The sequence below is a fragment of the Molothrus aeneus genome, chromosome 11 (genome assembly GCF_037042795.1).
Source record: "Molothrus aeneus isolate 106 chromosome 11, BPBGC_Maene_1.0, whole genome shotgun sequence".
NCBI classification, from domain to species: Eukaryota; Metazoa; Chordata; class Aves; order Passeriformes; family Icteridae; genus Molothrus; species Molothrus aeneus.
This window is the reverse complement of record NC_089656.1, coordinates 19,358,104-19,497,393: the sequence shown is the minus strand read 5'-3', so window position 1 is coordinate 19,497,393 and position 139,290 is coordinate 19,358,104. Positions and strand designations below refer to the sequence as shown.

At 52.1% G+C, this 139,290-nt stretch overlaps 4 protein-coding genes across 8 annotated transcripts in view; 3 read left to right on the top strand and 1 right to left on the bottom strand.

Annotated features, from left to right (window-relative positions):
* The window catches only part of CA5A (carbonic anhydrase 5A), a 13,475-nt gene extending 8,527 nt beyond the window's left edge, over positions 1–4,948 (top strand). Inside the window, exon 7 of the mRNA XM_066557590.1 lies at positions 916–4,948. Coding sequence (XP_066413687.1) covers positions 916–1,050 — 135 coding nt within the window. The 3' untranslated portion in view covers positions 1,051–4,948. The remainder of the gene's footprint in view (positions 1–915) is intronic.
* Positions 4,949–9,139: 4,191 nt separating this feature from the next.
* Positions 9,140–40,830, top strand: SLC7A5 (solute carrier family 7 member 5). Its single transcript, XM_066557737.1, has 10 exons — positions 9,140–9,770; positions 20,303–20,428; positions 27,852–27,957; positions 28,334–28,378; positions 29,815–29,938; positions 31,057–31,160; positions 31,798–31,894; positions 32,317–32,466; positions 33,292–33,469; positions 34,647–40,830. The coding sequence occupies exons 1-10, from the start codon at positions 9,188–9,190 to the stop codon at positions 34,700–34,702; spliced, it is 1,569 nt and encodes a 522-aa protein (XP_066413834.1). The 5' UTR covers positions 9,140–9,187; the 3' UTR covers positions 34,703–40,830.
* Positions 40,831–56,611: 15,781 nt separating this feature from the next.
* KLHDC4 (kelch domain containing 4) lies at positions 56,612–82,232 on the top strand. 4 transcript variants are annotated; one of them, XM_066557242.1, is made up of 12 exons: positions 56,612–57,008; positions 57,966–58,057; positions 58,855–58,933; positions 59,784–59,882; positions 61,981–62,117; positions 67,263–67,355; positions 67,702–67,861; positions 72,232–72,313; positions 74,131–74,339; positions 75,421–75,835; positions 76,258–76,380; positions 81,032–82,232. In XM_066557242.1, exons 1-12 carry the CDS (start codon positions 56,910–56,912, stop codon positions 81,133–81,135), a joined length of 1,692 nt encoding a protein of 563 aa, XP_066413339.1. In that variant the 5' UTR covers positions 56,612–56,909; the 3' UTR covers positions 81,136–82,232. The 4 variants fall into 4 exon arrangements, with proteins under 4 accessions (XP_066413339.1, XP_066413338.1, XP_066413340.1 ...); XM_066557241.1 differs by lacking the exon at positions 81,032–82,232 and adding an exon at positions 76,646–77,199; XM_066557243.1 differs by lacking the exons at positions 59,784–59,882; positions 81,032–82,232 and adding an exon at positions 76,646–77,199.
* Positions 80,335–128,332, bottom strand: JPH3 (junctophilin 3). Of its 2 annotated transcripts, XM_066557239.1 has the most exons (5): positions 127,925–128,332; positions 112,953–113,730; positions 97,436–97,560; positions 91,937–92,856; positions 80,335–82,349 (listed from the first exon to the last, which is right to left on the bottom strand). In XM_066557239.1, exons 1-5 carry the CDS (start codon positions 128,304–128,306, stop codon positions 82,269–82,271), a joined length of 2,286 nt encoding a protein of 761 aa, XP_066413336.1. In that variant the 5' UTR covers positions 128,307–128,332; the 3' UTR covers positions 80,335–82,268. The 2 variants fall into 2 exon arrangements, with proteins under 2 accessions (XP_066413336.1, XP_066413337.1); XM_066557240.1 differs by lacking the exons at positions 80,335–82,349; positions 91,937–92,856; positions 97,436–97,560; positions 112,953–113,730 and adding an exon at positions 126,515–126,744.
* Between the last annotated feature and the right edge of the window lie 10,958 nt (positions 128,333–139,290).

Genomic DNA, 139,290 nt, shown 5'->3' with positions numbered 1-139,290 from the left:
GGAAGAAGGGAGGATTTTGTGAGCTGGAAATTGTTAACAGAGAACTGCAGGCAGAGTGTGGCATTCCTTTAAATTGAAATTGTTCTCAGTTTTTTCTTTTTTTGGCTCTTTACTCTCATAGCAGTGATTTACCATTGGAATGTCCTTGTGAGCATTAGAACCTGATCTGCTGCTTTATTTTAACCCCAGTTACAAACCAGTGAGAGGAGAATAACTTGGGCATTGTTGGGGTTCCCTCTTTTCTGGGTGCCAGGGAGGCTGCAAATGGAGATTGGATGAAGTATTTTAGTGGCAATAGCTCTCTCAGGTGTGCCACACTTGGGCTTTGATTTCCCTAAGGGTAGCAGGTGACTGATAACCCTTCCATGCTGGCGTGGATACCAGCAGCTGTGGCTGCTAAAACCCCTCAGAACACAAACCTGGTGCCACATTTGGGATTTGATTTCCCTAAGGGTAGCAGGTGACTGATAACCCTTCCATGCTGGTGTGGATACCAGCAGCTGTGGCTGCTAAAACCCCTCCGAACACAAACCTAGCGCTACCTTTGGTGCCACATTTGGGATTTGATTTCCCTAAGGGTAGCAGATGACTGATAAACCTTCCATGCTGCTGTAGATAAGGTGACAATGTTTATCAGCAGATGTGGCTGCTAAAACCCCTCAGAACACAAACCTGGTGCCACATTTGGGATTTGATTTCCCTAAGGGTAGCAGGTGACTGATAATTCCATGCTGCTGTAGATAAGGTGACAATGTTTATCAGCAGATGTGGCTGCTAAAACCCCTCCGAACACAAACCTAGCGCTACCTTTGATTTCACTCCCCTCTCTGAGAATGAACTCTTGTCCTTTGCCACGAATTCCCCCTGTGGGGGGGTTCCTGGGAGGTGACAGGAGTGGCCCTTTGTGCTTCCCAGCTGGAGGCCTTCAGGACGCTGCTGTTCACGTCGCACGGGGAGGAGGAGAGGAGGATGGTGGACAACTTCCGCCCGCTGCAGCCGCTGATGGACCGCACCGTGCGCTCGTCCTTCCGCCCCCAGCTCGGCCCCTAGCTGCCCCAGCACTGCCCTTGCTGTCCATGCCCTTCCTTGGCTGGCCCCAGGAAAGCTCTGGGGTTTTTAGTTTTGATTTTTTTTTTTTAAGAAGTGAGTGATATTTTAACCCTTAACTTGTTCCGAGGCAGCGGTCAAGAAGGAATTATTAAGACAGATAAAGATAAGGACAGGAGAGCTCCTCCCCTGCTCCTTCTCTGGATTGTTCTGTGTTTCTCCAAATGCTCTTTCAGTGCCTTGCATGAATTAGTAATCCTGGGTGAAAATTCTTAAGAAAGAAGAAGTGGGAAGCAAAGAAAAGTATCAGGCCTGATCAGGTCCTTTTAGGGAATTGTTTGATGTTTGGGAAGAGAGCTGGAAGGGAACTAGCTTGTCTCAGAGACATTTTACCTTCTTCCTTTTTCCTTGGATGAGAGGAGAAGGGCAAAGATGACTTCCAGGATCTCTTTCCATTCTGTTGGCTGCACATTCCGTGTTTGATGTGGGTGCCACAGAATGCCCACTGCAAGGACACCAGGAGCCAGAGGACTTTTTCTAAAACCTTTTAACAAGTGTAGAAGCTTTGGCAGCTTTTGTTTTCCCCTGTTAATAATCTATCAGGAGAAGGGAGGAGAGGAGAATTCACCAGTGTCTCAAGACTGGCAAGAACAGCAAATTAGGTGAAAATGTTCAATTGATCCCAGGAAACTGATCACATCAACAGAAGGCAAGATTAGATAAGGCTGAACCTCCCTTGGGATTAGGGGGGCAAAAACCCAAACCAATTCCTAAAACCAGTGCTAGGAGAGGGTGGACAAAACTGAGAAAGGGCTTTTATTTCAGTAACTCAGGGAGCACCAGTGCTCTCTTCAGTTTTGCCTTAAGATGTATTTTCCTATAAAAACACTTAGCCAGCTTCAGGACCATTGGGGACCAGTTTGTTTTTATGGCACCTTATGGGAACAAGGTCCAGTGGGGGTTGGAATTGATTTGTGGACCAAGCAGAGCTGCTGTGAGAGCTGCCAGCTCCCAGCCCTTGCCAGGAGCTGTGATCCAACAGCCCCAGGGATCACTGACCTCTCACATCCTACTGAGCCTAATCTTCTCTCAGGCCTGTATGCTCTCCTGTATTTAGCAGATCAAATTCCTGCACCAGATTTCTGATGAGGAGCAGCTCTGTCTGTGTCATCTCCATGGGTTGTTTTTCAGGAATCTTTTCAGGAATCTTTCCTCCCTCTGTTTGATTCCTGGTGGGATTCAGTGAAGCCACAACCTGGCTTGGCAATGCTAAATCCAGACCTTTCAAATTGGTACTTTGGTTTTTTTAAAGTCCAAGTATTCAGTTTCAAAGCACCTTAACACTTTTCAGTGTGAGCCTGATGTTTTTAAGGGTTTGAGATCACGTTTTGAAGCAGTTGAGTGCCCAGATCCTGCCTTTCCTTCCTCAACAGCTCTACCTCAGGCTGCTGTTCTGGTGCTACAGTTGTGCCTTTGTCCCTGCAATGTGGCCACTTCAACTGAGTGACTCTGGGTGCTGGAAGGAAGGGAATCTCCCTCTCTCCCAGTGCAGGGTATTTTTCCTGTTGGGAATTCAGTGGAGCTCTTTGGTTTCACCAGTTCCCCCAAGCCCTCCCTGTCTGGGGAACATTTCCATCTTGGTTGTGCCATCTCCCTTTGGATGGGGCTGGGATTATCCTGGGATAGTGGAAGGTGTCCCTGCCATGGCAGGGCTGGCACTGGATGAGCTTTCAGGTCCTTTCCCACCCAAACCATTCCATGATTTTCTGATTCCATGATCTCAGTTGAACTCTGCAGGCTTTGCCATCATCACTCAGATTTTCAGCTACAAAACCACATCAGTGATGATTTTGCTGGAGAATGATACATTCCAAAACAAAGCTGGAAGGAACATCTACAGTCCAGGGAACAGGAAAAAAATAATTATTTTACTTTTTGCCTGAATATATAATAATTATGATCCAGTCATTAAGTCTGAGATATTTATTCAGTGCTGTTCTTGCAGACACTTTCTGAGGAGGAACCTGGAGAAAGATGGCAGCAGCTCAGATATTTTCTACTCATTAATAGAAAAAATTGTAATACAAAGACATCTTAATGTTGCCTTCTATTTAAAACAGAGCTGCCTCAGCAGCACTGGGCTGTGGGTGCATCAATCTCCTTCTCATTTATGAATGGATCTTTTAAAAAGCTTTTCTAAATGCTCAGTTTTAAATTGCTCTTGTCATTTCCACTGAGGTTTTGGATTTCTCTGATCCACTGAGAAGAGTCACCAGTTGATCCAGCTTTCCCAACAAACCCAAAACCCAGCTTATTTTAGGGAACTGCCAGGGTCTAAGTGTTCAACTCCAGCTGCTCTGGAGCAGCCTCACAGCCACTGAGCTCTCCATGCTTTGCTCCTTTCAATCAGATTTTCCTCCTGGATGTGTAAATCCCTTTTGAACCCCCCTGCATTCATCAGAGGGGATGTGGGATATTCCCTTCCCTGTGATCCAGTTCAAGTTCTCAGAGAGATTTATTTCAAGTTCTCACAGAGATTTGCTTTGTTCAAGTATTGCCATGGAAGCTTTGTTAGAGAATAGTGAATTACCCAGTGATGCAGTTAAGCTGTGTCCATATCTCCATCAAATCACACTTATTTTTACTGACATAAAATAAAGAAATTCCAATTATAGCACTGATCACTTCAAATATCTGAAAACAGGGTTAATGTAGATTAAAAAAAAAACTGTACTGTGCTACAAAAAGAAATTTTACAGGGTTTTACATTTATTTTGCTGTTTCTTGAGTCCTGCATTTATGTGTAGTGTTTCAGCATCTCCTTAAGGCAGGCAGGAGCTCAGCTGCAGGGCAGATTGTTGGAATTAATCTGGAAATGAACACACTGAGGTTTGTTTGTTTGTTTGTTTGTTTGTTTCCAGTTCTAACTTTCCTGTTACAATGACTTTATTGACCTTGTGAATGTAAACTTTAGGAAAATAATTGTGTTTAAATCAAGAGATGGGATAGAATTCCTGTGCCTTATTCTCTCATCCAGTTCTGTGTGGAAAAATTATTTGATTGTTGGGTTAGAGCTGATTTTGCACAATTAAGTTAAAAAGGAATTTTTGGGCTCTTTTGGGTGGCACAATACAAAAGGGTCAAAGCACACATTTGTATTTTCCTTGCATAAGAGTCACTTTATTAGTGAATACTGCCCTGGGAGGCATTCCTGGGGCAGCAAGTCCCAGCAGTTAAAGACTGGCACAGGAATAATTGTGGGACAGCTCCCTGCAAAGGGAGGAGGAGGAGGAGGTGTGGAGGTCTGTGCTGGTCTGATTCCAGCTGCCTTTCGGGATTCCTCTGAACTGCTGCTCTCACCTTGGCCTGGCTGACTTCACACTGGGGACACCTTCCTCTGGTGTTGGGGTGTTTGGTCCCTGTTCCTGCATTCCAGAACTTTCACTCTCCAGGCATTCCTGCCCACTTTTGTGCTGCCTTTTCTGGCAGGGATGACAGGAGGGTATCCCCTGCCTTTGGAAGCTCCAGAATTGGAGTTTGCTTTGATCTCCAGAGGGTTTTAGAGGACTGGAATTCTGCTTTGGATGAAGGGTCCCCTCATGCCTTAATTTGGGATGTTTTAACTTGTATTTCCTGGTACATCTTGGCTTTTTTTTTTTTGTTTGTTTTGTGCATCTCATTTCTGTGGCCTTTATGATGTTGTGTATTTAATGTGTGTTACCTGCCTGACCATAACTGAAATCACTGTCTGCAGACAGCACCTGGAACAGGGAATGCTTTTTGTTTTCCTGGGGTCCAGGCCCTTCCCCAGAGTTTTTCCCTGATGTACAGAACCCTTCAGCTGCTGCATTTTACACTGTTACATTAGAGTGCAACTACAATAAAGGAACAGAGAAACCCATGCCTGTATCTCGTTGTGTAATTAAGCTTTTCAAGTTAAAAAAAAAAAAAAAAAAGAAAAATCAAATTTCCTGTCAAAAAAAGATGAGAATTGCTCTTTGGGAATGCCCCAGTTCATTAGGAGCAGAGTCTGATCAGCTGGCAGATGTTCTGTGATACTTCCAAGCCCTGAAAGGCTCTGCTGAGCTGTGTTAGAGTGAAAGCACAAAGAGCTCTCTGTGCTGCTGGAGGGTGTCCCATGATTGATCACAGCCAGGCAGATGCCTCAGGCCATCTCCAGCAGCATTCCAGGACCTTTCCTGAGCTCCTTCACTGGACACTGCCCATTCAGCTGGTCCTGTCAGCTGAGCTCCTTCCTCTGTCATAACACTGAGCCTCGAGCTGGGTGCTGTGACTCAGCTGCTGCTTGTGCCTACAGCAATGCTGTCAAATAAGCCAAAAAAACCCTTTAAGTCGATTAAATTACTGATACCGATTAGAAGTTGATCTAAGAGAGTGGGTTTGGATGGAATATTGGGAAGGAATCACAACTGTGAGGGTGGGAGGCCCTCACTCAGGGTGCCCAGAGCAGCTGGGGCTGCCCCTGCATCCCTGGCAGTGCCCAAGGCTGGGTTGGAGAGGGCTGGGAGCCCCTGGGACAGTGGGAGGTGTCAGGGTTGGAACTGGATGAGCTTTAATGTCCCTTCATCCCAAAGTATCCCACGATTCCGTGAACTTTGGGTGAAATAAGTGTTAATTTCTGTCTCACAGCTGAGCCACGCCTGGAGTCCAGCTCTCACCCAGACAGGTTTTGTTTAGCTGGATTAATCCAAAGAAGTTTCTCTTGATAAGAACAACAGGAGCTTCCATTCCTGGTTAAGGAATCCCCCTAAAATAATTGTAGGTAATGTTTCTAGAAGGTTCCCCAAGTGTGCTGGTGGGTGGGCAGCCCATTTTCTTGTGGAGTGGCCTGGGTTAGGAGTGAGGCCAGCTCAGCTCTTGTGACCATTTAATGGTTCTAGAAGTGCCACCCCTTCCATTTACCCAGGAAAAGCAGCTCTGAGCTCTTTATCAGCACAGCTGAGGTGTTTGCTGAAGAAATGGGGGATTGATGCCAGCAGGATCAAGGCAGCTTTTCCAAATAACTGCTTCAAAACATCCCCATCCCTCCTGACAAATGGCCCATTTGCTCCTGCTCCTGCTCCTTGTTTGTGCTTCTGACAAATCATTCCTTCCCTCCTCCTTTTTGATGTGCCAAGCTCTGAGTGTTAGCACATGGAGAGCTGATTGGATAATCAAATAGTCTTCAAAGATCCTGCGGAAGAACTCGGGGCCCTGAGGAGAGGTAATGCTCAGGGCCGGCTGATAACAGCACCTGCCATTGGCAGCTGCTTTGAAGATGTCGGCTCTGGGAACACACCCCGGTGCCAGGCTGGTCTTTTCTCAGGAATACAAATGGAAAAACAGTTGCAGAATGAACTCCCATGCAATAACTTGCAATAATTTGTACGAGAGATAAGCACGAGGTTGGCTTGGAACAGGGCAGTTCAGTGTTTGCTGTCTGAAGCCTGGCATTTCAGTCCTCAGCTCTGAGTCCAGGAAGAAACTCCCCTTTGGAAGAATTAGAACAGGATAACTGTGTCCCATTCTTGTGGGAGCTCATGGAAATGTCTCTGTGGGCTCATATCAGGTGTAAAATGCCCATGGTGGGATTCTTGGGGCCAGCAATTGGACTTGATCCCTGTGGGTCCCTTCCAGCTCAGGAGATCCTGGTTCCAGGTCATCATTGGCCTTGAGGAGCTTGGCCTGGAGCACTGGAGAAGTAAATCCCTTGAGAAATGATTTTATTCCCCCAAAATATAAGTGAGTATTCATCTGAAAACACCTGAAGCAAATACTTAATTTCAATCTCAGTCCTGTCTGCTGCATCCTGTGTACCAAGGCTGACACAGGGATAATCCCATTTGTTGTAAGTATCTGATTCTTTTCCTGATTTCATGGGCCTGGGAGAAATCATGAAATGCAGCAACAAAAATGGCCTGTCATGGTAAACTAGTAAAGTAAAAAAAGGCTTTGGGGGTTATAGAAAACCCGTGATAAATGTTTTGTTGTTTATTTTTAATTAATTGTCAGAGTCTTTTCAGTCTCTTCAGGGTCCCATTTCTCCTTGAAAACTGGAGGAACGTGCTTCGTGCCAAGGTAATTTCTGGTTTTGCTCCCTTCCAGAATTTGGATGTTTACCTAAAGTCAGCAGCAGATTTTTGAGCCCCTGAGCAGCCACTAGATGTCAGGTTTGGATTAGTGCTCTGAGGACTGGGCTGGTTGGGATTCTGGAATGGCTGGAAGTGGTCATGATGGAAATGAAATGGAACTGAAATGTGCCCTTTCCCCCCAGAATGTCCACCTCACGTTTCCCTGGAGTTCTCTTGGAGAAAACCCTCCAGGCCACCTCCTGCGTGTCTGAACCGTGCACAGAGGGAACTCCAGGAGCTTGAACCAGTCTCGGGTTTGGAGCTCAAGCACCACTCCCCGTGTGACAGCACTGCCTGGGAAGCAGCTCCTCACAGGTACCACCCTCAGAGGGAATGTTTGCAATCAGAGCTTCCAGGCTGGAGCCTCTGAGCTTCTCTCCTCCCAAGAGGGCAAGAGGGAATCTGAATTTGCTGAGGGATTGGCTCCTTGGGCATTACTGTAGTACCCAAGTGATTCTCCTTGGATGCAGAACCTCTGCCTTCAGTGAGGCACACGTTGCCTTTTTTCCCTGCACGACTGCCAGATGGGTGAATTATTTTATATTTTCGTTTCACAAACAAGCATTTTGGTGGCTTTTCCATCTGTCAGATTTGAGATTGGTGACTCGTTAATGTTTCAGAGAAGCCTTTTTGGCTGCCAGGAGGGGCTGATTCCCGCAGCGCCTCTGCAGAGGTGCAGGTGATGCAGCACCGGGGCCTTGCCCTGTGCTTGTGCACTGGGATGGAAAAGCATGGCAGGATGGGGCTGGGAGAGGCAGGATATACATACATACATGTCTGTACATGGTACATACATGGCTGTATATCATACAGACATGTGGGTATATCATACATATCTGTGTATCATACACATATGTATGTATATCCTGTGTTTCCTACATACATGCATGTGTATCCTGTATATTTTACATATGTGTCTGTATATCCTGTATATCATATATACACATCTGTATATCCTGTATATCATACATACACATCTGTATATCCTGTATATCATAAATACACATCTGTATATCCTGTATACATGTCTGTATATCCTGTATACCATACATACATGTCTGTATATCCTGTATACCATACATACATGTCTGTGTATCCTGTATACCATACATACATGTCTGTATCTCCTGTATATCATACATACACGTCTGTATATCCTGTATACATGTCTGTATCTCCTGTATATCATACATACACATCTGTATATCCTGTATACATGTCTGTATCTCCTGTATATCATACATACACGTCTGTATATCCTGTATACATGTCTGTATATCCTGTATATCATACATACACATCTGTATATCCTGTATACATGTCTGTATATCCTGTATACCATACATACATGTCTGTATCTCCTGTATATCATACATACACATCTGTATATCCTGTGTATCATAAATACACATCTGTATATCCTGTATACATGTCTGTATATCCCGTATATCATACATACACGTCTGTATAGCCTGTATACATGTCTGTATCTCCTGTATACCATACATACACGTCTGTATCTCCTGTATATCATACATACACATCTGTATATCCTGTATACATGTCTGTATATCCTGTATACCATACATACATGTCTGTATCTCCTGTATCTCACGCATACATGTCTGTATACATGTATACATGCAAAGGGACCCGCTCTCCTCTACAGGAGCTCCTTTACAGAGCACACCGAAGGCCCAGCGCCCATGCCGGGCGGAGAAGCGCCGCTAACACCTCTCCCCTGCGGGCACCGAGTGCCACCCGGGCCGAACCGCGGGCTGGCCTTTGCCTCCCTCTGTCCCTTCTGGGGCCCGGGCTGAGAGCGACGCGGGCCCGAGCGGGCACCCCGGGGGCGCTGCAGCATCCCCCGGCGTTCCTGCCCTCCTCCTGCCGCTCTCCTCCTCCTCCTCCTCCCCCCGGCACGCAGCCCGGCCCACCGCCGCCGGAACAAAAGGGGCGGCCGAAGGTGGCGGCGTGGCCGCGCCCGCTGCTCCCGCCGCTCCGCCACCATGTCCGCCAGCGGCGGCAGCTCCCCCGGCAATGCCGTGAAGAAGCGGAGCCCGGCCGGCTCGGCCGCCTCGCTGCCGCAGGAGGAGGAGAAGCAGGCGATGGAGAAGATGCTGGAAGGGGCGCAGGAAAACGGCTGCGCCCGCTCGCCATCGCCCTGCGGCTCGGCGGAGGGGGTGACCCTGAAGCGGAACATCACCCTGCTCAACGGCGTGGCCATCATCGTGGGCACCATCATCGGCTCCGGCATCTTCGTCACCCCCACGGGCGTGCTGCGGGAGGCCGGCTCGCCGGGGCTCTCGCTCGTGGTCTGGGCCGTGTGCGGCGCCTTCTCCATCGTGGGCGCGCTGTGCTACGCCGAGCTCGGCACCACCATCACCAAGTCCGGCGGGGACTACGCCTACATGCTGGAGGTGTACGGCTCCCTGCCCGCCTTCCTCAAGCTCTGGATAGAGCTGCTCATCATCCGGCCCTCCTCGCAGTACATCGTGGCTCTGGTGTTCGCCACCTACCTGCTCAAGCCCATCTTCCCCACTTGCCCCGTGCCCGACGAGGCCGCCAAGCTGGTGGCCTGTCTGTGTGTCTGTAAGTACCAGCGAGTGGCGTTCGGGTGCCAGGCAGGAGGGGCAGGTGGGGTTTAGGGAAGGAATTCCTCCCCGGGAAGGTGGGCAGGCCCTGGCACATGGTGCTCAGAGAAGCTGTGGCTGCCCCCGGATCACTGAGGTGACCGGGCTGGAGCATCCTGGTCTGGTGGAAGGTGTCCCTGCCCATGGGACAGGATGACCATTAAATTCCCTTCCCATCCAAACCATTCCGTGATTCAGTGACCCTCCGCAGGTCCCCGCTGTTCCTACTCCACGTGGTTCCTCACTCTCCATCACCTTCCCCTAAAGATCTGCACCATCTCTCCTGTGCTACGCTGGTTACATCCTGGGTTTTTGGGGTTTTTTTGGCTACTTTGAATAGCCACAGCAGAAAATGTGTCTCCACCCGTAAAAAATTCAGCAGAAAATTCCTCAAATGGCAGCTGTGGGCTAGTGAGGCTCTCTGATTCCCGAGCAGCGTGTGATCAATGCAGCATGCGTTTTTCCTGGGAGCTGGAATGGGATTTCTTGTGCTTTCCCACAGGACCATGCAGGGTAAAGCCCCCTTGTCCCCGGGCTCTGCAGGGCCCTGTGGGCGTTGGTGTGCGGATTTGGGTGAGGATAACAATTATCTGTCACCAGCAACTGGTGCTGAACTCGCCCCTGAGCTGCTTTCAGCACCAGATGTGAGAGGAGGTGTTTCCCGCCCGTGTGTGCGCTGATAGCGCGCTCAAAACCTGTTTTTGTGGGGTTTCTTTTGCCAGCAAACATTGTCTGGCTGTCTGTCCGTCTGTCTGTCTCTGGGGCGATGCCTTGCAGGGATGTTCGGTCACGGTGGGGTGAAGTCAGGAGCAGTGGTGCCAGCCTGGGCACACAGAGCCCTGCCCGGGCACTCAGATCTCTCCCAATGCACTTTTTGTCACCTCTCTGCTCTTTTGGGATCTGCAGTTTTGCCACTCAAATCATTTTTTCTGTTCCTCTGCTGACTGCAAAGTCACCCCATCCAAATTCCCAAACCTTTAAATACAGGACCATGCCCTGCCTCTTCCCTCCTCATTTCCCATTCAGTCTGTTCTGCTCCACTGGAATTTAATCTCTTTCTAGAGATGTTTATTGGGAGAAGATTCAGTTTTTGTGAGGGCTTTATAAATCGTTTCTTCACTGTACAAATTCACAGCCAGGTGATCTCTACATTTTTGCATTTTAAACGATGAGAGGGAAGCTGCTCGTTGGTGCTGCCCTTTTCTAGAATTGTGTGAGATTCCTTCCCCCCCCCCCGAGGATCTCAGGCATCCCAAAGCTGCAGCACATGGTCGTTATGGGAAGATAGATTGTCTGGAAATGTCTCAGAGCCAGCCTGACCCGGGCTGTGGGAGGTAAATGATATGGTTAATTATAGGATTGATAACAGGCATGGCACTGGGCTGTGCTTTCTTCAGGCAAGACTGAAACTGCTCAGTCCGCAGCTGATTTTTAGGAATATAAAGGTACCTGGGCAGGTATGTGGATTTCCATCCAAATTTTTTACAGTGTGTAGAGTGTTTCTTAGGGAAATGTACTCATTTAACAAAGACAGCTGTAAACTGGTCAGGGAATAGTGCTTCTGATGGGTGTGCTGCCTTTTGGAAATCTGATTTTCGAGCTTTGCTGCTGGTCTGCGCTGTGGGTTCCTCAGGAGAGGGGCAGGAATGCACGTGCTACTTGTGCTCCTTGCTGAAAAACCAAGGAATTAGGATATAATTTAAGGTTTTCTTGCTGCCTTATGGCAAAGTTTTGCCGTGCGAGCACAGATGGAGCTGGCAAAGCCTTTGGGGACATGTTTCTAACCAAAAGTGACTTTTCATCTTCAGGATCATTCCCAAAAGGGGTCTCTGTTCCCATTCTATTGCTCAAAGCCCAGGGCAGGGTTAAACAGACCTGTCCACGTTGGGATCTGTTCACTGGTGAGGATTTGCAGCACCAAACTCCTTGGAGCCAGCTCTCATTCCTGTTTATGCTCCTCCAAGAAAAGTCTCCAGCCTTCCTTTGGTAACAATTAGGATTTGCCTGGGGCAGAATTTGTTCTTGAACCTCTATCCTGAACTGCCAAGGGAAAGGTTTGGAGTTCTCCAAATCTGCATCATCCCCATGTGTTTCTCCTTTAAGCTCTGCTCCCCCTTGCACTGCTGGCTCTTGGTTTGTTTATGCTTTGGGTTAAGTTTGGGGTTGTCTCCTTTGCTCCAAGAGGTTTGTTCATCCTGCAGCGCCTTCAGCAGGGCAGCTTTTGGGAACTTTGATTTTTGGAACTTTGATTTTTGGAACTTTGAGCTTTGGAATCAGCTTTTCATCTCCCTGGTGCCAAAACCACACCGTGACCCAGGAACAATAAACGAAATAAATCTGCTCCAGGGGCTCAGGCAGCCACACAACACTTGTGGGGACTCACAAACAGCTTTGTTCAAACAGAAACTGCACAGAGAGACTTCTTTAGTCTTTTCAAAAGCTCTAGAGTCGAAAAAAAAATGACCTATTTGTGCATAGGCTGTAGCACATACATGAATGAGTTACTCAAAATGGGGGAGAGCAGCTTGGGAAGCAGCAGAGGAATTTGGGACCTGGGGCTGGGGTACAGTAGCCAAAATCCAGCCTTGCAGAACAGTCCCAGCTCTATTCCTTGCAGGGTTTGTATCTCCACACGAAATGCACTTGGCTGCACAGTTTGTAGTAAGAGGAGGAATAACTAAAGTTATTTGTTTCCACTTTGCTGCTGCTGAAGGGTTGAATAAATCATGTGTTGTTCAGAATTTGCCACCGTGAACTTCAGAGAGTGAATTAATGCATTAAGAGAATCTAAATCACAGGCTTGAGTGAAAGGAAAAAAATGGTTGGAAGAGAGAGTTTTGTTCCCCTGGAAGGTGCTGAGGAAAACAAGGTGGGTGGTAAGGAGAATTTCCCTACAAGCAGGTATTTTCTGCCCTGGAGGTTGTAATCTACACACAGTTGGTATGCAGGGCTTCTTTCATGGGCACCGGGAGTGCCTGTGGTGTTTGCCACAAATAAAAGCTGGGAATCCACTCCAGGGAAATCTTCCTGGAGCAGGAGGGGTCAGGCTGTTCATCTTTAGCCTCATTTCATGTTCCCCAAATTTGGCTGAAGACTTTGCAGGCTGCAGGTTACTTGGGTGATTCAGAAACTTGAGCATCTCTTTTAGCTGGGAGATTGGATGGTTGACACTTTAAAACTCATAACACAAAATCCATCCACGTTTGGTGTACAAAAATTGGAAGTTCAGGAAACAGAGTTTGTGCATTTGTGTGCAAACCCAGGAATAATTTGAATTCTCTCACTTCTGAGCTCATCTAAACCAGTTTTACCTCTTCTGTAGTGGGTGGGGGGACAGTTATTAGGTGCTGAATTTGCATCCCTGATGATCTGCATTACAATGTCAATATTGGACACGGCAAAGAATTAAACCTTGGATCCTGTGCTCTGTCTCAGCTGTGAGGGGCTCAGGTTTTCTTTCCATCCTGCTGCCACTTGTGTGAACGCTTCAAGTTAATAAATCCTAACAAAAATCAGTAAAAATCACCAGTACACGCTGTGTTTTCCAGAGAGGGCTCAGGGATGGAAGGTGTTAAACTGATTTATTAAAGATGCTGTGGCTGTTCCTCATTTCCCACTGTTGATTTGCAGATTTCCTGCTTGCACAGAGGCACCTGCCCAGGTCTGGTGCAGTAAATTCATTCCCTGTGCATCAGGGAGACAGGAATGAAGCTGCTGCCAGCCCTGAGCTGGATCTTGGTGTTCCACAAGTGCCTGAGCTGTTCATCCCACACATCCTCACACCCTGAGAGCCACATACAGCTTCTAGAATTCCCTGATTTCCTGACAAGAAAATCTGCTCCACAGTGGAAAACTGGGATTGGACTCGATAACTCATCCTTGTGAATACTTTCCAGCTCAGGATATTCTGTTGTTTTAATTTTGTTCTTGCTCCTCAGTGTTAGATCAGCAGTTTGACAGTTTGCTTCTGAATTCGTGTCTCACTTGTTAATTAGATATGGAAATCTGGCACTAATTATGCCAGCACAGCAATATCAAAGCCAGGGAATTTTAATCTTCCTCAGAATTTATCTAAACTTCCCTCCCTGCTTCTGAGCTCTGCTGTTGGGCATTCCCCCTGCAGGGCTGGGATTCCAGGGAATGCTGATAAACTCCTCATTTGTCTCTTCTGTTTAGAGCAGCCAGAGAGTGGAAGGATGAGCAGGAGGCAGGTCTGAGAGCCCTTGTCCTGTGGAAGTGCTGACACTCCTGAGAGAAGGAGTCCAAGCAAGGGTGGCTGCCAAGCTGTCCAGGAGGGAATATCCAGTGTCAGCATTGCACCCAGAAGTCCCAGATCCTGTGGGAAGCAGGAATGTCTTTATTTGACATCAAGGTTTTGCTGCCAGGCTCAGCTCTTTTACAGGTGTGTGGATTTTCACCTCATCAGGAATTAACTGCCAACACCAAACACACCCAGGGCCTGTCTGCCTGAGATGGGTTCCTTCTGCAGCATTGCTGCTTTTCATTAATCAGCCAGGACAAGCTGGGTGTGAAGCTTTGAAGATTTCTTTTCCCTCCTCCAGAAAGGTGGATTAAGGGACTAAAGCTCCATCAGCAAATTGCCCTTGGTGGAGTGGAGTGGAAGGAAAGGGTCTGTGGAGCCCCTGCTGGATGGCAGAGGCTGCAGGGCTGAGGTTGCTTTTTTAATCTGTGTTTAATTAGAGCAGCATTAATGGAAACAGGCTCTGACACTCACAGGGCTCTCCAGAAATCAGTGAGAGCTTGGAGGGCTCTTGAAACACACAGGGAGCAGCCACTGCAATTCCAGCTCCCCTCTCCTGGCTCTCACAACAATTACCCCAATAAATGTTACTGTGTTTGAATCATTTATGGTATCACTGAGATCATTCTGAGTCTTTCTGCTCTGGCATGAACAAATTGGGAAGGTTTTTGTGGAAAACCCCTCCAGGGTCAGCCTCATTTAAAGCAGCATCATTTGTTTTAAGTATTCCAAGAGTTCCATAGTCCCAGGGCCAGATGTGGCCACAGATCCAGTACAAGGGATGGGAAATTCAGGTTTTCCAGTCAGGATGCAGAGCTGGATTCTGTGCACACAAAACAGTGGCAGGTGCTGCTCCCTGTTGGGAAGATGCTTCTGTGAGGTGAGCATGGAGGTAGTTTGGGATGGTTAATTTGATGGGAATGGGAGAAATAGGGAGAAAAGATATAGAAAAGCTCTTTCTCCTTGTATTTTGTTTGTTTTCCTGAGGTAAAATGTCCTGTTGGTGGAATTGCTGTGTCATGTCCTTTGGAAACCTTGGCAGTAAATCACAGCCTTCTTCCTAAGGAGCCAAAATAGCAGCTCCTGCCTCTAGATAGGAGCCACCTCTCCCAACACTCAGGAATTCTTTGGAGTTTTCCTGTGTCCTACTCTTATTATGGGATAGGGGTGTTGACCTGGTCAGGCTGCCTGGGGTTGTTTGTTGGGACATCCAGAGTTCCTGGCCTCAGTGTGGGTTTGGAGATGATCCCTTTTTTAAACCCCCTGGTAGGGCAAGTTTGCCTTCTCCTTGTTGATGTGTCCATTCCCTGATTGCTGTTTTGGAAAGAGGAATAAAAAGGGAACTGGGAAGCATTGCCAGGGATGTTGATTATTATAAGGACATTTTAATATGGACACATTGACTCTGAGGCCAGGAGCTTTCCAACAGCCTCATGTGCCCCCAGGCCTTTCCCCTTCCAGGACTGACTGCCCTGGGTGTTAAGTTTCTCCAGGGATTTGTCCTTGCAGAAATATCTGCAAAGTTTTTCCCTCTGCTTTTTCCCTTCCCCACCTTGCAGGGCACAAAAGTCTTCAGTCAATACCTGCCAAGTTGAAATATCCTGAATCATTTTCTGCTTGTGACCTTGCCTGTCCCATGTTGGCATGTGCAGTTGGAAAGAGTCACCACAGATTTTTGGGAGACACGGTAACATCCCAGCCGCTGGAATATAAAATTGGTGGGGTGTTTTTGCCTTGGTGGATTGATTTTCCCATGGGTTTCATCCACTCTGCTCAGTAGAACTTAATTTTTGCTTTGTCCTGTGTGGATTAACTGTGATCTGCACTTCATGTGGAGGGAGAGGAGCAGCCTTTGCTGTGGGATGGGGTAAGGAATGTTCTGGGAGTAATTGTGAGGGAAAGTCAACATCACCCAGTGGCAGATGGTAAATGGGAGCATCATCTTACAGTGGCAGGGGCCAGGCACTCTGGAAATGTGGCTTACAGACAGAGTCATGCATGACAGAGCAGTTCACAGGCCTTGTTTTCCTGGCAGGGAAGCTGATGGAAGGGATTTCTCTTCATTGTCCCTTCAATTTCCCTTTATTTTCCACAACTTCCCAACCTGCTCTGTGTTATCACTGGGTCCTGTGATACCACAAACAGGACTCCCATGGGAATTAAGAGCAAGTTAAAGAGTTTAGTCCCTTAAAGGCAGCTACTTCCACACATTTACCCATGTTCCAGAGGTGTAGGTGGAATCTCACTGCCAGTGCCACAGGTTGGGCCCAGGAGGTGAAATTAGGGACAAAAGGGCCATTGTGCAAGTGTGTGTGACCCCACAGGCAGCTGTGCCAGTACCTTGGGAATTCATTCCTGTGCTCATTCCAGAGATTTCACCTGCAAAGCTGCTGAGGAAGATCTTGGGCTGAGCAAGCTCTGACACCCCCAGGCAGTTCCCTGTGGGAATTGGATCCTTGTCCCTGTCCCTTGTCCTGGGAGAGCTGCAGCTGTGCCTGTGGACAGCAGTGCTGCCAAGGCTCTTGCATCAGAAGTGGCAGCCCAGGTTCAGCTGTGTCTGCTCCATTCCCACTGTTTGCTCTGGGCACAGCCTCACTCTCCCCATCCTGCCTTTCCCCAGACACAGGAGCTGTGGTTCCATGGATGTGTTCTAGGAGGGATTGATCCATTTATCTGTCTGCAGTTTTTCCTGTTGTCCTCTAGGAGTTGTGTCTGGGAGAGAGCTTGGGAGGCAACTTCAGAGGCAAACAGCCATAAAATGAGAATTGTGGGTAAAGTCCTGGGTCTGGTGTCACATTAATCAGTTTGTCCTTGTTCCTATCAGGAGTGGGGAATTCCCTGGCTGTGCAGGTGAGTGCCAGTGGAGCAGGTTCAGTGAGGTGCCTGAAGCCAGCAGGGACTGCAGGACAGAGGAAATACTGAAGCCAGACCTGCTGGTGTATTTAGAAACTCAGATTTCCCTCTGTGGTTTGAGTTGCCTTGGAATGAGGCTGGGCTGGAGCAGTCCCTGGAGGGTGAAGGGATGAACAGCACCTGGAGAGCAAAAACCAGGATCTCTCCTACCAGAGTCATGAGTAATTAATCACCTGAGCTAGATTAGGTGTAGGGGAAACTTTTGTTATTGTGAGGGTGGGGAGACCCTGGCACGGGTGCCCAGAGCAGCTGTGGCTGCCCCTGGATCCCTGGCAGTGCCCAAGGCCAGGCTGGAATGGACTTGGAGCCACCTGGGACAGTGGAAATTGTCCCTGCCCGTGGGATTGGAACAAGAGGAGCTTTAATGTTCCTCCCAACCCAAACCAGTCTGGGATTCTCTGAAAAGTCACCCCCTGTCCATCTGCCATCCCTTCAGCTTTCTAACACTTATTATCCCAATTATGTAAAGCTTTGGAGAGGGGCTGCTGGCTCAGCCAGGCTGTGGCACATCAGGTCAGGCTGAAATCCTCGTTCCTCGAATGATTTCCCAGCACAGCCCTGATGGGTCACTCCAAAGCTCTGCCCTGCTGCTGGCTGACAGGGGCTGGAGCCTTAGGAAAACACTGCAGGAATTAGGGCAGCACAGCCTGCTCTCTGTGTCAGTGCCCTGGTTTGTGGTGGAGCTGTGCAGCTTTGCTGTGTTTTTCCTGGAGTGATTCAGCCGAGGTGAGGGAGCGTTGCCAGGAGGATCCCACAGCCCCTGCCTGCCAGGGCAGCATCTGGGATCAAAGCAATCAAACTTGCTGCCCTAAGAAATCCCAGCCTCCTGAGAAGCTCAGCAGCCACTGGAATTTGTCCTGGAGTTTTATGGAAAAGCTTTCATCCTGTTTGTTGTCTGTTGGATTCTTCCTGATGGGTGAGACTGGGGGATTCAGTGGAGAAACTCTACTGTGCTCCTTTAGGAAAGACAAATATTATTGTAAAGGAGGAAAAGCAAAGCTGAGGAAATGTGACTGGCAGGGCTCTGACTGATGACCACAGCAGAAACTTCCAGCCCTGTTTACTCTATGATCCCAAACTGGTTTCTCTTTTTTTAGGGAGTCTGTTTATCTGGCACCAACGGGGCTTTGGGGCTGAACATGTGTAGGGTTTCCTACACACTTGGAAACTTTTGCCAATCATTTTCACCACCACCCTCCAGGGGACTCTGTACAGAGCCAGAGCAGGGCAAACAGCCCCTAAAAATCAGTGTTGAAGTGGGGGTGAAGCATTTATTGCCACAGACACACAATGCCTAAATGGGGCAGGGACTGTCACTGTCACACCTCTCAGGGCTGTCCTCACCACGACAGCAGCAGCAGCAGTGTGGTCCTAGATGGGTGAGCTCATCCTCTAAATATCCCTCAGTAAACAAGGGCAGATTTATTTTTAGCATAATCACTGGTCAAAGGGAATCCTGCTCCAGAGCCTGCTGCCCTGAGGACTCACTGGAGGTGCTTTCACTGCCTGGGTTGGGAGTTTTGCTGGGAGACATTCCCTGTGTTTCCTTGTCCCCTGTAGCACTCGAAGGTCACTTGGTTAAGCTGTGTGTCCTCCTTGCTGCTGTCTGGCCGTGTCCCTTTGCCCTGTCCCCAGAGGCAGATGTGTCCCAGTGTCCCTCTGTGGGGACAGAGCTGTGACCCCACAGGACAGGGCTGCTCCAGGGGCTGGGAACTGTCCAGACCCGTCCCTGTCCTGTATCTCCTGGAGGGGCCTGGCACAGGGACAGTGGCGTGGCACATCTGTCACCACAGTCACTCACCCCTGCTCCTGGCCAGAGCCCAGCTCGTGCTGTCCTGTGTCCCCAGCATGGCTCTGCTTCCCCAGCAACAGCTCAGGGTCATTTCAGCCTCAGCCACACTCCCAAAGGGGCTCCAAGGGCACGGGACAAAAATCCATCTCCAGTCCCTGTTTGCTGCTGGCTGTCACCTCTGTGGGATGGCTTGGATCCCGTGCTTTCCTTCCTGACACACACAGCTCTCACTTCACCACACTTGAGCTGCTCCTGTGTTGGAATGGCAGCAGATCCTGGAGCTGGGAGAGTGGGGGAAGGAGCCAGTGATCCTGGAAGCCATTGGATGCTGGGACACTGGCACGGGCTGCCCCTGGATCCCTGGCAGTGCCCAGAGCCAGCTTGAATGGGGCTTGGAGCACCCTGGGGTGGTGGGAGGTGTCCCTGCCCTTGGCAGGGGTGGGAATGGGTCTGTGAGATCCTTCCAAGCCCACCCACTCTGAGATCAGCTCTGGGCTCCAGCTCCAGCTCCCGCCCTCAGGAGAGGGACTGGGATGTTTTGGGAAGCAGCTGCTTGGCTCTGCTCAAGAGCTCCTGTGAAGAGGAGCTGCAGGCTCTGGGAAGGAGCTTTTGCACAGGGGCAGAGGGAGGTTGGAAAGGATCCTGCAGGGAAAAGCCTCCAGCTCCAGGAGGAGGTTTGGGATCTGCTCCTCCCTGAGCTGCTGGTGAGAGCTCAGCCTGGGGCTCGCCTGGGGACAGTGAGGGGTCACTGGGCTGGAGGGAGGGCATCCAGCACGTGGGCACTGCCACCCTCAGTGTGACATTTGCTGTGTCTATAACAAGCAGCAGGCTCTGGGGAGGGAGCAGGGCACCAAAATAGTCAATGATTTGTGAGGGCAGCAGAGCTTTGCTGCAGCAGGTGAAGCTCAGGCTTTGATCAAGGCCTGGTTCAGGCTGTGCCCTGCCTGGCAGGAATGTCACACTGGCAGGAGTGGGATGCAGAGGAGCTGGGGGGGAATGTGGCAAGGAAAGGTTGGAAGTGAACCCCAGTAGTTGCATTAACCACAGGGCAACTTGTGGGCAGCAGGAGCTTCTCAGCAAACAAATACTAAGCCCTCAGGAGTGTTTTCCAGTGGAGCAATCCCATTCCATGTCCCAAGGACCACAGGCATTATTCAAAACACTTATTGCCAACATAAAGGTGCAATTGAGAAGTGTGAGGCTGCAGAGCTCTCAGTGAGTTTCTCTTCTGGGAAGAGGCTCTGGTTGGTTGGTCTAGCAAAAGGAAATCACTGAATGGTTTGGGTTGGAAGGACCTTGGAGAACATCTCATTCCACTGTCCCAGGCTGCTCCAGGTCCCATCCAAGCTGGCCTTGGGCACTGCCAGGGATCCAGGGGCAGCCACAGCTTCTCTGGGCACCCAGGGCCTCCCCACCCTCACAGGGAGGAATTCCTTCCATGTATCCCACCTAAAGATTCCTTGTGATTTTTGGTGCATTTGGCATGTCTCCCTGAGTGCTGACCTTGTCCCTTTTGTCCCCTCAGTGCTGCTGACAGCTGTGAACTGCTACAGTGTCAAAGCTGCCACCCGTGTGCAGGACGCCTTTGCTGCGGCCAAGCTGCTGGCGCTGGCTCTCATCATCATCCTGGGCTTCGTGCAGCTGGCAAAGGGTGAGTGCTGCTCCTTGTCTCCTTTTGGGTACAGCAGGATCAGTGGCAAAGCCCAGGAGTCCAGCCCCAGGTGTTCCAGAGCTTTACAAACCTCCCCGTTCTCTCAACTGCTTGGGGGATGTTCCCAGCTTTGCCAAAGGCTGGGGTTTTGTGCTTTATTTGTGGGATTTTATGTTATCACTGCCAGGCTTGATTTCATGCTCCTGAAACCACTTAAAGTCTTTCCCACTTACACAGAGACAGTGATTTCTCCCTTTGGGAGTGAAAATGTTGGTGCTGCTGCACTGGCAAATCTCTTTGTAACATTTTGCTCTCAGAGAATTATCTGCATGTGCAAACCTCTCCCAGTCATCTTAATCCTTCCACAAACTCCCCCTGCACATTTCCCTTCATCCTGTTCCAGGTGTGCAGTGGCTCAGGCCAGCTCTGGGTCACCCAGGGACACAGAGCCCACGAGGAGCAGAGATTGGAGCTCTCAGCTGGCTCTGGCACCTGGAAAAGGAGACAAAAATGGGAAGATAAAGCAGATTTTCTGGTGCTTCTGCTGCTTTGCTTCATGCACCCATAAAATCCTCTCAGAGCAGGGAGATGGTTTGTTCCAAACCCATTTGAGTTTGTTCCAAACCTGATTAACTCACAGCTAAACCAAAGTGTGGCTTTTTTGTGCAAGTTTTGTGGGAATAAATGTGTCTTGGGGAACAGTTATGTCCTTGTTTGCTGAAAGGGGATAAAATCTCCAGGGAATGGTGTCCCTGCACAGGGGTGAGTCTGTGTCTGCTCGTGGGTCTCTAATTCCTGTCTCAGCTCTGGGAGCCAGTGCTGTCTTTGCAGAATTTCTTGCTTTGTCAGAGGTTTTATTTTCTTCCAGCTCAGTGCAGACACTCAACAGGGACATTGTTTGAGGCTTATCAGAAAACACACCTCCTCCCTCTGCCCAGCTCCCCAGCCTGCTCTGCTGGACCTGAATCTCTCTCAGGAGGAAAAGGATAAATCAGGATAAATCTCTTTGAGCTGGTTAACATTTTACCATGAAGATCTTTACAACTGGGCTTTGTTTGCAGATAGAATCTCAATTTGCATCTTCAGAATGTGCTGTTCTTTTGGCCTTTTTGGGGAGGCTGGGCCACTTTGTGCCCTGCTTCCACAGGTGGAAATCCATGAGATTTCCCTTGGCTTCTGTGTAACCTCGAAGGGATTTCTGCCCTGTTACAATAAAACCCCCTTCCCCTCCTGTGTCCCAGGAGTTGTTTTCCTTCCTTTGAAGTTTCAGGTGGTTGTGGCTGTGCAGACCTTGCAGGGCAGAGAATTCCATGTGATTTATTTTCCTGCTGATCCACCTGGCAAGGAGATCAAAAGCAGTTCCTGGACAGGGACACCTGTAAGCAAAGACTTTTCTCCCTGTCTGAGCAGCCAACCCTCAAACCAGACAGGATCAGAGTGGGATCCTCAGGATCCACAGCAGATCCTGGCTCCCACTTTGTCCCAGGTGCCCATTCCTGCTTGTCCAGAATCCCAGAGCTGGGATTCTGCCTGGCTCCAGCATGGGTTTTGTTAATCTCCTTTGGGAGGTTCCAGGCTCTCTGCTAAGTCCTTAAGAATGTGCAAGCTTCTTTCCTGTCCCTTCCTCAGCTCCCACCTGCAGTTTGCAGCTTGCTCCATTTTCCTTTCAGTTATTCCTTTTCCTTTCAGGTCACTCTGTGCTTTTAGCAGGGATACAGCAAGAAATTGTCTTTTTTCTTCTTTTTTTTTTTTTTAATTCAAAAAAGCACAAAAATTCCCATTTTCAGTGACAATGGGAGAGCACTGACCTGTCCTCCAGCTTTGTCCCACATTTCCACACCCTGTGCTCATTCCAGTGTTGCTCTTTTTGAACAAAGACTCTTCCCACCAGCAGCTGGGTGACCCCATCCAAGCTGGCAGCAGTTTTGGGGTGAGATCTGCACCCAATTTTCGGGGGGATGGGGTTGTGTATCCCCAGGATGTTCTGGACAATGAACTGGTTTTACTGGTTCCTCTCCCACTGCTGGTTTGTGTTCCCAGTATCCATAAAGAGCCCGGAGGAGCAGCACCACATTTTTTGCTCAAATGTGGAAATTTCTGTCATTTCACAGAAGTCTCTCTGCATTAACCTCCCACCTTCAGCCTTTGGCTTTTTCTCTTTTTATCCTCCCCTTGGCTCTTTTCCTGGTTTGCAGAAGAGCAGGGATCTCTCAAGGACAAAGGACTCTGTGGCAATTTTGCCCACAAAAAGAACATTTCCCTGTCAGCAGCTGTTTCCCATCACTCCTTCCCTGCCCTTCCCAAAGGAGGAGGCTGAAGTTGGTTTCCTACTCAGCCTTTCAAGTGCTTGGAGGTTGACTCAGTGGAACTGAGCTGCTTGGGATGAAATTATTTTATTAATCCAAGAGTAAAACTTTTAAAAAACTTTTTGGGGCTGGAAATGTGTGGCTTGAAAAGTCCTGGATTTGGGTATTGATTTGTAAAATCTTGTGTATGGCCCCCAGATTATAGCCTGCAAACAATATAAACAAACAAACAAATAAATAAATAAATAAATAAATTTAAATAAATAACTTATTTAAATAATGTTATTTAAATTATATTATATTTATATTATAATTTATTATCTATAATATATATTATTATAAATAATATAATTATTATATATAATATATTAATATATTATCTATAATATATTGATCTATTATTTATATAATATATCAATAATATATTAATATATATTATTTAAATAATATTATTTAAGTAAGAAATAACTTACTTAAATAATAGAAATAACTTAAAACATAAAGAGGGTTGGAGTTTTTTCGCTCCAGTATTATGAAAACAAGATTTCTTTTGGTTCTCTCATTTTACCAGCTCTCTCAATTTGCTTTCTGTCCAGCTGGGTATATTTTGGCAGTATTCCTCAGCTGGGGAGTGGGATACCTGGGACTGGATCATGGACAAGGTTTGGACAGCAGGGCTGAGGGATATTTTTGCCCTGGATGTGACACAGAAGTCTGTGGTTCTGTCCTCTCCATACCCACACCTTAAAATTTCCCTTAAAACAGACTGAGGTGTGAAATGGTCAAAAAATCTGGGATTCCTCAAGGACACCCTTGTGCTTTTTAGAGTTGAGGAAATTCAGGAAAGGTTTTGATGTTAAAAAACTAGAAATAAACATATCACAGACATGTTTGACATCTATTTTTTCCCTGTGGATGATGCCTCAGGGTTTCTGGAATGTTTCTGTGCCCTCAGGCTGCTGGAGCAGGGATGCAGCTCCAGCCCTTGGTGTGATCTCTCACCAGCAGCTCTGCTTAAAAACCTGGAATTGGGCCTTTGGGACTTAGAGAAATAGAATTTAACACTGATTTTATTGAATTGCTTTTATTGGATTTATTGTCCCTTTATTTATTGTCCCTTTTCTTTATCCTGGCTGGGAAATTCCTGGTCTGTGGTGCCTCCAGGAGCTGTTTGGTGGCAGCAGCATTTTTCTCCCTGCCTCCCTTCCTTGGGCTGTCAGGGATGCAGAGCTGCATCTGCCAGAGCAGCTCGGGGTCAGTTAAGGACAGAGCAGGCAGGTTTAACTCCAGAGCAGAGCTTAGGCTGGGCATGAGATTTGGAGATTTGGGTTTAATTTGGGCTTTTTTTTTTTTTCTTTTTTTGTTTTGTTTGTTTGATTGATTTTTTGGTTTTGTTTTGGGTTTTTTTTTTGTTTGGGCTTTATTTTTCAGTGGGTTTTTGTTTGTTGGTTTGGTTTGGTTTTTTTGCTTTTGTTTTTTGCAGAGTGATGAAATAATTTGGGTGGGAAGGGACCTCAAAGCTCCTCCAGTCCCACCTCTGCCATGGGCAGGAACACTGTCCCCTGTCCCAGGCTGCTCCAAGCCTTGGAGGAAAGGAAGAGACTCAATTTTCCTTCCCTCTCTCTCTCAGTCATGGGATTCTTCACTAAAAAAGGGCAGGGAAAAAATGTGGACTGGGAGCTACCAAAATAACCCCCAGGGAGAAATAGAGGCCAAAGGGGCCTTTTGTAGCAAAAGGGATTTGATAAGTGAAAGCAGCACCCAGATGTCTCAACCCCACAGTGCCAGACGTTTCCTTGCACCTGGAGTACTAAAAATGGCATTTTAAGAGCCAAGTTCTGCTCACTGAAGATCTGAATCTTCCTTCTGGTACTTTCAGAACCCTCCCAGCAGAGTTCAGGATTTCCAGCCACAATATTACCTTTAGAAAGCTTTTTACAAGCCAGTATTGGGGTGAGGGTGGCAGCGCTGGCTGGGGTGCCCAGAGCAGCTGTGGCTGCCCCTGCATCCCTGGCAGTGCCCAAGGCCAGGCTGGACAGGGCTTGGAGCACCCTGGGACAGCGGAACGTGTCCCTGCCATGGGATGGGAGGAATTTTGAGGTCCCTTCAACCCAAAGCAGTCCTGGATTCCGTGGTCAGCCAGGGCTCCTGGCACAAGGCTGGAGCTGTGAGGGAGTCTGGAGCCCCGAGCAGGGGGATGTCCCCACCCAGCCCAGCCTGGCTCCCAGCAGGGATCCTCCAAATGGATAGGAAACATCCTGAGGGCACAGGAGGATGGCAGGGACAGCATTCCTTGCTGCTGCTGTCCCCTGGCATCCCAAATGCCACCGGAGCCTGCCGGTGCTTCTCCAGCACGGAGCTTCGCAGGGAGGCTCCTTCCTCATCCTCCCCTGGCAGCAGGGACAGCTGCCACACCCTGCCCCTGTAAATCACAGCAGCCTCCTGCTGCAGATTAATCACTTCAATCAGATTAATCAGGTGTCAAACGCTTGTTTTCCTGACTCAGTTCCCTGAATTGTCCCTGTTTTTCCTCCTCCTTTGGGGCTCTGGGGACAGACACCCTGTGCTGAGGGCTCCCTCTCCCCATGCTGAGGGCTCCCTCTCCCCATAGCCGAGTTCCCTCTCCTCGCTGTTGGGGCAAGTTGAAAATATTTAATTATCCTGCAATGCTTTGTGCAGGAGAAGATTGCTGTGCTATTAAAACCAGACTAGACATGACCGGGGAGCAAATGAACATTTTTGAAGGAAAGGCCGGGCACAGACACGCAGCGCCTCACGGGCCCTCCCTCAGCCCTCCCGCGGCAGGGCCCCGGCTGACCCGGCACAATTACCGCAGTCCTGGCAGCTGGAGGAGCCGCAAATGGGCTTTGTGTCACAGCTCGTTACCTTAATTTGGTTAATTGTAGAGCAGAGTGCGGTGGAACAGCCGGTTCAAACCAGGCTCGGGCTCTCCGGGGTGCTGGGCATGGGCAGGGCAGTGCCTGGAGCCCGGGATGAGCTGGGGATGCCCCAAGGCCGTGCTTGGCAGCCTCACCTGCACATTTGTAACCTTAATTTCAGCCAGATCAAAAGCCTGGGGTTGGAATTGTCGAGGCTTGAAGGATGGAGTGCCTGGGAGATGGTGCAGCACACCCCGGCTTCACAGGGTGGGGCTGGATCAAAGCTCCAAATTAGGATCAAACCTAAATAATTCCAGGATTTTTTAGCAGGGCTTGTTGCGGGGATGAGGTTTTAAACTGGGAGGTTTAATTAGATGTAAGGAAGAATTCTTTTATGCTGTGGATGGTGAGATACAGGCACTCCTGTGGTTTAATTTAATTGTGTCCTGACATGTTGCTAAATCCATTTGACCCTGGGGCACAGAAATAAGAAATTTAACAACTCACTGGGAGGTTTTGGGGAGCTCCAGCTCTCCAAAGGTGATGTGGGAAGGGCAGTGAGGTGTTGGCTGCCTCAGGAGAAGGAACATTTGGCCTGAGAGGGTTTTGCCTGTGACAGACAAGGAGGATTTTGGAAGAGCTGTGGACAAGAAGTGGAGTGGTGCTTGTTCTGCTCCCAGATGGGAGCATCCTCCTGGGTGGTGAAGGTGATGGTCCATGATCAGGGTGGGAACATGGAGAGCCTGAGACCTTTGAGAAGAGATATCCTGAGGGGTGTTTGAAGTGCTGGAGAGCCTCCTGCTCTCCCAGTCCATCCATGTGCTGTTGCAGTAGCTAATTGCAGGCACTGTGAACAAAATGTGTCTCTTATTCCCATAACAAAAGGCCTGGAAAGAACCAGACTGGTAATTATTCACGAAGGGCAGAAAATGAGGTGGGGAAAGCTGAGCCCAAGGGATGCAGGGGATCACATTCCACCCCTCCTGCTCAGCCCTTTGAGTCACCTGAGCTAAATTGGGATTCTGTGCAGAACCTGCAAGGCAGGAATTGAGGTTAAACTCAGCCTTTTATCAATCTCTGCGTTTCCTGGCTCTCCTCTTGCACTCAGATTTGTTTTTTAAAAGGATTGGTGCATTTTGCTGAGGAGGATCAAATACATCCAGCACATCCCAAGGGAGATTCAGGGAAGACCCTTCTGGTGCAAGGAGCTGCTGGGAAAGAGGTGACTCCAGCAGAGAACAGTTGGGACTGGGATCTGGGCAGGAGGAGCCTTGCACACCTGAGCTTTGTTGGAGCATCCCTGAGCTTTTCCAGCAGCACCTCCTGGGTGCCCAGTGCCAAGGGATGAAGGGTTAAGCTGCAGGCCCTGCTGACTGCCTTGTGATGCAGTTGCTGGGGTGATTAGGAGAGCTCTGTGCCCTAAGAGGAATCACATGGGCTCCCCCTGGGTGCAGAGGTGCCCCTCTGGATCCCACCACAGTTCCCTGCCCTCAGTCTGGGAGTGTGGCTCTGCCATCCCTGTCCCACAGCCAGCCCCTCCATCAAAGACAGGGAACAAAACAACTGCAGAGCATTTGAAAGCAAAATAAATAAACCTGGGGCTGCTCGGGGAGAGCTGGGACCAGAGGCACAATCAAATCTTCTATTTCTGGCGTTTTCTTTCAAAAGCAGATCCACAACAGGAACTTTTGATCATCAGGCCCTAAAGAAGGTGACTTCTGATATCCAAACCCCCAGAACCTGACTTCCCTCAATCAAAGGGATTGCCACAGGCCTCTGCTTTATCAGGTGGCTGGTGGGACTGGAGGAAATCCTGGGTTTCTGGGGGTTTGGGTGGCTGGTGGAAGTGCAGGAAATCCTGGGGCTTTATCGAAGGCCAGCAGCCTGGAGTTGAGAGGACAATGTGACAATCTCTGTTTGCAAAGCATCTTCCAGCAGGAAGGTCCCCAAGGATGTCCCTGGGACATCACCTTGGTGACAGCACGTCGCAGTGTGAGAAAGTTTGGAGGAGTCAGTCCTTGCCTGAGATGAGTTTTTGGGGTCATCATGTGGGGATGAACCCAACTGGAGCGATCCCTGGAAAACGAGGGAAAATGTGCCCCTGCTCAGCATAACCCAGAAAGGAGCAGGGTGATGATGGAAAGAATTCCATCCTAAGAGCAGCTCTTGCCTCCAGGTTTCTCTGGAGGCCTTTGGGGTTCAGAGCCCGTGGCACTGAGCAGGGTTTGTGTCCTGCAGGTGACGTGGAGAACCTGACCCCTGAGAAATCCTTCGAGGGCACCAAGGTGGGCGTTGGGAACATCGTGCTGGCTCTGTACAGCGGCCTCTTTGCCTATGGAGGATGGTAAGGCACAGCCCTCTCTCCCTGCCACACTGAGCTCAATCCCAGCTCCAGTTATTCCAAACTGAAGCTCCTGCAGGGCTCCCTTGTCAGTCCTCTGAGCACTTGCTCTCGATTTGCTGTGAAAAGAGGCCACTTGTAGCCATCCTCATCATGGAATGATTTGGGTTGGGAGGGACCTTCAGGATCATCCAGTGTGCAGGGACACCTCCCACCATCCCAGGTTCCTCCAAGCCCGTCCAGCCTGGCTTTAGACATCAGCCATCCTAAGCTTTCCTACAGGATCAGTGCCTGTGCCCCTCCTGGAATCCCTGTGCAGATGAGTTAAACTGGAGGGGTTGTTTAACCAGAATTAACCTCTGTCCTTTTGAAATTACAGGAATTACTTGAATTTTGTGACAGAAGAGATGATAAATCCCTACAGGTAGGTGTGAGTCCTGGCATGACTTCCCTGGGGAAAAAGCTGCTGTTTTGGGGAAGCCCCTTCCTCGTGTGTTTAACAGAGGAGGAAGCCAAGGTCTTCATCTGGAAAAAGTGAAAACAAGATGAGTTAATGACCTTCCACCTCCCTGGAATCAGGGAAAGGGAACAATGATGCCTGCAGGAGCAGGGCTGTTGTTTTCCCTGCTCTCCCGTGCTGTGTTATCAGCACTGGGAGAAATTTCTGCTTCCTTGGCCTGACACCTCTGTGAGTTATGGGCCAGGAAAGAGCACTCAGGGCTTTATTGCTGCCTTGGTTCAACTCCCACTGAGCATTTGTGCTGCTGTCCATGTGTTTGTGCTGCTCTCCATGTGTTTGTCCCGTGCTCTTCCCATCCTGTTGAGCAAGAGCTGCTTCCTGCTCTGCCCATGCCTCTCGGGGTTATTTGGGGCCCTCAGCAGAGCAGGACAGTGCTGAGAAATCCCTTCTGCTCCTGGGAAGGTGCCTGGGAGCTGCTGGAAGCTGCTGGGAGCTGAGGCTTGGGGGCACTTGTGCAAGAGCCCATCCTGGCTGCCCCTGGGGGTGCCTTGGTCCTGCTGGGAAGCACAGGGCTGGATCCACCCCCTCCCAGAGAAACAGCAGAAGGGGGGCTGCATTTTGCAATTATTTTCATGTCTGCTGGATGCAGTCCTGGTATTTGACTCCGCTCCTGCAGCTTGGAGCTCTGCTGGAGCAATTAGAGTGGCACCAAGCAGGGTTTCCTTTTGCACTTTCCCTTCACAAATGGAATTAAACTGTTGGGAAAGGCATATTTGTACCAACACAGGCTGTTCACAGACCCACTTAGGCTGTGCCTGAACTCCTTTTCTTTGAGTTCCCTCAGTCCAGACAGCTGAGTTTAGATAGAGCCTAAAACTGCCCAGTGCATCCCTGAGATTGCCATCTCCCCCAGGAATCCCCCCAGCACAAGGGAGCTCCATTGCCCAGAGAGAATCCCTGTGCTGGTGCCACTGGGTATTTTTAATTAAAAGTGATCCTGGATTCCTGCTTGCCCAGGCAGCCAGGGCCTCTCCATGCAAAACATCCCTTCTGCCATCATCCTTCCCTCTCCACCTGCAGCCTCCAGGCTGTTCAGGGACCACTCAGTCCTTGAGGCTGGAAAGGCCTTTAAGGCTGTGAACCAGCACCATGTTCACCACTAACCATGGCCTCAAGTGCCACATCCATGTGGTTTTGAGGGATGGGGAGTCCCCCACTCCTTGGGCAGCCTTTCCCTTGTGGATCCCCTGTCCTGTGGGAGCAGTGTGTGCCTGGGACACTGCAGAGCAGAAAAGCCAGGGAACGGAGCGGCTCAGAGCAAGCTCAGGAGGCTGGCAATCCCTGGGATCAGCAGCTCCCTCCTCAGAGCTGCTCCAGGACAATGGATGTTTTTTTCCTAGAAACCTGCCCCTGGCTATCATCATCTCCCTGCCTGTGGTCACGCTGGTGTATGTGCTGACCAACCTGGCTTACTTCACCACGCTGAGCACCGAGCAGATGCTGACGTCTGAGGCCGTGGCCGTGGTAAGATCCCTCTGCTCCAGCCTGACTCATCCTAGGGCAGGTGAAATCAGCCTTGGAATCACTGCACACATCTCCTGCTTCCTTCCAGGCTGCTTAGGGCTGCTTGCAGAAACCCTGATGTTGAGCAGGAGATAAAGAGCAGGGGAGAACAACGCGATCCCCAGGGGATTATCCTGGGCAGCAGTGAGGGTGGCACTCAGTGCTGCTCTTCATTCTGAGCTAGGGAAGGTTGCTGCTGGCCTTGTGACTGCCCATCAGTTACCAGAGCTTGATATTTATGGGGAAAGGTCACTCAGTCAACACTGAACTGGATTGTTCTCTCTCCATATCTTCTTTGAGAGAAAAATAATACTTCTATTAGTTAAAATGCCAGTGTGGTCAGGAACCCTGATGGCTTCAGAAGGGAGCAGACCTTGCAGACTGAGCCTGACTAGGATTGTTCAGGGCTTCAGGGGGAGTCTCCCAGCCCAGGATGAGCTGAGCCCCTCAGGTGACACTGCTCCATCCTTTGGATTTGGACAGAGGCCCTATTCCAGTGCTGCAGGAGATCCTGGAATGGTTTGGGTGGGAAGGGACCTGAAAGCTCTTCCCATCCCACTCCCTGCCATGGGATCCTATCCCACCCACCTTCCACTATCCCAGGTTGTCCAAGCCAGCCCTATGCAGCCTGGCCTGGAACAGCAGAGGCTGGAAATCAATCCTGTATTGTTGGTGCAAACCCACAGTGGAGCAGCACAGGCTCAGCCTGTGACAAAAAACTGCAGGGCCAGGTCCCTGCGTGTCCCCAGGGCTGGCTCCCAGCTCCTGCCTCAGCACTTGGCAGGAGCTGCTGTCTGAGTTTCCTCACAGTTTCCGTTTGTCTCGAACTTTCCGATAGCTGGTGGGTAAATGTCGTGTCCTGCCCCCGAGGGAAGGGCTGGCTGCTGATGTATTTCAGCAATTCCACAATCTGCTTTTTCAGGGAAGGGAAACAGCACATGGGAATATGGGAAACTCCGTCACAGCTTCAGCACTGAGCTGTGGCATTTTTTGGGATTTCTCCAAATACTCTTTGTAGGCAGCTCGGAGTTTTTTGGGACGTTGTGAGTGTGAAATGTCTCTTGTTGTCCCCCATTTAGGATTTTGGGAACTACCACCTCGGTGTCATGTCCTGGATCATCCCTGTCTTTGTGGGGCTCTCGTGCTTTGGGTCTGTCAATGGATCTCTTTTCACTTCTTCCCGGTAGGTTCCTTGCTCAATCCTGTGGGTTTTGTTTACAAGCTGTGCTCAGTTCCTCACCCTTTGGAGTTCTCCTCCAGAGGGTGGCTGTGGGCAGACACAAAGTCTGGAGGGCCTGGGGGCCACGTGGGGAATGCAGGAAGACAAAGTCAGACTTCAAACCAGATTAAATGCAACCTTTCAGTAGTGTCAATCTTGTGTTCCTCAGGCAAAGTCCTGGTGAGGTCAATAAACAGAACCAGACACAGGCTCGGGGCTTGGGGCTGCTGAGAAAGTGCATTTTATGAGAAGCAGAAAGTTGGGAAACTTCAGGGCTGAGAATCCCTCGGGAAGGGGTGAAAGGCTGGGCAGGGGCAGGACTGAGATGGTTCCGGCTCTGACACATCCCTGGGTTTCCTGAGGAGTCACTTAACTGCTGTCCCTGGAGAGCAGGATAGAAATCCATCCTTCCTGCATTCCTTGGCCATGTCCAGCCTCCCTGGTGAGCAGGGCCTGCTGTTCAGGCCTGGTGTTCCACTCCTGCCTCGGGGCCAGCAGGGCTGAGCTCGGGCTGGCCCCACTCACTCGTTGTGTGCTGAGCACAGAGCCCTGCAGGGCTGTGACTGGGCTGTGTCCCCTCTCTCTCTGTGTCCCTTCCCAGGCTGTTCTTCGTGGGATCCCGAGAGGGGCACCTGCCTTCCATCCTGTCTATGATCCACCCCCGGCTGCTCACCCCCGTCCCGTCCCTCGTGTTCACGGTGAGCAGGGCTGGGATCCCACTGGCATGGAGCCACAGCCATTCCTGCATGTGCCCACAGGAGATGGACCCTTCCCATCATATCCTCATTGTCCACGTCTGTCTTGAATTCTTCCCATCCCTGGAAGTGTTCAAGGCCAGGCTGGACAAGGCCTGGAGGAACCTGGGATAGGGGAAGGTGTCCCTGCCCATGGCAGGAGGTTGAAACTAGAGGTCCTTTAAGCTTTGAGGACCTTCCAACCCAAACCATTCCATGATCCTATGAAATGGTTCCAGGCACCAATTGAAAATAGCTTAAATAAGTAAAAAATAGTCAATGTGATCCCTTTCCTGGCAGTATTTCCCCTAAATCCCCCCGTTTAGTGTTGTAACATAGGTGGTTTTGCGTGCTCCCTTTCCTAATGGCCTTTTCCCTGAATTTAGTGTGTCATGACCCTGCTCTATGCCTTCTCCAACAACATCTTCTCAGTCATCAACTTCTTCAGCTTCTTCAACTGGCTGTGTGTGGCCCTGGCCATCATTGGGATGATGTGGCTGCGCTACAAGAAGCCAGAGCTGGAGAGGCCCATCAAGGTGAGAACGGGGTGGGCACTGCCAGGGGACCTCTCCCCTGCTCCTTCCCAGCACCAGGGGAGGCTCAGCTGCTGGTCCTGCATGGAAAAGGGGCTGGGACTGCAGGGAAATGTTGTGTTGTGGCTAAAGGAGGTGTCCCTGCTGCTGAATCCATGCAGGAGCACAAAGAGCCGCCTTGGGGACAGCACAGTGAGGGAGCTTTGGGTGACAGGGACAGGGTGTTGTGGTGGGATTACTCTCCATGAGTGCCAGGACAGATCCCAGGCTGTGGCTTTCAGTGTAACACTCTGTACCCCCATGGAATTCCCCTAAAATAGTTTTCTGCTAAAGCAGCCGGCCCCGTGCTGAGCTCTGTCCCCAGTGTCCTTGGCCAGCTTGGCAGCCCCATGTCCCATCTGGGGGAAGGCCAAGATCCTGTCAGCCCCTGGTGCTTCTCCCCCAAAAGCTGTTTCTCCCTCATCCCACAGCACACTCGGGTCCGTGCCAGGCAGCAGCACCCACAGGGAAAGAAACCCAGAGGCCTGGACTGGTGCCTTCCCAAAGGGAATCTTGGCTGGCTCTTCCCTCAGCTTTTGGGGTTTTCTTCTCAAAGCTGGGCTGCTCTGGTGGGTGCCCTGCTTGGAGTCCCCTGGGAAACAGCCCCAGCTTGTGCTGTGCCTCTGCTGGCTTTGGTGCTTGGTGATGATTTGGATATGGAATTATGGAGCTGAGGTCCAAAAAGGTGCTGAGAAAGGCTCCTGGCCGTGGGGAGACAATAACTCTGTCCCTCCCCAGGCTGGATAAACTCTGGCACATGTCCTAAGCCGTCCCTTGCTCCCTGCTCAGGTGAACATCTGCCTGCCCATCTTCTTCATCCTGGCCTGCCTGTTCCTCATCGCCGTTTCCTTCTGGATGACGCCCAAGGAGTGCGGGATCGGCTTTGCCATCATCCTCAGTGGGATCCCCATTTACTTCTTTGGGGTCTGGTGGCAAAACAAGCCCAAGTGGGTTCTCCAAGGCATCTGTGAGTATCTCCAGGGAGGAGCAGCTTTGGCTCCTGAAAGATTTCCCAGTGCTGTGCTGCAGTGCAGGCTCTGCTCCCTCTGGAGGAGCTTCCAGAATCCTGGCTCTGCTCCATTCTTCTTTCATGGGAACAAGTTGATCCTGATGATTGCCATGTGTGCCAAGCATCCAAAATGCATCCTGATTTGCAATAATGCCAAAGTCTGGGACCAATCCCATGTTTTTGGGGGCTTTTAATCCTGCCAAAGAGGTTGTTAGCAGCAGAGCAGAATTCCCTGCTCCTGGAATAGCTCAGGGCCAAGCCTTTGCTCAGCAAAGAATCCCTTCCCAGTGGTGTAGGGAGGATTGAGCACAGCTGGCCTCAGTTTGACAGCAGAAAATCCACAATGAGTCCCAAGCCATGGCTTAGGCAGTGCTGGCATTTGGGATCCAGGCAGAGATTTCCTTGGCATCCCCCTGTGGCAGCAGGGCAGAGGGAAGGGAAGCTCCCTGGATGTTTTCTCTCAGGTTTATTTTTAAGGTATCTGCTCCAAGGTTTTCCACCAGCTGCCACAAGGCCAGGGTGTGTTTGGAGGGATGGAGAGGCTGTGCTTGACACACAGAACCTCAACAACTGAGCCCAGAAAGTCAATCCCTGCTGCCCAAGTAACTGAGCTCAGCAGCTGCTTCCCTGCTCTCCTGCAAGGGGCTGACCTGGAAAAGCAGACAAGGAGAAGTGCCCAGCCTTAGCTGGGTGTTTCATGAGGAAGAACAAAGCTTTCAGCAGCACTCAGCACTTGTTATTCTTCTTTTCCCCCTGTCTCTCTCTCTCTGTTCCTCTGTCCCACGCTCACTTTTTTTGTCCTGAGTATTAGGCTCAGTTCCTGGAAAAGCCATTTTTGCAATACCTGGGTAGTAAATTACCATATTCATTGTTTTCCTCCACCAAAGGATTGTAAGGAGAATATTGAAAATATTCTGGGAACAGACTGTGATAATTCTGCACATGTCCAGTGAGAAACACAGGAACTTAAAAATTGATTTATTGAATAAATGGAATGGAATGGAATTCTTGGAATATTCCAAGCCTTCAGCTGTACTTGGACTCATGGTGGGGAGGCAGAGGGCTCAGCCCTTCCCTCATGGACCCAGGTTTGTGCTGGGGGTGATTCCTGACCTCTCCTTTGCTTTCTCTGCAGTCTCCACCACCGTGCTGTGCCAGAAGCTGATGGAAGTGGTTCCTCAGGAATCCTAGGCAGGACAAGCAGGGACTCTGAGCTCGAGGAAACGCACAAGGTTATTCTGAGATGACACAAGGATCCGACCCCTCACTCCTCAGTCCCAGGCACCGGAGCTGCCTCCTGCTGCCACCACTGCCCCGAGGCTCTGCTCACCTCCTGCAGCCCCTCCAGCCCCTCCCAGCCCTGCAGAGCAGCCAGAAGAAGTCCTTGGTACGAGCCAGGAGGAGGAATTCCAAAGGGCACTTCCAGGGGAGTGCTGCCTGTGCCCTCTGTGTGTGTGTGAGGGCTGTGCTTGGCTCTGGGGGGCTCCTTGGCTTTGGCTCTGGCATCTGCTGGAGCCTGCTTTGAGTGTTCAGAGTGCCTGGGGGGGTCCTGAGCTGCCTTACCTGGCCCAGGTGGGGGTGGGGGGCAGAGGTTGGCTGATGTTGTCTCACTCCCCCAAACTCACACCCCATGTGCTGCTGGACACCGGATGTGGGGGGGCCTCTGAGTGTCACTGTGCTCCTCACTCGGGGCCCTGCCACCCTTTGGATTTGGATCACCACTCTCAGATCCAAGGCAGCTCCCTGCTGCTGAGCCAGTCCTCCAGGATGCTCCTCCCCACAGTGCCCATCCCTGGGAGTGAGCACTGAGGGGGGAATTCCTGCTGAGAGCCCCAGGAGCTGCAGTCAGCAGAAGGCCAAGCCCTTGGCTTGCTCATTCCATGCTTTTCTGTGCCAGGCTTTCATCCAGCATGGGATGAGCAGCCCTGTGCTCTCTCTCCTCATGGCCCTGCTCAGGGAGCCATGGTTGCCCCTAAACCACCTGCAGAGAGAAATCAGGGGTGGGGATTGCCCTGGCACATTCCCTGGGGTCTCTGTGCACTGCCTGGCACTGTTCCCTTTGTCCTGCTGTGTTTCTTCTGGAATGTGCCATGGAGATGGGACCAACTGGCTCTGGGCTGTGGAGAAGGGCAGAGGTCCTGGCTGGCTGGGGCCACCTTGGGCTGCTGGAGGTCATGGAATGGTTGGGTGGGAAGGGACCTTACAGCCCATCCAGTGCCACCCCTGCCATGGCAGGGACACCTCCCACTGTCCCAGGCTGCTCCCAGCCCTGTCCAGCCTGGCCTTGGGCACTGCCAGGGATCCAGGAGCAGCCACAGCTGCTCTGGGCACCTGTGCCAGGGCCTGCCCACCTCTGAGTAATCAAAGTGAGCTCTGCTCTAAGGAGCAGGGCCTGGCCTGATCCTCCTTCGTGCATCAGGTCTGGCGTGATGAGATCCCATCAGCACCCTCCTGTTCCAGGAGCAATCCCTGAGCACAATCCATGATCTGCATGTGAAATCCTGGTTTGCTGCTGTGGGTGGTGCCATCCCATCCCTGAGCACCCCAGAATTCCTGTAGTTCCCTGTAGTCAGCACTGTCCCCTGAGGGACACGTTGCTTTCTTTGCTCCAAAGTGTCACCTTTTGGAAAGCTGCAGTTCCTGACCCATTTGCTCATTGTGCCTCTGTGCTCTGACATCAGCTGGAATTCTGATCTTTCCCCACTGGAGCTGCTTTGCTGTCTGTGTTGCAGATCTTTGTGCTCGTGCTTTGTGCAGGTGGCTTGGTGAACTATTCCCCATTTTTTTTAATCTTGGCCGTTGGGAAGCCGGGGTGCTCCAGGAGCTGTCACTTCCCACTGGATTCTCCTTGTAGCAGAGTTCTGTGGGGTGAAGGGGCATTAAGGACACCCTGGTGCTCACTCACTTTGTGCTGGAAAGTTCTGCAGCTGTGCTGGGGCAGGGGCAGCTCCTGCCCAGCTCTGTGGCCATGTCCAGGTGCAGCTCCACACTCCCACTTTGCCAGCCCCGTGTCCTGCTCTGAGGCAGGAACAGGGGAGACAATCAGCTCTTTATTCCATGGCAGCTGGGGTGGAGATTCCAAATCAGCCTAGTGACAGTGGGGAGATACCCAGTGTCAGTGTGGAGATTCCCAGTCCAGCTCAGTGAGAGTGTGGAGATTCCCAGTGTCAGTGTGGACATTCCCAATCCAGCTCAGAGTGTGGACATTCCCAGTCCAGCTCTCTGGAAGCTGAGTTAATCCATGAGGATTTGCAGCTGCTTTGGGAATATCCAGAGGGCAGACCCCAAGGTTTTTGGCCAGTGCAATGGGTTGGAGCATCTCAGATCCAATGCCAGTGGAGAGGCTTTGGCATAAATAAGTCATGAATCACAAAATCTGAACTTGAGTTTTGCCTTCTTCCAGCTGAAAGCTGAGATGGTTTTGAGCAGTGATGGGAAATCCCAGCTCCTGCTGGACCTGCTCCATGGAGAGGGGACCTCAGTCTGTCACCTGCCACTCAAGCTGCAGGTTTTTTTGGCTGTGAGGTCCCAGGGCAGCTCCTGCAGGGCCTGGGTTCAGCATGGGGGCTCTCAGTGCCAAAACCCACCAGCAGAATTCCTTGGGATGCAAAGCAAAGGCACTGGAATCTCAGCCACCTCAACCCAAAGTCAGCTGGCACCAAGGGCCTTCCACAGAGAGCTCAGCACTGGGGCCAGACTTCCCAAAGGTTGGCTTGGACACATTGTCCATCAGGGTGGTGACCATCACAGTGTCCTCCTGGTGACCCTTTCACACTGCTTTGAAAGAGGAGCTGTCACACTAAAAAGTATTTTTTAAGCAATCAGCTGATTTTAATTTAATCCTTAACTGGCTTGCTTTGCTTTTTGTGGATTTCCATGGTTTCTCACTTGCTGCTGAAGATTTTCTCTTGTACTAACCTGAGGCTCTGATCCCACCTCTGGGGGCATCTCATCAGCATCTCCTTGGCAATAGAAGTTTAGGAAGAAACTAAACCAGGTACCAGCACAGAGCCGCAAAAAGGCTGAATTTGGTCAGCCACAGCTCACATCTCAAAGCTGATCTGCCAAAAAGCTGATTTCTTTCACCCTGGAGTCACTGATCCCCCAGAGCTGCCCTGCACCAGAGCTTGGTGGCACAGCTGGAATAGCTTGGGTTGGTTTTTCCTGGAGGTTTGGGAGATGCCGAGGAATGGGGTAAAACTGAATTTCATTTTAGAAAGAAGAGACCACAAGTAGTTTCTGCAATCATGGAAATGGCTGCCCCAGCCTCTGCTATCCAGCATGGCAGCCCCCAGCTTGTGCTGCTCTGATGGGTTTGGGTATGGAAAAGGGAGAATTCAGCCCTGGGAAAGACCTTGCTGCTTGTTTTCCTCAAACATGGAGTGAGATGTGTCAAGGAGGGCAGGGGAGTGACAGAGTTCCCAGTTCCCCATCCTTGGCCAGCACTGGGATTTTCCCTGTTGTTTCTCTGTTGTGCTCTTTGGAGCCTGTGGTCAGGCAGGGAGGGAGATGAACCCTCCCCACAAGGGCCCTGCAGCCACAGTGACCCACAGGAGGTTCCACAGGAATCTGCTCCACTGACAGCTCCCTGCAAGTCCTGCTGGGCTGTTCTGTCCATGGAATTCAGGTTGGAAAAGACCTTGCAGGTCACAGAGCCCGTGGCTGTGCCATGGTCCTGTGCTCTGAGCTGACCCCAGCTTCCAATTCCTGCTCCTCTCCAGTTGTTCTGAGTTCAGGCTCCCAGGCTGGCAGATGTTGTTTGGGGTGTTCCCAGAATTGCATCCCGCAGGGATTGCTAAACAGAGCAGGAGGTGCTGGCCAGACACTTCCATACCCACTGGGTTCCTCTTTCTAAATGAACCCTTCCTCCAGCTGGGAGGGGAACCAGCCTTGCAAGAACCAGGGGGATTTATGTCATCGTGATGGACTTTTAATGATATTTTTTTCTTAAAACTTCCTGCAGAATTTGCAGTGGTTTCCATCTCAGACACCGTGTTCTGGTAAACAGGCTTTTGTTTGGAACAGCCCCCTTGGTGGCCACGGAGTTCAAAGGGACTCTGGCACAGTTGAACAAACTTTAAAGGCCCTTCAGCTGGATTGGGACTCCTTGGAAGTGGCTTTGCTGTTGTCCAAGTCCTCTCCCAGTGGGTGGCTCGGGCAAGGGAATAAATTGGGCTGCTCCAGGGGCTGCTCCATGGTGGGTCCAGGCAGGGGCAGTGGGGCTGGTCCCTGGAGTTGTGACTTCCCAACCCTGGAGGGATATTCCCAGTGGCAGAGTCCTGGTCTGGCTGCAGGGAATCCCAGGGAACGTTTCCACTCAGTCTGGGAAGGTACCTGTGCCTTCAGCTCTCGGGCTTTATTAGAAAATCAAATTACGAAACAAATCCTTGAGGAAACTGCCAAACGTCCTTACACAACCTGGGGCTGCTCCCGTGGGATGCCAGCTCTTCCTCCATCCACTGCAACCTCCTGACATGGAATTGGGAAAGGGCTGGAACAAAGCAGCTCCTGGAGCTTGGGAAAGGGCAGCCCCAGGGCAGGGTGGCTCCAGGCTGGTGCTGAGCTCTGGCTGGGACCCCAGGGATTGAATCCCAGCCTGTGCCTCAGCCAGAGCCAGCCACGCCTGGCTGCCAAGCAGGGAGATCCTGCAGGGATGGGAATCTGCTCATCCTGCAGGAATGGGAATGTGCTCAACCCTGCAGGGATGGGAATCTGCTCATCCTGCAGGAATGGGAATCTGCTCATCCTGCAGGGATGGGAATCTGCTCAATCCTGCAGGGATGGGAATCTGCTCATCCTGCAGGGATGGGAATGTGCTCAACCCTGCAGGAATGGGAATGTGCTCAACCCTGCAGGGATGGGAATGTGCTCAACCCTGCAGAGATGGGAATCTGCTCATCCTGCAGGAATGGGAATGTGCTCCTGCATCCCTGCAGGGATGGGAATCTGCTCACCCTGCAGGGATGGGAATCTGCTCATCCTGCAGGAATGGGAATCTTCTCAACCCTGCAGGAATGGGAATGTGCTCAATCCTGCAGGGATGGGAATCTGCTCATCCTGCAGGGATGGGAATCTGCTCATCCTGCAGGAATGGGAATCTTCTCAACCCTGCAGGGATGGGAATCTGCTCATCCTGCAGGAATGGGAATCTTCTCAACCCTGCAGGGATGGGAATCTGCTCATCCTGCAGGGATGGGAATTTGCTCCCTCATCCCTGCCAGGACATCCCAGAAACCTCGGTGCTGAGGGAAGCTCCAAGGGCTCCTCATTCTGGGTGTCCCCTTGAGGAGTTGCACCCAGGATGGTGCTGGCTTTGCCTGGGCTCGAGTTCTTCCCAGTTGGAACTGGAACTGGGTTGGGAATGTGTGGGGGATGCTGCTGAGCTCCCATTTGATGATGCAGTGGTAGGAAATGTGGCTTGGGGTTGGTGATCCCAAAAGATCCCATAGTCAGAGGATTATTCCTTGCCTGAGAAGGGGTGTTGCTTTCTCCAGCTGTGGAAGTGGTAATGAGTAAAAATAAAAAGTATTTTTTTAAACACTGAATTAATTTCTAAACTGCCTAAAAGAGACTTTATAGCTACACCTGAGTTCCTCCCCAGGGCTGACATTCAGCCCAGCACAGGGGCTCCCCCTCATCCTGGGGTGTGGCTGTGCTGGGATCCACGGCAGGCAGGGGAAAAACCTCCTGGTTTGTTTAGAGGATGGGGCAGGTCCGTGTCCCACCAAAATTCTTGGACAGGGAGGATCCTGAGTGGTTCCCAGACCTCGCTCCCACCCTCAGAACAAAGGGAGGGTGACCTTCACTCCCTGTGGAGAATCTGACTTTTCAGACACTTTGCTTTGTATTTTTGTTGTTGTTTTTTTTAAACACAGAAAAAAAAAAAAAAAGCTCTTAACACACACAAGAAAACCTGAATCTGATTTATGATTTTGTTATATTTGGTTGCTTTAAAAAACCTGTTTTACTAATTTAAATATATCTGTAGATGACACTATATTTATTTGAAAGGGGTAAATATCTTTTAGTCTTAATTCTTCTCCAGTAAGCGCTGTGTATTCCCAATGTTTGTGTTCCTGGCAGCACAGCAGTTCCACTGACTGAGGGCTGGGCACCAGCAGCTCCTGAATCCAATGGCCTTGGACAACAAGACGTCTCTTGCAATTGTAATTTTTTTTTTTTTTTGGGTAGTATTTCTTGATTCTTTTATGTCTGTGGTTTAACAAATCTGTTCAATGTTTGGGTTGTTCTATGTTTTGGGTTGTTTTGTTTTGTTTTTTTAACAAAGAAAGCTGAATTACAACACTCTGGTTGCTGGTCTTTGCCTCAAAAAGTTTTCTTTTTCCATGATTACCTCACATCCATCAGCACCTGGGTTCCCCAATATTCCTCTTGCAGCTGGATTTAGGAGCAATGAGAGCATCCATGCCTCCATCTCCATCCTCCTTTTTAAATTCTAGATAATTTTCCTGAGGTTAAAACTGAGGGAATGGGGAAGTGGGAGGGCTTTGGGCATGAGGAGGGAGCAGAGGAGGAATATCCCAATTCCCAGGGTGTGTCCATAGTTCTGTGCAGCAAAAGGAATGTCCAGCAGCAGGAAGGGACCAAGTTTTTATGGGAGAAGTGCTGCAATTCCTCTTCCCTGTGCATTCCAGGCTGGAGAAGAGGAGTTTCAGTGGGAAAGGAGCGGGGCAGGGATGCTCAGGCTCCCAGGGCTTGGTGGAGGATTTGATTTTGGATTGCAAAGGGCAAAACTCCCAGGTTTTCCTTCCTAAAGGAGAGGGCGGTGCTGGGGCTGTTTCCTTGGGACACAAACACATCCCAGAGGAAGAAATGGGCAGGAAAACCTGTGGAGCAATCCCAGTGAAGTGGGACTGGAGTGGTGCCACGTGAGCAAATGTCACACAAATTCCACAGCCAGTTCAGGCGTGACAAGGAGGGACTCCCTGAGCTTGCCATGGGGTTTGGAAAAAGGGAATTCTTGTTTGGGAGAGAGGGAGCACTGACAGAAATAGTTACCAACAGAGGGAGGTCTGCAGGGCTCACCCAGGGATCATTTCCTGGAAAAGGAGATGGACAGGCTGGCAGAGCCTGCAGAACAAGGAAATTCAGAGCCAGGGAGTGAAATCCCACTGGATCTGGGCGATCCCCATGGATCTGTGGGATGCTGCTCCAGCCCCACCAGGGCCCCTCCAGGGCTGGACTCTGGGTGGGAGCAGGGGAGGACCTGGACACCCAACAAAGGCAGGAAGTGTCTGCACACCCTGGGGCTGGGCATGTGCTCAGGGCACTTTGCTCTGTGCACTGAAGCTCCCACAGCACAGACAAAAGGGTTTTTTATCTGGGGGACACTCTGTGAGATCAGGGGTGGGATCACCCTCCTGCTCCATGCATTCCCTACAGATCACCATTGCTGGTCACCAGACTGGGCCCTTTGGCTCCTGGTACCCCCAGCTGACCCTTCCTGGTGCCACTGTGCCCTCACAGAACCGTGGGATGACCTTAAAGCTCCTCTTGTTCCCACTAGGCCAGGTTGCTCCAGACCCCTTGAACACCCCCAGGGATGGAGCAGCCACAGCAGAGAACAGACATGGATTCACCAGGTGTGCCAGTGTGGCAGAGGAAGGCTCCTGGAGGGCTTTTCCTGGGAAGGACTCCTGGAATGGGAGCCACATGTGGCCCCAGCACTGTCCAGACACGTCCCCAGCTCTGCTCTTGTGGCTGCTGGGTTTGTCCGGGGGCTGGAGGTGCTGGGAGAGGGCAGAACATCCCTCTGGAAAGCACACAGGGAGCAAGGCTGACATTTTCCCACCCTCTGACCAATCCCAGGATGTTTTTCTCCCCAAACCCAGGAGCTGCTGTGTGGGAGGGCTGTGGAGAACACAGGGAATGCCACCAAGGAAGGGTGAGCCCTTGGAGCAGCAGGTGGGAATGTCCCAGGACTGGAGGGAATTGCAAAGCCCATAAAACTGTTCCTTTGAAGATTTGTGTGGAAGATGAAAGGCCCTAAATCTGTTTGGGTTGGGAAGAAGCCACTGAAGGGTGGGGTGTGACACAGGGTGCACAGATAAATCAAAACAAGGAGCTGACAGGGAATTGTGGCTGGAACTAATAAAGGGATCCTCGGAGGGAAATCAATTTACACAGTGAAAATGAGCTCCAGGTATGAGGGAAATTGGAGACAAGGAAAATTGATGTTGACAAACTTCCTTGCAGCAAAATAACACCCAGTAACAAAATTGCTCCTTTGATATTGAGGCAATGGAACTGCCTGAAGGGGTTTTTTACCTTTTTTTTAAAGGAGTTGCTGATTTTAACCTGCAAAGCCATTAAATAAAGGTGTGTCTCCAGCTGATTTTGCTGGAGATTTATTTTTATTTAATTTATTTATTTTTTAGCTGTCAGAGCTCAGCAGCACAGGTTTTTTATGGAACAATGGGTGTTAAAGATCTTTAACAAAAGGATCCATTCAACTCCCTAATTCCAGATCTTGAAATGTAACAGGGATTTTTCAGAGATCCCTATAAGGATTTTTTTCCCCCTGCATAATTCCTGGAGATGCAAATTTCCTGCCTGTCTTGGACTGCAATTCTCCCAGCTGGGAATGGATGGCACAGGAAGCAGTGGGGTGGGCAGGAGGAAAATCCACAGAAACCATCGTTGTTCCTGGCTGTGCCTCAGTTTCCCCTGCTAAGAAAGGTCTTGCTCATCTTCCCAGAACAGACTGAAAGCTCTGTCTCAATCAGCTGGGACAAGAAATGCTGGAAATTCCCCTGCTCTTCATCCAAGCTGCACAACGGGAAAGATGAATCCACATTTGGATCCCTCCATCGAATCAGAGACCAGGGAAGCAAGAAATGGCAATTCCTGCTGCCTGAGCCTCTTTCCTGATTTAATTAATGTCCTGATTTAATTAATGTGTCCTTCAGCCGCTGTCCTGGGGTGGCCATGCAGGACCCTGTTCCCAAAATCCAGTTTGCAGGCAGGGTTTGCTGGGAAAATGCCCCTGTTGCCTTAGGCCAGTGCAATCCCAGCCTCGGAGAGCCTGTCCTGGATTTGGGGGAGCTGAACCCAATTATCCACGTGAGCACCTGGAGCTGTGGCAGCCAGCAAAGAGCTGGGATGGAGCTGGGGAGGCAGCAGGAGTGAGGACAGTGCCCAAAACATGGGAACAGGCAGGATTATGGGCACATTATGTAGGGAAAATAATTCTTTTTTTTAAAATAAGGAATTAAGAGCTCTTTCCAACAGCTCCTTTTGGAAGTGGTTGCCTGCCTCCCTCTGCAGCCAGGGCAGGAGCTCTGCAATGCCCAGCTCCAGGGTCCCACCCTGCTCTCCCAGTTTTTCTGCATGAGTTGGCATCACTTGTCACTGTGTGTGTCCCTCAGGGTGACAGGGACAGGTCACAGGGCCACCTCGGGCCTGGGGGCGCATTTGGCCGTGCTTGGCCAGGCTCCAGGAGTGTTTGCAATATTCTCCACCACAGAGAGCCTGGCAGGGCTGAAATCCCACCCTGCTCCTGGCACGGGCACCAGGGCCCCTCCAGCCATTGGAGTTGTCTTTTAGCTGAGCTGGTGGCTTTGTGCCCCCAGATCCAACGTGCAGCAGCTCATTGCAGCCTTCAGAATCATTGCAGCCTTCATTGCCCTCAGAATCATGGAATGCTTGGGGGTTCAATCTCACCCATCTCCATGGGCAGCTCCCATCCCACGTGTCTGCATCATGCCAGCAGCACCAGGGACCTCTCCAGGGACTGTCACTGCATCAGGTGACAAAGCCTGCAGCCTCCCAGAATTATCCCAAAATGAGTGATAGGAATGAAAGGTACAGAGCCCTGAGCCTAAGCAAACCCTTGGGATGTTGCAATATTCCAGGAGTGTGGTGAGCTCCACTTTGGAGCCATTTCCTGGCTGGTTTGGTCACCATCTCCAGGAGATCTCTGGATCTCAGTGAGGTCATTTCTGCTCTGACTTGCCCAGAAAAGCAGGGGCTGCCCCTCTGCTCACGCAGCTCCTCACTTGTGTAACCAGCAGGAGCCTCATCCCTTGGGCTGCACAGAAATCAGGTCTGGGCACCTCAGGAATTTGGCTGTGTGCTGCAATGAGCTGCTGCACGTTGGATCTGGGGGCACAAAGCCACCAGCTCAGCTAAAAGACAACTCCAATGGCTGGAGGGGCCCTGGTGCCCGTGCCAGGAGCAGGGTGGGGCTGAAGCTCCTGCTCAGCCCCTGGGATTTCAGCCCTGCCAGGCTCTCTGTGGTGGAGAATATTCCAGACACTCCTGGAGCCTGTGAGGACCTGAAGGAGATTCCTGCTGGCCCCGGCTTCCAAAAGCAGCCAAAAGGCACCAGGGCAAAAATGACTCTTGCTGGTCACAACTTTTTCTTGAGAAGGAACATTTGGAGATGGAAAAATCCTTTTTCCGTTTGCTTATGTTTGTTTTCTCCATGTACCTCTAATATTTTCTAGAAAATAGAAAAGCCTGGTATCACCTAGTGGCTCTAAAGCCAGCAGCCCAGGGAAGTTTTCTGGGGAAGATGAAGCTGAGGGTTCTGGGGTTATCCCAGCTTTTCCTGCATGTTTGGAAGCAGCTGGATCTTTGAATGATATTCCTGGTGGGCTGCAGGAATTGCAGGGCTGAGCTCCCTGCTGGTGGCTGCAGTCTCCTGTCTGTCTGTTTGTCTGTCCACAGCCTTGCTCCTACTAAATGGGATTTATCCCTGTGCCAGCACTGGGTTTGCATTAAGGGGAAAAAAAAATCATAATCCACACTGACAAAGTTGCCTGAAAGAGGCTTTCCAAGAGGCACTGGCTGCCCACAATGTAAAGAGTTTAAGCCCTCACATGATGGCTCAGGCTGTGCAATTACTGCAGGAATCAGCTGTGGGCAGCCCATTCCCAGGGGAGAGCAGGATCCTGGGGAAGCAGCTGCATGGAGGGGTCTGGGCTGTTAATTGGGGAGTTCTTCCACAGGTACAGGAAATAACGTGGTCAAAATAAAAATCCCAGCTCACAGAAGAAAGTCATTAGAGCCACATTAATCCCAGTGTATGCAAGACCCCCTGAATAATCAAAAATGACTCTTGCTGGTCACAATTTTTTTCTTGAGGAGGAATATTTGGGGATGGAAAATTCTCCTGTCCCTTGTTTATGTTTGTTTTCTTCAGGTACCTCTAATATTTTCTAGAAACACCAGCAGCCTGGTATTACCCAGTTAGAAATCCTGCAAACCTCAAACCATTCTCTCTTCATCTTCCACGTTTAATTAAAATTAATAGAAATTGAAGCAAAATTAGCCTTTTTCCTAGTACCCCATGGAATTTCTGAGCAGGTGCTATCACTGCTGAGCAAAGGTTAAACAGGTTTTTGTCTGTCTTAATTAGGAAACCAAATCCGAGAGAAGCTCCTGTACCCAAGGCAAACAAGATAAACCCATAAATCCTGCAAAATATTCTCTCTGGGATTTGCTTCTTGCTGTGTGGGCCAAATACCATCTGGATTTCTCTCCTGCCCTCCAGACAGAAAAATCAGCCTGAAAAGCACTTTGACACTTTCCTCATTCCGGCCATGGGCTTGCAGCATCCTCAGGGACTGATGCAAGACCCTGCCAAGGGCTGTTGCATCAGAAAAAGCAGCAGGAAACAGTTGGCTCTGCCCTGGTTTCCCCCAAAAACTGCAGATTCTTCTTCCTTCCTTTTTTTTTTTTTTTTTTGAGGAAAGGGACTGAGTGCAGAGCTGTCTCAAGAAAGGGAAGTTGAGCTGCAGAAGATTCCCTCAGGAACAGAATTTATGGCAACTCTTGGATTTTCCCAGCTGCCTGTTGTGGCCTGCTCTCCACTGGGAAAAAGGCTCCAGCCTGGAGCCTTTGGATGCTGCAGCTCTGTTGATTCATGCAGGGGATTAGGCAGGGAAGGAGGCTTTCATTTGATTTTCCTCAGCTTTATGAAATGAATTCCATCTTTTCTGTGGAGCTGCACACGCTGCTTTGTGTGCCACAGCCTCACAGGCGCCAGGCCTGACCCTGCAAGGATCACTGAGGGCTGATCTGCTCCAGCCTCATCCCCTAAATCCTGCTGGGATGGGGATCCATCCCCCTGAGGGACATGGGGGAGACTCTGAGAACACACCAAGGACAAAATGGATCTCAGGGGTGGCTGGCTCCAGCCAGGTGTGACAGAAAAAGGGCCTGGGAAGAGATGTGGAACTGGAGACAATGAGGAAAATGGGCCTGGAACCAGAAAGGGATTTGATCCTCCAAACAGGAAAAGGAAGGTCAGGAGGAGATTCCCTGCTGGTGGTTTGGTGGTGGGCAGGAGGAAGAAATCCCTGCACACAGAATCCCAAAGGGTGAAGGGAAGCACACGGCCACAGCCTTTGGAATGCAAAGCCTCAGCTGCTCTAAGGGCAGCCCAGAGTGCCTGCAGCACCTGGGTGAAGCTGCCATGACTTCACCTGGGGCTGAAGGGGTTTGTGAGGATGCAGGCAGAGCTTTGGCTGGGCCTGACTCACTGCCTCTCCCCAGTAAAGATCCCCCAGCCTGTTCAAACCCCGCTGCCCTGCGGCTGCAGGGGATCAAGGTGAGGGATTTGGGAGGAATGAGCCCAGCACCAGCCCATGCCTGCCTCCAGCTGAGCCCTTCTCCAGGCAAGTCTGTGCCTGGGCAGAGCTGCAGCCTCTCCTCACAGCTGCTCTGCACTTCAGAGCATCCCTGGTTCGTGTATTTGTGTGATATTCCCCAATTCCCACTGATGAACCTTCCTGGAGATCCTCCAGTGGATGTCCCATGGCAGCAGTGCCACGTGGAAGGACTCACTGCCCTGTCTGGGCTGTTTGATTTCATGGTGTCCTGAACTATCCAACCTTTCATGGACTGACAGCCCCAGTGCCACAAGTGAGCAGGAGGTGCCTGTCCATGAAAGCACCATGAAAGAGGGTGCAGCTGGTGTGCACAAACACATCCCCCGTGTCCTCCTCTTCCAAGGGCCTGCCCTGGGCTCTCAGGGAAACTGTGGGGAAAAGCAGCTCTATAAAACCCAGGGGCTGGACTTCAATGATCCTTCTGGATTCCCTCCAACTCAGGATATTCTTCCATAGAGTATAACCCAGCACTCCTGCTGGCTGCTGTGGGGACAGCCTGGAAGAGAGGAACAACCCCTCCTGGCCACCCTGCAGCCCTTTTCTGGGATTTCTCATCTCCCAGTGAGCGTTCAGGAATCACCCAGGAGCACCAGTTTGGGAAGAGACTCCCAGTGCTGGGCAGGAATGACTATGTGGATGGTTATAACCCCAAAAAAAGGCAGGATTGATCAGCAGAGACTTGGAAGGGTTTTAGTGGGAGTCACAGCAAGCAGGGAATGACCTGGTGGTCACGGCACTGGAGTGGGAAAGGACATGGCTCTGTCCCCAGCGTGGGATTCCTTGATGAATTTTGCACTGCAAGGGACCCAGCCACCATCCCAATCCCAATCCCAATCCCAATCCCAATCCCTCCTGGGCTGCTTCTCCTCAGGATGTGCCAGTTTACCCTGTGGGAAAGGTGAAGCTGTGCTGGGTGCCAGGAACCACCATAGAAACTCCGTTTGCACTCCAAGCAATGCCAGGCAGAGCTGCCCAGCAGGGAGCTGAGTAAATATTGGTTCTGCAATGGGATCTAATTCCCACCTGCCTCACCAGTGGGATGGATGGAGTGTGGTGGGTCAGGCTGCTGTTCATGTGGTCACCATGTGGTCACCCCTGCTTTCCGTGCAGGCAGCACAGAAAACCCCAGCTGTGACGTGTCCCTGACACCTGGGCTGGCCTTCCTGTGTGGATCTGTCTTTCCTAGCAGCACAAATGACAGCTCAGATCAGGAAACCAAGGTGGTTTTTTCAGAGAGAACAGGATGGAAACACTTAACTGAGGCTGCAGGTTAAAATTAGACCTTTTCTTCAAAAACTGAGTCAGTGATAGAGAGATATGGGACAATCACCTGTTATGTCATGTCTGTAAAAACACCCTGAGACATGTTCAGGAGTGCATGTGATGTCATCTTTTAAAATCTAAATTGCTGGAGTTTGAATCCATGTGGGCAGTCATGCAGGAGCAGTGTTTGGAGGAGGTGGGGGGCTCTGCAGATGACACTCCATGTTCTACTGGAGGGAAAAGCAAAGTTTTATTTCCATTTCATGGTTCCTAAATTGCCACTCATCCCTAGAGGTTCTGCTGAGATTTTGGGGGCTCACAGGGAAGAGTGAGAAAGGAAATTCAACATCATTTTAACCATGGGGGAGAGCTCTCCCGTGTCTCCTGCACTGACCCCACCACAGCAGCTCCTCCTCCTGCAGGTTATTGCTTCAGGAGAACATTCCTGCTCAGAGAGTGGTTAACACACCCACTTGTACCTTTTTAAGCTGCTGAGAATGAACAAATATTTTCTTTCCTTTTGCAAAACCACAAGGAATCTTGCCAGGGTCATCGTTTCCTGAGGGTAAATGCTGAGCAAGATAAGAGATGTAAGGAGTTATCTCTGCTGAGGGGCTCAGGGAACCAGCCTGAACTGGAGCAGAGCTCACCAAATCCTCCCCAGCCTTGCTCTGACTGGTAAAGCCTTGTCAAGTGCCTTGACAGCAGCAGGTAGGGCAGGAAATCCATCTGATCCCAAAGGCTGTCACAGCACCACCGGGAAAAGCAATGCCAATCAGCTCTGGGAAAACCTACTCACCCATCAGAACAGGGTCAGTGGGTTCTGTGGAGATAAATCAGAATTAATGTCAACAGTGGCACTGCTGTCGGGGCTGAGGGAGGTAAAAATCAAACACTGAGGGTCAGGCCCTGTCCTTTACCTCCTCAGCTGGGCATGGCAGGACAGGCAGAAACGATCCAGGTCCACCCTTTCCACAGAACAGCTTGATTCCCTCCAACCCTCTTTGACAGGGGCTTAGACACAGCTCTGAAAATGCCACAATCAGTCTCTTCCCATGTCTCACTGTGCTGGAGCTCGCTGATTTTCTGTGATGTTTAAATTAAACCTTTTCCTGATAATGTATAAGCAATTCTCCTCACCCTCCCTGCCAGGAGATCCCTCCCCCTGAACACAGGTGAGCCACTGAGCCCAGGCTCCTAAGGCTCCCTCAGCAAGTGACAGAGGGAAATTGGTGTTGGAGAACACCTGGATGAGGACATTTTTTCCTGGATTGCCACAAAAGCCAATGGGACAGTAAACCCTGCCCTGCCCCAGCCTGGCTGTGTCTCAGTGCTGATTTCATCTGCCCCCAGCATTTCCTTCCCCATCTAAGGGAAATGTCTCTGAAATGTTCTCAGCCTTGTGAGGAAGGGTTTGTGCTGGGAACTGAGTGTTGGCTGTAAGATAACTGGATGTCCATACAGCATTTAAGGTTTTCTTTAAGTGAGTTTGTATCTGCTTTCTGAGGGCAAACAGTGCTGAGGATTGTGGCCAGTCCTCTGCAGCACCCACTGCAGGATCTGTTCTGGAGATGGTGTATCCCAACAAACAGCCCTGGGCTCTCTGGAGATGGTGTATCCCAAAAAACAGCCCTGGGCTCTCTGGAAATGGTGTATCCCAAAAAACAGCCCTGGGCTGTGCAGGCACCTCATGGCAGAGGAGGTGTCCCTGAATGTGCTTGGACACGTTCTCAGCAAAACAATGGGACTAATAGTGGAAATACTTTCTCCACTGCCGAATTCCCGAGGATGTCCTGAAGCTGGAAAAACTGAAATACAAAGGATTTCTCCATCTCAACCTGCTTTGCTCACTGGAGAACACTTCCCTGCTGGCTTCCAGGAGCTGAGATATCCACATCCCTGACTCCAGGGAATATCCACATCCCTGAATCCAGGCTATGCTGGAGCTGGGATATCCACATCCCTGACTCCAGGGGATATGCACATCCCTGACTCCAGGGAATATCTAGATCCCTGAATCCAGGCTATGCTGGAGCTGGGATATCCACATCCCTGACTCCAGGGGATATCCAGATTCCTGACTCCAGAGGATATCCAGATTCCTGAATCCAGGCTATGCTGGAGCTGGGATATCCAGATTCCTGACTCCAGGGGATATCCAGATTCCTGAATCCAGGGGATATCCAGATTCCTAAATCCGGGGGATATCCAGATTCCTGAATCCAGGCTGTGCTGGAGCTGGGATATCCACATCCCTGACTCCAGGGGATATCCAGATTCCTGAATCCAGGCTATGCTGGAGCTGGGATATCCACATCCCTGACTCCAGGGGATATCCACATTCCTGACTCCAGGGAATATCCATATCCCTGAATCCAGGCTATGCTGGAGCTGGGATATCTGCATCCCTGACTCCAGGGAATATCCACATCCCTGAATCCAGGCTATGCTGGAGCTGGGATTTCCACATCCCTGAATCCAGGGGATATCCACATCCCTGACTCCAGCCTGAATCATCCCTGACACAGCCTGAATCCAGGCTGTGCGTGGAGCCGGCACATCCGCACCCCTGAGAGCCGAGCCCTGCTCGGAGCTGATGCAAGGCAGGGTCGGGTGTTGCAGCAGCAGCAGCAGCAGCAGCAGCAGCGGGGCTGCACTGGCGCTGACACCTCGTGGGGCTCCGCAGCCACTGCAGCCTGACTCCACTCCAGCCCGGGTTGCATCAGACTCCGAATTTGAATATTGGTGAGGAAACAAAATGGTCCTTTGCCTAAGGGCAGCGGATTTTAAGGTATTCTTGGCTGGTTTGTTCTCTGAGCAATACGATCGATCTCACTGGCCAGGACTCACTTCTCACCTCTGATTTTCTAAGATTTCCTTTTACTACCTTCATTTCTCTCAGGTTCACTCAATTATTTCTTTAGAAATCTCAAAGTGGGTTCAGAGATATGGGGTTGAGCCCCAAATTGTGCCCCTGGACCTACAAATCTGTGTAATGACACTGGCATCAAAGTGCTTCTGGGTCAGCTTGGGACATAAATGAGTGGAAAAATATCAAAACTTCTTCATCAGCAAATTGGGAATAGAGCAAAACAAGGCTGGTGACAGGTAAGGAAAAGCAGTTTCAGCTGGTGTCAGCTGGATCCATCCCTGATATTGTGAGCCCTGCTTGCCCAGGAAGATTAAGCATCTCTAAAGAAGCCTAGGTAGCCTAATTAATGGTTCACCAGCCTAATTAAAGAAGATCCGGGACAGACATTAAGACAGTGTAAGATTTCTGCTTTCTCATGGCTGTTGTGGTGCTGGAGCAGATTGATGGGGGTCAGTGTCCTGGAAAATGTGGCAAGAGCTGGACAGAGCCTTTGGGAGCAGCTGCTGGAGCATTTCAATCAGGAGCAGCTTCGGTTCTGGGCTGGTGAATCCTGTCACAGCTCAGTGACAACACCCCAAAGCTGCTGCTCTGATGAAACAACAGCACCAAAGCCCTGCTGCAGTCCCTGGTGTCTGATAAAGGACAAGCAAAGGAGGGCAGTGACACGTGCAGAGAAATTTGGCTGCTCCCTGAGGAAGTTTGGCTGGAGCAGCATGGAAACAGCCATTCCTCCAAGAGCCCCATCCTCCTGTGCTTACTCAGACATGAGCACCCACGTGTGCAGGGATTGAGTCACCAGAGCCTTTCCCTGGAGGGAATTTGGGGATTTGGGTGCTTTTGAGGGTGGGGATAAGCCAGTGAACAATGGGAGCAGAACCCTCTCTTGTGGCAGCTGCTCCTGGTGAGCAGCTGAAATAATTCCACCATCTCCCTGCTCTGGCACAGAAGGTGCTCCATGCAGGATCCCAGCACAGTCAGAGACAGGGTCTGCTTTATTCAAATCAGAAATTCTGTATTTTCCCCCAATCCATAACCAGTTAAAACCAGAGATCAGAGAGGGGGGAGTCTCAGCCTCCTTTGCTCTGACAATCTTATTTATTTGCTCCGATTTTTCTCTCAAAAAGTGCAGAAACCCCAAGGAAATCCTACTGGAATGGCAAAAGTAAGGGCTTTCACAGCTTCACGGGGAGTTTTTGGCCTCAAGCCTGTCATTTTGCTGATGGATTTAGATGGATGTCCCTTGGGACGTGTATCTGGATAGAGCCATGCTTTGTACTTCCCTCAAGGGAAGCCTCTGCCTTCCTTGGCTTCCTCTGTTCTCGAGATATTAAAGCACCGATTTCCAAACAGAAAATCCAGGAAGCCAATTCAATGGCTGGGAGATTTTATCAGCTCCTGGTTATAAATGAGCCTTGAATGGAGCAGCAGCCACCTGCCAGCTCCCAGTCCAGCTCCAGGCTCTCTGGCATAAGCAGGGAATGAGGGGCCTCTGCTGGACTGTCAGCACAGCCAGGAGAAAAACGAAGAATTCCCAACTTTTCTCAAAGTGAGCCCTGGTTATGGACAACCTTTGTCCCTCAGCTGGATTTGCCTTTGGAGATGACTGACTCTGGCTGCCACCACAGCTTGGAGGGCACATTTTGGGTGGATTTCTCCCTATTTTATCTGTGTGGTGGAGGAAAATTGCAGCCTGAGCTTGAAGACCAAAGGTTGTTTTGATTCATTTTGTGAAGTTTCCTGCATGAAGCTGCTTCCAGCGACAGGATGAGAGGAAATGACCTCAGGACTTGCCAGGGGAGATTTAGATATTTGGATATTTTGGATATTGGGGACATTTTTTCCTGGAAAGGGTTGTCAAGCCCTGGCACAGACTGGAGTGGGAAGTGCTGGAGTCCTTACACCTGGATTTGTGTAAAAACCACATAGATGTGGCACTGGGGGACATGGCTGGTAGTGAATGTGGTGCTGCTTTGATGATCTTAAAGGCCTGTCCCAACCTTAATGGTTCCATGATTTTCTGGGTTTTTCACCACACAGCAGTGAAAGAAAATCATTTTTCCTGGGCATGCTGGCATGTCCCAGGGCACTTGGAGCCCTGGCTCTGCCGAACTTCTCCGACACCCCCGTGTTCCCTGGCAGTGCTCCCCATTCCCACCAGCATCATTTGACTCCCCATCCCTGGAAGTGTCCAAGGCCAGGCTGGGCAGGGCTTGGAGCAACCTGGGATAGTGGAAGGCGTCCCTGGCCATGGCAGGGGGAGGGATGGAATGGTTTTTAAGATCTCTTCCAACAAAACCATTCCATGATTCTATAAAACACTCGCCATCAGCAGCCCCACAGCTCTCTCTGTTTGCAGGGTTTATCTTTAGCCTCCTCTTTCCATACAGACAGAGGCAGAACTCTCCAACAGCAGCAATTCCAACCATTGCTATGCTTTTTTTGGTTGATTTAGTTCCTGTGCTGTCAGCATGTCCTCCCGCTTAATCTGTGGCATTAATTCCTTCCTTGCTACTGGCTTCAGAAAGCATTAACAAGGGAAAAATAAATCAAGTGTTGGAGCACAAAGAAGACTTGTGGGAAAAAGCTTTTGAGCCTTTTCTGAGGCTCTCATGCCTGTTATTCTTTACTTTGCTGATACAGCTGGATTTACCATCCTGTTGAATGAGCATATTCCAGACTATAAAAAAATAACAAAGTCGAACCACGTGGGCTTTGCATAGGTCAGAGCTGGAGAGGGGCTGCCAGAGACAACAGCACAGGACGACTTCAGAGCACGAAATGTGCAAACACAGCCAAAGTGCAGCTTATGTTCCTCCAAACAAAGCAGGGACCAAACCTGAGACACAACAGAAACAAGTGTGGGACATCTGGGCGTGGGATTTCTGTGTGTGTGTGCCCCAGCCCGGAGCCACAGCTGCCTCTGCCTGCCAGCTGTGTGCAGATGTTGGTGAGACTGTGGGAACGTGGAGTGGCCTTTTCCATCCTGGGTGATGGGAAGCTTGTGGAAAGAGCTCACCTAAGTCAGTACTGGAGTTTTAAATTGATGTTTTCGGGCAGGTTGGTGCTCTCAGGTGTTCAGTCTCATCTGTACCCTCGACCTTCTGAGGAAGATTGATCCCTGAAGTCACCATTATGGACACAGCAACTCCTCAATAGTGGAGCCCAGAATTCCCTGAGGAGTTCCTGCCCTGTTTCACGCTCCTGTCGTGCTTTGCATTTTCAAAGCAGAGCTTTAGTTGTCCCCCCATCCTCCTTTCTCACATCCCCCGTGAGAAGCCGGACTGGGGAGTTCAAGAGATCAGAGAACTCACACCAGCAATGTCCTGCCTCACGTGGGAGCCAGCTCTGAATGACCCCACACATCCCAAACTGCACCAGAAACATGGAAAATAGAGGGGTGAGAAAGCAATTTGAGCTTGGAGAATCTCTGAGCTTATGGAAATAACCGTGAATGATGCAGCACCAAAAAGGGGGTGAGTGGAGCTGGGTGTGCGGGAGGTGAAAAACTTCTCACTCCCTCAGCAGGTGAAGATTTGAGGGTTAATTTCCTAAAAATGCAGCTTTTTCATTTCAAAGCCTGCCTAAAAAGTGCTGGACGATCTGGACCCAGAGGAATTGTTGACCTGTAGACACCAGGAGGGGATGTGTTTTCACACACTGATGTCTCTTTGAAGTTGAAGCCCAAGGAGCAGCGGGGAAACTTCCGAGCCCGTTTGCAGGGCCAGGGAACTTGGCAGAGCTCCCACATCTGGGAATTGCAATGTCCCATCCCCGGTGCCTCCAGGGTTTCTGTTCCCCTTCCTGCACATAAACATGGACACGCTTCAGCTTGAACCACAATGTTTTCAGAACAAACAGAAAAACAAAGTGCTGCTCATGGTGACCATTGTCTGCAACCTCAAAATAACTTTCCCAGCTCTTCCCTCCGTGCCCCAGGGCTGCGTTTTTCCCTGATCCCAGGTTCAAGAGTAGGTGGATGTTCCCAGCAAAGGATCCATCCTGCAATTCCATGGCACGTGCTGGATGTTTGGGATAATTCAGTGGGTGTTGAACTGTACCTTAGTGGAAATCCTCTCTGGATTGGGGTGGTGAAACCCCCCCTGCTTCCAGGAAATGAGGGGTTTTGTGGGAATTCAGTGAAAAATATAATGATTTTATTCCTTCTGCTCTGCAAGAAACAATCATGGCAGCGATTTTGATACACAGTAGGATGAACTTGCAGCTAAAAGATGTATTTCAACCCTTACTTACTAGGTGTTCAAAGCAGGTGTTTTCCCAGGAACTTTTCCTTGGGCTCAGCATTTCTGTGTGAAATACCACAAAAATCATCATTATTCCTTCTCCACCACTGAGGGAAAAAGCAGCTGCCTGGCATTGCCTGACAGTGCCTGTACTTCTTTTGGCTCTCCAACAACTCAGGATTTGGAGAGTGGCCTGGATAAACCCCATTCCCCGAGGTCTGCAGCTGGAAATGAAAACACTTGCACAGGGCCCCAATCCCTGGGGAACTCTGCCCATGGTTTAATTTTATTTTATTTCTGCACAGGGCCTCCCCCAGGCCTGGCTCACGTTTCAGGTGATGAAATTACAGAATCCCAAGACCACTGAGGTTGGAAAAGAGCTTCAGGATCATGGAATCCAATTTTTGACTGATGCCCACTTTGTCCCCAGCCCAGAGCACTGAGTGCCACATCCAGGAATTCCTGGGACACCTCCAGGGATGGGGACCCCAAACCTCCCTGGGCAGCCCTGCCAATGTTTAACCACCCTTTCTGTGAAGAAATTCCTCCTAATCACAGAATCATGGAATATTTAGGGTTGTAAGGGAGCAGGTGGTACAGGAACATGCCCAGGTATGCTTGGAATGGCTCCGGAGATGGAGACTCCACAAACTCCCTGGGCAGCTGTGCCAGTGTCACTCTCACGCTGAGGTGGAACTTGTGGTTTAGTTTATGGCCATTGCTGTTTTCCTGCCCGTGGGCACCACTGAACAGAGCCTGACCTTCCCCTCCAGACACGTCCTCGCCTCCCCTCCCCTGAGGGGGGGCCATTTTGTGTGAGGGGAGGGGGCCATTTTGTGGGCTCCACGTTCTCCTCAGGGCGGGCATCAACCCCACCGTGTCCAAGCCGTGCCAGGGCTGTGCCGGCCGGTGTGCGGGGCTGCACCAACCCCTCTCCCCGGCCCTGCGGAGCTCCTGACGCCGGCCCGGAGCGGCCGCAGCCCGCGGAGCTCCCTCAGCGCTCCCTGAGCGCCATCAGCCCTCCGGGCCGGCAGGGGGCGCTGCCGCGCGGCTCAGGGAGCGGCCCCGTCCCGGGGCTTTCCGGGGTATCCCGGTCCGGCGTGGTCCCGGGGCATCTCGGGGTATCCCGGCGTGATCCCGCTGCGATTCCGGGGTATCCCGGCCCGTCTCGCTGTGATCCTGACGTGATCTCGGGGTATCGCAGCCCGGCCCGCTGTGATCCCGGTGCGATCCCGGGGTATCTCGGCCCCGTCGCGCTCTGATCCCGCTGGAATCCCGGGGTGATCCCGGTGTATCTCGGTGTGATCCCGCTGTGATCCCGGGGTATCCCGGCCCCGTCCCGCTGTGATCCCGCTGGAATCCCGGGCTATCCCGTCCCCGCCGCCATGGGGAAGAAGGGCAAGCGCGACAAGAAGGGGAAAGGCGCCGAGAAGACGTTGGCCAAGATGGAGAAGAAGGTGTCCCGCAGAGCCAAGAAGGAGGAGGTGACGGGCGCCAGGGAGGGCGGGGGCCGCTCTGGGGCAGGGGGAAGGTTGAGGGCAGCGTTGGGAACAAAAGACCGAATCCAACTGGAATCTGGGCTGCCCAGGGAAAGTGAAGGATGCCATGGGTTGGAAGGGACCCACATGGATCATCCGGTCCGGCTCCCGGCCCTGCGGAGACACCACAACAATCCCAGTGTGCCTGAGAGCTTTGTCCAAGGGTCCTTGAAGTTGGACTTCAGGGATGCCCCTGGATCCCTGGCAGTGCCCAAGGCCGGGTTGGACGGGGCTTGGAGCCAGCTGGGATTGTGGAAGGTGTCCCTGCCCATGGGTGAGATTTGAGGTCCCTCATTCTCTGATTCCAAGCAGAATCTTGTTTAAATCCCCCCCGATCCACGGTTTAAGGCTCCTTCTTGCTTTCCATCCCCTTCATCCTTTTCTCCTTAAAAGCACATGAGAACCTTTATTTCTCGCACTCCTAGAGAGGCTGCTTGTGTTTAAGCCTCAAAGCAGTGACTTTTCCCTGGTATAAAGTGCTGTTAATGGCTTCATCCAAAGCTCCAAGGCATGGAAGGTGCCCCTGTGGAGTATCCTGGCTGCAGGGAGAGCTGATTCCATGCTGCAGAATTCCCAGGCTTTGGAAATCTCTGCTTGGAGCCCACCTTCAGCAAAGTCACCTGAAGTGGGGTGGTAGGAGAGACCCAGGCTCAGAACCTCCCATTGCTGCAGTCCTGCCTCTGCCCTTGGTCTGTCAGCAGTTATGGGGACAGATTTTGGTTTTAATTCAGTGAAGTTGAAAGGGAATAAAGATGCACGAGGTTTCTCTGGATATAAAAGAGTTTCCAGTTATATTTGGGCAGTTATTTTTCTTTTTAAAAAAGGGAAACTGTCGAGTGAGTGCTGTTTTCATGTGTGCTTCTGTGCATGTCAAGCTGCTCATGTCTGGCTTTTTCTTTCCAGGAGGATCTTGAAGCCCTGATAGCAGAATTCCAGAGTTTGGATGCTAAAAAGACCCAAGTAATTGAGTCATCCTGCCCACCCCCCTCACCCAGGTGAGAGAGCTTGTGTGAAGCTTTGGCTGCCACTTGTAGAGCAGCTGGGAGTGCTTTTGATGTAATTTCTTTATGTAAAGTTATTTCCCAAGAGTGGAAGGTATAGCTGATATCTGGAGTTACGAAACAGCTGGAATACTGAGTTCATGGTTATAAAGAGACCAAAAGCCTGGTTTTGGGCATCAAAATCCATTTTTTAACCATCACATCAGCACAAAAGAGGCAAAGCAGGGGTAGATTTCAGGGCTTTGAGGGAAAATAAAAGTGAAGAGGAAGTTTTGGGTTTGGACTAGAAAGCTGAAGGGAATTCAGAGGCAAAAGGATGTGTCATGAGGTGAAAACCACTTTGTTAAGTGGGGTTCACAGACTTGGGGTGTTCAGGAGAGCAGTGACCAGCAGCAAGTGCAGAATAATGACACAGATAAATGGAGAGGAGACAGCCCAGAGTTCTGTGCCCTCATCAAAGTAATTTTTGTTCCTGCCACCCCAGCATTAAAATTCAGGAGCTCACGTCAAAGGGGGAGTTAAATCACGGAGTAACGTGTGCTCCTGAAATAGGAGAGCCTCTCAGACAGTGCCCCATTCATCTTGCTGGAAGTTTTGGAAGAAACTAATTTCTTTGGAGAAGTTTTTAGCCCTGGGGTGAACATCACAGCACAGTAATTTGGCAGATGATGGAGAGACCTTTGGGGCTGGAGGGCAGAGGTGCTGGTGCCTGAGTTAAAGGCTCCAAGATTCAGGGTTTTAAGGACTTTCACATGGTTTTTTTTTATTTTTTCCATCCTCTTTTCTTTCAGGCTGAACTGCTCCTTCTGTGCTCACCCTGAGAGAGACGAGCTGATCCTTTTTGGAGGTGAATATTTCAATGGCCAAAAAGTAATGTATACTTCATTTTCTTTTTCTTTATCTCCCCCCTCTCTCCTTTTCCTGTAATTTGCACGGGTCTCATTTGAAGGGAAATTCAAGGCAGAGTCATAAAATATGTATTTGTCCCTGAATGAGAGCAAAATAGCCTTTTAATTCTGCCATGGCTCTGTCTCATGGCTGAGCAGTTGGCAGGAAGGAGACACTCTGGAACCCATTAAGGAGTCAGAGTGATTGTCTCAGCATCAATATTTCAGGGCTTCATAATTTCTCCAGACTTAATTGCAGCCATATCTGCCCCTCATTTGGGATAACTAGTGAAGAATCTCTTGCCCTTCTCAAAACAAGATATTTCTACACCTTTGCTGCTGGCTGCCTTGGAGATGGGAGCAGCAGCAGATTATTGCACTCAGGAATACTCTTTTTCCCTGAATTTCTGCAGGTTGCAAGTGGTTATTTTGCTCCTGGAAACAAACTGCTCTGGAAAACTCCAGCCTGGCAGTGATACTTGGCCACCTCAGAGTTACCCAGTGTGATGAGCTGAACTAATTCTGCTTTTTTTACCACCTGGAGCTGTTCTTTGCTCTGGAGTTGAGCAGCTTTAACCTAAACATCTGTGTTAAGCTCCAGCTTTTTAAGTCCTCATATCTCAAGCCTTCACCAAGGGTTTGGGAAGGAACCTTCCAGCCCAGTGGAAGAGTTGCTGCCTCCCAGTGCAGTGCAGTGCAGTGCAGTGCAGGGGCTGGTTGTCCTCCTTCCCTGCCCTCTGAGGAGGTTGTGCTTTGTAATCTTCACCCCAAATCCCCTGTGCAGAGCTGGACTGGGCTGGGCTGGGCTGAGCTGCTCTTTCCCTGTCTCACAGACCTACCTGTACAATGAGCTGTACATTTACAACATCAGGAAGAACAGCTGGGCAAAGCTGGACATCCCCAACCCACCCCCGAGGCGTTGTGCTCACCAGGTAAAGCTCTGGCTGCCAGAGCAGCAGCTGGGATTGTTCTCAAGGAGATCTGGGAGGAGGGTTTGAATTTTTGCACCTCCTGGGGGTTTCCTGCCTCTCTGTTCTCCTCATAATGGGGTGCCAGTGGTGTCAGTTCAGCTTTTGTGTCCAAGGTGCTCTGCTCACTGGGTGTCCTCTGGCAGTGTTCAGTGTGAAGATTTGGGGTTGTGTCTGTTGATTTGGCAGAGCCAGGGGGGGGATTCTTCCTCAGAAATTAATTCTTTGCTGTATTGTACAAGGACCAGCTCAAATCCAGAATCCCAGGGGCCCCTGAGTTTCCAGACTGGAATTTGCCCAAAACCCATTGTTCCCTTCATGGCCACAGCCTTCATCCACGAACATCCCAGCCACTGCCACTGCTGCCAGCAGGGAGCACTTGGGCTCTTCTGCACCTCTCTGCAAATCCAGGTCACTGGCTGCTTGTGAGGATGAGGAATTTGGGTTTGTTTACTTCATGTGAACACCTGCACAGCACAACCTGGACCAAAGACTTGTATTTTTTGCAGGTCTTTGGCCCTCACCAGCTGATAGATTTTCTTACCTGCTGCAGCCAGTGGGTGACTGGTGCCTTCCCAAAGCTGCCATACAGGATGTGAATGTCCTTTTCCTACCCATCCCAAAGCTCCCTGGTAAGATCCAACACCCCAGTTAGGTTCATATCCCTCTGTTATGTTACTGAGTGCCAGTGTTGCTCTGAGCTGTGCATCCTTGAATTGAAAGGTTCTGCCTTGATTTTTGGGCTACTCTGTGCTGTTTGAAGTCGAGCTTGGTTTCAGAGCTGTGCTCCAGCAGCCAGCAGGTGGCTGTCGAGCAGCTCAATCCAGAGGGACCAGCTCAGGAGCTGCAGCTGGATTACAACAACAAGAAACTGAGGAGTCCTGCTTCAGCAGTGCTTCTGTCTGATAATTAATTATGGTTTCACAGGGGACAGTTCAGCCTCATGAGCTCACTGGTTTGTCTTCCTTGTAGCTTTATATTTAATGCATAGCTCAGAGCTAAGCAGAAGTGTGTCTGTGGCTGCTAGGTACATGTTTTTAGGTTTATTGTACCCTGGTCTCTCACACACAATCCACTGTGGGAGCTGAGGTGAGAGGAGCTATGGGCAGGTTTTGGCAGTTGTTCAAGGAAAAGGGTTTGGTTTTGTCATGAATTTCAAGCCAGCTCTTGGAAATGTCACCCACAACTATGAGCAGGCTGTTGCATAAACCTTCCCTTTAAGCTTTTAAGCACTGGATGCCCATGGAATTCAGGCACACATCCCCTTTGTTTAGGTAACTTCATGTTCCCACAAATCCTGCCTGAAGGCACACCCTGGATTTTCTTAATTAATCATTTCATGTTTGGGCTGGTCTATGGCAGGGCATGGTCCTCTGTGGGGCTAAAAATCTTTTTTTTTTTTTGCTGGGAGAGACAGGCAGGGAATGAAGCCTTGTGAGGAAGGAGATCATTATCCCAACGTTGAGCTGTGATGGGTACCCTGGAGAAAACAGAAATTGAAATTTGCACAGCCACAGCATTTCCTTCTTGGGATTCCTTCCTTCTCCCTTGGTCCTACCACAGATAACTTCAGTGGAGTTCTTGCTCTTCTCCCTGCTTTTAACTGGCATCTTGCATGCCAGAGGTGTTTTGGTGCTGCTCTGTGCAAAAAAAATTATAAAAAACCCTCTCTGCTATGGCCCAATCAAAGCAGTAAGAGTCTCCCCTCTTGCCCAAATGCTGCACATTTCCTTCTGTATTTGGGTTTTTTTTTTTGTTTTCTTTCTTTTGTTTGGTTTTGAACAGAGAGAGTTGAACATTTTTTGTTACACTAATCCCAAGATGTTTTCTAGGGCACTTTGAACTTCCCCCAGGAGGTGGGAAGAGCCCAGCTCCTAGGCCAGCTTTCCCTTGCTCTAGGGAAGATGTGCTAAACACTCTTTAATCCAAATTCTCCCTCCTTCAGCCCCAGAGAGCAGCTGCTGCTGCTGTTCCCTGGGGTTTGGAGCTGTGTGTTTGACACTGGGGGAGCTGTGTGCCTGCTTTGGAATCCTCTCTGACCCAGCTGTCCCTTGTCCTGCAGGCAGCTGTGGTGCCCACGGCTGGGGGGCAGCTCTGGATCTTCGGGGGCGAGTTTGCCTCTCCCAACGGGGAGCAGTTCTACCACTACAAAGATCTCTGGGTCCTGCATTTGGCCACCAAGACCTGGGAGCAGATCAAGTAAGTGCTGGGCCCTCGTTCTTTTGCCAAGAAATTTGGATTTCTGATCCCTGAGGTCCTGGTGTTCAGTGGCTCTTTGGTGTTGGCCTCATGAGGAGCTGTGCCAGTGTGATCCAAGTTTGATTCCTGGTTCAGTGCTGTGATTTCCCAGCTCTCCCTTAAATACAGAGGGTTGGAGAAGACACCCCTAGAAAGAAGTGGGAATGAAAGATGTGTTCTGAGTCTCTTGAGACTAAAGCTGGTTTATTTCAATCCTGATTTCTGGGGTGTGGGTTTGCCTTGGTGTTGCTTAACTGAAGGGAAGAGTATCATGAGCAGCTCTCTGTTCCCAACCCTGGCAGGTGCAGATGTCCAAAGCTGCTGCTCTGTTTTCCTGGGCTCCTCCAGTGGGGGCTGTACGAGGCCAGTGCAAGGATCTCCCCATTTTAACACCACTGGAGAACCCAGTTTGTACCCACCCAACTTCACTCCTGGCATTTGCTGCCTTGAGATTCCTCGGGATAAACAAGGCAGTAATTCAGGCCTGTCAAAGGAAACAGGTGCCAAAAGTTTTTGACAGGAGTGAAAGTGTAAATATTTTCAGTGGATCTGGCCCAAAGTCCTGTGTTGATGTTTCTTTAACCTTTGGCTCCTTGCTTTGGCTGCTCCTGTTTGTATTTGCGTGACAGAAGAGTTCTAGTGACATCCAGTGGACTGAGAGGCAGCAGATTGGCTTTGGGTCTGAGTTTGGGATTGGCTTCCTCTTGGACTTTGGGATTGTCTTGTACCAGACCACAGCTTTGGGTGGGCTGGAGCTCCAGATCACCCTCAAAGTGCACTGAGAAAAGCAGCAGCCTTTGCTCACTTAGGAGTGATGTTCTTCCTTCAGATGGGAGCACCAAGTCTGTCCAGGCTGATCCCATTTGACCCTGTTAGAGGGTGTGGGGTCTGTCAGCTGTGCCTGCCTCTCCTTGCACAGCAGCTGAGGCTGCTTTGGGATGAGCTGTGCAGGGATGGAGCCAGGGGCTCCATCCTGAGCTCTCACAGTGTCTCACTGTGCCTGTCTCACCTTTTTCCCTCTCCCTGCAGAGTGGGAGCATTGATAGTGCCTGACAATGGGAATTTGGAGTCTTCTCCATTTGAGCTTCCTGCCTTGTTTGGGTGGCCCTCTGTCCTTCAGCCCTGCTGGGATTTTGGGAACACCCATGCCCTGGTCCCAGTGTTGGAATCAGACAAAGCTTATCTCCTCCCCATCCTTGGGCTGCTCCTGGAGCTGCTTTAATGAGGCAAAGGGAGGGGATGGCTTTGTTTTAATGCTGACCTGGCTGAGCACAAAAATGCAGGTTCTGCTGCCTCTTTGCTTTTCCATCCACATCTTGGTCAGGAGGCTGCTTGGAAAGGGTAAGAGGAAAGAGCAGAGGTGGTTGTTGACTCCTACAAGGGATTTTATCCTGCTTCTTTTAAAACTCTGATCGTGGCACCTGCTGCACTTCACTTCCTTCAGCATTTCCCATTTGTTGGGATCACGGTGAGGAGCCATTCCTGGTGCCAAGAGCCTTCACACAGACCAAGGAATAATTCCATGTGTCCAGTGTGCTGCCAGTGTTACCTGAATAAATGCCAGGTGACACACATGGGGTACAGACTAGTGTGGGGTTTAGAAAATGTCATTTTAGTGCAAATAATAAAGTAGTACAATTAATTATTCATGAAGAAATGTCTGGACAAGAGAGGCAAAGTTTCTGGTTCTGTTCCCATGGGAAGGGTCACAAGTGCCACATTCCAGGTGGGTTTGATGTGTTGGTTTGTCCAAGATGACCCTGCTGTGATATAAACATGAAATTCTAGGAAATCTGGTTATTCCAGCCCCCCAGTTCAGATTCCAGACAGTGATGTTGTCCTTCCTGGCCTACAGTTCCTGCCACAAACCATCCTGGTACCATGAGGGGCTCGATTCTGAAAGACTTGGGAAGAGAAAACCTTGACTAACTCTGAAAACTTCCCTGTGCTGGGCAAGTGCAGCTCCATTTTCTCCTAGCACAGAGCACAGTGGTGGCAGGCTGCCTGACAGAGTTAAAAGTTGCTAAATTTAGCAGGATTTAGCTGTGTTTTCCTTGCATTTTGCATGCACAAAGATGATCCAAACACAGCAAATCCCAGCCCGTTAGAAGCCGTGCCAGCAGCTGACTTTGACTTAGTGCAGCCACCTTATCTTGTGTGTGATGCTCGAGGTTTCCTCAGTCCATGAACTGTTTCTTACCCTGCCTTGGAGCAGCAATATTTTAACCTAATTGCCTCATTCCTTCCTAGAGAGAACATTCCCAGTCAGCTCTTTGAGTCCCAGTGCCCTCCCTCAGGGAGAGGCAGGGAGCATCCTTGGGGCTTGTGCTTGGGAATTGCCACATCCCTCCCCTGCAGCTCCCTTCACTGACATTCTGAAATGCTGCTGATGCTTCCTGTAGGATTTGGTGGGATGTGCTGCTGGAAATTTCCCAGTTTCACCAGTGTCTGTTGAACTGGAGCAGTCCCTGCAGTGGAGGATGGCCCAGCACAGGGTTGGGTCTGATGGAGGCCTCTCCTTGCTCACCAGAAAAATCAGGTCCTGCCACAGCAGGTAGGAGGTGCTTAAAGAAAAGGGTGTTTTGGTGTAAATCAGGTAGATTGTCAGCCCAGAAATGAGTTTGTTCTTTGGTAGATCAGGATGCAGGTGTACAGCAGTGGATTGACTTTGCAAGGGGTTGGAATTGAGGGTTCTGGGCTCTGTGCCAGTTGTGTTTTCCCTTCTCTATTTCCACCTGAGTGTCCAGACATGGGGGGACAGGATCTGTGTGTGCCACTGGTGTAAAACAACACAAATCCTGAGTTCACCTTCCTCTGCAGGATAAAAGTGCTCTGTCCTCAAGTGCCCCTGTGATGGAATGTTCTCTTCATCCCCACTTTTATTATTATTGAGCACTCCCAAGCTTCTCCTGAGCATCCTGTGGATGAAGAGGTAACTCCTGTAGCCACTGGGACAAGTAATTCATCAATCTGGGGGCTGAATTCAGCTCTGATTTGTTACTACAAATCCCAGAGTAACTCCACAGGCAAAAGAAAATTCCTTATGGAGCAGCTCAGCTCAGCCTCGTGCTGTACATGTGTAGAGCCAGTCCTTAGCCAGAGTTTTTCATCTATTTTTAAAAAAAGTCTGGAGAATTTACAGCTCCCTCCTACATGTCTGCCTTCTGGTGTCAACCCCATGAAAGAGAGCATTAATCACAAAGTCTGGGAAGCCATTTCCAAAATGTTTCTTTGGGACCAGGAACACTGAAAGAGGTAAAAGGGAAGAGTTTGTGTTTGGGAAACAAGTTGCAGGAAGATCTTCCTGGAGTGGGAATGAGGTCCTGCCTCACTGTGCCATTTGTGCCTTGGAGTTAAATCTGCATTGGTGGGAGCTTTATTAAAACACATCAATAAATAAATTTCTATTGATTTTAAACTCCGAGGAAACCTGTTTGAGAAACAAGGCACAAGATATTCTCTGAGAACCGGATTTTAGTGCTCATGTTGGGTTTAATTCATCCTCCCCTTAAAAAAATAAAAAGATGATTTAAAAAGTGCCATCTTTTAGAGTAATGACACGGGAGCTTTGTTACAGCAAGAGGAAATAATGATTTCAAGTCTTGATGAAATTAATACCAGAGGTGCTGTTCTGCAGGGTGATACTTAAAGATCCAGTAAATGCTTGGAAAAACCTCCTCTCTGTTAGAATAAAGAGTCCCAGCAATCAATATTAATTCAGTCTTCCCCAAACGCTGCTCTTCTGGTGGAGTTTCTCATTATCACCAGGGTGAGGTTGTCATTTTCCATGGTGAATAAGGGCCCTCGTTCTCTCTCTCCACAGAAATCCATCACCACATTCCCAGCTCCCTGCTGCCACTTCAAGTGTGGCCAGGGGGTTGTGGCTTTAGGTTTTGCTGCTGTTTTCAGCTTTATTTATTTAGGCCCTGATTGTGCAATCACTTCCACACCCTAGGGCTGCCTGGTGGAGGAGTCTTGCTGGGCCCAGTGGTGCCAGCTGGGAGCTTTGGGAGACTCCTCAGTGAGGGAAAACAGGATGGATTCATCCATGGGGGCAGAGAACACACAGCAAACCCTCTTTGGCCTAAAGTTGGCTGTTGGAAAGTTGCTGGGGTTGTTTTTGTTGTCTCTTGTGTGATGCTGGGGGTGAAGGTGGGGGAAGGAGGGTGGATCCATGGTGGGGTGGTGTCCTGCTGCCCAGCTCCTCGGGAGCCTTGTGGATGGGACACATGGAGGGGGTGTTGCTTGGTCCTGGAAATGGAAGCTGCACATTTAACTGCAAGGTCAGGAAAGCTTGGAAGAGCAGAACAGGAGTGTGTGGCTGCTTTTGAGTGTGTAGGGTCATGGAGTGAGTCACAGAGTCATGGAATGGGTTGGGTTGGAAGGAACCTTAAATCACATCCCATTCCTCCCCCTCCATGGGCAGGGACACCTTCCACCATCCCAGGCTGCTCCAAGCCCTGTCCATCCTGGCCTTGGACACTTCAGGGATCCAGGGGCAGCCACAGCTGTGCCAGGCAGAATTCCTTCCCAACATCCCATCTATCCCTGCCCTCCTTCAGTGGGATCATGCTGACAATGATGACTTGTTTTGCTGCAGTGCCTTTGTTCTTGAGGAAATCTGGGTAATTCATGAAGTGTTTTCACTGGCTTGGAGTCATACCCAAACTGCAGGTGGATGAGTGAAGGTGGTGTTGATTTCCTGAGACACTGAGGGAGGGGGGTGTCAGAGCCAGGCTTTGTCTCTTGGTGCTTGGAGAAAACATCTCAGTTTGGAGTGTCTTCCCTGCAATTGTGAAGTGCTGTTCATTAAACTCTCCTGAAGAATCAGCTCCTGAGTCATCACTGGAAAGACTCTGGGTGCTCTTAGGGTGGTTTATCTCTAGGAATAGAACTGCCTGTGCAGTCCCAAGAGTTCCTGAAGAGCACCCATCCTGTCCTTAGGAAAAGCAGCCGTGGATTGAGGCAGCCCCGTTTCCAATGGTGCCCATTTCCAGGAGAGGCTGAGCTCAGCCAGCTCAGCTGCCAATGACTGCAATAAAAATGGCCTGAGGCACTCCCAGGGCAGGGGATTTTGCTGAGAAATGGAATTTCTTTGTGTTTCAGGGCACCAGGAGGGCCCTCTGGACGAAGTGGACATCGGATGGTTGCGTGCAAAAGGCAGCTGATCATCTTTGGAGGATTCCATGAGAGTGCAAGGTGGGTTGCTGGGGTGGCTGGGGGTTTGAGTCCTCCTTAAAAAAAGGCAACAAAATTTCACCAGTAACAGAAATCTGGGTGTGAATGGGAGAGTTATCCTCAGCAGGACTGGGACTGAACTGGATTTTTGGGTTAGAAGGACAAGGGATCTTGATTTAAAGTCTTCAGGTGTGGGAGAAATCATTGTAGCACTGAAGCAGCTGCCCATCCTTGTAGCCAAAGCTCAGTCCAGCATTTTTAGCCTCTCAGTCTTGTCAGATCCTTGTCTTGTGGAAGTGGGGGCTGTGAGCAGAGCTCTGAAATGCTATTTTACCCTGTCCTGAGTGTCCCCATGTGCTCTCCGCAGAGATTTCATCTACTACAACGATGTGTACACCTTCAACCTGGACTCCTTCACCTGGAGCAAGCTGGCTCCTGCAGGGATGGGGCCTGCTCCAAGGTCTGGCTGTCAAATGATTCCCACCCCTGAGGGCAACATCATCATCTATGGGGGCTACTCCAAGCAGGTAGGGGACACTGTGGTGGCAGGTGTTGTCCACAGGCTGGGAACCAAAACAGGCATCTTCTCATTCTGCCTTTTTTTCATGCAGTTCTGCTGATTGAGGGGCTAATCTTGGTTCACATGATTTCTTTATTTTCCCTGCTGTTCTTATCCAACAGAAGGAATTGATGTCACTGAGGGAGGAATAAGAGGAATAAGCAACTGGGAGAAATGACATTTTTTTGGCAACTTAAAGCATTCTCAGGTATTCCTTTGTGCTTCAGCACTTGCAGGTTAAAAGCAGCAGTTGCCAAGAGACTTTTATTTCGTGCCATCAGTGGCAGAGGTGAGGGAGCAAACTCAATAAGCCAAAAAAGACTTTTGACAAGCACCAGGCTCCCCCAGCTCTGCTCCTTGCTCTGTTAATCCTGGGAATTTATACCAGAGAGCACATTCCTCACTGAGCAGGTATCCCTGTCCATGCTGGGCAGCAGGAAGGAAGTGTTTCATTGAGCAGAAGGCTCCTGCCAAAGCTTTTCATGTTGGGAATGAGGCAGAGGCCTGGATCCTGCTGCTCCCGTGGAAAGGCAGCAGGGGAGGAGGACGCCTTGTTCTTCTGAGGGGAATAAATGAACAAAGGAGGGAAGCAGGAGAGGAGAGAGGGGAGTTGGTCTCTCTGTATATTTAGAAGCACTTGTGCCTGCTCAGGGCCTGAGCTTTGGGCTCAGCAGCAGGAACGACACAGAGCCTTCTCCACCCAAAAGGGCTTTGTCCTCTTCCCTTGCCTGTGCTGTGTGCCCGCTCCTGAGGGTGGGCAGGGAGCAGGAGCCTGCATGCTCTGCTGGCTGTGGAGCTCTCCTGGCAGCAGCTGGGCTCCAGGTGCCCCATGGAGATAGGAAAGTCTCACATGTTTGCAGTTGGTTCTGTTCCACTGCTGCTCTGGGTTGGTGTGAGCTGATAAAAATGAAGGAGAAGGGATGGGGGAATGCAAAGCTGCCCTCAGCCTTTGGCAGGGCACTGGGTGAGGATGGGAGCTGGGGGAAGTTCTCTGCAGCTTGGAAAACAGCTTTTCCATTAAAACAAGCACTCCATTAAGCAAAACAGACATTCCATTAAAACAAGACATTTTTCACAGATGTTAAAAGTCTCCTTCCTTTGTCCTGTGGAGAGCTCTGTGTGCTTCCCTCCGATGGGCCATTCCTGCCAGGCTCTGCTTTTGTAGCACAAACTGGCCAAAGCTCTGAACAGAATTTTCTCTGCAGCCTTCAGCATGCTCCTGAAAATTAAATTCAGCAGGATATGGCCCCTCTAGGAGAGACCCACTTCTGTTAATGTGTGGCTATTTAATTCTCATTGTGTCTTCACTTAGAGCTGATTGTGGAGCCGAGTGTCTGTGTTTGCTTTGAAGTGCAGAAAATGTGTTTGCCTGGGATGCTCCTGGGAGAAGGCAGACATGGAGAAAACAACACTTAATTGGAGTTGGGCAGCTGCAGGAGAGGACTCACCCCTTGTCTCCAGTTACAGGGGCAGATACTCCAGTCAGGGCTGATGTGAAGACATTTTGGGGAGTTTGAAGACATTTCTACACCTGAAACCAGGCAAATATCCAAGCAAAGCACCATTCATCAAATGCAGAGTATTCCAAGGAGAGGCAGGACTAAATCACACATCGGATAGGAAATTTTGAAGGGAAGAGGGGAGGAAAATTGTAATAGCTCTTCTTTTTGAATAGGGACATCATTTGGCTGTCACATTGCTGGAGGAGGTTGGTGCTGCTGTCCAGGGATGGGCAGGGAGCTGGGAAGGCAGGAACAGAGTTTTGGGAGCCTGCTTTGATTTCCTGAACTTGCAGAAGTGATGTGGAGAGTCTCCTCTCAGCAACACGGCAGTCCCATGCCATGCATGGGACATGATTAAAAAGTCTCTTTCCTGGCTGGGGAAATAGAGGCAGGAAAGGTGGAGTGACTTTCTGAGGCACTGCAGGACCTGCAGAGCCAAGGCCAGCACCTTGGTCCCCACACACCTTTGCTGTGGATTGTCCTGAGCAAACCAGGCTGCAAATGGTGAAAAAGGAGCTTTCCAAGCCTGGGTGTGACTGCCTTGAGATAGTGCTGCTTGATATTTTAAAGAGCAGAATTCTCAGCACAATGATGTCTCTGTCCCTGTTCCATCAGCAGCCTGATAAAGACAATTTCTGCAATTTCTACAGAAGGGATGTTGTGCGTGCTGCCAGCTCTGCCTAGAACAGACCTCACAATGCCCAGAGGAGCTCAGACCTGCTCTCCTGCTGATCCTAAAGATGTCCTCAGCCCTTCCCTGTGCTGGGGATGGGGCTTGCTGCAGCGAGCTGCATTTTGGGCTGGCTGAAGCTCCATTGCTAGGCAACAGAGGGGCTGGAGCTGCTGCTGCTCCACCTTGCAGGTGCAGCCTACAGGCCAGGGGAGGGGTGGAGTTTCACGTGGGCAGGGCTTTGGGATGCCAGACATGGCTGTGGTGTTGTTTTGGGTTTTTTTAGTGGCAGTTGTCACAAAGCTGAAGTGGATTCTGCTGGGAGATGTGGAAGTGCCTGAATTGTAAGGTCTGGTGGGACTGGTTCCCTCTGTAGCTCTGCCTGCTGAACACTTCTGCTATTTGGATGTTTTTCAGCACTGTTGATCTCCTATCAGACAATTTTGGAGAATCCTGATTCCCCCCCTCGAGCTCTCTGTGCCTCAGTTCCTTTGCAGGCTGGCAGCAGAGCTGAATTTCCAGCTGATGCCTGTAAAGCTCTTGCACCTCCCCACTGTGCCTGCATGTGCAAAGCACAGGCTGTCCACTGTGGGCACCCCAGCCAGTTTTTCCTGGAAAACAAACACCTGGAACTGGAAAGCACCAAGGACAAGGACTCACTCTTGTGAGTGATGGAAGGATTTGCTCAGGGCTGACTTGTCCTGCCTGGGAGGGGATGGATCTCTCCAGCAGCTGGAATTGCCTCTGACAACAAAAATTGACTCCCACTCCACCTCATGGGGGTTTTCTGAGCCCAGGGAGCTTTGTCATGGTGCATACACAGTGTGTTTACTACAGGAGAAAGGAATGTGGATTTTCCACACAGCTTGGATGGCTGTGGAGCCAGCTGCTCCCTCTGTGTTTGCTCTCCTGCCTCTCAGGCAGTGCTGTGCTCCTCACACTTCACCTGGCTGGAGTTGTGCAGTGCCTGGAGCACACTTCCCTCTCTTCTCCCTGAGAACTGAGCACCAGTCCCAAGAATTGGGTACCAAGTCCTGCAGCACCAACAGAACCTGCCAGCTACAGCTGTGCAGCAGGAGAGTGCTGGACCCAGTTGGTTTTAATCCCCTGTGACAATTTATTTCTCTTCTCTGGGTGCCAAAATTCCTGCATCCTGTGGTCTCCACAGAGCTCATCTTGCTGAGGGCTGGAGCCTGGGGTGCACTGCAGGGATGCATTGCTGCCATCCAGGGAGCAGAGTTCCTCGTGCCAGGAGGAAGGGAATGACAAGGAAGCTGTGCAGGAAGGATGGCTGGCCAATGACATTATTAACACAGCTCCTGTGGTGGTGTGGCACAGAGCTGCCTTGGGATGCTGCTGTTGCCATGAGCACTGGAATCCAGGGAGAGGAGCAGGGAGATCACACTGAAAATCAGGCATTTCATGGCTTCTGCTGAGCTTTCACCTCGTCCTTGCTGCTGCCTTTTGCAGGGATGGGAGTGGAGTTTCTGCTTCTGTTTGGGAGGATGAACCTGTTGCTCAGGGCTGTGGCAAAGCTGCAGCTGCAGGGGGACCGAGCTGTCACCTCTGCCCCTCCTGTGCTGCCTCAGGGGGGTGACAGGGACCCACAGCCTGGGCTGCTCCCAGGGCTGGGCCACATGAGGCCACTGCAGATCAGAGCTGCTCCCCATCCAGGGCAGCATCCCAGAGGGCCTTGCAAGCCCTGGAAAGTTGTCACGTCCCACTGTGGGGTGGGAATTCTCCTTTTACAGGAGTTAAATCAGCCCTAAGAGCACCTGGTCCTGTCTGGGGCAGAGTGAAAGGCAGGACCTTGGCTCTTCTGTTCCCTCAGTGCTGCCCACCCTTCCTTTGTTTACAGACCAGTTGGTTTTACTCCCCTGTGACAATTTATTCTGCTCTGGGTGCCAGAATTCCTGAATCCCATAGTCTCCATACAGCCCCAGAAATCCGTGCTGCAGCCTGGGGAGCCCTTCCTGCTGCCACAGGCAGGAATTCTGGCACATCCAGGGAGTATCCCTGCTTTGAATCCCATGGTTTGGAGCTGCCTGATGCTCCAGAGGGACCTCTCCTTGCCCAGAGCCAGTGTTTGCATTTCCAGTTGGATCCCTCTGTGGTTTGGCTGCTGAAGCTGTTTCCCGAGTGTCTCTGTGTTTCCCTTCCCTGCAGAGGGTCAAGAAAGATGTGGACAAAGGCACCCTGCACACTGATATGTTCCTGCTGAAGGCTGAAGGGACAGGCAAGGAGGAAGGTGAGCACTGCCATGGGAATGCAAATTCTCTCCCTTCCTTGGAATAACACAAAAAAACCTGGAACCAAATTCCCCTCTCAGTGATAACCTCTGTGCCCCAGTGTTGGTTCAGGAAGAAATGAGATTTTCTCTCTCAGGAAAAGAGATTTTAGTGATTTTTTTTTCCCCCCAGTTTGTATGTGGGGGGGGGGAATTAAAACAACATTTCCAAATTCCTGTTTCTGGGACATTTTGATCAGCACTTTCCTGTTCACAACAGAAAATCTTTGGGATTGCAGAATTCTCCTGTGGTGGGGTATTCCTGGGTGGATGCCAGGGACCTGCTAAAGCTGCTCCATCCCTCCCTCCCCAGCTGGAGAAGGGAGAGAAAATCCAATGGGAGACTCATGGATTGAGATAAGAACACAGAGAATCACTCAGCTCTCCCCTGCTCCAGGCTGGGCCCATTCCATGGGGTACAATCCTTCTGGGACAGATTGATCCATGCTGGCTCTTTGGTTATCTTGGATTGGAATAGGAATTCCATCACCTTCCTTAGGAGATTTCCTCCTTGACTCAGGCAGTGGGACAGTTTTCTTGGAGCTGAATTTCTAATATGTTAAAATTGTGATTGATTTCTCCAAACCTGACTGTCTGGGATGGGGTTTGGGGAGGAGGGTTGGTCACCAGCACTGTCTGGACTCCAGGCCCTGTTTGCATTATTCCTATTTATAGTTTTATCTTGCTGGAATTGCAGTTCCTTCAGAAGCACAGGGCCTGGCAGTCTTCTCCCAGCCTGAATTTCAGGGATTTGCTCTGAAGTCAGAGTAGAAGGGATTGAAGAAAAGCAGAGGGATAGAGCACAAGTCTTGTCCTGCTGCTGAGCTCTCTTTTAAAGCCTGGCTGGGGCTTTTTGGGATGATCTGTGTTTATTTTTGGGGATAAGGCAGCAGTGCAGGGTGGCAGAAGAGGTGGAGAGAACTGATGGAAGGTGGGAGGGCTCCATGGGATAACTGAGGGATGTTTTTTGGTGCTTGAAGGCTGCATCTGATCAGGCCTTGTCTGAACTCCACCCTCCAGTAAAGGTGCAGACACTTTCAAGAGTCTCCTTGCTCCAGAAAGCCCTGGAAATACCCTGAAAATGCCACGAGACTCTCCAAAACAGGGCATGGAATTGATGCCTCAGGTTTTGGCTTTTGTATTTTTCAGATTCTGTGCTGCTTTAGTGTGTGGGTCTGGGTTCACATCAGGGGATGCTGAGCTCTGTGCACAGAGCAGGGAGACAAAACAATTCCTGCTCCAGCTGGGCACCAAGGACAAATGATCCAAATCTCAGCCCAGGAGCACAAACACCGTGGGCTGAGAGAGAAAAACAAGGATGGGACTGCAGGGGCTAAAGCTGGAATGGGACAATGAACTGCAAGATGCAAATGGAGCAGAACTGATCCCAGGGAGAGACCCCGGGAGCGCTCGGGCATTTTGGGACCATTTTGGTCCATCTTGGGTTCATTTTGGGACCATTTTGGTTCATCTTGGGTTCATTTTGGGACCATTTTGGTCCATCTTGGGTTCATTTTGGGACCGTTTTGGTTCATCTTGGGTTCATTTTGGGACCGTTTTGGTTCATCTTGGGTGCAGCCCTGCTGGGCTCTTGTGCTGCCCAAGGTGCATCCATTGAGGAGATCCTTTTAATAAATCCCTGCTTTATTCTGTAACTCTGCCCAGCCTCTGTTCCAGCTCAGCCTTCCCAAGGCCTGCTGGAATTCTGAGAGCCTTGGAATACCCAAACCAGCCAGGATTCTCCTTTGCTGCTGCTCACGTTTGTTCTCTCCTTGCAGACAGGTGGAGCTGGAGTCGGCTCAGCCCCTCTGGAGTGAAGCCCAGCCCCAGGTCTGGCTTTGCTGTGGCTGCTGCTCCCAACAACCGCTGCCTCCTCTTTGGGGGGGTGCAGGATGAGGAGGAGGAGGAGAGCATTGAGGGGGACTTCTTCAATGACCTTTATTTCTATGACATCGGGAAGAACCGCTGGTTCCCTGCACAGCTCAAGGTCTGGGTTAAATAATTCGCTCGTTTCATCACCTGGCACATCCTTTGTGGCTGGTTTGGCCTCTTTGAGATTTCACAGATTGTTTGGGTGGGAAAGGACCCTAAAGATTCTCTCATTCCACCCCTGCCATGGGCAGGGACACCTTCCATGAGCCCAGGCTGCTCCAAGCTGGCCTTGGACATTTCCAGGGATGGAGCAAGGATTTTTCTCTCTTTAAAGGAATCCTGTGTTTCTGGTAGCTCAGGGTGCACCTGAGCAATCCCTCTCCTCCAGGAATCAGGCTGCCCCATTATTGTGGAATGCATAATGAAGCAAAGCAGCTTGAAAACATATTTCTGGTGTTTTGCTGAAAGCCCTCTCCAGGCCACATGAGTCTGACATGAGGAGAGTTCACTCAAAGCTGCTGTGAAAAGATTTCGGGATCAAACCCTTCCCTTTTCTCCCCAGTGCTGATGAGCTACCAGAAGAGATGAAATATTAACCTTGGCTCCAGGAGCTTCAGAGCTCAGCTCAGATCTTTGATTACGTTTGAACCACTCTCACAGGCCAAGGGAGGTGCAAACCTGGTTCAGCTTCTCCTTCCCCCTGCCCCTTCCTGGCTTTGTTCTCCAAATGGAGAAGTCGATCCCATAATAACAGGCAAACAGCCACTCAGCTGGGTGCTTCAGCCTTCCCAAACTGATTGTTTTCCAGCCCTTTCAGAGAGTTCTTCCAAGACCTGGAGTGCTGCCTGGTAATGGGCTGTAATTTAGCACCCAGCAATTGTTGTGATTTCAGGAAATCGTGGGGTACTTTCCCTTGTCACAGAACAGTGGCCTTTGTGTGTTTGTGGCACCTGGGAGCAGGAGAGCTGCTCCTCTCTTAACAGAGGGAGCAATTCCACACTCTGGATTCTCCAGGATCTTCACTGTTCCTTGTTGTAGGCTGGGAGAAGCTCATGCTGTAGGAGGAACCGCACTGATCACTTGAGACTTTAAATTGTGGTGAAAAATAGGAACAGTTCCTTCCCTCCGTGCTGTCTGTATGAACTGCTGTTAGCTGCATGCAGTCCCACAAAATCTCCTTTAATTCCTGTTCTCAGGGCCCAAAGTCAGAGAGGAGGAAGCGCAGGCGTGGCAGACAGGCTGAGGCAGAGGCTGCTGGAGGGGAGGAGCTGCAGCTGCCACCTCCCCAGGGCCCCCTGGAAATCGTCAAGGAGGTGGTGGCAGAAGATGGCACCGTCATGACCATCAAGCAGGTCATCCCTGGAGCTGCAGAGGACAAGGACAGGTCTGGCTCAGAGGAGGAGGAGGATGAGGAGGAGGAAGGTGGAGCCCTGGGCCAGCCCGTGGAGCCGTGCCCACGCTCCAGTGCCATGGTGGCAGTGAAGCACGGGGTCCTCTACGTGTACGGGGGCATGTTCGAGGTGGGTGACCGCCAGGTGACCCTCAGTGACCTGCACAGCATCGACCTGCACAGGATGGACCAGTGGAAGGTGCTGCTGGAGATGGATCCAAGTAAGCTCTGCTGCTGGGAGCTCTCCCTGTGCCTTCAGGGCAGCAACACTGGGGGAAAAAAGCAACTCTGGGGCTTCCTCAGGGGTGGTGGAGAGCCTTTGAGTGGAGGTTTTCCCTGGATGGGAAAAAGTGTCTTACCTGTGTGGCCCAGAGCTTTGGGGTCACTGTACAGTCAGCTCTGCCCTGTGATTTGGAAATCCAAGAGCTGCAAACAGAGTTGTGGTGGCATGAGCCATCCTGGGAATCCTGCTGTGCCAGCCTTGTCCACTCCTCCAGGGAACTGGGATGCTCCTGCCTGTCCCCACTGTCTCAGGGCAGTGAAGGGCTTGGGTCCTGCAGAGCACGTGGGCATTACCTGGAATTAGCTCTTGGTAGCTCAATTATCTCTTTGGACCTCTCTTCTCTTTCTTTTCTCATCAAAGAAACCCAGGAATGGCTGGAGGAATCAGAGTCAGATGAAGAGGAGGATGATGATGTGGAAGGTGCAGAGGGAGGGGAGGAAGAAGAAGAGGAGAGCTCTGAAGAGGACAGTGAAGATGAGGAAGGTAATTACTAACAAATGCTGTCTCCATTCTAACCTCAAGTGGGCTTTAGTGCAGTGCCTGGTTCTGCTGGGAGCCTGGAAGGTCTCCTTGGCATCCAGGTGAGTTTCCAGCAGAAGCAGCTTTCCTAACACATTGCTCTTGGAATAGAAGAGGAATTTTCCTGCTTGCTGGTAGATTTCCAGGCTGTTACCTTCAGCCCCACGTGGCCTGGCTGATGTGGCCCTGGTGAGCTGTGTGTGACCTCTGTGTCCCTCTCTTTGCCCAGGGGAGCAGCAGCACCCAGCAGTGCAGCCTGGGGAGGCCCAGGCCCAGTACTTGGCCAGGACAGAGCAGTACTGGCTCGGGCTGGCCCGCAGCCACATGGGCCCCGAGGCCAAGGACAAGAAGGTGCTCAAGGTGGCTCATGCCATGGCCAAGACTTTCTATGAAGATCCCATCCAGACGTCCTGAGGCTGCTCCAGGAGTGAAGGAGCGTGCTGGGAGCAGTGGCCAGCCCTGCTGAGCTCAGCCCCATGTCCATCCTGGCTCCAGCCTTTCCCAGCTCTGGGCTGACCATCCTGGGTGGATGTTCTGGATCTGCTGCTGGTACTCCTGGGAATGCTCTGGGAGGCTCCTGAGGAACAGGATTGCTGTCCAAGCACTTGTTCTGCTTGTTCTGGGCTGTACAACACTGACTCTGTTGTTCAGAAGTTGTTTGGGGTCTGTCTGGACAAACTGCACATGACAATGGTTCACTGGTCCCAGATTCCTGACTGGGGCCAGGATGAGTCTCCAGGTGTTCCTACAATAAACTCACTTGGTTATATCACCTTTATTTTATATCACCTTGTTTTGCTCAGTAAATCCCATCCCAGTTTGTGTTCTTGTTTTCCTCCTGGTGTGGATGAGGGATTGCAGTTCCTGCTGTGACATCTGCACCAGCAGCTCTGAGATATCTGGAAAAACCTGGGAATCCTTTCCTGCCTTACCTGTCAGATGCACTCACAGAAACCGCTTCCTTTTCCATGTCCACTGTAGTTTTGCCTTTGTGGGATGTCCCAGTTCAGTTTTTCCCCCTGTTGGCCCAGTTGTCCTGCAGGTGACCTCCTGATGACCAGTGAAATGTCCACCTGCAGACCTCACTGAGGCCAGGAAGGAGTGGGCTGCTCTAAGGCTTTGTTTTTCAGCCCCTCTCCTCAAGGCATCCCTTCCTTCCCAGCAGAGCAGTGCTGTGTCCTTGGGGACAGCAGATGGGATCCAAGTGTGTGCTGCAGCAGCCAAGTGATGCCTGGAGGTGCCATCAGGGCTGGCTGTCCTTGTGCAGGGAATTCCAGGTGCCCTGGGTATTGCTGTGGCAGGGCCATCCCCAGGGATGCAGCTCTCCAGAGAGCAGGGCTGGGATCTGCTGGGCTCATTAGGACAGAAGGAAGATTAAATAGAGCTGACAGGGAGCTTTAATTGGTGAGATAAAAACATGGCTGGCAGGGAGGGACCTTCCCCACAAAATAACAGGTGAGAGGTGAAAACAAACCATTTATTGATAACCTGGGAGAGGAGAAAATGGAGCATTTATTGATGATCTGGGAAAAGTGAAAACAAAGCCTTTCTTGTTAATCCAGGAAGGAATCCCCTGGCTTGCTCAGTCACTCACCCTGTTGTCCTCTCACTTGGGTAAGTTCACATCTTTCTGTTCAATGTTTTGAAGGATTTGCCACTCCCTGTGAGGGTGGGCAGGCCCTGGCACAGGGTGCCCAGAGCAGCTGTGGCTGCCTCTGGATCCCTGGAAGTGTCCAAGGCCAGGTTGGATGGGGCTTGGAGCAACCTGGGACAGTAGAAGGTGTCCATGCAAGGGTGGGACAGGATGAGCTTTAAGATCCCTTCCAGCCCAACCCATTCCATGATTCGATGATCCCACAACTGCTGCAGTCATTCAGGAGCTGTGCAAGGAGCTGAGCTGTTTCCTAAAGCAGGAAAAGCTTTAGTCAGGATTCTGTTCCCTGCAAAGCCCTCACCCCCAGCTCAGGAGATCCCATCCCATCCCATCCCTGTTCCATCCTGCCTCAGCCCAGCCCTCTGGAGCCACCCTGTCTGTGGGACAGCTCCCAAAAATCCCTGCTTCCCATGCTCCCTGCACTTGCCAAAGCTGCCGTGTGTAATTAGTCCTTAGGTCTCAATTAAGGCCTCTGCCGTGGGTCCCACCCTGTTTCTGCTGTCGCTCCTCCCCCTCTGATGCAGTCTGGCTGTTTTCCTGGCAGGGATGCTGCCACAGCTCGGCATCTCTGGAACCTGGGGCTCTGGGGACTGCTGGAATCTGGGTCTTGGGTACAACCACCCAGACACCAGATGGGCAGGGAGCAGCTGACGTGGCACAGGGGGTTTGCCTTCCTTCCTTCCTTCCTTCCTTCCTTCCTTCCTTCCTTCCTTCCTTCCTTCCTTCCTTCCTTCCTTCCTTCCTTCCTTCCTTCCTTCCTTCCTTCCTTCCTTCCTTCCTTCCTTCCTTCCTTCCTTCCTTCCTTCCTTCCTTCCTTCCTTCCTTCCTTCCTTCCTTCCTTCCTTCCTTCCTTCCTTCCTTCCTTCCTTCCTTCCTTCCTTCCTTCCTTCCTTCCTTCCTTCCTTCCTTCCTTCCTTCCTTCCTTCCTTCCTTCCTTCCTTCCTTCCTTCCTTCCTTCCTTCCTTCCTTCCTTCCTTCCTTCCTTCCTTCCTTCCTTCCTTCCTTCCTTCCTTCCTTCCTTCCTTCCTTCCTTCCTTCCTTCCTTCCTTCCTTCCTTCCCTCCTTCCTCCCTTCCTCCCTTCCTTCCTCCCTTCCTTCCTCCCTCCCTTCCTTCCTTCCCTTCCTTCCCTTCCTTCCCTTCCTCCCTTCCCTTCCTTCTCTTCCTTCCTTCTCTTCCCAAGGATGCAGTGCTGGAGCAGCCCCTTTCACACAGGTGGGATCCAAATCTCCCTTCCCAAATTCCCCCTTCCCCATTGCTCTGCTGTGCCAGCCCCTCCTTGTGCTGACAGAACATAAAAATTCCAGTGCAGCCTTAAAAACTGATCCAAAACTTCGACTGACCAAGTGCAGCTGCCAGCCTGGACATAAAGCAGCAGGGCTGGATCATTTCCATGGATTTATGGCCCACCTTGATGGGCATTTTAATGGGCCTTAGGTAGATCTGCAGGAGCCAGGCTCATAAGACAGGGAAATACACTGAATTGCCTCTGTTTCTGGGCTACTTCTCAGGAATATTTCTGGCCTTGGGCAAATGTGAAAAGTCCAGGACTGAGACAAATTGCTCAACTCCCCGGGATTAAGAAAGGAATCATTATTTTGGACCATGTGGGTTGGGAGCCAATTAATATTAGTCTGTGGCTGTCTTTCCTCCTGAGCAAACCTCAGCTTGACTGAATGGAGCAGAGAGCTGGAAAATCCTGTGCTGGTCCAGGGGCAAGAGCAGGAATAACTGGGCAGGCAGCAGTGGGAAAAATCCAGTCAGGAATCCACCAGTCCTTTTATTTGATGGATAACAAGAGGCATTCTGCTGCTGTTTCACAGATATCTAAATATCTGTGTCTGCAGGGCTGTGTTTAGCCTGCTCCTGACAGGAGCTTTGTGTCCTGCACTCAAATGCACCAAAAAAAAAAAAAAAAAGGTCCTCGAGAGTGTCTCCAAAGTGCAGAAGCAGGATTCCAAATCCCAGGGGTGAATTCCCAAGGCTACAATCCCAATGTGTGGGGTTTTTTTGTTCATTTCAAGTGTGCAGCAAGCCTTGAAGAGGGGGAAAAAAAATTATGACTAAGGACCCAAAAGGAAAATCCAAAACAACACAAAAAAGGAAGAGGTGGGAAGATGATGGACAGTTACTGTGGAAAATGGAATTTCAAAATTATCCTTTCCCCTGTCCACCCATAGCCCTGTGCCTGGAAAGGGAAAGGAAGGAGAAGAGGAAGCAAAACTGCGACAGGAGGGAATCAGACCATGTAAGGAAAAGAACTGAATTTAACTGGCACATGCTCTAATCCTTAGTTTATTTCTGGTTAAAAATATAGCAATCCAGTGCAGTGTAATAAGAAATCTGCTGAAAAGGTAGCAGAGAAACAGCTAAAACAGAAGCAAAGCAAAGCTGAGTCCACGAGTCCGGGCTGGATCCAACAACTCTGGACGTGAATGTCGGGGAGGGCTTTTCCCTCCTTCCCCACCCCCAAAATCTCCTGGGAGGGTCTCACCCCCCTCGGGAGCTGCCACCCTCCCGCACCCTTCTCCTGCTGCTGCAGCTGCAGGGGGGGATGAGGGTGGGATTTGGTCCCTGGCCCTGCCAAATCCCAAAGGAGCCGTGGGAGCTGCTGGTGGGGGAGCACCGAGGGGAGGGATGGGAGCGCCAGTGCCCAGGGCTGGAGCTGAGAGCACGCTGTGTGATCGGCACCAGGACAGCTCAGAACAGGGATACGCATCTTTAATGAGTCTGCAGGTTATCCGTGGGGACAGGGAGGGGACAAAAATCAAGGCAGGCATAGTACAAAGATGGTAGAAACGAAGAAATTAAGTGACATAGAAAAAAAAAAAAAAGAAAGAAAATACATCCTTAGAGGCTGCCATTGCCAATGATGTTTGGTTTGATTTTCTTTTTTTTTTTTTCTTTTTTTCTTCTTTTTTTTTCTTTTTTTTTTCTTTTTTTTTTTTTTTTTTTTAATACAGGGACATGTTGGAAGCTGGAATATACATCCTGCATTACAAAGTGCAAAATACTACATGCTCAGAGCCCAAGCATGATGTCTGAAACAGTCCACAGCAAGATGTAAGAGACAAACCCACCACCCTCTCCCTCCTCTCTGGGACATGCTCCAGGTGCTCCTCCCCAGGTGCCTTTGAGAAACAGTTGGATTTCTGCTTGGTTTCGTTTTATTGTCATCCTCAGTGGATTGGAATTGAGCCCTCTGTCCCCTGTCCCTCCCCACCCTGCTCCCTGTGCACATTTTTTGGGATGGGCTGGATGCTCCTCACCAGCACAGCACCATCAGCCACTCCGTCCGTGCTGCTGGAGGTGCCTCCAAAGGGCTTTTTGGGGGGATTTTTAGCCAGGAGAAATTGGCTGTGAATTAAAAGTAGCTCTGGGTGGTTTCCCTGCCTTGCCATGGGTGAGGAGCAGCCTGGGGAGGAGGAGTGAAGGCAGGAGGGTGCTGGGGCTGCTGCTCACACCTCGTGTTCCCTATTCCCCCCTGCCCCGAGGAATTCTGCAAAAAGCCAATTTTTGTTTTAAAAACAAGGATCAGAACGGGGCCTGTTCTGCCATTTTCCCATCCAGACAGGGTTCATTCCTTCCCTGTGCTCCTTCTCTCCTCCTTCTCACAGCAGCATTCCTCCATTTCCAAAGGGTGAAAAGCCTGGTTCTGCTTTTCTCTCCCATTTATCATTTGGATTTCCCTGGGAAGCTCAGCCTGGAGCATCCCAGAATCCATCCCCACTCCACCCAAACTTTCCCCATGGTCCCCTTGTCTCATCTCCATTTTGGGGTTCATTGCTGTTGTTACAAAGACAATTATTTTCTTTTGTGGGGGGGGTGAGGGGAAGGGAAGCGAGGTTTTTTTCTTTTGTTGGGATTCCTTCTCATCCTTCCCAGTGTTGGGGGGGCAGAGTGTTGATAGCATTTTGCCATGCCACACAGCATAGTGTTATACAAGCAAAGAATTTTGGCTAAAATCCAAAAAACATTACCCAGGAAAAAAGGCAAACTGTGAGTGAGACTCGATCATTTGTTGTTCTTCTGTGAAAAGACTTGGAAATTGTCAGAGGACAGTTCGAGTTATGATTTTTCCCTTTGTTTGTTTTTTTTTTGTTGTTGTTGTTTGGTTCTGGTTTTTTTGTTTTGTTTTTGTTTTTTTTTTCCCCCATTCATACATGTAACTGTTATTTTTGCAAACAAGACAGTCTTGAATTAGATGAAAAAGTTAATAAACAAAATGGCGACTCCAATATTTAGTAAGATCACCATGACTACCAGGATGGGAGCTGAACCCTGCAAGAGAAAGAGAAGGACAGGAGTTAGATGGATCCTTGGAATTCTGCAGGGATTCCAGGAGAATCTGGGGAGAATCCAGGAGAATCTGCTCCGGGGAGTCCAGGCAGCTCTGGGGATGAGCAGATCCCAACTGACACCTCCCAAAGTGCCCAGGAACCCTTGGAGGATTTTTGAAGCTGCCAAACAAACACTTGGTTCATCCCATGCTACTCCCATAGGAACTCTGGCCTTAAAAACAGAACTAAAATTGGTTGCTTATCAGGTGGTCAATGAAAAAAAAAAAGGCAAATTATGGGTTTTTAGAGTGGTTTGGGGATGGTTTGAAGTGTCCAGGATATTTCCCAATAAATGCAGTTGTTTTCCAGGTATCCTGGACATCAGGCCAGCACATGGGGGTCCATGTTCAGGCAACATTTTGGGAATGCTCTAATAACCTTTCCTGAGTTTATATGGACCAAATGAAGCTCCTGGGAATCACTTGGGAGTGTCCAAGGCCAGGTTGGACAGGGCTTGGAGCACCCTGGGATGGTGGAAGGTGTCCCTGCCATGGCAGGGGTGGGATGGGAAGAACTTTAAGGCCCTTCCAACCCAAACCATGCCAGGATTCTGTGATTTCACCTGGAAAGCATTGCAGGAACCCCACTGCAGCTGCCCCTTGCACATCCCCACCCCAGCTGGGCTGAACATCTCAGGAATGGTTCATTCCCTCAGGGAGCATCCATTGTTTCCCCTGGAGCACATCCTGGACAATCCTGTGGGACCCCACCAACATCCCAGGAACATCAGAGCACTGCAACCAACCCTCCAACACATCCTTCTGCAGGACACTGGCCAGGAAAACATCTCTGGCACCTCATCCATCCTGGCACCTCATCCATCCTGGCACCTCATCCTTGGTGCCATGGTGTGAGCGGGGCTCTCACAGGGTGAGTGCTGCTGGCAGCAGGTGGGTGGTTGCTTTTTCTTGGATTTGCTGGGATCCTCAGCTATTCCTGCTGCATCCCAGGGCTGGGATGCTCCAAACGCTTTTCCCCGGGCTCCTGCCCCCTCCTGGCGCTCCCCACGTCGCTGGGATGGAGTGGGGACAGGGCTGGGCAGCCTCTGGGAGCTTTCCCTGGGTGGCTCTGCGGAGCTGCTGGGAAAGGAACGGGAAGAAGCAGCTCCCAGCTGCCCGGGGATGGTTTCTGTTCCGAGCAGCCTGATTCAGCTGCCGTTTGGGAGTGGGTGGCAGCGAGGATGCTGGAGCCTGCTGGAAAGGCATATTTGTAGCTTAGCAACAGGGTCAAAGGCAGCCAAGCCAAGGCAGGGATTGCGGAGAGCAGCCAGGTACCCATCCAGGGCTGGCTGCTCCCGGCAAACCTCTCCTCCTGTGCCACGAGAAGCTTCCAAAAGCAGCAACCACCCCCTGCTCGCTGCTCCTTCCCTTCCCCAGCCCGGCCGTGCCAAGCCCGGCCTTGCTGGCGCTGGGAGGGATTAGCTGCATTTCAGAAGATTATTGGGTTTTAGGGTTTTTGAGCTGCTGGTAATATAATAACAGATTGCAGGCGATTATCAGTGTCATTGTTTGCCTTGGCACGGCCCCGCCGAGGCACCGAACGAGCTCCTGCCCCAGCCCTGCAGCCAGGGAGGGCTCAGCCCCATCCCTGGGCTGCTCCATGGAGGAATTCCCTGCCAAAAAAACAGCACAACCCAGCACTGCCCCTGCTCCAGTTCCCTGTTCCCTCACTTTGGGATGTACTTGAGGTCCATCCCTCCGGGGAGGGAGCTCAGCCTTCACTGCTCACTTCTCCCAAGAAACAGCAGCAGGACAAGAGGAATCACACTCCAGTTGTACCAGGGAGGTTCAGATTGGATATTTGGGAATAATTCTTCACCCAGGGCAGTGGTGGGGTCCCCATCCCCAGAGCTGTGTGGATGTGGCACTTGGGGACGTGGAGCAGTGCTGGGGGAATGGTTGGACTCAATTCCAGAGCGTTTTCCAGGTAAATGATCCCGTGATTCTGTGATTTACACACAGGGCATCAAAGCTGTGCCCTCAGCTGGAAAACTGGGAGGATCCAACACCTGCTCACATCAGCAGCCCTGGATCCCCGTGCACAGAGCTTCTGCTGAGGCTGGGCCTGTTTGCATCCTGCAGCCCTGGGCAGGGCAGGGGCAGCAGGGAATGCTTCCTTTGCCTCTGCAGGCACAGCATCTGCCCCATTTCCCATCCCAGGAACAGGGTGGCCAGGCAGGGGTGGGAGACCTTCAAACCAACCATTCAAATCCAGCTCACAAATTCTGCCTCCTTTTTACAGCTCCCTCCTTTAACCCCCTCCTCCCTGTGCTGCTGTCCAGGTGGGAATGGCAGTGAATGGCAGCTGCTGCTGGATAAGCAGTTTTGCCCCTCCAAAGCTTCTGTTTTAGCTCCAGTTACAGATCCTGCTGCACTTCTCAATGCTAATGTCTGCCTGATTTCTGTCTCGTGAGGTCTCACTGCCTTCCCCTCTGCTCAGGGGGAAGGTTTGCCCTTCTCTCCTCCCATGGCAGGGATGGCCTGGGAGATGTGACAGCACTGAGCATCATTCTTGCTCTGTGCCTGGGCAGGAGATGGATCAGTGCTGGAGCTGAGCTTTGGGAGAGAGGCTTTGCTGAGCCCAGCCTGGCTGCAGGGCACTGAACTCCCTTTTGCTGCTGCAAAGAACCAGTGCTTTAAAACCAGTGGCTTTTAAACCCTTCCCACCGTGCTCCTACCTCCAACAGGAGCTTTTGGAAAGAGGAGACACAGCCCCCGATTGGCAGCTTTGCCTGTTGCTGTCACAGTTTGGTGGGGCCAAATTTCAGATTTTTTACAATAATATCCTTGGAGTCCTTCACAGGAGAAGGAAAACATCTGCCAAGGATGGGAATCTACACCAATGTCAGCTGGGCAAAAGGATCCTTCTCTATCAACAGGTTGGATCTCCAAGGATTTTAAAGCTTTGCTTCCAAGCTTAAAGAACAGAAACTTAGACCTTAACCCATGGAAACACTAAAATAGGAATAAGCCATGGTTATGGCACAGGAGTAATAACAGTAATTGTAGCTGTAGAGTAATTCCTGCCCCTCTGCCTTGTTTGTTTTTATCCTGGAACTGTTGTGTAGCAACTCTGGAGTTTTTCTGGGAATACGACGGACAGCTGGTTTACAAATGCAATTGTGGCATAATTAATTTAAGCATTAGCAATCCATTATTATCTGTTATCACAGGGTACAAGCTCTGCCTCTCTGCCATGGAAACCAGAGAGCAGGTTACCTAGGAATCCCTCCGGGATCTATTAAGTGTAATTACTAAGGACTTGGATCAGCAAAAAAAAAAAAAAAAAAAAATAGATATGCACCATTTTCCATCCTCAGCACTGCAGAAAGGGCTGCAAACTTAGCAGCTCGATGACATTTGTGCTGAATTGTCACATCATTGCCAGGAACAGGCTCTGGGAAATGGTTAAGGAGCATTTAGCAAAGGAAACATCAGGGAGCCACTTGGCTTTCTCCAGCGGATTGCAGCAGCTCCCGTGGCTCCAGGAAGGGGCCCAGGAGATGCTAAAAGTGCTTGTGTGAGTGAAAGTGAGTTGGGTGGGATGGAAAAACCTGCTTCTAGGGAAAAAAAAGGCTAAAAAAATGAGAGGTTATCCTCTTAGAGATCCTTTATCCTCTTAAAGAACTGATTTGTCACCCCCTGGTTCAATCCAGGTGCTGGAACTGAGCTCAGTGTTTGTTTAGGAATGTTTGAAGCTCTCATTTTAAGATTTTTATTCTAAAAAGAGCAGTCAAAATTTGTTTCTAATGCAGTCAAAAGCTGGTGTTTGGCCCCAAATTTTCCAAGCTAAGAGATGGAATTGGGCTCAACCCCAATATCCAGATGACAGGAGCAGAGCCAGGAAGGTGCTCCCTGGTACATCAGAGGCCCTGGAGATGAAAAGGCTTTGAAAAGGACCCTGTCGAGTTGAACATCCCATTTCTCTCTGAAGATTATTTACCTCAGGTTGTCTGAACACGAAAGGGATTAGAGGAGGAACAGTTTGTGATTATTATTTGTCTCAAGAAGAGACAACCCCTGTAGCAATGCTCAGCCCTGCCTCATTCCAGAGCTGTGATGGCAACAGGACTCCTCTTCCTCCTTATTCCCATGAAATTATGGCTTCTGTTTGTCTGGGCACGCAGCTGTCAGCTGGGATTGAGGTGAATCTGGTTGCTTGAGATGACAGGAATAAGGAAAACCCAGGGATGATTGTGTTGGGAGACCTGGGGTATGGCACCCGATGGGAAAAAAATAAATGGGAAAACCTGAAGCTGGAAGGCCACAGGAATAAATCACAGGGTTTAATCCCAGGGAGGTTAATGCCAAACAAGTCCCCAGGTTCCCAGATGGGAACACCTCCATGCACAGGGGATTTTCACACCCCAAACAGGCTGGGGTGGAGAAAACACCCAGGTTTTATTTCTAACTCATTTTATGACCTTTAGGGCTAAAGGTGCCTAAAAAAGGAAGGGAAATTCATCTCCACCTGGGATGAATCCCTTCAGGAATAACCCAGCAGCTCTGGCAAGGGTGTCGCCCTGTTCTTCTAAAGTTCTTCTAAGCCTTCTGATGTTTACATTTTTGTAATGGAGTTTCTCACGCACTTTTCATGTAAATAATGATTTTTTTGCATTCCTTTCTGGAGGAAGAGAGAATTGATGAACTGTTGGTTTGACCAGTGTGGTTGGAGAGGTAGCAATTTCATCCTCCAATCCATGGTCACTTTTGGAATTCTATAAATACCGAAGTCGGGAAATAAACGCGCCTTTTTTTTTTTTTTTTTTTTTTTTTTTTTTTTTTTTTTTTTTTTTTTTTTTTGCCTTGGACATCTCAGCGGGTGAGTATCGTTCATTTCGTTTGGTATTGCAACAGCACGGGGAGATCCAGCGGGGAGGTGCCGGTGCCGGGCTCCATCCCCGCTGCCGTGCCGGGGGAGGCTGTGCCGAGCCCCGTGCCCGCAGCCCCGGCTCCGGCAGCTCCCTGCAGATTGGCTGCGTGCTCCTGCCTTTCCCCAGCGACAGCGAAACCTGCCTGCAATATCTGCTGGCAAATCCGCCCCTCAGCCGCTCGCTGCCGGAGGAGGGAGGGAGGGAGGGAGGGAGAGGCTGCCGGGATCCCTCCCCGCCACCCCCGCAGGGGCACGGGGGGCTCTCGCAGATCTCTCAGCCGGGAGATGCCTTTAGAGCCTCTGCTGCGGTTCTTTCCCCGGGAATTTTTGCATTTGGCCTGGGATTTGCTCCGTGTGACGCTGCGGGGAACAGTCAGGGCTGGCTTTGGGCTGCTGCCCTCACGTCCCTGGGGTGCGATGGGACAGGACACCGTGAAGGGCCGGGCTTCGAGCCCCTTTCACGGCCCCGGTGCTGGAGGACCGAGCCTCGAGCCCCCTCACACCCCGGTGCTGAAGGAGCCCCCTCACACCCTGGTGCTGAAGGGCTGGACCTCGAGCCCCCTCACACCCCGGTGCTGAAGGACCGAGCCTCGAGCCCCCTCACACCCTGGTGCTGAAGGAGCCCCCTCACACCCTGGTGCTGAAGGGCTGGACCTCGAGCCCCCTCACACCCTCACACCCCGGTGCTGAAGGACCGAGCCTCGAGCCCCCTCACGGCCCCGGTGCCCTCAGGCAGAGCAGGGCGGTCCCTGAAGGCTCTGGGGAGAGCTGGGTGTCATCACAGCTGCTGAGCAGGGACAGGGGGTGATGGATCAGGCGGTGCCTGAGCCTGGCCCTTCCCGCTGAGCTGCTCCGTGCCCAAAGCGCTTCTCTTCCCTTCCAGAAGCGGCAGATGTGCAGCTCCTGCAGGGAAGGAGATCTGCTCCCTTCTCTTCCTCCCCAGCCCTGCCACGGGCTGTGGTTTGTGGATAAAACACTCGCTGGCGTTTCAGAAAGATCCTTTCCCTTCCCAGTCTCTCGACAATTCCTTTTTTCATTTCCCATTTTACTTCTCCTCAAAGGCTCCTGTGAAGCACCCAGGCCCAGGCTTTGTGCCTCATGGGCCTTTAAGGCTGGGAGGGATGGGGACATTCCCGTAAATCCCTTAATCCCACAACACCGGCACTGGTCCTGGCACATTGGCTCCCGTTTTCCTCTGCTCCAACGCTGACAATTGCTCTGAGTTTGTCCTCTGCGTGCTGGGGTCAGTGCCCACAGAGGCACAGAGAGATCAGGTGGCCTTAAATGTCATTTTAAAGCATTTGTGTTGCTCAGTGACCCCAAAACCCCCAAATCCCCTGAGAGCCAACACCAAGCAGTGCCGAATTTCATCGATGTTACTGAGCCGTGGCCTCAAGAAGTGACCTTTATGAGAGGATTTTTCAATGATTTTTCAATTCCTGGTGTGCAGCCCCAACAAAGGACGGTGGTTCTGGGAGCTTCTTTTAAAGGACTGGGGAAAAGTGACAGAGGAGAATAAAGTTCCTACAGCTCCTACAGACTGCTCTGTGGAGTCTGCATCCCTGCCTGTGCAGCTTTGGAAAGGCTTGGATTCAAGGCCCTGTGGCTCCCAGCTTGTTTTTCAGATGGGAATCATGAGCAGTGATTATTTTGGGGTGTGTATTTGTGAGACCTGCACCCCCAGCCTGTTCCAGCACTGCCAGAGGTGTGCTGCCTTTGGAAGCTGGAGCTGCCACTCCAGCACAGAGCCAAGCCCTGGGCTCATGAATGGCTTGTGCAGAGCTGGTTTAGGGCAGATTATTTTTAAAACAAGCTAAGCTGTGAGGGTGACCTCGCTTCAGCTCAGGGATACCTCAGGTAGGGCAAAAATAGCCATGCTCAGCTCCAAGCATCCCTCCTGCTCATGGCAGCTCCTTTCTCTGGGAGCCCAGCTGGAGGGAGCTGGGAGCTGCCCTTGGAGCCCCTCCTTTTGAGGGAGCTGGCACTGCTGGCACCCAGGGGAGAGGCTGGAGCAGTGTGGACTCTCACACACCTGCCTACAGCTGCCTTTCCCTGCCAGGCCCCAGGGAAGGGGGATTTCAGGCCAGTGTGGGCAATTGGGCTTTTGGGGGGACTGGGGAGCCTTGATTTGCTGTGGGGGAATGTGGAGCTGGAGCAGGATGCAGGGGGGGTTTGCAGGATGGAGTGTGTGAGTGTCCTGTGCTGTGCAGAGATGGATGTGGGGTCTGTGGGATGAATCCTGCCCCCTCAGCCTTCCCCTCCTCCTCCTCCTCCTCAGGGATTCACCACTCCCTGAAGTCTGAAATGCTTCTGACAGCAGGTAAGGTCACAGGTTTGGGCAGGAGGTTGGAGCACAGATCCTGCACCTCCCATTCCTCCCCTACACCTTCCCCTGCTCCTGTCCAGCCATCCCCTCTCTGCCAGGCCAGTGGAACAAAACCCTGCTAGCACCATGCAATTCCTGCTAGAACAAATTGTTGCTGGCATTGTGGGTTATTTAAATCCACATATTATCTCTTCCTCTGTATTACATTAGCTTCCTCCCAAACCTTCGCCATCTGTTCCACCCTCGGTTATGAATGTGAGAAAACTGAACATGCTGCTCCGCAGCTCCAGCACTTCCAAAGTAGGATGTGCATCCTAATGACTTTTCCATGCACGTCTCCACGCAGGCTGGGCCCTTCCTTAGTGGCCAGGACTCGCTGGGAATGGCCAGGAATGTGTTGGTGGCAGTTTGCCTCCAGCCAAGTGGAGAGAGGTTTATTGTGACAGCTCGGAGGTGGGAGCACATCTGATGGGCTGGGTGGGGACACAGCCCAGGGCTGCTTGTGCCACTGATCTCCCCAAAATCACGTGGCTCTCAGCGAGAAGAAACAGTGGTTTCATCCCTCCTGAGGGCCCTGTGTCTCCCAGGTTTTGTTGTCAGAGGTGCTGGAACATCTGCGCATCCCACGGCCTTGCCAGGCTGTGTCTGTGCAATTACTGCTGCTGCTCTTCCCCTCTGGGAGCCTGTCAGGCTCCTAATGCTGCCTGTCATGTCTCCAGTGCTTCCCAGGCAGGCAAGGACAGCCTGCATGGCTCTGGTTTTCCAGGGCTGCAGGATGTGTCCTGTGGAACCCCTGTGCTCAGCTCCCCCTTGGTGCCGGGTGGGAGCTGCTGATCCTGAGCCCGGGGATGGGGAGGCAGAGAGCTCCAGGGCTGCTGGGGGGGATTTATCAGTAGGGCAGCTGGGGCAGATCCATCCTTCCTGCATCCCAGGCTGTTCTGGGGGGATTTATCACAGCTCCAGCAGGAAAGCTGGGGCAGATCCATCCTTCCTGCATCCCAGGCTGCTGTGGGGGGGATTTATCACAGCTCCAGCCAGAAAGCTGGGGCAGATCCATCCTTCCTGCATCTCAGGCTGTTGTGGGGGGGATTCATCACAGCTCCAACAGGGAAGCTGGGGCAGATTCATCCTTCCTGCATCCCAGGCTGTTGTGGGGGGGATTCATCACAGCTCCAACAGGGAAGCTGGGGCAGATCCATCCTTCCTGCATCCCAGGCTGCTCCCTCCTCTCTCTGCACCTCGGCTCTGCTGGCAGGTGCTGGAGGAGCAGGGACACTGCAGCCATGGCAAATGTCACCACGCCTCACACACCTCGATGCCTCTCGCCTGAATTTTCAGCCTGACTGACAAATTCATTTCAGTTTCGTGACCAGGCACCATCCTGTGCTCCTCTGACAGGGAGATTTAGCTCCTTCCTGCTAAAATGTCACCTCCTGAGCATGACAGGTCTTCCATTTCTCCTGGGTAGGTCTGGGGCATCCTCATGGGACACCTCCAGCCCTGCCCTGTGTTTGGCAGGGACAGTTTGGGGCACTGGTGGCTTTTCCAGTGCTCCCAGCAGACCCCATCACCTCTCCTGTCAATGCCAACCAGTGGGAACAACAAGTGAGGAAACTTCTAATGGGAAATCCAGGAATCCTCAAAAAACAAGACTGCAAAAAACCTAAAATCCACCCAGCTCAGCCTTCTAAGGAGGTTCAGCCCTGTCCAGGTCCTGTCTGAGCTGTGATGTCCAACTCAGACCCTCCTTCCCCAGGCAGTTCATTACAGCCCTCACCTCATTAGCCATGGTTAATGGCTCACCCTCCTTGACTTTAAGCCCATTAATTCTGTTCGTGGAGAACAGATTATTCCCTTCCACTCTGCAGCAGCTTTTAAGATCACTCTGTCTTCTCTCCTGAACACCTTCCCAGCAGCCACTTCATGCCCAAAGTGTCCTTATCTCCCCCAAAATGAGGAGCCCAGGGTGAGGTGTCTCACAGGGAGCTGTCCTGGAGCAGCAGGCCATAACCATAACCCAAGGAAGCATCACCAATGCCTTGCCTGCTCCTGCAGCTTTTCCCACCAAATTCCCAGCAATAATGGATTTTTATTGCTGGCCCAGGGGCTGGGCTGCAAAACTCCATCCTCCAGGGAATGCTCCCAGCACAGTCTGCAGGGAACTCACCACACCAATGTCCAGCAGAGTGGGAGAAGGGAGGAGAGGGGATTCAAGGCACAAACCCACGATAATTCACATTTTCCAAATTTCCCCCCCACCCAACTCCACTGAGCCCCACAACAGCCCCAGGCTTTCAGGCCAGAATTGCAGTCCCAGTGCCCTCACTCACCGTACTGGATTTGAGCGCATCCCCACTGTCCTCTTCAGATTCTAGTGCAACAGGTAAAGATTTCTGTGGCGGGGAGAAGGTTAAGTCCCACCTCAGTAGCCGAGGTTCAGCTTTGTCCCCGAATCTCAGGTTTTCCAGTTTCTGCACCGTGGGCTCGGCAGAGGAAGCTGGCCTGAAATTCTCTTTGTTCTGGGACTTAGACCTCAGTCTCTGAACCCCGAAGCCCCGCTCTTCCCCGCGGTGCTCGTCAGCCACGCTCCTGCAGCCTCCCCCTTTGCTGTAGTGTCTTTTTTGGGTGTGAATCTCTTGCATATAAGAATCCATCCTCATGAGGGGCTTCATCTCCATCTCGTAATTGCTCATCTTCTCCTCGTCCAGCTCAAGCAGCTTGGAGCTCCCTGAGCTGTGGTTGTGGGACCTGTGGTGGGAAGTCCATGAAACCGTGGCTGGGGAATCTGTCCACCTCTCTCTCGGCTTGTGGTTGGAGGCCGAATGTTTGTGTCCCCCGCTCCGACCTCTGTAGTCTTCGGGGCCAGCGGTGGAGCCCAGCTGCCCGCTGCGCATCGTCCCGCTCCTCCCGGCGCGGCTCCCGCCCACCTTCTCTTCGCTCCAGCTGTTGGGGCGCAGGTAATCCCCGCCACGCCCCTCCAGCAACATCTGGATCTCGCCGCCCCTCTCTTCGTCCACCGAGACCTGCCTGGAGAAGTGGGCGCTCTTGTTCCTGCAGGAAGGGCCGAGGGGCGGCGTGGAGCAGGGGCTGGCGGGGAAGCTCTGCAGCGGGCTGTCCTCGGGGGTCAGGTCGGACGGGGTGGTCCCTTTCCGGTACAGCTCGGGGCTCTCTTGCTGCAGGGGCGTCCCGGTGGAGAGGACCTCGATGTCATCGCTCGAGTTCTGCCGCTTCGGCCGCTGGCATTCGAGCCCTTCGGGGGCAGTCGTGGAGAGGAGAGAAGGGAGAGGGGAAGGAAACAGGATTATTTCTGGTGTGCGGATGCCCCGAGGGGTTTTCGTGGCACGGAAAGGGGAGCAGAGGGTTGGGTGGTGGGGAGGAGAGGGGTGGGATTGGGACAGCAGTGTCACAGCTGCTGGCAGCACTGGTGCGACACCAAAGCTGCCCTGAGCCCCACCCTGCAGAACTATGACCAGCATGAGAATGGTTTTCCAACCCCAGAGGTGTGGAGAAGCCGCCAGCAATGCAGAGCTTCTGGGAAGAGGTTCTGATGGTTTTTTGGGATCCATCTGACCACATTTCCTATCAGTTTCCCAGCCTGGAAGCTTGGGAAGGGAAATCTGTGACATGGCTGGTGGCACACACCCTGTGCTCTGTGTTTGTGTGTGCTGGGTGACACCGGGACCACCCTGGGTGTGCTGGGTGTAACCGAGATCACCCTGGGTGCCCCAGGGATCACCCCACACCAACAGCCCTCGCCCCCCTCCTGCATGGGAACCACCTCGATTTTCATCTGCCAGGTGTAGGAGGGAAACGGCCACATCTGGGCAGATGTGCAAGAAAAACCCCACAAACCTCACATCTGAGAGCTTTCCTGCCCCACAGAGCCCAGCAGGACATGGAGATTTCCCTCTCAGCCCCAGGATGGCATGGATGGACAGGGCTGGTTGTTCAGGGCCACGTGAGGCCAGCACCCCCCATCCTCCTCATCCCACTGGAGGCTCCTCATTCCTTCAGCTCAGAGACTTCCCAGGCAGGGTCACCCTGGGGATGGGCACCTCAGGAGGGGCTGAATGGCTTCTGCTGCTGGAGGAACACGGAATAAAAACCTCCAACGTGTTCATCACTGATGAAACACCAAACGATTTCAAGCGAGCTAATAGTGGTTAATTCTCCTTTTCCCCTCTCCAGTCATTACCAGCTAAAGCCATGCTAAATTAGGTGAATAATTTGATAAATATATTAAGTGCCTAATGCCCCTGAAATGCATCTAATTGTGATTGCTATGGTGAGACAAGAAACAAGTCTTGAAAAGGGAGAGCTCAATTTTCCTGCCATCGTTTAAAAATGAACGCTCGGCAGCGCCTGCTCAGGTCTCTCCACTTGTGCTGAGCAATTTTCTCTCTTGAATTTTTTTGGGGAGCTGCTGAGATGTGCCTTCACCCCTGCCAGGGTTGGGATACACACGGGGAATTCTGGAGTCCCCATCTCCCCCACTGGCAGGGAGGGAAATAGTGAAGAAACTGCTTGGGTGTCTACCCAAGCAATTTATGGGAAATGGTCTCCTACTGACTCGAGTTTTTGGGATGATACTCACACAGTCCAGCCCTCATTTCTTCCCTGTTTGTATATGGGAGACTGGATCTCCTGGAGTTTATCTAGGGCCCCTGAAAAATCCTGGTGTTGGTGGGAAAATGCTGAGAAGGAGAAAGGTGGAGCTCACCCCTCTGTTTTCCTGCAGAATATCTGTCTCTGGGATAAAGGACAAGATTTTTTGGGGCTGTTTTCCAGTCATTCCTGACCCAGCTACCTTCCAAGATCCCCAATGGGAAGCTGACCACAGAGGGAATAAAGGATTTCATGTGAGAAAGCTGGAAAGCCACCTGTGGGAATGGGCTCACCCTAGGTTTTGGGCTTTATCTTCCCCAGTTCAGGGATTTTGCTGGAATTCCAGGGATTTGCAAGCTTCCTACCATCTCCAAGGCCTCCAGAGCTGATGCCCAGCCCCACAACGAGCCCCAGCCTGGCTACACCCACTGCTGCTGCTCCCAGAGCCCCAGAGCGGGGACAAGAAGCCCCAGAGATGCTCCCCACAGCCACACCAGGGAGATGGCATCAAATCCCCCTCATCCCAAATCTTCCCCAGCCCCAATCCTCACGGGGCTCTGCCTTTCCTGGCTTAATCCCTGGGGCTGGGGCTGTGGGAGGAGCAGGACTGGGGGTGCTGGGGCACATCTGGGGCACAGCTGGGGCACTGCTGCCCCCCAGCCCCGCAGCCCTCAGGGATGGAGGCGTTTCCTTGTGCAGGAACTCCGTGGATGCACCGGGGCCCTTTCGGCACCCGAGGATGTGCAACAATTATCCGGAGCTAAAATTAGCCCCAGGGCACGTGATGTTCCTGGAAGAAGGGTTGTGAGAGCGAAGGAAGATGCAGAGCACCAAATGTGGATTTCCAGAGGGATGGAGGCAGCCAAGCCCGGCCTCCGAGGCTTCAAAGGCAAAGCTGAGGAGCCACGTTTGGGATTTGGGAGCCTCTGGCTCTTTGTGCTGCAGTCTCCAGGGGGGACTCGGTTCTGCAGCACCACCCAAGCCTGGGTGATCCTGCTGTGTGCAGGAATTGGGATTGATGAGCACCTGGAGATGCCCATGGCCGATGGGCATGGGAACCATGGGTGAGAGGGCAGGATACAAAACAGGGATAGTTTTTTTACCTACCAGGAGCTGCAGCTGCCCAGGGGTGCCCAGGGCTGATGCTGAGGTGGGCACAGAGCCCTCTGTGGTGTCCCACAGCACGCACAAACCCCTCTGAGGGGGCACCCAGCACCCTTGGCACTCGCTGTGCCAGGTGGGTGGTACCCACACCCACCTCCCTGCCAGGAACACTTCCAGCACCCAGCATCCCATGGAAAGGGAGTACAGCCAGCACCCAGGGGGTGGGTGGCACTCAGCACCCACCACAGCACGCTGTGGGTGGCACTGGGAACCTGCAGCACCCTGCAAGGGAGCACAGCCAGCACCCAGGGTCCTGAAGGAGGAGGGCACATCCATAACCAACAATTCTGAATATGGGGGGCACATCCAGCACCCAAAATCCTGTACAAGGGAGACAAATCCAACACCCACAATTCTGAATAAGGGGGGCACATCCAGAACCCACGATCCTGTGATAGGAGGGCACATCCAGCACCCACAATTCTGAATATGAGGGGCACATCCAGCACCCACAATCCTGTGGAAAGGGGGCACATCCAGCACCCATAATTCTGAATAACGGGGGCACATCCAGCACTCAAAATTTTGAATAATGGGGGCACACCCAGCACGCACGATCCTGAGCACGGTGGGCACACGGAGCCCCTGCAATGCCGGCAGTGTGGTGGCAGCTCCCACGCGGCTGTCCCCAGCCTGAGGTGGCAGCTCTGTGGGTGACACAGGCACTCACCTGCCCGAGCGGCTCCGCGGTTGCTGCCAGTCCTCCCGGCACATCTGGGACGCTGTGTTTGGTCTTTAATGCGCTCTAAGTGGAACCGCCTTCCTTCCCTGCCCTCCCCTCCCGCGGCTCACACAACCCCCCAGACAGAGCTCCAGCCACACAAACCCCAGCACGAGTGAAGCGTCACGGCCCCGTCCAGGAGCTAGTAAAAAATGCATTACCTAAAAATATCTTTCCAAGAGGTGATTTAAACCAGCAAAGTCTCCTGGCAGGAGGAAATGGAGATGAGGAACATCTCAGGGCTGGAGAAGCCCCTGGGAGCACGCAGAGAAAGCTCAGATCTGCCGTGTACAGATGGGGCTGGGCAGGAGCAGGGATGGGCGGCTTTGGAGCGGGCTGAGCCTCCTCCCGCAGCCGGGAGATGCGGGGCATGCAGGGGATGCTCGGACCGGCCCTGCCTGGGGATGTGCCCCGGCTCAGGCTGCTGCAGCCCCCAAGCTGAGCCATGGGATGTCCCCGGCCGCCCCCGCAGCTCGGCGAGGCGAGCACCGGGCCGGGCTGGGCCGGCAGAGCCCATGGTCCCTTGTCCCCGAGCTCGGGAGCAGCCCTGAGTCACCGCAGCAGCCCCTGGAGCAATTAAAGCGAGTGAGTAATCCTCGCTGAGCTGGGAGGGGGAGAACAATGACAGCCGCCTCCCGAGGAGGGCTCGGGGCTGGAAAACTTCTCTATAAACACAGCCACACTTTAATTATGATGTTAATTATTACTGGGGGGACTTGGAGCGTCCCCACTCCCAGTCGGCTGCAGACCCCGGCCCGACCCCGGCTCGGCTTTGGCTCCGTCCTCCCCGAGCGTTTGGTGACTAAAAAATGTGACTGAATCAACAAGGAATGGTGAAAATGATTGAAGGAGGGAAGGAGGGAAGGAAGGAGGGAAGGAAGGAGGGAAGGAAGGAGGGAAGGAAGGATCAAATGTGGATTTTCCCAGTGACTGATTTGCATGGCCGAGGGAAGGGTCAGGTCCCACTGGGTCCAAACTTTCCAAAGCAATCAGGAACTGCACAAACCATGGGTGTAAAGTCAGCGGTGACCTCTGGGATCATCTGTTTTGTATCCAGAGCCCTTGTTGGGCTCTTTCTTTGCAACCACGAAGGGCTTTGAACTAAAAACTTGGGGAGAAAGAGGAAACACTGGGAAAACAGTACTGAACAAGGTGGAACTGCTGGATATGGACAGCTCTGCCCTAAATCTCCCCAAACCTGGTGTTCCATGGAGTTTTCCCCACCAGGAGCTCCGATGGGGATGGGGAGCTGCAGGCACAGGCTGAGCCTCCAGCCAGGGCAGTCTGGGGCTTTGGGGTGTGTTCAGGGCTGCGAGGGCAGGGCCTGGCAGGGACTGACCGTTCTCCCTGTGCTGGAAGGAAGGTGAGAACTCTTTGGCAGTGATCCTGGCGATCCGCGCTTCCTCCTGCGCTTTCTGCGCCGCCGTCACGGCCGCCTCCGCCTTGGCCCTGGAGTGAGAGGTCCTGCAAGGCAACAGAGACACCAGCACCCCATTAGGCAGCTCCTCCCTGCCACAGGAAACCCCACATTTCCCCCACAGATTCCTCCAAAACCCTTTGGCTGTGAGGGAGGAGCTGCCAGCAGAGCTTGGGGCTGGCTGGGGAATGGGGGATTTTCCAACACCTTCAGGAGCTGCTCCTCAGGCTGGAAATCACCCAGGAAATTCAGATTTGTTCCCCCAGGGTCCCTCCATCCCATTTACCACCCCGTCCCAGCAGCCTCTCTGTGCATCTCCCACGAGCCTCCAGGGTTGAATTTAAAGCTGGTTTGGTTGTTTTTTTAACCAAACCCATTTTTTCGGGGATGAAAAAAAAAAAAAAAGAACATTTCCACGCCCACCCCCACGTTTTGCGTAAAATGCTGGATGTAAATAAATACTGGGAGCAGAGGTAGGAGCGGGGGGTTCGGCTCTGGAGCCGCCTCCACCATCCCTTCACACATTTTGATCAGGGCACTTTTTCCCTCTGGATCAACAACTGTCCCCTGCACTCGCTGATGATTCCCCAGAGGCTTTTTTTGGCTGGCATTTCATCCCATCACTCAGGATTTACAGCTTCTCTGAGAGCATCCTCCGGAGGTTGCTTTTCCCCTTTTTCCCCTTATCCGAGCTATCCAGGCACTTTCAAAAATTCCTGCTCCCACCCCGGTGCAGGCAGGGTTATAAATAACTCCACTGATTTCTTTTCCCTCCAAAATCAGGCCCTCCATCTCCTTTAATCATTTTTTTTCTGCCTCTCTCTGAATTCCCTCTAATTTCTCGACATCTGCGTGGAGAGGGAGTGCCATTTCTGACAGGCTCCTAAAAATGGAAAACAGGGCCAGGAATGTGCCTGCTTTGGTGGAAGGGCTGGGGAACAGGGTGTGAGTGTGGCTGTGCTGTCACCTGTGTTTGCTCCTGACACTTCTCAGGTCTCTTTGCTCTAATAAATGTTTTATTCCCAGCCATTGGCTGCTTTGGAGTAGCCCTGGAAGCGAATCCGAGCTGTTTTCCAGAGTTATTGGGGGTGGTGGAGGGGCTGTGGTGATGCTGCTGCAGGCCCTGAGGGTTCTCTGTGATTAATGCACCCGAAAATTTGGTTTAAATGGGTTTTTACCCAGGGCTCTCCCTGCTCAGCACTCAGGTGGGGTCAGAGGAGGGGACAAAGGTGTCACAGCCCATTCCCTGTCAGGTATCCCAGGCCTGCTCTTTTAGGAGGAGCAGGGATGCCCCAAGGAGGAGCTGCAGCAAACTGCTGGGAGAGGAGGTGCACACTGCTCCCATTTTTCATGGAATCATGGAATGGTTTGGGTTGGAAAATACTTTAAAATCCATCTCATTCCAACTCCTGCTGTGGAAAGGGACAACTTCCACTAGTCCAGGTTATTCCAACCTGGCCTTGGGCACTGCCAGGGATCCAGGGGCAGCCACAGCTTCTCTGGGCACCTGTGCCAGGGCCTCACCACCCTCACAGATATTGGGAATTTCTTCCCAATATCCCCTCTAAATCCACCCTTTTTCATCTCCAAGCCATTCCCCCTTGTCCTGTCCCTCCATGCCCTGTCACAGTCCCTCTCCAGTTCTCTTTCCAGCCACATTTTTGTCACCAGCATGCTCTGTGGGAAACACCGGGGCATCAAACCTGTGCATTAAACCATCAGAGCCACCAGGAGGTTAAAATTCAGATTCTGCCTCTCTGAGCTTCTTAAACCTCTGGCATCTTCCAGGGGAGCTTCTCAGGGATGTGGATTTGAATCTCCTCCATCCATTTATCCCCTGGCCTGGAGCTGCCCGGGCTGGGGCTGTCCCTGCCTTGCTGCACTTTCCCAGGTCCCTGCTGGCCCAGCTGAGGATTAACAGTGTCTGTGAGCGCCTGGCCCGTGCTCAGCAGCCAGGATTACACTGTGCTCCTCCCTGGAGAGGCGCCTGGAGCCATCAGCCCTCTCTGCCTGCCAGGGAAGGGGGCTGGAGCGGCAGCCTGTGCCATTCCAGGGGCTGGGACACACGGGGGTGGTGGCAGAGCTGGAGGTGACACTGGAGGAGCCCACACGGAGCCACCACCCTGGGCTGGGCTTCTGGGATGGCCCAGGCTCTGCTCCTCCCTGTGGCACACTGATTGATGGAGTCATGGGATCATTGATTCCATGGAGAATGAGCTCCAGGATCAGCAAATCCAACCTGTGACTGATCACCACCTTGTCCCCAGCCCAGAGCACCGAGTGCCACCTCCAGGAATTCCTGGGACACCTCCAGGGATGGGCACTGCAACCCTCCCTGGGCAGTTCCAGTGCCTGGCCACCCCTTCCAGGAAGAAATTCCTGCTGATGTCCAACCTAAATGGATTAAAATAACCATCCCTGGGGGATGGATGTATTTCCATCCCTGGAAAACTCACTCCAAGGACTCCTGGATCTGCTCATCCCCACGGACTCCCAGGATGAGCCTAGAAAGTGCAGGGAATTTTAAAAATGAAAACTTGGAGATTTGGCTCAGAAAAGGTTAAAAATCGATCACATCAATGAAGCCACCTTTGATCCAAAATACACCTGGGGAGGGATGGAAAGCACTGGATTCCCTGGAGCAGAGGGACACACTGGATTCCCTGGAGGACATGGGACACACTGGATTCCTTGGAGGACATGGGACACACTGGATTCCTTGGAGGACATGGGACACACTGGATTCCTTGGAGCAGAGGGACACACTGGATTCCCCAGAGCACTGCTGATTAATTGTTTGTAAAGCTCCCTGAGACGCTGGCAGGAGTGAAAAGCAGAATTATGGAGATCCATACGTTGCATAATAAAATCCATAAGTATTCCCAAATAAATGCCAGTAATCCAGTTAGTGCTCGCATGACTTTGTCACATCCTAAATTTACCAGCTGTCTCCTTTCTCCACGCCTGCTGCTCGTGGCGTGTGCTAAATCTTAATTCCCACTTAATTGCCTGGAGTTTATTTCCCTGGAAAAGTGGGGTTTTTTCCTCCCTGACACATGGACAGGGCCTGATCTCATCGCTCTGCTCCTCCTTCCCTAAGTGCTGCCATCAATTTTTTCCGGGATGGAGACGCCAAACTGGAGACCACGGTGAAAATAAGGCTGGGGCTTTCCCCATAAAACAGAATTATGGGATGGTTTGGGTTGGAAGAGACCTTAAAGATCATCCTGTTCCTGTGGGCTCATGAGGGGATGGAGGGAAGAGTGATGCAAGAGGAGCTGTTTAATTCCTCCCACCCCTGAGCATCCCCAGCCTCCTCCTCCAGCTGGGATGAATCCAGGAGCCTGGGATAGGGGAAGGTGTCCCTGCCCGTGGCAGGGGGGGAATGGGATGGGCTTTAAACTCCTTCCAACCAAAGCATTCCATGGTTCCAGGATTTTACTGTGCTTCACCATCCAAGCTGAGCTGGGGGAAGGTGTTCAGGCCAAGACTGGGATTGGGAAGAGCCAGAGGGGGGAAGACCAGGATGGTTTGTGGCTTTTGAGCCCCCGTTTTGGGTCTGAGGGCAGAGAGTCCCTGCTGGGGCTGGCCTGGAATATTTTATTTATTAATTTTTTGCCAAGCTGACTCACTCTTCTCGGAGGATGAGCGGGCAAGTGGTCAAACTGGCAAGGGGAGCTGGCAGGAGGCAGGGAAAAATCCCAACCAACCAGATTCCCAAAAATCTTTGCAGATCTCCTGTGATTTGGCCAGAGCTGAGAGGGGAAGGGATAATACCTGGGCCTGCTTCCTAATGCCAAGTTTAGCAGCTCCAGCTAATCTATAAGAAGCTGGAATCAACTGATTTGCAAGGAAGAACTTGGCTTTTTAGGAATTCCAGCAGTGACTCTGGGCTGGCTTGGAGTGAGCAAAGAGTGGATCCAAGGGTTCTGCTGCAAAGCCACTGCTGGGGGCTGGTTTAGCCAAAAAGGGGTGAACTCCCAGCAAAACCCTCAGGGATTCAGGAAGGAAGGAAGCAAAATTCAAACCAGGTGAGGCTTGAGAGGTGTTTTGGTTCCAGGAATGCTTTGGCAGGAGAGCAAGTGGGACAAAGTGCTTTAAAATTAGGCTGGAAATTAGAGCGAGTTTGCAGAAGCCCAGAAAGGTTTCAGAGCTGGGAATGTGACACCTGGAATTGCCAGGATGGCACCTGGAGCCACGAGAAACCTGGATCACTGGTTATTCCTTCTCCATTCACTGTTTGAATCCATCCAGGGGAGGGATTTGCCCCCTTAATTCATATTTTTCCAGTGTTTTTGTACAGAAAATACATTCCAATAAAAACCAGGCAGCAGACACTGAGCAAACTCATGCTTGGGGTCTGTGCCGAACACAGAGAGAAATCCACATTATTGGGAATGTTAAAAAGCATCCTATGGGTAAGATTTCTGGGAAAGAAGGTCTGTTTCCCAAAATCCATATGGCAGCTCTGGCTGCTCTTTTCCAAGCAAACTTCTCGTTTCCCTGACCCCAAAGCCTGGCTGAGGGAAGGATGAAATTCCTGCTTTATTGCTGGGATCCTGCGCAGGGATGGAGATGCTCAGCCCTCCTCCACCCCACACCCAGAGCTCTCCCATTATCCCCACTCCAACAGGAGCACCACCAGGCTGCAACAAGTCCCAAACCCTTTCTGCCCCATGAAAGGACCCCGTGGTCCCTGTTTTTGTGGAAAACCTGGAAATTGGCACATTTCCCACAGGCTTCTCTGGGAGTGGTGAGGATGGAGTTAAGCTGGCAGTGAGCTCATCCCTAATGAACAGCCTCAAGTTTTCCTAAGGGGCCAGGTTGGCTCCATCTGATGCACTTTGTCTCCAGGTCAATACTTCATCAGGCAGCTTTGGGGCCGGTTTTTTTTCCTCTTTAAATGCATCTTTATCTTCCTATAGGAGGGAATGTTTTCTCTGCCTCCATTACGGAGCTTCATGTATTTTTCAAAGGGCAAAATTCAATTAAAACACACGCCAGCTGCAAGGAAATACTTCAGGAAAAATTCAGAGAGAGCATTTGCAGGGCGTGTGAGACTCTCTCATCCAAACCCCGGGGTCAGGAAAGCCTTGGGATGCACCTTGTCCTGGGGAGGGATGGCTGGATGAAGGAGAAAAAAGAGATTTTCTGGAAAACCCAGGCTGGCGTGAGGCTGGGAAGGGATGGCTGGATGAGGTGAGGAAAAGGAGATTTTCAGTGCAGCTTCCCCAGCGGGAATCCCTCGGCTGTGCGGGCTCCACGGGGATTGTTTTCCAGTCCCTGTGGCACAGCAGGATCCAGCCCTGGTTGCATCCAGCGAGGAACACAAAGCACCGGTCCCCGGGGGATGGATGCCAGCCCCGAGCCCTGGGGACGCTGGTGCGGCTCTGCCGAGGATTTGGGACCGCTCGGGAACGGGGCAGGACAGGCGATCCCAGCTCCCAAACCCTGCGCTCGATCGCTGCAACAACGCCGGGAGGCTCTGCCTGCTCCGGGCAGCCAGGAGGGGAGGCTTGGCTGGGCTTCGTGCTCTCCTAGATGGGACAAATTGGGACTGAATTATTAATAACCACTGCAGACTGTCTGGTTTCCACCTCTGCGGGAGCCTCTCTGATTTAGGGCACAGCTGCAGTGCCCATCCTGCCTCCCTTTCCCATGCCAGGGGCTCCTCCGGGCACCGCGTCCCGCATCCATGCCCGGGAGGGCCGGGATGAGCGCAGCCCGGAGCCAGGCTCTGTCTAGACACGGCCCCGAGGGAACGGGGAGATGGCAGCAATTAACAACCTGTTTGTTATTTTCCCTATCTGGCGTTTATTACCCCGATCCAAACCCGCTCCTAATTCCAGCCTGGTTCTTCCCACAGCTCTCGCGGCTTCCCTGTTATTGCAGCAGGCTCTCCGGGAGCGATTTGTGCAGGCAGCGGCACCGCGCTGGTCCTCAGGGGGTGCAATATTAGACACACCAATTAGCTGGCTCTGGAGAAATTCCCATTTACCTGCTCAGCGCAGGCGTTTTTCCCAGCCTGCTCCCTCCGTCTGCTTTTCCCTCTGTTTCCCCCTCTCCCCCCCTCCCCGACCATGGCTGGAATTCTTAATTAAGGGGAAAAAAGCTGCTTAATGTGACCTCTGACATGACGTAATGCAGCCCTGAACGTCTGCTCGGGCTCTTTGCAGCCAGACACGGAGCAGGTGCTGTGCATAGCAAAGAGAGAGGCAGCCTTGGCAGCTCCAGATGGAGATTTTGGGATGGGAGCGTGGATGGATCACCCCTGAGCTCTGAGGAGGGGCAGGAAAGCTCCCAGCAGTGGCAGGGAAGGTTGGGAGAGGCTGGGATGGATGGAATGGTGATGGCACACTCTGAAAAAATGGCTCTGGAAGTCACCTCTCAAGAGAATTAAGGAAAAATAAACACTCAAACCCTTTAATCCTGGGGAAAATAAAATCCCTTCAATGTGTTTGTTGCTGCCCAAGAAAGCAAATTAGAGAGAAGCACAGAAAATGTTGTGGTCAAGAGGCCAAACCCAAGTTTCCCTGTAGTTTTACAGCAGGAAATGTCACTTTAGAGGGGGGAAATCATTCCCAAGACCGCTGGGAAAGCTCGTGGACAGCTGGGACATGGAATGCTCCAGGTCTCCCAAATTCAGGGGGACAGGGCTGGAGCCAGGTCCTGTTTAGGTCACTGCTCCAGGCACCCGAGCCAGAGCCTTCCCCACCTTTATATTTTTGGAGTTACAAATGGGGAGTGAATTCACCGAGGGATATTTTGCCATTTTACACTGAAATTTCATTTTTTAATCCAAGTAAGGGGGAAAAAAAGTATCCCAAGCTATGTCCTGGTGTCCTGTGCCTTGCCTTGGAGTGGCTAAAAGGAGTTTTGTTGGAGAACTGAATTCACAACATGGAAAGGTGCAAAATCTCAGCGACTGGGGGGACAGGAATGGGCCATGTCCCCCAAATTCAGGGAGAAACAGCTCAAACCACATCCCTGAGCTAGGTCATTCCCAGTGGAGAAAGATGAGAGCATCAAATGCCAGGATTGCCTCCAGCTCACCTTCATCCCACCATCCCAAAAAGGATTTATTTATTTTAGCTCTGTTTTTGCCAAACAAAAAATGCCAACAAAATCCAAATCCATCGACTTTAAAAGGCTGGGCCAGGTGGAGCTGGTACCCAGAGGCACATCTGGCACCAGGATGCTCCCAGCATCTCCCTGGCCAAGGAACACATGGAATAAGCAGGGCCAGGCAGATTCCTGCATTTCCCTTCCTTTTAACTTTGTGCCCCCAGCAAGGACAGAGCTGATGGGCTTTGCAGGGAGATGATGCCCTGGGTGTTATCTACAGCTGGCCAGAAAATCAACATCTGGAGAGGGAGCCTCATCCCTGGCCATCTGTCACTTGGAGTGGAGCTCTGCAGGAGGCAGGTGAGTGAGAACACCAGGGGTGGCTTTGAGGCCACTGTCCCCCCTGAGGTCTGGCCCCTCTCCGCTTTGCCTTCCTGGGGCACAAATCCCCCAGTCCCCCTCACCTGCCCAGCCCTGGTGGGTTCAGGCAGGAGGGAGAGGGGCTGGAGGTGTCCCCAGGGCTCTGTCACCCCTTTGTGGGGCAAGTGGTGGCCCCAGCCCTGGTGACTGTGGGGAGAAAAAGAAGAAATCCTCCCCATTGCCACAGCAAGGAGCATCTCCTGCCTGCCTCACACTCCAGAGCCCACCCAGCACCAGCCACTTCCCTCATCCCAGCTGCCTGCATGGGGCTTTGAGCCCCAAAATCAGCTGCACCCCCCAAAATCTCACTTTTCCTACCCCCATCTAGAGTTGTGACTTTCTTAGTCACAACTCTAAAGGGATAATCAGTCAGATCCATGGGTTAAATCCCCCTGGGATTTTCAGGGGGGAAATTTGCTTAGCGGGGTCTACAGTCAAATCCTTTAATTTCCTGGATTAGGAAGTCAGGACAGCATGCCATTTGTCCTGTGGGGAGGAGGTGACAAAAACCTCATTGCTTGGGGCTTTTCAAACCTGAATAAGAGAGAGGAGGGCCTGGAATAGCCCAGCCCCGTTCCCTGTGCTGCCCCCAGCATCCCAAACTCGGGGGAAGGAAAACCAGTGAGGAAAACCAGCAAGGAAAAGAATAATTTGGCTCAGCTCTGTGTTTTCTTCCTGATATTAATTTTGCCTCTCCCCGGGGAGGAAAGGGTGTGGGGAGGGACAAGGATGGGATGTTGGGGATGTTGGGGATGTTGCTGAAGGGAAGAGGGTGGGAACACAACCAGGAAACCCAAAATGGGAGCTGGGAGAAGAAAAAAGCACGGAGACCTCTCTCACCAGCTGGGAAAGCAGCACAGAGACCCCAGCCCTTCCCCTGGGTTCTTCTCCACCCTCAAATTTTGGGATGCAGCATCCCTGGGACACGGCAGGGACACGGCTGGGGGGTTTGGAGAGGGAGGGGTGGGCTCGGTCCGGCCGTGGGACTGGGTGTCCCAGCATCCTCCCCACCCCTGCGAGGGTGAGGATGAGGATGGAGAGGACAGCAGCTGCCAGGGGAGGGATCTCTCCTTCCCTGCCCAAAATCCCGGGGAAAAGCAGCGCTGCAGTTTCGTTGAGCAGGAAAAGGAAAAACAGCAGAAAGGAAAAGGAAAAGCAGCAGCAACGAAAAGCAGGGGCTGCTGGGTTTGTGTGGCTGGTTTTGGTGTATTTTGCTTTCCCTGCCCGTGTGATGAAGGGCTGCTCCACCCAAAGCAACAGCGAGAGGCTCCATCACTTTGTGCCGGGCAGGCGGGAGATTCCTGCGGGATCTCCGGGGGCTGGAATGGTCCCGCTCCCCTCCGGGAAGGGCTGGATTAAATGAATTCGGATGATCCGCACTGCGATGGGCTGCGGTGCGATGCCAGGGAGGAGGAGGAGGAGGAGGAGGAAGAGGAGCCGGCAGCTTCTCCTTTCCCCGTGCTGCCCCCGCCTCCTGCCCGGCGCTCCGGGGCAGCCCCTTCCCTCCCATGGCAGCGCCGCCTGCCAGCCCTGAGTCACCTCCCGTCCTCCCCTGCCAGCCCGTGCCACCCTCCCTGTCCCCTCCATCTGCTGTCCCCGCACAGGTGACCGCTGCTGGCACCGCTCCCCCATCCCGGCTCTGCCCTGCTGCATCCGAAACCCCCTCTCCTGCTCCGTTCTCTGGCTGAGCCATCCCTCCGGCATCCCAAGTACCCCTCCTGCACCCCAAATCCCCTCTCCTGCTCCGTTCTCTGGCTGAGCCATCCCTCCGGCATCCCAAGTACCCCTCCTGCATCCCAAATGCCCCTCCTGCATCCCAAATGCCCCTCCTGCACCCCAAATCCCCTCTCCTGCTCCGTTCTCTGACTGAGCCATCCCTCCTGCACCCCAAATCCCCTTTCCTGCTCCGTTCTCTGGCTAAGCCGCTCCTCCTGCATCCCAAATGCCCCTCCTGCATCCCAAATGCCCTCCTGCATCCCAAATCCCCCTCCTGCATCCCAAATCCCCTCCTGCATCCCAAATCCCCTCCTGCACCCCAAATCCCCTTTCCTGCTCCGTTCTCTGGCTAAGCCGCTCCTCCTGCATCCCAAATGCCCCTCCTGCATCCCAAATGCCCTCCTGCATCCCAAATCCCCCTCCTGCATCCCAAATCCCCTCCTGCATCCCAAATCCCCTCCTGCACCCCAAACCCCCTCTCCTGCTCCATTCTCTGGCTGAGCCGTGCCTCCAGCTGTGCTCGGCTGTGGGTTGTCACAGAGCACCGCGTTTGGGAGGTCTCTGCTGGCGGGGACAGGGACAGAGCCACGGGGACAGTGAGAATCCGACGGGCTGGAATGTTTGTGCCAGCCCAGCAAAGCTGGGAATGGTTTTGGGAATGTTTGTCACACATCTGGGCCGTGGATTTGGGATGTTCTGGCTCATGTTCAGCTCGCTGGAGAGGGAAGGGGTGGGAATGGCCAAGCTGGGGTCAGAGGTGTGGGTGAGGGATGGGAGGGCAATGAAAACCAAAACCCCACTGAGCTGCTCTGCCAGGAGTACAAATGACCCTGCTGAGGTTTTCCCTGCTGGATTTCCTCGCAAATCCTCATCCCTACCAAAGGGATTCATTGTCCAGCCTGGCCCTGCCCTGGAGGCTGCACCCCGGGGTGGGGTGGCTGTTGGGGACACACCGAGCTGGCCCTGCACAAACCCGGAGGCTGCTCCTGACTTTTGACACGGCCACAAAAGGGCTTAAGGCTGCAAATCCCGTCTGAGCAGGAAGTTATTAAATTGGCATGGCCGGAGCACGTCCACAGTCACGGTGCTCACATCGCATCGCATCCCGCAGGAGCCGCCCGAGGGCAGGGAGGGAGGGAGGGAGGGATAAACGGGACACTCCGGGATGGCAGAGCCCGGGCTGGAGGTGGGAATGCGCCTGCCGGGAGCCACAGGTGTCCTTGTCATCCCGGCTCGGGGGACACACCCCCAGCAGCAGCGATCCTAATGGCATCCCCTGAGCCCTGGCAGGAGCGGGGAGGGAGGAGGCAGGGAAGTGGCAGGGAAGGAGGGAAAGCTCAGTTCCAGCAGCAGCAGAGCCCGGTGGAGGCTGCCAGCCCAGGCTCTGCTCCTCTTGGGTTGCACAGGGGAGGTTTGGGGCAGGGAGGGCTGGGGGAACAAGGAGAAGGTGCTGAGAGCAGAATCACCTCCTGCCCCAGCTACTGCCAGCCTTGGAGTCACCTCCATCCACCCTCTGAGGGGTCCCTCCCTGACCCTTGGTATCCCTCAAGGAAAGGATGGAGGAGAGACCAGGAAGGGATGGAGGGAGCGCACTCACCCCACACGAGGCCTGGGGAATCCTGGCAATGCCCTCAGTGACCCCACCAGGGCCCAGCTCATGGGCTGAGGTGACTCCTGCAAATCCCCAGCTCCAGCTGCTGGCAGGGCCTCAGAAGGGAACAGCAGCACTTCTCCAAAGGGACATGAGCAGAGGAATCCTCACTGGACTCAAAATTTCCCAGAGAGGAGCTGGTGAGAGTCCCTGCCCCACCTGGGCATCAGCTCAGCCCATCCCTGCAGCCAGCTCAGCTCTGCCCCATCCTGGCTTTGTGTGTCCCTGCTGTCCTGACCCAAGGAAGGGGACACAAAACCCTTTTGGGACCATTAACCCCCACCCCTCCTCTTCCTCCTCCTCCTCCTTGTCCCTCTCCATCCTCAGCAGGAGCCCCTGGGGCAGCACGAGGCAGGATTGAGGTCAGCACCCCCAGGCACCCAAAGAGCAGCAGCAGCAGCAGCCCGAAATCAAAGGCAGCCCAGACAATGGCAGAGCTGCGGGCTCAGGCCCGGCACAGCATTAAGCAGCAGCATCACCGGGGCCGGGAGAGCCGGTGGGGACATTACCAGGGCTGGGGAGAGCCTGTGGGGACATTACCGGGGCTGGGACAGGCAGTGGGGACATTACCGGGGCTGGGGAGGGCCCGTGGGGACATTACCAGGGCTGGGGACAGGCAGTGGGGACATTACCAGGGCTGGGGACAGGCGATGGGGACATTACTGGGGCTGGGGAGGGCCGGTGGGGACATTACTGAACACAAATACACTTTCACATGCATTATTTTACAGACTCTTGTGACTCTCAGAGCAGGGCTGCAGCAGCTCTGCTTTTCTCTGGGTTTGCCTGAGCTGTGTTTCCATTTTTCTCATTTTTCTCACAAAAATGCCTCTTTGGCTCTAAGAACCTCCTGCACTTTGCTGCTCGACCTCAGCCCTGGCTGCAGCATCCTCAGGGAGCGTCCAGGCTGAGTCCAAACATCCCCCTTCTCCCCTCCTCACTGCCAGGTTGTCTTTATTTCCTTCCTTTTCCTATTTCCCTCCAGTTTCCCTGGCTGGAGTTGAGTGACACTGTGCTAATTTGTGGCCCAGCTCCTCCTGAGACTCTGGAGCTTTAATTATATTTTTCTCCTGGCTGGTGCAAGGCTGGGCTATAATTATGCCAGGGAGAGCATTACTTAGGAGTGACCTGGGAGCAGCATTCCCTCTGGGAGCCAGGGCACTGGCTGCTCCCAGGAATTCTCATTTAAGGTGCTGGGCAGCAGATCCCCCACTCTGGAGAGGAGTGAAGTGTTTGCCACGTGCCACCCATTCCTGGGACTCATCCAGGGATGGTTCCTCTTCCATAACCAGCCCAGCCACTAATTACAAACCCCTGAAATGGGGTTACACTAGCTACAAACCCCTGAAATGGGGTTACACTAGTTACAAACCCCTGAACTGTGGAAGCAGGATAGATGAAGGGTCTCTTTGAGCTGCCATCGCCCATCCTGGAGAGCTGGAGTCAGCCCTGATCTCCCCTGACATTCCCTGTGCACCCATCCCTCCCAGCAGGTGGCTGTGCCAAAAACCAGGGGCTGGGCTCAGCTCCCTGGCCCACCTTTGTTACCTGGATGTTTTATTTTAGTGGATGATGACGCACCAGAGCCTAATTGACAGCCTGAGGTGTCAATTAGCACTAATGAGATGGGGCTCGGGGTGTCCAGTGCATCCCTCATCCTTCCAGGGTGGCAGCAGAAAGAGTGCAGGCTCTTGGCTGATTGGAGAGGGAATGAAGATCTCCCAGAGCACTCAGAGAACACCCTGAACGTTCCTTTTAAACAGGCTGGGGAAGAGCTCCCCCCTTGTCCCCCTCTGAAAACTGTCATGGAATCATGGAAAGATTTGGGTTAGAAGGGACCTTAGAGTTCATCCAGTGCCACCCCATCCCCACCCCCATGGGCAGGGACACTTCCCTGTCCTGGGCTGCTCCAAACTTTCTCCAGCTGCTACCAACAGCAGTTCCTCACCCTCATCCACATCCCTTCCTCCCTGCTCACTTCACCTGAACAATTCCAGAGGATCAGAGGGAATTTTGTGCTCTCCCATTTAAATTACAGCAAAGAACATTTAGGAGAATCTCCTCTCAAGCCTAAAAGCCTAAAAGAAATCCCCTAAAGGTGCAGATATCACTGTGCTCTGCTCACACTCCACCAACTTTAGGAAAGCAATTTACTTGTCTCCAGCACACTGTTTTTAGCCTACTTTCCTCAGGAAATGGGGCTCACTCCTGTGATTGTGCTGTTTATATATCTATATGCCATCACTCCCACACTAATAACTTTTGAACGTGTTGGCCAATTCCAACCAAATCTGACAGAGCGGCAGAGTTTTCAAAAATACTGAATTCTTACAAATTTAATGAAAGCCGTGGGTGGGCACATATTTTATTTTTTTTTTTCCCCCACCAAGGGAAAGGCTGCAGAGTGAACTCAGACAGAAAAGAATACACACACACAGCCACACCAGGTGCTGGGAAATTGGAGTTTCTGTTGGCATTAGAGGGGGGATATTCCACCCCTGAGCCCCAAAACCTCGGGAATGAGCCCCAGGATTCTCCCCCAGCTCTGCTTTGTGGCATTTGGAGGATGCAGTTTGGTGTGGGCACTGCAGGGGAGGCTTCCTTCATTAGGAAGCTTTAAAATTAAATCGGACTAAGATTAATAAGAAAGCTTTTCCAGCTGGATCTCAGTCTGTAAAACCTTGCTCTGCTCTGGTTCTGCAGGCTCAGGGACTCTGCCAAAAGCCTCAGGAGGGGGGAGAGCTCGAGCTGAGGGATTGGAGGTTTCAGACAAAGCGGTTTAAGGTAAAAGAGCAGAGATTTACATGGGATATTGGGAAGGAATCCTTCCCTGGACCCACCTAATCCCATCCATCTCCACTCTCCATCCTCCACCCTCCACTCCCCAGCCTCCCTGGGAGGGCAGGGAGCTGCTCACAACTGGCATTCCTGACTCGATTTTTTCCCCTTCTCCCCCATAATTAGAGGTGGAATATTACATGTCAAGAGCTCATTAAACATCTCTTCCAATCCCACTCTCATGATGGTCCAAGATCATCACCACTGGGGGATTGAGGATGCTCAGGTTCTCAGACCCAGCATCCCATGGCAGAATGGAGCTCCACATTTCCAGAATCCATCCCACATCTCACTGGAGCTCCACATTTCCAGCATCCATCCCCCAGCTCACTGGAGCTGCACATTTCCAGGATCCATCCCCCAGCTCACTGGAGCTCCACATTTCCAGCATCCATCCCCCAGCTCACTGGAGCTCCACATTTCCAGGATCCATCCCCCAGCTCACTGGAGCTCCACATTTCCAGGATTGCAGCCTTTCGAGGCATTGCCATCCATCCCCAGACCACAGGGGAAGATCTGGCCTTCCCACTGCTCTGCAGTCTGCTTCCTACCTGCCATTCTAGTGGGATTTTCCATTTTTTTTCCCAACCATCAGCTCGAAAACATCATCAAGCCCAAATGTGCTCCCAAAGCAGGCCCGGGAGGCTCATTCATATTGCAGATAAGCCCTTGGCAGACGTGCTGATAAAGATTTCAAGTGTGACTCTGCATACAAATATTCCAGGCCCAACAATTAATCCAGCACAGGAGGCTGAGGAGGTACCTGGGTTTTTCCCCGAACCCCAGCCCTTTTTTCCCAGCCTGGCTGCTAAATATAGCTCTTGTTCAGGAAACAGAAAGGAATGACATGCTCTAATAAACCACCCCAAAATGTGATACAAAGAGCCCTGAATTCTCCAGAGGAGCTTTTCCTCCTCACCTCACTGCTGGTCTGGGAGCTCCCTGCAAGGCACAGAGCTCCAGGTGCCTTTTGGGAGCCAGCTACAGGGTGCTTGAGCTGGCCCTGCTTTGAGCTGGGACCTTCTTTCAGTTTAAATTAGACATGGCTCATTTTCCCCTTCCCTCCTGCTGGTTTTCAGCAGATCCCAGCTCTGGACCTCAGAGCAGTTCCACGAGGGCTGCCCAGGGAGAAGGGGCATTGTAGGGCACCCAGATCTGCTGTTTTCCAGCAGAGCCTCCCCAGGCCTGAAGCCACATATTGGACTGGTTTTCCACTCAAAAACCCTTTTGAGAATGGAAATAGCTGGGAAACCTCCCAGCACAGGCCAGCCCTGGGGTGGTTCCTCTTGGCTGCGAGTCAGGCAGAGGAATTGGGCAAACTCAGGAGCTCTTCTGCTTATCCAAGAGGAGTGGGAAAAATGGGATTAATAACCCAGCACCCTCTAAGTGACAGCACTCAGCCTGTGACAGCCACCAAGGTGCCACCCACCCTGCTCAGGTTGCCCTGCTCTGGTGACCCTGCATGGCCTCTCTGCCTCAGCTGGGGAGGTTGTGCATCCCCAGCCCACTGGGAATTACCAGAGGGACAACTGGGCTTGGATCCACCCTGTTTTGAACAGCACTCCAAGGCTTGGGCAACCTCAAGGCTGCCGTGAGATCCACGTAACACCAACCTCCAGATTCCCACCACGAGCAAAAAACTCTCTACAAAAAACTCTCTACTACAACAAAACCTCTCACCCATTTATCCCCAGTCCCCAGGGCGGGATCCCAGCTCAGACACACCAGGATGGGCAGGAGCCCCCTTACCTGGACGCCGCAATCTCCGCTTTCTGCTTGGCGATGGTGGCCGCCCTCTCGGCCGCCTCCACGGCCCGATCCACCTTCTCCCGGATCTTGCTGGCGCGCAGCGGGATCAGGTTCTTCCTCTTGCCGCTGACCAGGATGTTCTGCTTGTACTTGCCCTCCTCCTTGGTGCCGTCGGGGAAGGTCATGCAGCCGTAGCCGTGGCGCTTGTTGTTGGCCCACTCGCCCTCGTACTTGAGCCCGTCCGAGCGCTGGCTCACGCCCGAGCCTGAGCGCTTGTCGTTCTTCCACTCGCCCACGTAGATCTCGGTGGTGGTGGCGTCGATGTCGTCCTCGATGACCGAGAGCTCGGCCTCGCCCTCGCCCAGGCTGATGGTGGAGTTGATGTCGCTGGCGGTGGAGCTGACCGTGCTCATGCCGGCCTCGCTGCGGAACGAGCTCTGCTTGCTCCGCTGGCTGGCCAAGGAGCTCTTGGACTCGGACTTGCGGAGCTTGAGCCCGCTCAGCAGCGAGCGCCGGAAGATTCCCTTCTTCTTGCTCTTGAGGATCTCGGCGTCGCTGTGCGCCATGAGGACGAAGCCGCCGCGGGACACGGCGGGGCTGCCGGCCACGGCGGGCGAGGCGTCGGGGTGCAGCGCCGTGCCGTTGGTGTGCTCGCTGCGCAGGGAGTTGATGGACGTCCTCAGGGGTGACCTGATGACCGCAGCCATGCCGTAGGGAACGCTCTGCCGGACGCCGTAACCCTGGCGCATCCCCCCGACCCACTGGCCCTGGTATGTCCCTGCGGAGAGGAGACAAAAGGAAAAAGGAAGGGGGAGGTCATGGCATCAAACTTCTCTGGGAGATCTTTGAAGTTCTGGGATGCCAGTCCCAGCTCCAGGATGGGGATTGCAATGTCAGGTTGTGGAGGGAAAATGGATTGGATCCACAGAATGACCAGGTTGGAAGAGACCTCAAAGTTCATTGAGTCCCACCCAGCCCTGACACCTCAACTAAACCCTGGCACCCAGTGCCACATCCAGGCTTTGTTAAACACCCCCAGGGATGGTGACTCCATCACCTTCCCAGGCAGACCATTCCAGATTGCAGGCTTGCACTCCAGCTGCAGCATGGGGGTGTTAGAAACCATCCAAGGCATCAAGGAATTGCCCCTTGGATCAATCCCTAACGTGAAGGGGAGGGAGCGGGGCTGTGGAATGGGGAGTTGATAGACGTCCATCAGTATCCAGGAGCACACTATGATCCTGTCCATGCTGCTGGCATCTCACAGGGGATGGATAATGTATAACAATACATTTATTTATACACACAGAGCCTTCATCCGGTGTGCTGAGGAAGGCAGCAGCTCCATAGAAATAAAGGCCTCACGGGGAGAGATCCATTTGGATATTCCCCTTGGAATTGTGCCCCTGTTGGAGCTCCCACATTTGCGTGGGCACTTCCTGGAGTTTCTTAACTGGTTGTTGGTGGCACGAAACACACACAGGGCTCCAGCACAGCATTGGGAACAGAGGGACAAGGAGCCCACCCAGCCTAGGGGGCACAGCTGGACCTCAGCACCCTCCCTGTGCACCGAAATGTGGGGTGGGTGGTAATCTGCTCAGGGCTCCTAATCCCATCCCCTCCTGGAGCTCGGAGGTTGGCACAATTCCAGGCCTTATCCCAGCCCATTGAACTGCAGGGCTTGTTTTTATTCTTAGGTCGGCTTAATCTTCTCCAGAGCAGCTCGAGATGCAGTGATGCACTGTGAGCCCTGCTGGGGCAGACTGAGGAGCCCGAGGATGGCTCTGAGCTGGGCCCTGGAGCTGCTGGAATGCTGTGAGCAGCGCCAGCCCCGGGATGTGAAGAGCTGGGATGGGCACAGACAGCACCTCACTGCAGTGGGACCTCCCTTTGTGCCAGCCCTGCTCCCACACGCCCAGGGAGCCCTAAACAGACCTGCTGAAATAGTGAACCCTGTGTGAATGGGGCCAGTCCTGCCCCAGCACTCCCTGAGGAATTTCCCTGCCCAGTCCTGGGGCACAGCAGTGAGAAGGGACCTGGGCTGGAGCAGCTCATGCTGAGCATCTGCAGGAACTGCTTCCCCAGAGCGTGAAACCAGCACCTGGCCACATTCTGGGGTGTATTTTGAGGTTCTTCAATTGTCTTTTAGCTGCCAGTGCTTTGAACAAATCCCCCAGGATTTGAGCATCCTTCCCTATGCTCCAATGACATTGCATTATTGGGGTGGCAGCTTTGTGCACCCCAAAAAACCAGCAGGCCCAAGCTGGGGGCCCCACAGAACCTGCCCTGGAGAAGGGACATGGGGAGGCAGGGGCAGGCAGGATTTACTGAGGGTTTATAGGATTAGCACCGGGATTAGGGCAGGCACTGCCAGGGCAGGGAGAGGAGGCGGTGACAGGGAGAAGGTTGGGGGAAAACCTGTGAGATGCAGCTCAGGGGACACAGCAGACATGTCCTGTGGGGGGGTTTGAGCAGTGAGCCTGCCTTGTCCCCTGTGGTGTCCCCAAGAATGAGGAGCAACCAGTGCCATGCACCCACAGCCCTCCCCAGGCCTGGGATGGTGGCTGTGGCAGGGGAGAGCCTGCCAAGGTGTCCCTGCATTCCCTGGGCACCTGGCAGCTCCTCTCTTCCCTTTCTGGCTCCATCCCAGACTATCTCAGCAGGACAATGGAGCAGCCTGGGGAAAGATTCCCCCCAGAGCCCCAAATTCCCCTGCCAAGGCACCCCCAGGATGTCCTCACACCGTGCTCCTGCTGCCCTGGAGATGGATTCAGGGAAAGATGCCAGTGTGGGCAGGGGCACAGGGAGAACACATCCTGCATGAGATCCACCAGATCCCATCCTGCCCAAATCCTGATCTCCCTTCCCCTTGGCTGAATCCCTTCACTCCAGCCCTGACCCCACACAGGTCCCTCAGCCTCCTCATCTCCTGGCAAACGTGCAGCTGAAAACCCTCCCTGGATTCAGCTGGAGCAGCTGAAGGATCACAGCCCCGTGCTGAAGCCTGAGGGACTGGCAGGGAGCAGAACAAACCGCTGTGGGCTGGAGCACTTGTGGAAAATTGGTCACAGCAGGTCAGAGCCGCAGCTGTGCCTGTCCCCAGCCAGGCTGAGGTGCTCAGGATGCTGCCATCCCATCCCTCCTGGCTCCCAACCTGCTCCTGGAATGGCACAGCTGCCAGGAGCAGCCTTGGCATCTCCTTGGCAAGGTGGATTTTCCAGCCACTCCATCCTGCTTGTCCTGTCCCAGCACCGTGGAGCAACCCCCAACCCCAGCTCTGCTTTTGTGGGTGTCATTCCTTCCCTGCAGGGGCAGCAGCAGGGATTATCCCCAGGGATTGCCTCAGAGGTCCCAGCTCTGCTTTTGAGGGTGTCATTCCTTCCCTGCAGGGATTATCCCCAGGGATTGCCCCAGAGGCCACGCTCGTGTCCCCAGCAGCCACCAAGACATCTGGGCAGCTTCATGGCCACCAGCAGATCAAAGAGCTTCCTGTCAGGGAGCTGAGCCCTTCCTCAGCCAGCAGAGCTCCTTCCCTCCCTGACCTCATGATGTCTCAAACCCTGGATCTCCAGGATTTGGCCATGGATCGCGGGAGGCTCCGGAGCCACCTGATCTGCATTGCTGAGCCACCTCCTCCCTGAGCCCTGCTCAGCTTAACCTCTGCCCCAACATTTGCACATTTCTGCACAAGGCTTGGTCTCACAAGGAGCCCAGAGCCTCCTTGTCCCTGCAGAGGAATCAGGATTTCACAATATTCCCCTTCACGTGCCGGGATGGGCCGGCTGCAGCTGCTCCAAGCTGGGGAATGGAAAGGGAAGGTGCAGCAGGAATCTGGCAGGTGGGGCTGGGAGGGGTGGAATGAGCATTTCTGACAGAACAGAATCATCTGCTGAGGCGCTGAAGGGAGAATTCCAAGGATTTTGGTTGTGAGCACCTCACTGGGTTGGGATGGGATGGGATGGGATGGGATGGGATGGGATGGGATGGGATGGGATGGGGTGGGATGGGATGGGATGGGATGGAATGGGATGGGATGGGAGGCAGGGAGCAACCCAAGGCAATCCTGGCCACAAACCCCTTGTACTGCCCAAGCCAGAGGAGAGCCAAAGCCACCCTGATGGAGGAGAACCCTGGGGAGGAAAAGGTCCCACCCTCTTCCCTCAGCCATGCAGGGCACTCCTGTGGATACCTCCAAGATGGCACAAATATCCATCCCACTGCTGGGTGGTCCTTTTGGCACAGGGCAAAAAGGACAAAGAGAGAGGAAAGCCTTGGACATGGAAAGTCAAGACAAAGGTGAGGAAGTGGCCACGTCCACACCAAGCAGAGCTAAGGAGAGGGCACAACCTGAGGTAGGAGAAAACAACTGGAGTCATCCCAAAGGATGCATTGGAGAGAAAAACCCTGTTTCAGAAATAACTGCTGAGGTGTAAGAAAGGGAACAGGCTCATGGGAAAGACAGGGATTGATGGAAACATGGAGAGAAGACAAGGGGCAAGCTGTCCAACACTTCAGCTGTGGGACACATTCACTGGTGTTCCTAATGCTGAATTTGGGGATTTTTGGCTCCCTCCCCTTGGAGCAGGGCTGGCTTGTTTCCAGAACTCCTACAGGAATTGCCATGGCCTTGAGGAGAATGCAGAGCCCCATCCTTGGGGCTGAGAGCAGAGAGCAGGAGGTCCCTGGCCTGGGAAGCATCATTCCTGATTCTCCAGCATGACAGGGAGCAGCCCTTCCTCAGCATTTGGCTAAAATCCATCCTGGGATAGAGCTGAGAGTCTGCAGGGCTGCTCCTGGTGGCCCCACAATGCCAAAATCCCCCAGATCAGGGCTGGGCTGGGTTTGCACTTAAAGCAAAGCAGGAAGGGGCAGAGCAGGACCCTGCACCTCCAAACTCCCTGCTGGGAACAGGGATAAGGCAGCAGCATTCCAGCAGTTCAGTGGGCTGGGAACTCTGTGCAGCTCCTGTTTGCAAAGCTCCCCGTGAGGATCAGACGCATTGCAGGAACAGCGACTCCTTCTGTGCATTTCCCTTCCTCTGCCAAAGAGATTTTGGGGAATTTGCTGGGCAGGGGAGAGGAGATCTCCAGCTCTGGCCCATCCCTCTGGGATGCAGCACTGTGGGGATCCAGGACTGCTCCCTCTCACTGACCAGGTCTTTCTTCTCCATGGCTGGGAGGGAACAACCAAGGGTTGTTTGGCCTTGCTGTCCCAAACTGAGGAATTTCCTGCACCTGCAATCTTTTCCTGCTTATGGAGAGATGGTGGAACCTCACAGTGAAGCCCAGCCACTGGATAAAGGGGATGTGCAGCACTCATTCCAGTGAAATCCAGCTTTATAACAAATAAACATCCCAAGGAGCTCCCCCAGGAACAGCTGGAGTTTGAACTGCCCAAGGGGAGGATGTGGGGCTGCTCAGGTACGTGGGGTTTCCTCTGGCTTGAGGTGGGATCATGCACTTGGACATAAACCTGCTCCATGATGTTGGAAGGAGATAAAAGCAAGGATTTTTTGGGTTGGAATGACTGCATTTTCTTTCCCCCTCTGCCCATACCCAAGATTTGGCATTTTGTAGTCGCTGAGCCCTCTGGCCCCACTCCAGGAACACCATTAAGGAGAAGCTTCACAGCTGCTCCCAGGCTTTTCCCAAACCCACAGGGCCGGTTCTGTGTCCTGCAGGATGAACCCTTTGGCAAACACACAGATAAAGCCCACAGGAGGTTTGCACAGACCTGCCCTCTCCCAGCTCCTCCTAGGGAGACACCCAGGCAGGAATTTGGGATGTTGTGAAGCACTTTGAGGGCAGCAGACACACCACACACGTGACATTATCACAACCCGACCTCAGAAAAAGACAAATTTGGAAAAAATTTGGACACGTTTGGAAAAAATTCCTTCTCCATCCCTAACGCTGAGTTAAAACCCAAGCATGCTGGGTCAATATTCCCAGGTTAGATAAAATCACCAGCAAAAGGGATGGGGCTTCCCAGCTCTGCCTGGAAAATGGGAGCAGGAGGCTGCAAAGGGCAGGAGCTCTGTCCCACCCTCGAGGCACAGCCAGGTGCTCCTGGTGCAGTGGCTGGGCTGGGCACCAGCAGCTTTCCCCAGCTCCCCAAAATCCCAGCCAGGAGGGGGAAGTGGTGCAAAGTGCCCCTCCACTTTTCCAAGCCAAAGTAATTAGGTTTTACAAATTGCTGATTTATCTCACAGAGGATCCTTCCTGGCGTGCTCAGCCCCCCTCTTATCTCTGGCCTCTGCAGCATATTAATTAAAGATGTCCGATGGCAATAATTAGGCTGGGCTCTTGAATTCCAACCAGAGGAGGGAGTTTTACAGATATCCCCTTCCAGCTGCTCAATATCACAGAGCCCAGGAGGATTCACACACAAATCATCCCAGGAACACCCATCCCAAAGGGAAGAAGCCTGGGAGAAAAGAGAAGGCGGGAGGGTGCTCACCCAGCTTCAGCTCTGATGCTGTGACAATGGGGACGTCCTCACTGGCCATCCCAGGGAATTGATGGGAAAAATGTGCCCCCAAATGTCCTGCCCGACTCTGTGGGGACTCCTGAGCACAGCAGCACAGAATTCCAGAATCGTTTGGGTGGGAAGGGAACTTAAAATTCCTGTTGTTCCCACCCCCTGCCATGGCAGGGACACCCTCCATGTCCCAGGCTGCTCCCAGCCCTGTCCAGCCTGGCCTTGGGCACTGCCAGGGATCCAGGGGCAGCCACAGCTGCTCTGGGCACCTGTGCCAGGGCCTCAGCACCTGCCAGGGAACAGTTCCTGCCCAAAATCCCATCCATCCCTGATCTGTGGCAGTGGGAGCCATTCCCTGTGTCCTGTCCCTCCATCCCTTGTCCCCAGTCCCTCCCCAGCTCTCCTGGAGCCCCTTTAGGGGCTCTGAGCTCTCCCTGGAGCTTCTCCTGTCCAGGTGAGCACCCCCAGGTGTCCCAGGCTGGCCCCAGCCCTGGAGCAGCTCCGTGCTCCCCTCTGGAATTGCTCCAGCAGCTCCACATCCTTCTCACACTGGGAAGCCCCAGAGCTGGCAAAGCACTTCAGGTGGGGCTTCAGAGGGGGAGATGCCCTCCCTCAAGCCCCTGGTCACTGCATGGGTGTGGGGACACATTTTCTGCCAGGACCCCTCTCCTGGGCTGTCCCCTGTGCCCAGCTGGGGGGGTGCCCAGCCCTGCCCTGTGGCCCCCAGCCCTGCCCCAACCCCCCAGAGGCATGGCAGGGATGGCTGGGAGGTGCCACCTGCACTGCCCACCTGGGAACGTGGGAATCAGTGACACTGCCTGTGCCCAGCACCACGGGGACTGGGAATCCACAGCAAATGATCCCCTCCAGCCCTGCCAAGGCTTTCCAGCACCAAGCCACGCTGAAAACACAGTCAGATGCTTCTGCTGTGGCTGCTAATTTGCCAAAAATATGCTCTGGTAACTGCTTACACAGGGGAAGGAATAAAGTATGGATTTTTGAGTATGCAAATCTAATCTGCAGGCAGGAGCACGTGATGGGTGTTAGTCATAGTGCTAATGCTGGGTGCATCCAGACAGGGTGGGCACAGCCAGACCTGGGCAGCCAGGGAGGCCAAGGAGGAGAGGATGAGGAGGATGAGGGCTGCCAGGGGCTGCTGTGCTCCTGCCTGGCTGCAGAATGAAATCTGATAGAAATAAATAAGAAAGAATTACAGTTTGTGTCAGCACGGCCAGCTTGTGGAGGGAGGGAGCCTCCATCCAAAGGAATCCAGCAGTGGAGGTGCTGGTTTTGGCTGAGGTTTGGAAGGAGATGGCTCTGGGAGGGGTAGGGATGGGAGCAGGGATGGGTTTGGAACAGCCAGCAGCTCTGCAGGAGCTGGGGGCTGCAGGAGGAGATGGATTTCTACAGCCTCACTCCTCCTCCTCCTGCTCCTCCTCCTCCTCCTCCTCTGGATGCAAATAACAACACAAGTATTTCTGGCTGAAATCCCATGGAACAGGCACTGCTGAGCCCTTCTCCTTGGGGAAAATCACAGGTGGCAAGAATGTTCCTCAGGGGGGAATGAGCCCCATCCCAAACGTGAGAACACATGAATGTCCTCATTGCCTGGCCCAAGGATACTCTGCAAGCAGCAGGTGAAGGCTCTTCCCTCACTGAAAACATTAAAAAAAAGAAATCTTGTGTGGAAATTAATGTTTTCCAAGGGGTTTCAGCTATTTGCTTCAAGGGGAAAATCTCTGTTCCTCTGTTCCTCTGTTGCTCAGGAAGAACCAAGCCTGTCCTGAGCATCCCCTCCCTCTTCCCACTGCTGCTGCATCTCCTGCTTCCCCAAACCTGTTGGGAAGTGCCTTTGCCAGCCAGAATTGAAGGAAAGGCTTCAAAAACCCACAATAAAGACAATCAAATCTCGGCTTCAGTGATTCTGATGGGGCTCATGGTGCCTCTCAGGCCAGTTGTGATTCCTCTTAAAAGCTCCAGGTCCCGCAGTCAGGGGAAACACAACTTTTAAAAGGAAATAACCGAAGAAAGATATTTCATATTGTCTGTCCTGGGAGTGGGAAGGGCTGGGTTTGTCAGGAGGGAAAGTCAAGGAAGCATCATCCCCATCATCCCCTGGTGAAATGGGGCCAGGGTTTTCCCAGGGCAGCTGAATCCCTGCAGATTCAGCTGGGGTCAAAAGCAGGATGAGGTTTTATCTCCAGGGATGCAAACCACTCCAGGATATTGCTCAGCACCTTTATTAAGGCCAATGTGCCTCTCTCAGAAGGCAGAGTGAAATCAGGCTAATGCTGATTCCCTTCATCCCCCCTGCTCTAATCCTGCCCCAAACTCTGGGATGTCTCCTGTTCCCAGCAGGGATCCAGGAGCAAGGGCTGGTCCCAGCCTCTCCCAGCCTGAGGGCACTGCTGGGTTTGGGGGCTGCATCCCCCCAGCTGTGGGAGATGCTCAGGGGGGTGGGATGAGGCTGAGCTGCCCCTGGCTCAGGGCTGGGAGGCTGCTCCAGGAGGGATGAGGCAAGAGCAGGGTTTATTTATTCCCTGTGAAATAAATCATGGAATCACAGAGAGGTTTGGTTTGGATGGGACCTTAAGTCTCATCTCGTCCCATGGGCAGGGACACCTTCCACTGTGCCAGATTGCTCCAACCCTCTCCAGCCTGGCCCTGGACACTCCCAGACCCTTATTCCTGCCAGGGAAACACCTTGCAGGCCCCAGGTGATGCCCTGAGCAGGAAATAATACCTTTGTGGTGATCATCTTCTTGTGGAAATCAGCAAAATGAGGGGCCTTGCTCTGGCTGTTCACTCATTCATGAAAATTCATGATGCTCTGCTGTGTGCTGAGAGTCAGGGGAACCTCTTCAGGGAATAATGTTGGGGAAGCAGTGGCTGTTCTTAGGGAATGCTCATGCATCCAATGCAATTTTTAAGGATTTTTGATGCATAGGCCAGAATCTGTCTTTGAAAAGCCAATATCATCCCCAAAATACAAACATTTGCCTTTCAAGTTTTGGGTTCTGCAAGCTCATGATTTTTTTTTTTTTTTTTTTTTTGGTTAGAAATACTTTAATTGTGAGTTAAACACAATTCACAAGCTGAATCCAGGGGCAAATGACCATCAGGACTCTCCTGTAACTCCTGCAAAAGAATCCTTTCTTGCCCAGGAGTTCAATCTATGCCAAAAGCAGACCCAAAGAGGCAAAAAATCTCCCAAGGCAGATGCTAAAGCCCAGAGCTCACCCCTAAGAGACCATCCCCAAGCTCACCCTGCCCAGCTCCTCCATCTCCAAGTCATGCCTGCTTTAATACAGCTCATTCATCTACGTCAGCGTTACCTGACTCAAAGCATTCAAAATTCATCAGGTTCATTTTAAAATCGAGGCATTTTTAAACAGAAGGCATTTTTAGCTCTTGTCTGCTGCTTCCCAAGCCTGGAAGAATGACTTTTCTGCAATAGCCTGGGTGGAAACCTTGCTTCCAAACCGAAGCTGAAAATCTTGCAAAATCACATGATTCCACAAGCTGGAGCTTCTAAAGGGGAAAAAAAAAAACGTTCAGCTCCAGGAGCAGATGTCACCCAACCACGAGGAGCCCCATGGGATATCAAATCACATGCAAATATCCTGAGATTTGCATTCAAAGCCATGAGAACCCACCCCAGTGCAATGACACGAGCACCGTGCTTCAGGGCTGAAGGCAGCCTCTGCTGTGGGTCAGGGAGAGGGGTTTGAGGGGCTCCCCAAGGCTGGGATCCTGCACAGCTCCCTGGAGAATCTCAGCCTGGATAAAAGACTCGGGAAGATGGAGTGAGGGTCTGAGGCCTGTCTGGTAATTTCTGTCCCATGTTCTTTTCTCCGAGGTCAAAATCCTTCTTCCTCTGTCCTGAGCTGTACCTGAAACTAAGCAGCATGTTCCAGTGAGAGAAGTAATTACCATGAGTTCATAGCATTTATTTTTAATGAGGCTGGTCAGAATCTTCATTTAGTATTTTGATTCATTTTTCTGTGCTCGGCAGCTCCTGACGTCTCCGGTTCTGCTCTCCTGGAACCACTGCAAGCAGCTTCTAGACCCAACCCAGACAGTGAGAAGCTCCATCACCAAAATCTTGACTTTTTAAATTGATTTTCAGGTTCTGGGGGGGCTGTTGGGAGCAGCTCTGGCTGTGTCTGGGTGCTGCAGGAGCGGGAGGATCGAGGATCAGGGCGCTCTTGTATTTGCTTGTTTCCGCCCACTGTTTGAAGTGCATCAACAATTCCTTCCCGGCAGCAAAACAAGGGAGAGCTGGTACTTTTAAGGTAATTCTGACATCCGTGCTATGAATAGATCCTGAGGGAAATTTGCCCTCTCTCCTGGGTTCCCTGTGCAGGAGCTCAAGGGAAGGCAGGGCTGGGGAGAGGCACCAGGCTGCTGGCACTGTGGAATATGGGAATATTTGGGAATATGGGAATATGGGTGGAAGGGACCTTAAAGGTGTCCCATTCCAACCCTCCTGGCTGGTAGTGGCTCATCCCAAATCATGGCTCTGCTCAGGTGAGGGGATGCAGCCCCTTCCCAGGCAGGCAGGTGCCACCCAGCATTCCTGCTCCATCCCCCTGGAGCAGCCCTTTATGCTGGCTTTTGGGGAATATTCCATGCTTTTCCCCTCCTCAGCCACTCCCCAGCCATTTGGTGGGTAGCTCCTGGTGCACCTGCTGAGAGAGGTGTCACCAGTGTCACTGCAGGGGTGGGAAAGTGGGACATGGAGCAGGACAGGCTGGCAGGGCCCCACCCCGGCAGCTCCGCTCCCCTCTCCCCATGGCAGGAATATTTCCCAGCCCGGGCCAAGAAAACCCACTTGCCTACTCAGCCAGTGCTAACAATGCAAACACTAATTATATTTCCCTCACCTATCAAAGGATGATTCATTTTAGGTGAGTGGGCACGGAGATTACACAAGATGAACAGCACCGTGCGACCGCCCGGCCCTTTCGGGGCAGCCCTCCTGAGAAACAAGGATTTAGGGAGGGTGGGACATTCAGGATGGGGACAGGATGGCAACAGGGTGAGGCTGGTTCACAGCAGGCACCCCCAGCCTGTCCCATTCCCTCAGGGATGCTGGGCACTGGGTGCCCAGGATGGGGCTGGTCCCATCCCAGAGCCCCTGTCTGGTTTAGGATCCCAGTTGTTCTGCTGGGAACAGGTGGGAGGAAGAGGAAAACAGCATTGCCAGGGATAGAAAGGGCAAAAACAGATTTGGAGGCTTCCTTTAGCCACCCCACCTCACTCACCCCCACCAAAGCCATGATGGTTTCAGCAGCTTAACCCAAACCCAACGCAGAGGATTCCCATGGGAAGGCTGGAGCTCCAGCTCCAGCTGTCCCTGGGGTGAAATCACTGAGATCCCCAAAGTATCCCGGGCAGGAAGCAGCTGTGATGTCTCCTGATCTCCTGACCTGATCAGAAGAGGGTCTCCAGCCCTCTGCTCCAGGTCCCCCAGCTCCAGTGCCAGCATCCCCAGCCCCACAGAGGCGCTGATCCAGGTGGATGCAGCTCCTTTCCCTGGAGCAAGGAGCAATTCCTGCTCCCACTCCGGAGCTGGGGTGAATCAGACAAGTGCCTCAACTCCAGCACCCGAGCGAGGCAATCCTTGGGAGCCCGCTTTATGTAACATCAGGTGCTCTGGAGGGGGGCAGGAGGTTTTTTGGCAGCAAGATGAGGCTGTACCAGCAGCGCTGGGGACGTCTGAGCGAGCGAGGCCACAGGGACAGCAGGACGGCGCAGGGGCCGCGTGCCAGCCGTGCCAGGGACGCGTGGGCTCTGGGGAGAGCAGTGTGGATGGACACCAATCCCCCAGGCCGGGGGAGCAGGATTTGCTCTCCCGGGGGTCAGGGAGCGCGTGGGAAGGGCGTGGGGGGCTGCTGGGCGTGGGGGGACGGGCGTGGGGCGCGCGGCGGGCGCGGCGTGGGAGGTGTGAGCTCGGCAAGCTGCGCGCGGGGGCAGCGCTGCCTGCGGGGCTGGCGGGAGCCCCCGGGCCACCGAGTGCCATCCCCGACACCCAACACAGCCAGAACCCAGCGGTGACACCAACAGCCCTCCCAGCACAGCGCTGGGGCAGGGGGAGGCTGCCCTTCCCCCTGCCATGGGAAATCTGGAGCAAATCCCTGGGTTCTGGGGCTCCCCGAGCATCGCTGCGCATTTAGGGCCCCCATCCCCAAAGCCAGAGCTGGGGAGCTAAAAAAAAAAATGATGTGCAAGGGATGAATATTTATCTGTGGGTGGCAAGTGACAGATGCTGGGGCGAGGATTCTTGGGTACTTCAGTTTGCTGGAGGTAATAACTGGAATAGATTAATGAGAAACATCCTTCCCTACAGTTGCCTCCCCGGTGCCACCGCTCCCGCACACAGCGGCCTCTGGGACCCAAACACACAAAGTTCAGCAAGGCTTGGTGTCCAAAAAGGCTGGAGATGCCCAGCTTTGGTGGTTTCCACCCAGAATGGAGCCAGGCAACTGGGAAAGGGATGTGGCCTCTGGGTGCTGGGAGCTGAGTTGGTGAAAGTGGCCTTGGAAGCTGGTGTGGAGGAGCATCCACAGTTACCAGCAGTCTGCATTCCCCCAGCATGGCATTCCTTCCTCCTTGGAAGGTTTGCAGAGTCCCAGGGGGAGCATTTTGCCCCAGACCCTGCCCTTTCCCAGCACTGCTCCTCTTCCCTCCTCCCGAAATTGCAAACATGCGACGACGACGTCGCTTTTGGGTCCCCGAGCGCCGGGAAGCCGGGCTGGCCTGACAAGATGGAAGGAAAAGCTGTTTCCTTCTGGTAGCTTCTCAGAAAACGCTGAAACTGCTGCTAAGCCACCCCAGGGTGGGGATGCTGCCCAGGTTTCCCTAAAAAACGCTGCTCTGCAGAGGATGGGGAGCGCGCCGGGGCGGGGGCACGTGCGTGGCCAGGGACAGGGCCAGCCCTGCAACACCCAGCCCTCAGAGACCTGTAGTTAGTCCAGACTTGTGTCTGTCCTCCCTCAAACCTCCCAGGCAGGGGCTGGGTGCCAGGAGGAGACAGCACCCACGTTGGGAGCAAGCAGAACCCCCCCACAGCCCCTCCTGAGCGCCTCGGATGTGGGAGACGGCGACGATTCCCTGCCCAAGCTTTATTTTTGACTGAAGGACTGCTGGGATTTATCCATGGCTTCCAAACACACACCCGGCACATCCCAGCTCAGTCCTCAGCATCCTTCCAGGCAGCTGAAACAAAAGGTTGCAGCTCTCTTTTTCTCGGGGAGAAAACAACCGGACCAAATGATCATTAAAAATCCCGAGGTGGTTCCGCCTCTCCCTGCGAGAGCACAGAAAAAAAGCAGCTGCAGGTGAGGTTTAACCTCCCCTCCCTGTGCAACCACAAAGCAGCAAACTGGGCTTTCCAGAGCAAGGTCTTGCAGCACCTTTCAGCAAGGCTGCGATGGAGCTCCCCGACGCTGCGATTTCCTCACCGGAGCCGTATGGAAAACCATAACACCCTAACAATAACCCGAGAGCCTGCTTCAGGAGGCCTCCATTCCTGGGAAAAGCTGGGGCCAGCGGAGCCCAGGGCCCCCCAGCTGCTGGCAGGTAGGCCTGCCTCAGATTGTGGTGGCAATTCCCATTGTGGAAGTAGCCCCAGCCCAGGAGAGAGGATGATACAGCCACTTACAGCACGGCGCCAGCTGTTTCTCCCAGTTCAGCCCTAAAGCTTGTTAGCCCAGCAATTTTTTTGGGTTTGATCGCTCCAATTGGGTTTTCTTGTTTTTCCTCTAATCCCAGTTTCCCCTCAGCATCTCGTTAAGCCGTGTTGACGGCAGAGAAGAGCTCTGGTGATCCCTCTGAGCCCATACGCTAAGCATTAAGCCGTAAACTAGGAATGTAAGACTCTTGTCTGAATTAAAGTCTTTTCCCTGGCATCACTGAGCGTGGGGCTGCCTTTGGAGGGGCTGGAGGAGGAGCAGAGCCCCCCACCCCTGGCTGGGAGCTCTGGCAGCCCTGGAGCTGCCCCATCCACCCCGGATCCCTCCCCACACACACACACACACACACACACACTCGCCTCCATCCTGCCCCGCGTTGTCCCCATGCAAATCCTACAGGTTCCAGTGGTGCAGTCAGAAGTGCCAATCCCATGTGCAACTTGGGTTGTGTCCCCAAGGCCTGGCCCACCCCCTGCTCTGACCCCTCTGGGCCAGAGCTGGGCGTCCCCCCACCAGCACAGCCCCTTCCACATCCCAAAAACCTGCTCGAAGAGAGGAAGGAGGGAGGACCCAGCGCCCAGAGACCCCATGGAACGTTTGGGGCTACCTGTGGCAAAGAGCTGGGCTGGTGCCACGCTGGGCTGGTTCCTTCTCTCCTGCAGGGTGGGAGCATCGCTTGATCCAAGGCAGCAGGTGGCAAACTCCCAGAGTCCAACCCAAACCCCGCTGGAAGGATCTCCCCACCACCCTGCACCCCACCTGCCCCAGCCAGGAAGGGATCAATGCATCACCTACCTCCATCCGAGTAGGTCTCTGTCCCGTAGCCATCCTGTAATCCATTGCTCCAGGTGCCTTCGTACTTGGCCCCGTTTCCAGTGCATTCCCGGACCCCGTACCGTCCCTTAAATCCATGGGTCCACTCTCCTTTGTACACCCACTTCCCTTTGCTCTCCATGCCAATGCCATGGCGCTTGCCCTGCGCCCAGGTGCCCTGGTAAGTGTTGCCACTGGGCCAAGTGTAGACCCCCAGCACCTCAAAGCCGTGACTCCAGGAGCCCGAATATTCACCTTGACCCTTCGGGCCGGTACAGATTCCATGGCCATGAGCCTTTCCGTCCTCCCAGCCTCCACAGTACGACCCTCCATCGTCAAAATTAAACCTTCCCCCACTGGACATGCATGTAATTCGGTTTGCAAATCTCCCAAAAGGTGAAAAAAAAAAAAAAAGAAAAAAAAAAAGGGGAAGAAAAAAAAAATAATAGGAAGAAATGCAGGAAATAAAATGTGAACGATGACTTGGGGAAAAGGAAATAAATAAAAATTTAAAAAATTAAATCAAATCGAAATCATGCACCAGATCCAGGGAGCTGCTTAAGCCAGTTTCTTGTGATTATTCATTCTCTGGGAGTATGTTGAGGATCAGTTCTCTCTTCCCCTGCTGTGGAAACAGGATCATTAAAAAAAAAAAAAAATAGCAGCAAGAACAGCAGCAGCTATTGGATTTTGGTGCAAACGACTCCACCTAAAAACCATCCAAGGCAGGGAACGGGGGTGGGGGAAAAGGAGAAAAAAAAAAAAAAAAAAAAGGAAAAAAAAAAAAAAAAAGAGGCCAAATGCCAAGAGAAGGGAAAGAAGGAAAAAAAAAAAAAAAAAAAAAAAAGGGAAAAAGCGAGCGCTGGGCAGCCCCGGGGGGAGGATGCTCAGAGCCCCCGCGGAGCCCCCCGCCGCCGGCCGGGCTGGCTGGGGCGCAGGGCCGGGGGCAGCGGCGGGCGCGGCGGCATCGCGGGGCTCGGCAGCAGCAGCGGCAGCAGCAGCAATGCGGAGCCTCCTCCGCCGCCCTCCCGCACGGCTCCCGGCCGCTCCCGCACCGCGCACGCCCCGCGCCCCCTCCCTCCCTCCTTCCCTCCCTCCCTCCCTCCCGCCGCCTCCCCCGCGCCGCAAACCTCAGTGCCGGGGGGCCGCGCTGGCCGCGCCCGGCCCTGCCCGCATCCCGGCCCGCGGGCGCTCGCGGCGAGCCCGGGGGCTGCGGGGCGCTCGGGGGGCCTGGGCTCGCCCCGCCGCCGCCTCCCCCACCCCTGCCTCGGCCGCTCCCTACGGGGATAAATCCCGCTCGTTAATGAGCAGGATCCTGGGCTCTCTGCTCTGCCTCGGCTCCCGGCGCCGGGCTCAGGGTGGATTTAAAGAGACAGGAACTGCGTCGCCTTCGCCTCGCAGCCCAGCAGGGCCGCAGCCCCCCGCAGCCTCCCGGGATGCTCCCGCATTTTTATTTATCCCTCCGGCTCTCCCCAGCGGGGCGGAGAGGGGCCGGCATCCCCCGCCGGAGCCCCCCGTGGGCAGGTGGCTGGGAGGACACCGGGGATGGGCCGAAGGGCTCCGGTGCCGGGCAGAGCCCGCTCGGTGGCGGCCCGGGCACGCCGCAGCTGCAGCACGGGCTGGTTGCTGTTTATTGATGGAGAGGCCGCGCTGTGCTTCGCCCCGGGCTGGGGGCAGCGCTCCGGGCTGGGGCCGCATCCGCATCCGCTGGGTGCCGCTCCCCTGCCTCCAGCACCGCGCATCCCACCGGGGTCCTCCCAGCCCATGGCGAGGCCCTCCGCGCTCCGCTCCGCGGATATCGGGGTTTTTCCTCCCTGGGTTTTTTTTTTTTTTTTCCTCTCCTGGAATCCTCCCCAGGCTCGCGTTGTGCCCCCGGAGCAGGCGGGGTCCGGCTCCGTTGGTGCATCCCCTTGGATCGGAACGTGCCGAATCTTTTTTGGCACCGGGATGCATGTGCGGGTCCGTGTGCCTGCAAATATCGATGTATTTGTGTTAATACACCAGGGGATTCACGCACCAGTATTAAAGGGGGAGCTCTGCTGGAGAACGATTTCAAAGATGCTCACAAGTACTTATAAAGCAAAACCTGGGGGATGGAGGAAAAACTCAGCTCTTCCCCAAAATCTCGGATTTGCATCCCACAACCAGCGTTACTGGAGTGGGGCTTTTGAGCCAGATCCAGCCTGGCCAGGACTCGAAGGGAAAAAAAAAAAGAAGAAACAAAACAAACCAAACAGTGTAACTGCAGGAGATGGAAACCCGCGGGATTTAGGCTGCCTGTGCTCGGTACCTGCCTCACTGCCCACCCACCGGCAACTTTCAGGCTGTGTCTTCCCACTCAGTTGTTTTGGGTTTTTTTCTTCTCTCGATGCATTTTCTTGTCCATCCATGGAAACACATCACCACCCTCCTCTGGAAGAAAACCTTCCTCTCTCTCTCTCTCTCTCTCTCTCTCTCTGGGAGCTGGAGGGAAGAGATGCAACTGGAGTGGGTGGAAATTTTCCCACTGAAGCATTTCTTTCCAGTAGAAAATGTCTTTTCAAACTACCCCGAGTCCTGAATGCAAGAACTGTGCTCATTATACACTGGGGGGCTTTATTGTTTCCTTCCCTGAAAATCCCACACTCCAGGTGCTGCATTTTTTGGCAACTGCAAACTCCCTTTTTTTTTTTTTTTTCCCCACAGCGGGAGAATTTGGGTGGGAACCCCCAAAGTTTCCAAGAAAAACACCAGAACTGAAGTTGCTTAAACACATATAAAAATTTTGGCAGGGAACAAAAGAAATTCCAGTCCCCTTCTGTTGCTTTCTCAGTAGTTTTAGACAGTTATAGTCATTTTACGTGTTAATTAGCCAACTAATTATTGTCCAGCTGTTCTTTTGGGGGGATTTGGTGGGATGGAGGGATCTGAGGCAGGCACCAAGGTGTGACACCCCTCTGGCCAACGTGGGATGCTGCTCCTCATAAAGCAGGTGCTTAAAATAACAGCAAGTTTAATGGCACCTGGTGAAGAAGAAACTCCCAACAATCTCCTCCCTTTGGAGCTCTGCATTTCCACCATGGATAGAAAACACCCATTGCTCCCACTGCCCAATCCTCCTTTTACTTCCCCCATCCATGCTCAGTGATTTATTATAAGCTGATTTGCCTTTTATTGTAGTTTTTCATCATTATTTTTTTAATCCCAAACTTCATCTCACTCACCTCCTCATCCACACATGCACCAGGTATTTAAAGAAAAAAACTGTCAGCCCTGTCTAACACCATCTGTACCCCTGCAATTGGTCACATCTCCTGGAGAAATCCTGCAGCCCAGCTTTCCTGACCTGGCATGGCAGGAGGGAAAAGCCCGCTGGCATTCAGGGCTGCTGTGAAATCCAAGCTGGAATTTCCCTCAGCCTCCTGCACACCAGCAGCACTGAGGAAATGTGAACTGGTCTGGAGGGGACTCCCAAGGCTGCTCACTGGGGCCTCACCTTCTCAGCATCCCATGCTAACTAGGAATTCCTTCCCAAAATCCCATCCAACCCTCCCCTCTTTCAGTCTGAAGCCATTCCTCCCCTGTCCATGCTCCTGTATAAACTCCCTCTCCATCACCTCTGAGATCACTGAGCCCAACCATTAAATCCACACCTTAACCCTGCTCCCAGTGCCTCAGGGTGCCAGGGAATTTTCCTGCCTGGAATGCTGCAGCCCTGTGTTTTATCCACCCTCTCCATCCGATTTCCACTCGTGCTTGGAGGCCCTGACCTGCCAGTCCTGACTGGAATCCCACTGGGACTGGCTGGGAGCAGCTCTGACTCATTAACAACAAGGAAATAAATGATCCACAGAGTTTCTGGATCAATATCCTGGGAAATAAAGCACGAGGCAAGAAGGGTCTGCAGCAGGGACTCGACACATTCTGCTTCTCTAAGCAGCCACATCCATAATATCTAATAAAAACCTTGGGATCCTTGGGGAATTCTGGCTGAGCAGTGGATGCTGGAGGTCCTGAGCTGCCAATATTAAAATATCCTCAGAACTTTGGGGGAGGAGGGGGACAGATAATATCCTAATGGAAAAAAAGATTGTCTCCAGCATGAGGGAATTCCACATTTATCCTCACTCCAGCAGGTGAGGGTGGATTTCTCACTGTGCCAGGCATAGGCCTTTGTGGCTTGATTCTGTTATGTGCAAATGAAGTAAAGCTCAAAGCAGTAATGTATAAAAATCTGTATATTTACTTGCCACTTTAAAAGTGAATCAGAAAATAATTACAAGTCAGATCAATTCAGAGAAGGACTTTAAGTGAAAAATGTGTTGAAAAGGGAAAAACCTTTAAGAATATTTTACCCAAAAAGCAGCAACACAGGCAGGAATCTTTGTTAAAATAACCAACAACACTTGGAAAGGAAGGGAAAGAGCTGCCAAAACTGACACACAGAACATAAACACACAAAAGGAAGAAAAGGGAAACTGGTTGTAATTAATAAACCTCAAAAGCTGGGGAAATTAAAGACAGAAGGATATTTTCCATGAGTTCTGAGCAGTGGGGTGATCTCCATCTCTCAGGTGGAAATGGGAGGTTTATCAATGACACAGACAAGGCAGGAATGATCAGTGAGGGATTTATTCTGGTGTTTGGTGGGAAAAAGGACAACATGCTAAGGAAATACTGCCCAGGAGAGCCCAGGAGCATCCAGGGGATGGAGCTCAGTGGTTTCAAACCAGGGCATCTGAATAACTTGAGATGGTTGTGAAGGAGGTGGCCAAGGAGCTGTGGGGACACTTCATGGGGGTTTCCAGGAGGTCTTGGGAGAGCCACTGAAGTTCCAGAGGACTGGGAAAGTTCAGAGGACTGGGAAAGTTCAGAGGACTGGGAAAAATCCAGCACCACACTCCAAGGGGACAGGACACTGTGGGATTGGAGTGTTTAAGGCTGGGAGGTTTCTTGGACAATTATGGAACCACAAAGGCTGAAGTGGGTAATTAAAAGAGGCCAGTGTAATTGGTAATTAGAGAGGGTGGTGTCATGAATGGCAAAGAGGAGGCTGAGGGGAAAGGCAGTGGAGAGTTCAGGCTTTCACCTGCGGGGTGATGGGGGTGTGAGGCAGAGATAATCACACCATGGGATTCCTCAGCCTTCCACACAGCCCTGGGTTCAGTCCCTGCCATGGATGGATTGGGAAAAATATCAAATCAACAGGGCCTGCATTAAATAAATGAAACTGCAAAAGTGAGAGGGCTCAAGGCTCAGCTGTGAACAGGGAGGGAGGCACTGAGCAGGACAGATCTGGGATGAAGTGACAGGACAAGAGGGTTTTAAACTCAAAGAGAGGTTTAGATCTGATATTCGGAGGAAATTCTCCCTGTGAGGGTGGGGAGACTCTGGCACAGGGCATTTGTGGCTGCCCCTGGATCCCTGCAGTGCCCAAGGCCAGGTTGGGACAGCCTAGGGCAGTGGAAGGTGTCCCTGCCATGGCAGGGGGTGGGACTGGATTGTTTTATTATCCCTTCTAACCCAAGCAATTCCATGATTCCAATATCCTGCCTGTGCCACCTGCATGGAGGCAAAGGGCTCAGAGCAGGCAGGAGGAAAAAGGAGGGGTTTGCTCCCTACCTGCAGCTCAGAGCCCTGCACCGTGGGACTCCCCAAAAAACACTCCTCTGGCAGCACAGGAGGAATCAGTGGTGGCTGTGGAATCCTGCAGCAGCAGTGGGGATGAGAAGCCCTCTGAGATGGGCTCAAACTTGATACAGGAATGGATATTGTTGAATAAACAGGGCTTGTAACCCTTCTGAGGATTGCTCACCTTCCACTCCACTCCTGGGATTGCACAGGTGGTGCAGCCACCACCAAGCACAAGAGCCAAAATATTCCCAAGGTCTCCCACCATTAGATTGAAATGTGCAGCTTTGGAAAGCAGAATGATTTTCATTTTTCCTTACTACTCCATCCCTCCCCCAGTGAATTAAATTCCAGGCGTGTAGCATCACCTGATGTTGCCCCTGGGTTTTCTTTTCTTCACTTGGTCTCTGGCTAAATGACCCCCCAAACCAATTAAAGCCCAGAAGGATGTTGCAGCAAGCAGAATTGCTGCTAATCTTCAGGAAGATTGGAACTTATGGAAGTGATTGAAATGGTGGGAAATTACATTACTTGGACAAGGTCAGCCTTGGAGTTGTAAGCAGCATTTTTCTTTTTTAACATGTGGCTGCTTCAATGCTAATAATCTCACAGGTCAGGAGAAGCCAAGACCTGGGTTAACCAGAAAGGAAAACTCCTGTGTGTCCTTGGGTTTTGCTGTGCAAAAAGAAGAAGAGCTGAGGAGAAAAGGATGAAATGTTTGGCACTGTGCAGCAACCCTGCGAGGGGAAATGGGTTTGCAAGGAGAGGAAGGATGGGGCTGGATAATGGGCATGTTCCAGGCATGTGGGCAATAAATTACCTCAATTGTGCTCCCTGTGCTGGGCATGGGCTGAGTGCATTCCCTGGTCACTGCCTGTGCAGCATTAACCTGCTGCACAGGACGTGGCTGTTTATCCTGCCAATTACTGCCAATCTAATCAGCTTCAGCCGGGTAAAAATAGAGCCAGTTTCCGTGTGGAAATCAAGAGGCACAAAAACAGCAGCAAAGAAGCTGATCCTGATCAGCCAAGCACATGGGAGGGAAAGGTTTGCAGCAGGAAATGGGTTGGGATGGTTTTTCCTCGTGGGCAGGTGGATCTTTTCCCTCAGGGCTGGGTTTTCCCCAGCATCCATCAGGCAGCCTGAAGGGGAGTGTGGGAATCACTCACAGGCAGGCTGAGAGCTCCTCAGGGCATGGATGTGCTTTCAGGAGAGAAGGAACAGGGCTGGAAGCAGCTGGAAGGGACACACGAGGGGAGGCTGATGCATGGAATGCAACCCTGGAATGGTTTGGGTTGGAAGGGATCTCAAAACTCATCCCATCCCACGCCTGCCATGGGCAGGGACACCTTCCACTGTCCCAGGCTGCTCCAAGCCCCAGTGTCCAACCTGGCCTTGGACATGTGCAGGGATCCAGGGGCAGCCACAGCTGCTCTGGCCTCACCACCCTCACAGAATCCTTCCCTAAAATCAGATCTAAACCTGCTCTCCATCAGCTAAAAGCCATTCCATGATGATGGAGGGATGGAGGGATGGATGGATGGATGGATGGATGGATGGATGGATGGATGGATGGATGATGGATGGATGGATGGATGGATGGATGGATGGATGGATGGATGGATGGATGATGGATGGATGGATGGATGGATGGATGGATGGATGGATGGATGGATTGAAGGATGGGGGATGGATGGATGGATGGATGGATGGATGGATGGATGGATGGATTGAAGGATGGGGGATGGATGGATGGATGGATGGATGGATGGATGGATGGATGGATGGATGGATGATGGATGGATGGATGGATGGATGGATGGATGGATGGATGATGGATGGATGGATGATGGATGGATGGATGGATGGATGGATGGATGGATGATGGATGGATAGATGGATGGATGATGGATGGATGGATGGATGGATGGATGGATGGATGGATGGATGATGGATGGATGGATGGATGGATGGATGGATGGATGGATGGATGGATGATGGATGGATGGATTGAAGGATGGGTGATGGATGGATGGATGGATGGATGGATGGATGGATGGATGATGGATGGATGGATGATGGATGGATGGATGGATGGATGGATGGATGGATGGATGGATGGATGGATGGATGATGGATGGATGGATGGATGGGTGATGGATGGATGGATGGATGGATGGATGGATGGATGGATGGATGGATTTGAGTTCCTGTGTGCTGTGGGACACACCCAGTGTTCAATAAGATCAAGCTGCTCTCCCATGGAAGGGGTTGTTGAAGGAGGTATCGACCAAGGAGAAGAGGAGGAGGACATGGCTCTGCAGGTGCTGGGATCCCATCCTCCTTCCCTCCATCCCTCCATCCCTCTCTCATGTTTGCTGAGGGACAGAGGTACATTTTTTGTGATCTTGGAAGGTGAAAAATTAAACCAAGGGAAAACAATGGGATTTTCCCTCACCACACTTAATTTGCCCTTTTACTTTACCGGATCACCCTACAAAAAATGAGTGTTGATCTGTCTGTCCATAATAAACCCCAGATCCATCTCAAGGAGGACACAGGCAGTGGCTCTTTGCCCTTCTCATCCCAGCTGGAAAACCCCCTTATCTGCGGGGCCATGGCTTCCCCAGCCACCCCCATCCCCCTGCATTTCCCACCCTCCTCACCTGCCTGGAGCTCTGGGACACCCTTGGCAGGGCACAAACCCCAAGGTGACCAATTTCCCACAGCTGAAAGGTGCCTGTGAACAAACCTGAGGCAGCCAGGCTTGCCCAGACCAAAGAGGGCCCTCATTTCAGGGCTCAGGATTCTCTGTCTGAGCCCGAGGAGCGGGAACGGTGCCGATAATTAAGGGACATCTGTCACCCTGTGCTCCTGCTGGGATTGTCAGGAAATGCTGACATCATGTGAGGAGAAGAAACCTGCTCTGGAGCAGGGCTTGGCATGCTGGCTTCCAGCTCCAGCCCTGCCACGGGCAAAGGCAGCTCCTGCCCGGGCTTGGGAAGGGCTGGAGGAGCTGCTGTGGGGCTCAGCCTGCCCTCCCAGGAAGGGACACGTCCCAAAGCTTTGCCAAATCTGGAGGAAAAGCCATTTCTGCTGCCTCTGCCCCTCCTCAGCCTTGACACAGGGTTCAAGCTACATGAGGTTAAAAAATAAGCAATTTGGAGGGTATTTTTTTTTTGCTTTGAGGGTATTTGGGGTATTTCCTGCCAAGAGCTTGGGTTTTTCTGGCTTAACAGATACAGGAAGTTGTTTTTTTTTTTTAAATTCTGAGAGGTTTTATAATCCAGAGAAGCTGAGGTTGTGGCTGCCTCATCCCTGGCAGTGCCCAAGGCCAGGCTGGACAGGGCTTGGAGCACCCTGGGATGGTGGAAGGTGTCACTGCCATGGCAGGGGTAGAATGGGATCTTTAAGGTCCTTTCCAATCCAAACCATTCCAGGATTCTGTGATCCCTAAGAACTCCTGGACTGTGGGAGCTGGGATTTACAAGTATTGGCCAAATGGATTTTGGGTTTGGTTTTTTAAATATTATTTCCTCAAGCTCCCAGTGGGCCGAATCCTCAAATGTGACATCACTGATGGGGAAACTGAGGCAGGGACCAAGGACACACTCACCCCTCTGGTCTAACCCTTTGCAAAAGGTGCTGCTCTGACCCTTGGGATTAGAATCTGCTCTCAGAGGAAGGAATAAACCTCAACCAAGAATTTTGGCACCTGATGAGAAAGCAGGGCTCCCTCTCTCAGTTTAATGGAGCTGCTGATGAACGAATTCCTGTGTGAATAATGAATGTTTGGAAATGCTCTGAGCACTGCAAATGCAAAGGACACTGTGATTTCCCTGGGCTCTGAGAGCCAGTGGCAGAAGTTCCCAGAATTGTTTGGACTGTAGCAATAGGGATTTATAATTCATAACAAAGAAGAAATGTCTCTCAGTGAACCAAGAAGACACAGTGATTTAAAAAAGTTGATGTTACTCATATATTTTCTTACGAAATTCTGTCACATAAGAGTGGTCAATGATCTTTTTTTCTGGGCAGATAAATACCTATGGAGGGATTTATTCCATATTTGATGTAGGTTTTCAAACCAGGTTTCTTTCTTGCAGCCTGTTTTGTAGGGATTTAAACAGATGCACACTTCAATCTGGAGTATTGTGTCCAGGCTATCCAAGCATGAGAAATTCCTTTGCTTCCCAAAAGCCAGAGCAGAAAGTTATCCTACACATTTCATGCATTGGGTTTAAAGGAGGAAAAAAAAAAAATAAAAAAAGCAAAGCACAAAACAAACCCTCAGAAAACTCCAAGGCAGATTCAGAGGGTTTTGAGATCTGCTTAAGGAATCAGCAAGCAGGATTCAGGAGCAGTTAATAACAGACTGTATTACATGGCACTATTAACATGGGATTATCCAGGAGGAAAAGAAAGGGTGAGGGATAAAGGAACGTCGCCCTACAACAGTGAGACCTGCAGAAATGGAGCCACGAGAATTCTAAACCAGATTAACTCGGCTGTCACTGTCAGGCACCAGCACGGGCACAAAGCAGGAGCAGCAGGGATGGGAAGGGGAGGATATTTGGATTTTCCCTGGGATGAGATGCACACCTTGGTCCTGCTGAAACAGAGGAGCCCAGGTGCTGATAAATCCCGGTGGAAACTGTTCTGAAGTGAGGGAACTTTGGGATTTGGACTGAAACTCCTCCCAGACATGGTGGGATGAACAGAACTCCCCAAAAGGAGCAGAGCTGGAGGCTGAATTCCCTGTCCTCATTCACTTCATACCCAGCTTCACTTCCAGCCAGGAAAACAATCTTCCCTGGGCTTCCACCTCCTAGAGAACCTCTTCTCACAACCACCCCAAGCTCCTCATTTACCTTCTGCTCATATTTCCAGTATTGCTCGGGCCTTCCCTTCAAACTGCCTTCATGGTTTGACAGGATTTTCAAGACCCTGTGAATTTTGGCTGGTTATTTCTGGAGATCTCAGGGTAAAAGCTGCTGCCAGATGAAAACCTCCTCCAATTTGTCACAGACCTTGAATGCCCCATCCTCATCAGGAGACAGGAGCACACAGGGGGCTGAAATTCTAAAGTAAGGGGCCCAAGTCAAACTTTGGAGTGAAAAGCCTCCAGGTTATTTGTTGGAAGAGCAAATTTGGAAGGAGCTGGCTTTCAATCTGCCTGCAGGCACCCAACTGATTAGCAGAGCTGCTGAGCACTCAGGTTTGGCCTCCAGCTCTGGATTTATTGACCCTCAGTGCTCACACACAGCTCTGGAGTGCTGCAGAGCAGCCTCTGCTCCTCCTGACGTGCTGGCAGCACCCAGCCCCGGCGCCATCCATCCCTAAATCTCTGTACAGGCCTCCAAAATTCCTGTGGGGCAGAGGGATGCATCCCAAAATGAGGAAATCACATCCTGGGGAAAAGCAGAACCATCTGAAATGAAACCCTGGCCCAGCTGAAGTCAATGAAAGTTTGAACAGGGCTGAGGTCTCGCTCTGCCTGCAACAGGAGCCTGCTCCAGTGTCCCAAAAAAACCTCCTTAAACAAGAGCAGGCTGCCCGTGGTTCTCATCAGTCTCAAGTACTTCCTATGTTTATTTTCTTGGCCCAGCCCCAGCTTTGCCAGTTGCTGCTCTGTGCACTCTGCTGGCCTGTGCTCCCTCCCATGTCCTCACACGTCCTGGCTTCCCTTCCCTTCCCATCCCAAACTGCTCTGCTGTGCCACTCTGAGCCCTGATCCC

Excerpts from the sequence above, each read along its gene's own strand:
- KLHDC4 (XM_066557241.1), top strand. The coding sequence starts at position 56,910 with ATGGGGAAGAAGGGCAAGCGCGACAAGAAGGGGAAAGGCGCCGAGAAG. Across the intron at positions 74,340-75,420 it reads GGTTCCCTGCACAGCTCAAG|GGCCCAAAGTCAGAGAGGAG; the intron begins GTCTGGGTTAAA and ends TCCTGTTCTCAG. Across the intron at positions 76,381-76,645 it reads GGACAGTGAAGATGAGGAAG|GGGAGCAGCAGCACCCAGCA; the intron begins GTAATTACTAAC and ends CTCTTTGCCCAG.
- JPH3 (XM_066557239.1), bottom strand. The coding sequence starts at position 128,306 with ATGTCCAGTGGGGGAAGGTTTAATTTTGACGATGGAGGGTCGTACTGT. Across the intron at positions 113,731-127,924 it reads AGAGACCTACTCGGATGGAG|GGACATACCAGGGCCAGTGG; the intron begins GTAGGTGATGCA and ends TCCTCTCCGCAG. Across the intron at positions 82,350-91,936 it reads ATGCGCTCAAATCCAGTACG|GGTTCAGCTCCCATCCTGGT; the intron begins GTGAGTGAGGGC and ends TTTCTCTTGCAG.
- SLC7A5 (XM_066557737.1), top strand. The coding sequence starts at position 9,188 with ATGTCCGCCAGCGGCGGCAGCTCCCCCGGCAATGCCGTGAAGAAGCGG. Across the intron at positions 20,429-27,851 it reads CTTCGTGCAGCTGGCAAAGG|GTGACGTGGAGAACCTGACC; the intron begins GTGAGTGCTGCT and ends TGTGTCCTGCAG. Across the intron at positions 31,161-31,797 it reads TCTCTTTTCACTTCTTCCCG|GCTGTTCTTCGTGGGATCCC; the intron begins GTAGGTTCCTTG and ends GTCCCTTCCCAG.